The 144179-nt window shown below is 37.7% G+C and overlaps 1 long non-coding RNA gene across 4 annotated transcripts; it reads left to right on the top strand.

The window, feature by feature from the left end:
• Positions 1 to 56076: 56076 nt before the first annotated feature.
• On the top strand, positions 56077 to 109783 carry LOC139083361 (uncharacterized). 4 transcript variants are annotated; one of them, XR_011540014.1, is made up of 8 exons: positions 56134 to 56218; positions 66573 to 66762; positions 67257 to 67533; positions 68804 to 68894; positions 69534 to 69624; positions 92833 to 92893; positions 101391 to 101539; positions 106841 to 109783. It is a non-coding gene; the product is annotated as an uncharacterized lncRNA (long non-coding RNA). The 4 variants fall into 4 exon arrangements; XR_011540013.1 differs by having other exon boundaries at positions 106471 to 109336; XR_011540015.1 differs by lacking the exons at positions 92833 to 92893; positions 101391 to 101539; positions 106841 to 109783 and adding an exon at positions 76662 to 77026 and having other exon boundaries at positions 56077 to 56218.
• Positions 109784 to 144179: the final 34396 nt, after the last annotated feature.

Genomic DNA, 144179 nt, shown 5'->3' with positions numbered 1-144179 from the left:
ACAAAATGTATGCAAAACAAATTCCAGATAGATCAAAGAACTAAACCTTAAAAATTATAGTGTTAGAATAAAGTAGTTCTATATTTTACTGAGAAAGATCTTTCTAAGTAGAACATAAAATCTAGAATCCTTCGCCCATGTAAGGCTTCCAGTTTTGGTTAAATATACTGAAAAACTTCTTGAAAAAGATATCTTCAAGTTCAAAATCCAGCAACAAATACAGAAAATATATTTGACATCTATTCATTTGATAACTTATATCCTGAATATGTAAAAATTTCCCACCATTCAATAAGAAAAAAAAAAGACACACACACACACATAAACTCACACAATATAGAAAAGAAAAAAGCAATTCTCAGAAGAAGAGTTAGTATTATTGTGGTGAAACTGGTTGTTGGATTATAACTATTTAATTTTTTTTGAAGACAATTTAGCATTATCTATCAAAATTTTCAATTTGTGCAATCTTGGTCTAAGTAATTCCACTTTAAGGAAATAATCTTAGATAAATATGTTCCAAGAGTTTGTTTGTAATAGAATTGCAAACAATCTAAGGTGTTGTCAAGAGCAGACATCTTTAATAATAATGATGTATTGGCATCATAGAATAATCTACAGCTATTAAAATGTATGAGGCAGATATCAACATTTTTAATGTAAAAATAAGCCAAGGCATATTTTAAAATAAAATAAGCATGACCCAGGAAAAAGTGTGTAGTAGCATCCCGTTTAGGCAGTAACTAAAAACTAAACTAAGCTAATTTTCCATCACTGTCTCAAATATTAATGCCTATATGCACGTAGTAAGCTTGTAAGTTCGGTGGCTGTCCCTTCCACAGGTGAGTACTCTGGAAGTTTGCTATGTTAAACTTCCTCTGTTGGCTCGAACAATTCAGCTCAGTTTCCAAACTTCCTGATCCCACTCAGCAAGACATACATCTCTGTGTTTAGTCAGGTAAGAATGCTAACCAAAGAAGCAGCATGCAAAACGTTAAATTTATTATGGTTCCAAACATTTCTGTTGCATGATTGAGTTTTCCGATAATTAGAACAATTTTGTAGAATACACCACATTTTTACAATGGGAGTATGCCCTTTCTCCCTTGGCTCCAGAGAGACTATTCAGCTATTTTAAGGATTAATTCGGGAATGGGATATTGTAGTTCCCAGCATTTTGCCTGATGGATGACTCTCCCCTTCTGATGATTCACTCAGGTTTTAGAGAAATGATTGCCTGGGCTTTAAAATGATACATTAGTTTGAAGAAAATTCATCATTATTATTTATAGATACTTCTTTTCCTTTTTAAAACAGTTTAATATATTAATGAACACTAAAAAAAGTGTTTTAGTACACCTATTTATGAGCACTTTCAAATATCAGGTTGAAATTCCCTTTTGGAAAGTACAAATATTTGAAAACATAACTAAGGTCTCTTCTACCTCAAATAATTTTGTAAGTATATGAGTACAAGAATCAATATAATTTTGTATATATGACCTGTCATGGTAATAATTATAATCCATTTAAAAAGAACACAGATTACAAGTGACTTGATGGAAAGTTACTTATTTTTTAAAGGTTTTGTGACATATTAGTACAACATAAATGGAACCAATATTTGCATGCATCTCAGAGACTTTATCTGCTACACCAAAAAGATAGTTTGAACTTTATTTACACATGAGAAGAAGGCAAGAGAAGAAAATGAGTCTTGTTAAGTGACTTCTTGGATACCAATGAGTATGTCAATTCTCTTAAATATATTAGCCAAGTAATATTGTTTATACAACATAGAATAATCAACTGCAGGACTGCTAAAGCATCACACATATAGGAATGATTAATCTATTATGATTTCTACATAAAGGTATAGTCTTCAACTCAACATTCAAATGAGGCATTCTAAAAAGAATTCGGAGCTGAAAGTAAACATGAATTGACAAAGTACAACATTGATGAAAAAACTGAAGAAGACACAAATAAATAGAAAGATATATTGGATTGGAAGAATTAATAGTGCTAAAATGTCCATACTACCCAAAGCAATCTATACATTCAATGCAATTGTCTTCAAAATAACCAATGGCACTTTTCACAGAAATAGAACAAAGAATCTTAAAATTTGTATAGAACCACAAAAGACCCTGAATAGACCCCAAAAAGCCAAAGAAATCTTGAGAAAAAAGAAAAAGCTGGAAATTTCACAATCCCTGATTTCAAACTATACTGCAAAGCTATAGTAAGCAAAACACTATGGTATTGGAATAGAAACAGACACATAGATCAATGGAATAGAATAGAGAGCACAGAAATAAACCCATGCATATATAGTCAATTAATCTACGACAGAGGAGGCAAGAATATACGATGGGGAAAGAACAGTCTTTTCAATAAATCGTGTTGGAAAAACTGATCAGCTACGTGTAAAAGAATAAAACTGGACCACTATCGTACACCATGTACAAAAATAAACTGAAAAGGGATTAAAGACTTGAATCTAAGACCTGAAACCATAAAAGTCCTAGAAGAAAACATAGGCAGTCAGCTCTTTGGCATCAGTCTTAGCAATATTTTTTTAAACCGATCTCCTCGGGCAAGGGCAACGAAAGCAAAATAAATGAGCGGCACTACATCAAACTAAAAAACTTTTGCACAGTGAAGAAAACCATCAACAAAAGAAAAAGGCCACCTATGGAATGGGAAATTCATACACCCAATAAGGGGTTAATATCCAAAATATATAAAGAACTTATACAATTTAATATTAAAAAAACAAACAACCCAATTGAAAAATGGGCAGCGGACTTGAATAGACATTTTTTCAAACAAGAAATACAGATGGTGAACAGGCACATAAAAAGATGCTCAACATCACTAATCATCAGGGAAATGCAAATTAAAACCACAATGAGATATCACCTCACATCTGACAGAACGGCTATTATCAAAAAAACAAAAAATAAAGTAAGCATTGGTGAGGATGTGGAGAAAAGGGAACTCGCATGCACTATTGCTGGGAATGTAAATTGGCACAACTACTATGGAAAACAGCATGAAGTTTCCGCAAAAATTAAAAATAGAACTACCATATGACTTAGCAATTCCACCTCGAGATGTTTATCTGAAGAAAATGAAAACAGTAATTCGAAGAGATATATACACCCCTATGTTCATTGCGGCCATATTTAAGTAGCCAAGATATGGAAGTAACCTAAGTGTCCATTGATAGATGAATGGATAAAGAAGATGTGGTATATGTATATACACAATGGAATATCACTCAGCTATAAAAAGAATGAAATCTTGCCATTTATGACAACATGGAGCGACCTAGAGGGCATTATTCTAAGTGAAATCAGTCAGACAGAAAAAGACAAATATCATACAATTTCACTATATGAAGAATGTAAAAAATAAAACGAACAATACAAAACAGAAACAGACTTACAGACACATGAAACAAACTGGCGGTTAACAGAACGGGGAGGGGTTAGGGGCACAGGTGAAATAGGTGAAGGGGATTAAGAGGTGCAAACTTCCGGTTATAAAATTAATAAGTCATGGGGTTGTAACGTACAGCATAGAGAACATAGTTAATAATACTTTAATGACTTTGTATGGTGACAGATGGTAACTAGACTTATCATGGTGATCATTTCATAATGTATATAAATATCAAATCACTATAATATATACCTGAAACTAATAGGATATTGTATGTAAATTATACTTCAACTTAAAAAAAAAGACTATGCAGGGAGTTCTGAATATTCTGCTTATTGACTTGAATGTTGGTTACATGGAACTTGTCACTTTCTGAAAATTCAAGCTCTGCACTTCCGATTTGTACACTTTTCTTTATATATAATGAATTGAATAATAAGGAGTGAATAGAAAAAAAAAAAATGAAAGCACAATGGTGAGATATACCCAATGGTCTTAATGTAGGAGTGTAAGTTATGGAAAGATTAGGCCTTCCATGATACCGTATAAAGTCTCTGATTTAGGGCTGGCATAGCTTTCAGACCAGTAAGTGGAGAGAGAAAGCCTTTTGCTATGAAAGCCTAGGATCAATGTACAGGTGATGAGCATAGCCAATTGATTATGGATTTATGAAGTGGAGATAGGTAAGGGATACCAACCATTGCATGTTCTCTAGGGCATTTCGCTCTGGAGTTTTGATGTATACAGTATGTTTCAAAGGGAGCACAGATGAAATAATAGCACACCGCCCAAGTGCTATTAATTGACAAGGGCTTTATGAAGCTTTGTGGACATTTACATATAGACCAAGAGAGTTCAACAGAGAGGTGAGAAAAATGGTTGAAGTGAAAGCCTGACTGAGGTTAAGTGGGACCTTCACTGTCAGTAAATCTGATTTTACCTCTGTTACCTTCTGAGAGAGGGATTCATCATCCCCAGGAAAGAGAGCAGAGTACGGGTGCAGCAAAGGTTGACATACACGCTAGGCAACAAATCCTTTCTTAGATCTAAACTGTTTAAAGTCAGAATGGGGCTGGTGGTAGCACAGAGGCGTGAAAACTGGATGTTCTAGGGTTTTCTCTATATGTGAGCAAGTGCTAATTATTTAAATCAAGATCTAGAAAAAGTTCTTGAAATGATCCGTGTTGGAAAAATTATTCTTTCTTTTGCATCATATTAATTGTTTTTTGATCTGGACTGTTTTTTGTTTATTTGTTTTTGTTTTTGTCTTTTGAATCGCGATCTGGACATTTTTGAAGAACACTTGTCACTTCTGGGTGCTTGAAAAGGGCAGGATTTGTGCCGCGGGGGTAGGATCTTCCACTCATGTCCTCCTTAGTGAGCAATCACAAACTGGGTCCATCTGGTTCCACCATGGTTAGAGGTAAATCTTTTCCTTTGTGCTTTCAGAGACTCCCCTTGGACTATTCAGTTGGGTGCTGATGAGCACATGCATGTGAAGAATGTACCCAAGGCTGGAAAAGAACAACTGGAAGGATTAGAGTGAAAAATTACCAACCCTCTCATAGGGAGATTAGTGTTTGCCAGGAGTCCGGAGGAAGAGGGGTAGAGAGTGACTGCTAAGGGGTGTGGGATTTCTCTTTGGGTGATGAAAATGTGCCAAAATTAGATGTGGTGAGGATTGCACAAGTATAAGTTAAAACCACTGAATTGTACATGCTAAAACAATAAATTTTTATGTTATGTGATTTACATCTCAGTAAAGCAGTTTTTTAAAAATGTGCTGTGTGATTAAAAATAAAGCTGGAGTGCTTATTTTTATTTTTATTTTTTTGAGGAAGATTAGCCCTGAGCTAACTACTGCCAATCCTCCTCTTTTTGCTGAGGAAGACTGGCCCTGAGCTAACATCCATGCCCATCTTCCTCTACTTTATATGTGGGATGCCTACCACAGCATGGCTTGCCATGGGGTGCCATGTCTGCACCCAGGATCCAAACCAGAGAACCCAGGACAGCCAAAGCAGAAGACGCAAACTTGACCACTGCTCCACTGGCCCGGCCCCTGGAGTGATTATTTTAATGTCAGAAAAAGTGGATTTCAGAGCAAAAAATATTGATAGACATAAAAAAGGTGATTTCATAGAGATGAAGCTGTCAATTCATCAAGAATAAACAATTATTTATCTAGTTACAGATCTTCAAAATACATGAAGAAAAACTGTTAAAACTGCAAAGAAAACTATACATATTTAAAACTATTGTCTGAGATTCCAGTCCCTTATCTCAATGATTTATACAGTAGATAAAACATCAGTAGTAATATAGAAGATTTGAACAACAAAATCAACCAATTAGACCTAATTAATACTTATATTCCACCCAACAACAGCAGAATGCACATTTTTTGGAAGTATACATGGCACACTCAACAAGATGGATCATATTCTGGGCCACAAAACAAGTCTCAGATTTGAAAAGATTCACGTCATACCTTATACATTATCTGAACACAATAGAAATAAATCAGAACTCAATAAAAGAAAGATATATGAAAAAACAAAAATATTTGAAAGCTAAATAATATACTTCTAAAGAAGAAATTAAAAGAGAAGTTAGAAAGTATTCTTATCAGAGTGAAAATGAAAACAGAAAATATAAAAATTTGTGGATTAGTGCTAAAGCAATGCTTAGTGGAAAATTTACAGCCCTAAACAACTTTGTTAGGAAAAAATTTCTCAAATCAATGACATCAGCTTTCAGCCTAAGAAACTAGAAAAAAAGGACAAATTAATCCCAAAAGAACATAAGAAAGAAAACAAAATGTATCAGAGTAGAAATCAATGAAATAGAACAGAAAGAAAATAAATGTAATCAAAAGTTGGTTCAATTAATCTCTATGTAGGCAGTTCAGGAAAATAGCAAGAAGACACAAATAAACATTGTTAAAAATGAAAGAGATGACATATACTGTGATGTTTACCAATAACAAAAGAATGGTAACAGAATATTATAAACAATTTTATGAGAATAAATTTAACAACTTAGCTAAAATTGACCTATTCTTTGAAAGATGCAAACAACCAAAGCTCAAAGAGAAAAATACAACCTGAATCTCCCTGTATCTGTTAAGGAAATTGAATTTGTAGTAAAAAAATAAAAAGCAAAATAACTTCCTACAAAGAAAATTCAAGACCCAAGTGACTTCAGGAATTTGGCAAAATCTACTAAACTTTCAGGAAAAAAATATTATCAGCTTTACACAAACTCTTCCAACTATTAAAGAGCAGGGGATATTTTCCAACTTGTTCTGTGAGGTCAGAATACTCCCGGTATTAAGTGAAAGAAAGAAGAAAGAATGAAAGATGAATGAACGAACAGAAGAAGGAAGGAAAGAAAGAGAAAGAAAGGAAGGAAGGAAGGAAGGAAGGAAGAAAAAGAAAGAAAGGAAGGAAGGAAGAAAGAAAGAAAATTATGGACAATCTAGGTACAAAAATTCTAATCAGAATTTTAACTAATTAAAATTTAATTTTAATTTGAGAGCACCAAATAAAAAAGAACAATATATCATGACAAGTGACCTTTCTCCCAGGCATTCAAGTTTAGTTTAAATTTCAAAACTCAATCAATCTAATTCACCATATGAACAAACTAATATGATAAACGTCTCAATCAATCCAGAGAAGCATTTAACAAAACCCTACATCCATTCCTGTTAAAATCTCTAAGCAAACTAAGAAGAGAAGGAAACTTGACGTGATGAAGCACACCTGTGTAAAAACCTACAGCCAGCATTATACTGAATGGTGAAAGAATGAATGATTTTATCCTACGATAAGAAAAAAGACAAGTATGTTTGTTCTTACCACTTGTATTCAATATTATGCTGAAGGTTCTCTCCTGTCCAATAGGGCAAGGAAAAGAAATAAAAGATCTCCACACTGGAAAGTAAGGAGTAAACTGCCTTTCTCCCAGACAATATGATTGCTACATAGAAGCAGTATGGACTCTAGAAATGAGCTCCTAGAACTAATAACTGAATTTAACAAGTTGTAAGATACAAGATCAGTATACAAAGATCAATTTTATATCCAAATACCAGCAACAGATAATTGGAAATTAAAATTAAAAAAAACATTTACAAAGGCATAAAAATATAAAAATATTATATCTGATGTGCAAGGGCAGAATACTAAAAATTATTAAACATTGTTGAGAAAAATTGAAGAATGTCTAAACAAATGGTGAGATATACCATGTTCATGGATCAAAATACTCAATATTGTTAAGGTGCCAATTATCCCCATAGGCATGAGTAAATTGACATTTAAAATCCTAGTAGGCTTTTTTGTATGTGTGGAAATCAGTAAGTCAATTCTAAAATTCATAGTAAATGCAAAGGACAAAATAACCTAAGAAGAAAGTTGAAAGATTTATACTATCTGACTTCAAGACTTACTATAAATCTACAGTAATCAAAACTGTGGCATTGGTTTCATGATACATAAATAGATCAATGAAACGTAATAGTCAATTTCTAAATAGATCCATGATATGGTCAATTGTTTTTGACAAAAGTAGAAAAGCAACTCAGTGGAGAAAAGACAGTTATTTCAGCAAATGATGATGAAACAATGGATATTCATCAAGTCCATTCATCAAAAGAAATGGACTTGAATACATATAAAATTATACAATGTCCTGGGGAAATGGCTTGGTAGTTTCTTAAAGTACATGCAAACCTCAAAGATATTGCAGGTTCAGTTCAAGACCATTGCAATAAAGTGAATACAGCAATTATGTGAGTGACAAAAATTTTTTTATTTCCCAGTGCCTATAAAGTAATGTTTACACTATATTGTAGTCTGTTAAATGTACAATAGCATTATGTCTAAAAAAACAATGTGCATATCTTAATTAAAAATACTTTATTGCTAAAAAATGCTAGCCATCATCTGAGCCTACAGTGATTTGTAATCTTTTTGCTAATGGAGGGTCTTGCCTCAATGTGGATGGCTGCTAACTGATCAGGGTGGTGGTTGCTGAAAGTTGGGTAGCTGTGGCAATTTCTTAAAATAAGACAACAGTGAAGTTCACTGCCTCGATTGACTCTTTTTTCATGAACAATTTCTCTGTGGCATATGATGCTGTATGATAGCATTTTACCCACAATAGAACTTCCTTCAAAATTGGCATCAATTCTCTCAAACCCTGCTGCTGCTATATCAACTACATTTACGTAATATTCTAAATCCTTTGTTGTCATTTCAACAATCTTCACCGCATCTTCATGAGGAGTAGATTCCTTCTCAAGCAACCACTTTCTTTGCTCATTCATAAGAAGCAACTCCTCAGCCTTTAAAGTTTTATCATGAGATTGCATCAATTCAGTCATGTCTTCAGGCTTCACCTCTAATTCTAGTTTTCTTGCTATTTCCACCACATCTGCAGTCACTTCCTCCACCAGAGTGTTGAACCCCTCAAAGTCAACTTCTTCCAAACTCCTGTTAATGTTGATACTTTAACTTCTTCCCATGAATTACAAATGTTCTTAATGGCATCTAGAATTGGGAATCCAGAGTGGTGAAAACCTGTCCAGAAGGTTTTCAATTGACTTTTCCCAGATCCATCAGAGAACTCACTGTCTATGGCAGTTATAGCCTTACAAAGTATATTTCTTAAGTAATACAACTTGAAAGTTAAAATTACTCCTTGATCCATGGGCTGAAGAATGGATATTGTGTTAGCAAGCATGAAAAAAACATTAATCTCATTGTACACCTCCATCAGAGCTCTTGGGTGACCAGGTGCATTGTCAACGAGCAGTAGTATTTTGAAAGGAATCCTTTTTTCTGAGAAGTGGGTCTCAACAGTGGGCTTAAAATAATTCAGTAAACCATGTTGTAAACAGATGTGCTGTCATCCAGGCTTTGTTGTTACATTTATAGAGCACAAGGAGAGTAGCTTTAGCCTAATTCTTAAGGCCCCTAAGATTTTCAGAGTGGTAAATAAACATTGGCTTCAACTTAAAGTCACCAGCTGCATTAGCTGCTAACAAGAGATTCAGCCTGTATTTTGAAGCTTTGAAACCAGACATTGACTTCTCCTCTCTTGTTATGAAAGACCTAGATAGCATCTTCTTCCATTAGAAGACCACTGCTCTACACTAAAAATCTGTTGTTTAGTGTAGTCACTTTCATTAATGATCTTAACTAGATCTTCTGGATAATTTGCTGCAGCTTCTACATGAGCAATTGCTGCTTCACCTTGCCCTTTTATGTTATGGAGATGGCTTCCTTTCTTGAAAAAAAAAAAAAAACCTCATGAACCAATCTTTGGTAGCTTCAAACTTTTCTTCTGCAGCTTCTTCACCTCTCTCAGCCTCCACGGAATTGAAAAGAGTTAGGGCCTTGCTCTAGGTTAGGTTTTGGCTTAAGAGAGTGTTGTGGCTGGTTTGACCTTCTATCCAGATCACTAAAACTTTCTCCATATCAGCAATAAGGCTGTTTCACTTTCTTGTCATTTGTGTGTTCACTGGATTAGCACTTTTAATTTCCTTCAAGAACGTTTCCTTTGCGTTCACAATTTGGCTACTTGTTTGGCACAAGAGCTTTTGGCCTGTTTCAGCTTTCAACATGCCTTCCTCACTAAGCTTAATCACTTCTAGCTTTTAATTTAAAGCAAAAGAGATCCAACTCTTCCTTTTACTTCAACACTTAGAGGCCTTTGTAGGGTTATTAACTGGCTAATTTCAATATTGTTGTGTCTCGGGAATAGGGAAGTCGGAGCAGAGGAAAGAGATGCAGGAATGGTCAGTTGGTGTAACAGTCAGAAAACACATAACATCATCAATAAAGTTTGCTGTCTTATATGGTTGTGGTGCCCAAAACAATTACAATGGTAACATCAAAGATCACTGATCACAAATTACTCTAACAAATATAATAATAATGAAAACTTTGAAATACTGCAAGAATTATCAAAATGTGACACAGAGACACAAAGTGAGCAAATGCTATCAGAAAAATGGTGCCAATAGACATGCTTGACTCAGGGTTGCCACAAACCTTCAATTTGTAAAAATGCAGTATCTGTAAAGTGCAGTAAAGTGGAGTACAATAAATTGAGATAAACACATAAATGTTAAACATAATTCTACCATGTGATCCAGCCATTCCAATCCAAGAAATATTCCCAAGATAAATAAAAATATACAAACATATCTCCATACAAAGACTTGTTCATGAAACCTTTAATTGTAATACCCAAACTCTGGAAACAACGCAGACATGTATATCCATATGATGGAATACTACTCAGGATTAAAAAGGAATGAATCATTGATACAAGAAATAACCTGGTTAAAACTGAAAATAAGTATTCTGAGTGAAAGAATCCAGACAAAATAATGTACTTTTTGTTTAATTCAACATATACAAAATTCCAGACAAGGCAAGGTAATCTATAGTGACAGAAAACATATCAGTGGTTGCATAGAGATGGGGACAGGCTGGAAAAGGTTAGAAGGAGAAATTATAAAGGAGTGTGAGAAAGCTTTTGCATGTGATGGATATGTTCATTATCTTAATTGTGATGGTGCTTTCCTTGGTGTATACATATGTTGTAACACTAAATTTTTCATTTTAAACATGTTCAGTTTATTGTAGACCAATTATATTCTGTGAAAGCTCTGTTTTAAAAATGATATGTAATGTGGAATAAATTTTAGGTTAAAAGAAGAGCAGAGGAATCTGGGTAGATGTACGAAGAAAAGATGCTGGGAGGGTGGCAGAGTAGGAAGCACCAGGAATCTGCTTCCCCATCTAGAGAACAACTGTAGTGGCAGAAGTTGTCTGATGTAACTATTTTGGGACTCTGGAGTCCATTGAAGGCTTGCAACTTCCATGGGAGGGCTTGGACAAAATATTGAATTACTTTTGGTCATTTTCAGCTGTTATCACAGTAGCAATACCCATCTCCCAGCTTCAGCCCCGTGGAAGGAAGCTGTGCACATGTTGCTAGAGTAGCTACTTCCTAGAGCTTGTGGTAGACAGGGTGGGCAAAAAGAATTCTGTTCTCCAAATATCAAGAATCTATTCTCTGATTGCTGATTGCTGCTTCTGATCACTGAAGTACAGACAAAGAGATGGGCAGCCATTGTTTTTGCACCTTATTCCATTGTTGCAAGCCCCTCCCCTTCTGAAGTGATTTTCAGGGGATTTAAAGAGCCAGCACTCTTTTTTCTCCCTCTTCATTTTTCCCTTTCTCCCTATTTGAGAGTCAGATATTAAAGACTAGGGCATTGAAAAGCAACTGCATATATGGAGAAAATTTGAAAGTGACCACACATACCCAGAGAAAGACATGGGCTCAGAAAAGACCTAAGGAGACTTTAAGTTTACACCTCAGGTTGATCCTTGGCACAGAGGCAAGCAGCAACAACAACAACAAAAAATTAAATTAAATAAAAAGCAAAGAGAAACTCCAATGAACAAAAACAGTAAAACCAGCAAACCCTGGGCAAGGGAAGAATCTAATTTCTAGAATTGCCACATTATTAGATTCACATGTCTAGCTTTCACCAAAAAATCACAAAGCATACAAAATAGGGCTCATTTCAAAAAAAAAAAAAAGAAATCAACAAACAAACAGAAGCTAACCCTGAAAAAGACCTAATGGCAGATCTAGTAGAAAAAGACTTTTAAAAATAACTGTCTTAAATGTGCTTAAATAAAGATGTGAATAAAGGGCCATCCCACTGGCATAGTGGTTGGGTTCACATGCTTCACTTCAGTAGCCCAGGGTTCGCTGGTTTGGATCCTGGGCACAGACCTGCACATTGCTCATCAGGGCATGCTGTCAAAGCATCCCACATAGAAGCACTGGAAGGACTTAACAACTAGGATACACAATTATGTGCTGGGGATTCACAGAGGAAAAAACAAAAAAGAGGAAGATTGACAACAGATGTGAGCTCAGGGTCAATTTTCCTCACCAAAAAAAAGAGACTCTTTAAATGGATATAAAATAAAACAAATTAAAAAAATAAATTAATTAAAAGAAGATGTGAATAAAGTTAAAAGGAATATGTAAATTGTCAGTAAAATGATGTCTGAATTATATATATATAATTCAGATATATATATATATATCTCTCTCTCTATATATATACATATCTATATATATATATATGAGAGAGAGAGAGAGAGAGAGAGATCTCAATAAAGAGATAGAAAACCTGAAAAGAAACCAAAAGGAAATTCTGGAGCTGAAAAGCACAATAATTGAAATTTAAAAATTACTAGAGAAATTCAAAGGTAGATTTAAGTAGTCAGAAGAAAGAAACAGTGAATTTGAAGATAGGATATTAGAAATTATCAAGTCTGAGGAAAAAAATATTAAAGAAAATGAACAGAGCTTAAGGGGCTCATGGGACACCATTAAGCAGACCGACATATGCATTGTGGGAGTCCCAAAGGAGAAATGAAAGAGAAAGGGACAGAGAATATTTGAGTAAGTAATGACTGAAAACTTCCCAAATTTGATGAAAGATATAAATATAAACATCCATGACACTCAACAAACTCCAAGTAAGATGAACACAAATAATCATAATCAGGCTTACACACTTCATAATCAGGCTTACAAAAGCCAATGACAAAGAGAGAATCTTGATCACAGCAAGAAAATAGCAAGATCACAGCAAGAAAATCATCACACACAAAGGATCCTCAATAAGATTATCAGCAAATTTCTCATCAGAAACCTCAGAGGTCAGAAGGCAATGGGACCATGTATTCAAAGTTGAAAAGAAAAAAACTGTCAATGAAGAATCCTACGTCTGGTAAAACTTTCCTTTAAAAGTGAGGGGTAGGGGCGGACCCAGTGGCACAGCGGCTAAGTGCGCATGTTCCATTTTGGTGGCCCTGGATTCACCGGTTCGGATCCCAGGTACGGACATGGTACCACTTGGCAAGCCATGCTGTGGTAGGTGTCCCACATATAAAATAGAGGAAGATGGGCACAGATGTTAGCTCAGGACCAGTCTTCCTCAGCAAAAAGAGGAGGATTCGCAGCAGATGGTAGCTCAGGGATAATCTTCCTCAAAAAAAAATAAATAAATAAAAGTGAGGGATAAATTAAGACATTCTAAGATAACAAAAGTGAGGAAGTTCATTACCTCTAGAAGTGAACTGCAGGAAATGCTCAAGGGAGCCCTGCAGGGTGAAATGAAAGGTCACCAGACAGTAACTTGAAGCCATATGCCGAAATAAAGATTGCAGTTAAGGTAAATGCATGGGCACCTATAAAAGCTAGATTTATTGTAACAATGGTTTGTAACTCTACATTTTGTTTTCAGTGTAATTTAAAAGATGTATGCATTTAAAAGAATTATTAGTTTATGTTTTTGGGGACCCATTGTATAAAGACGTCATTTTGTCACATCAAAAACTGAAGGGATGTGGTGTTGATGATAACGTAAAATGGCACTGCCACCAGGGAAAACAGTATGATAGTTCCTTAATAAATTAAAAAATAACATTACCATATGATCCAGCAGTTCCAGTTCTGTAAATATACTTCAAAAAATTGAAAGTAGGATCTTGAAGAGATGTTTGTATACCTATGTTCACAACAGCTAAAATGTAGAAGCAACTCAAATATTCATTGTTGGATGAACGGATAAACAAAATGTGGCGTATACATACACTAGAATATTGTCCAGCTTTAAAAAGGAAGGAAATTCTGACATCCGCTACAACATGGATGAACCTCAACGACATTATTCTAAGTGAACTAAGCCAGTCACGAAAAAGACAAGTGATTCCACTTATATGTGGTACCTAGAGTAGTCAAAATCATAGAGACAGAAAGTTGAATGGTAGCTGTCAGGAGTCGGGGGAAAGGGAAATGGGGAGTTATTCTTTAATAGGTATAGGATTTCAGATTTACAAAAAAAAAAGAATTATATAGGTAGATAGGGTGATGGTTGCACAACATTGTGAATGTATTTAATATTATCGAACTGCATACTTTAAAATGATTAAGATGGTAAATTTTATGTTATGTGCATTTTATCACAATAAAAATTTGGAAAAGAAATCCTACGAACAAAATGAAGTTGACATGATTTAATAAGAACACTCTATTGAAAAACAGTGAATCTATTAAATACTTTACATGTATTGTTTCTTTTAGACATTCATTAGAGCTTTAATGTAGGTAATATTATCCGATTTTAAGTAAGAATAATTTACAAGTTAAAGTGTTAAAATGACTATTGGGAAGAACATGGTTATAAAAGATTCTGCTCTCTTAACTTCTTACTTGTGATTTAAGGATTTTTGTCTACTTTAACTATAGACTGATATATAATATGAGGGCTTACATTTACTAATGAAGCTTTAAATTGCTTAAAACTAGAAATAATAGCATTCACAATGAAGCAGGTCAACTCATTGTATTTTGGAAAAATCTGTGTCACTTTGAAATGTTGGATTGGGTTCTGTTCTTTGCATTTTGGCGAATAGTAATGAACTTAAGTTTCTCCAATAGAGGCAATCACGGTGATGAACTGACTTGGAAAATACGCCTTACATGAAAGATATAAGGTTATTGAGCACAAGTAAAAGAAATATTGACATGGTAATAGTTTAAGATGTTAGTTACTGCTACGTGGAACAATGTCATATTTCTTCTAGGTAGCTCCAGAGAAAGGGCTTAAGACTTGGAGAGGCCGACTTGAATATAAAAATGTTTCCCCACTGACACTAAAATGGAAAAATGAGTTTCCTTAAGAGGAATCTTCATCTGGATAGTGTTGCAGCCACTTGACGGCATCGTAGAGGATATCCTAGCAATGAGCTCATTTTGATCAATGATGTGTAAGGTCCTTTCCAACTCAATAAGATAAAAATGAAAGAACAAGCTACTTCCTCAATCAAATATGAATGTATATACAATTATACATAAAGATGGTAATGGATGGTACATGGAATATATTATAATAGTCAAATTTATTGAATGTGTACTACTTATCAAGGATTTGCGCATAATATCGATTGATCCCTACAGCTACCCTATGAGATTGGTACAGTCATTGTCATTTTTTCTCAATAGGGGAAATGAGGCCAAGAAATATTAAGTAACTTTCTCAAGGATACACAACTAATAAGTGGTGGAATTGGGTTTGAACCCTGGTACCTCTGACTCCATATTCAAAACTCTAAATCATTGTACTGCATTGAGAATTTCTTGATAAATGCATTGCTTTGTTGAGAAATTTGAGCTTCAATAAATTTTGTTACAGATATATAATGGAATAGAAATGAGACACTGAGGGAAAAGTAATTCCTGGCTACAGTGATGGGGAAACGACTTAAGAGTATGTTATTTGGATTAGGCCTTAAGAACAAAAAGCTGGCAGTTCATGTGGCAGGAATGGGCCACGCAAAGCACAACCTTCTTTGACCAAGAGTAATGGTATAAGGTGAGTAGAATATAGTATTAATATTGTTGAAGGATGGGAAGTGAGCCCGAAAAGTTAACTGAACACAGATTTTTCTTGTCCTTGAGTGCAGAGATGTAGACTTTGGCTCATTTCTCACAAACACTGGTCCATTGGGGCATTTTGAGTAACATGTAGACATGATGAAAACAAGACTTTGAAATGATGATACAGATAATTCATCATTTTCCACATTGCTACACAGTGATGGTGTGCAGAAAATATCGCAAGTGGTGTCAGGGATACTGGACATTGGAAAAGCCCATACTTAGGGATTCGGGCCCTAGCGTAATTGGGTGGCAGCAGGAATAGAAAGAAATGGACAAAATTCTCAAAAATCAAGAAAGGAAGCAGAAGGAGTAAAAAAAAAATGCCTTAGCTCACAACTCTTGAAGGACTATTTCATGCTGATATTGATCTTAAAGGGTAAATGAATCTTAGGGCTGAAGAGGTCATTGGCCTCAGCCTCACTGCCAAGGTTGGGAGCTTCTCTATAACATTATCCCACCGCAGTTCAGGCAGCAAGAGTCTACCGCTTCTTAAGGCTATCCGTCCATGACAAAGAGACAGCCAGCTGTCCACAAAATTCATTTCCTCTCCTTCCAAAGAATTTCAATTCTAGCCATGCATATCGCTGCTAAGCCATATTCTAGTCATGCATATTGACACTTATGAGCCTCTGCTGTAGACAGATGTAGCCATCGGCCTGTGCTTTTTCCCATGGAAAGTGAGCTAAAGAGATCTGTGCTGCTTTTGGGTCGGAGACATAAGACATTTGAGGTATCTCTTCCAAAACTGGAAATCCATAGTGACTGGCCTCAACTACGTAGATGACAGCAAGCTCCTAAGCAATGGTGGACCAATGGGAAATAAGGAGCCTTAGACCACAAATATTCACAGGGAGCAGCACCACCTGCTCACCTGGAAGGTTCACCTGGGAATGCTATGTGAGACAGAGAGAAACTTCCTTAATACTCTATGCTAAGTGTTAGCTCTCTTTGTTACATCAACCTGGCTTCATCCAAATTAATATGCCATCCTATTTTACGACAGAAAGATGGCTTTTCTCAGGTGACAAAGGGAATGAAGCTCATTTAACAAAATGAGAAATATAGGTAATTGTGTAACTGGTTGATGGGAAGAATATTATATACAACATATTTTATTTAGTTACTTTGCCTCATTTGAAAAAATTCTGTTTAAATAACTCTGACCAGCATTTAACCAGGTAAACAAGACTCACTAACAGACGTGATATGTGTAAACATATGTAATGTGTGCTTTTTGGGAATCTCAGATTCTTTTACCGTGAAAATCTCAGTCTTCCCTAACATGCATTGAGAATTCCTAATAAAGAAATATTATATGGTCTTGCCCACATTTGTTGAATTTGAACTAATTCTCTTTTCTCCTGGAGTTCCTTGAGTGAATGATGATCCATATTCAAGAGCAGTGTTTTTCAACCAGCAGTAACTCAGGTCAGATTTTTACCTCATTTTCTTCCTTCCTCTGTCTTCTTATAAATAGGGGGACTATACATACTGGTTGTCCCAGGACAGTCGCATATTTAGCCAATTTTCCCTGTGTAACTATTAATAATGTCCCTTCCACTCTAAAAAGAGAGTTCCAGTTTGGATGACAAATTATATGGTCTAGTTTACCTCTAGGCAATTATCACTCTTTCTTCCTCGCTCCTTCTTCCTTTGGTAAAGAAGTTAGGATATTGTTCAATGGAGTAACGTGAGTTCATGCTGGATAGAAATTCACCATATCTAAAGAGGCAAAGTGAAGTTTTTGGTAGTAATAGTGATGTCTGTATCCAAAGAAAGCTGAAACAACACATCAGTCAAAAAATTTAGTCAAAATTCCATCTCATTCAGTGAAAAAAGAAGAAAATAACCAAGCATATTAATTATGGAACTGCAATGGTAATTCAAAGACTATCACTAGCAGCCAATCAAAACTTTAAACCCCTGTTGTCAGTGGCCACCATATGAGGTATGAAAATGAGAAATTAGCAGAATAGAAGAGTGTTGACCACTAGACTAAAAGCTGGGACGAAGCAAAAGTTGTTTCTGAAACTTTATATGGAAGAATGGACTTCTTAGAATTCTTTAATGGATTCAACAAACAGGTAGTGAGCACTTAGCATATTTCAGGAAGCGTGCTAGGAACTGGGCTTCAGAGCAAACCGAGACACTGCCCTGACTTCAAGAAGCTTATGGTCTAGTGGGACAAGAGAGGTGATAACATTATGAGATAATTGCTTAAATGGAGGCAAGAGAAACTAGGAATTCAGGAAAAACAATGATCAATTAATATGATAATGAATATTACCACTACTGACGTACTGATATTATTACATGCAAAGATTACTTATTATGGACCAGATTGCCCACATTATCTCCATGATTTCTGATAATGGCATAATGAGTGTATCTGCTATTGCCCCATTTTACACGTTAGAAAACTGAGTCTTAGGGAGTTAAAAGGTACTTATAGGAAAGGTTACACCTAGTAAGTAATTGATTTTGAAGTCTGAAAGATAAATGGAGAAAGAACTTCTTCCTGTCCCATACTCTTTGACTTGGCTGGGGGTAGTGGGAGGAGCAGGAAGAGGGAAGTTTGGTTAAACTTGCATTTGTGAGAAAAAAAGACACTACATAATCTGTAGCACACATTCCACAAGTCTGTTAGCCCTATGAATGTTAAGATTTAATGTTCTCTTTCAGACTTTTGAGCATTTCAGGTTTTTTTCTCATTAAACAATTAGTGCAAAACAATTACATTTCTATTTTGGTAATATGAACAGATTCATGCCTATTTTACTATTGTCCCTAGAACGGAGTTGTCTGGAAGCCACAGAAGCCACGTTCATTTAATGGGGGAGGGAGTTTGTCCTAAAGGGTAACCAGGTGGAAAGTAAAATTAAAAAAAAAAAAAAAAAGGAGCAGTCCCGATTACTCTTCACCCCAGATTGCTGAGGAAAAGTAGGCCCGTGGAGCTCTGACACCTGTCAGGCTCTGTGCTGCTGCCTGGAAGCCCCGCCTGCGTGGGTGAGAACTTGCGCAGCCCACTTTGTGCTTAACTGTGTGTGTTCAGAGATGGCCCAGAATTGTTCAAAACGGGTGAAAAATGAAACCAAATTTCACATAATTGAAACAAGAAATGCATTGCAGCACATTTATTTTTAATTTTTCAAGATTCTAAGAAATGCAGAGTACAAGTAGAATACGGTGTTTAATTGAATTCAACGTTTATTTCAATAGCCTTTCAGAAAGCTTCACTCACAGCAGGGCTTTGTGAATTATGCAAAGGTAGGTCACCTCCATTGGCAACTGACTGAGTGATATGCAGAGATGGCTGGCATCCACGGCCTGTCAGATGGGAGCAATGTGCTGCCTTGACACTGTGGCTGAATAACTAATCACACTGGAGTCTCTGAAAAACTCAGTTCAGGTGACTAATGCTAACAACCACAGAAAAACAATTACCTACAGAGAGAAACCAACGGTGATCTCAACCAAAACAATCACGAATACTGATAACCAACACGAGAAACCCATTACTTGATGTTTAAGTCTGTGTGTCTACTGTGCTCGTTCTTGAGGATGCTGATAATCATGCCATTAACTCAGTATTGTCTGATATTTCTGCTGTGGTAGTTGCTCTCCCTAGATTTGCATTTATTTAGTATATATTAACTCATTTTAAGAACTTTAGGAACTTTCTTGCCTAGAAAGAAAAATTGGGGGAATCAAGTAATTTGACTTCGTTACAAACATTAAAAACAAACAGACAACAAGAGTGTCCCCGACTTCTCTCTGCTGGAGGTCATGGATACAACACAAAACTTCTCTCCAGCTTCTATGTTTTCAGTCCTAACAAAGTAGCACGATGCTTCTCGAAGCATCAGCCTCACAGGAAACCCATTAGAAATGCTCATTCTTGGGCCCTACCTTGGATCTACTGCATCAGAAACTGTGGAGGTGTTTCCGTGTTGCATTGGGGCATCCGGGTGATTCGGATGCACGCCACATCTGAGAACCGCTGCTGCAGCATAATGCCTCATGGGAACAAGCTATCAAGATCTGACACTCCCTAAAATATATGAACGGCTTTCAGAATTCCACACATACGTAAATGAAATATCTGCTTATCTATACTTACCTCTCAAAATGAGACACTACTCTTTTCCTCCTAAGAAGATTATGAGGTGGAGAAGAGTGAATGAAACTAACATTTATTCCATGTCTGATATGTACCCAAATTTGTCCTAAGACAAAATATATCTTCAAAATATATATCACTTGAATATATCTACTCCTCACCCACAACCATATGAATCAATCAGCATTAATCTTATTTTAAAGACCAGGAACCTGAGCGATTTCGACTTACCCAAAGGGCAGAGTTTCCTTTCTGAGGTCAAAACTCAGATGCTTCAAGAAGTCACACAGGTCATATAAATGAGTGAAACAGAGTCTAAATGACAAGAAGTATATATTTGATGAAAAAGGCAACTAACTGATCCTTAGCTCTGGCTTTGGGGAAATTAGAGCGCGGGGAGCGATGCATCTTCTGAAGGCAGCGGCTGCTTTTCAGCTCTTCCAGGTTGTGGTCAAAAGTATTTTGCAACTAATGTTGTCCAATCTGAGTTCTTTTTTCCCTCAGAGAAGTCTAAAATTAAGATTTCACATAAATCTCCTGATTTTTAACGTTGGCATTGAAAATAGGTACATTAAAAGCATTTTGAATATCCAACTGAACATATCTCCTGGCTGAGTTTGGCCAGGTAGCAACCTCTGATACTGTCAAATGAGGCTGCTTGCTCTAAGAGCCTGTTTCTCACATTCATGCTGTCTGCCCACTTGGTAGAAATACTAGGAATAATTCCCCCTTGATATTTATTTTAGCATTCATTCAGGTCAATGTTAGTATTTCATCCCCTGGGGAAGAAATGGAGACTTCTATTTTTAACAAAGTTCACTACACTCTGTGTATCAGGGATGCAGGGCAACTGTCATGGGGAAGGACATCTAACGGGATCGCTTCTTCAGGCCTCTGCACCGACGGGATGTTTGTACCAGGATGAGTGTCTCCACACTGGCGAGACTTACTGCTATCTCACTGTCAGCCGGCAAGAGCACCAATCAATATTTCTGTAATTACTGCGCTTCCACTTTGGCGTAGCTAAAATCCAGTGGCGTGCCAGCTCTGCGAACAAAGCTGTTCTCAATTCTTCTTTTTATCCTTCTATACATATTTATTAGACTATCTGGGACTGCTCCATGCAGACTGGCTGAGAGCAACCAGCAGAATGAGCCCCACTGTTGTCTGCTTTCCCCAGACCATCAAGCCATCAGGGGAGATTGGACAGGTCCTGATGAAATAAATGTTGGCTGCTGACTTGTCCAATTTTGCGGCCCTCCTCCGTGTCACTGGCGCAGGCTTGTCCAAGATTGAGATATTTGCAAACTGTCATCTTTCATAAATATCTGCTTTGAGTGACACTTACTCCCCCCAACACTTCTCTTTGAAATTCACCTGGCCGGCTGGGAGCCTGAGGAATTTCATTGCCTGTGATATGTGATTAGCAAAGGGATATTTCCTCCTTCTGCTCCCTCTCCCCTCTGTCCCACTCCTCGCCCCCTATGTACCCCACCCCTCTTTGACCATCTCTTTTTCTTACCCTCTTCCCTGCCTCCTTTGGGAAAGGCTCTAAAATGAAAGACAGCAAATTTGTCAGAGGTGTTATGTCACTAATTTCAAAAATACTTTTATTCAACTTGCCAAAATTACAGTGAAATACAAATCATCAAAAGTTTGTGGGAGCTTTTCCAATTAATTTAATCTCCTCTTAACATGCACTCCTCTAGAATCTCCAGGAGGCATCTCAGAATTTTAATGTGCCTACAGGAATGGGGTATTGTCTTTTCAAATGCCCTTTTGGCTCTAACCTCCATCAGAAATGGAAACAGCATGTTTTAATGACCAAGTTAGTAACAATATTTATTATCGTTTCCACAGCCTGTTTTTTTTAGAATTGATGTAAGAGCCCCCTACAGCAGCCAACCCTGCCACCGCACAAACGAATCAATATGCTTGCACATAAATGCTGGGATTACTATAAGCACTGAGATAGCAAACTCAAATCTCCAACTGGAAAGGATCACTATATTAAATGGAATTACCCCTTATTATAAATGAATATGTAGAGATTACAGGATAATCAAACATTCTCAGTTCTTAAGGTATCTGATCATATTTCCTACGCATAATTTATCGGAAAGAGGTTTAATATATTAATGTAGGATTATTTTTTATATATTTGAATTGGAGAAATTTTTAATCAGTAGGATTAAGAGAAATTCTAATTTTCAGTATAATCTTCATAGATTTTTAACACCCATAAATAATATAATTTAGCATATAAAACCTTTAACAACCTTATTTTGCTGCAAAATTTTGCAATGTTTCAATCTATTCTCAACTGAAAATTATTTTAAATCAAGAGCCTAATGAATAAATTGTCTCTCTAGGTGATGCGAGAATGGTGAAGTTGTATTATAAAAACAAAAATATAGTTTTTCGCAGTGAACTCAACTGCGGTGTCTTACCATTTCTGATTTTCAATGCAAAGTTGTGCCGAAAACAATGTGATCAGTGTAACATATTATAATGTAATGTAAAATACTGTGCTATACTATATACTATACTAACTATGCTATACTATAACACAATAATGTGAAGTATATGTTGTGCTGGCTTGATTTCCACTAGAATTATTCCATGTGCTACGTAAGAATTTTGATATTTATATAGTGTGATTAGGATGTAATTATAAGTTTATATAAATTTTGCAATATATTTTTAAGCTTTACAATTTTTATTCTATATGATTATATATTTATTTTATGGGCTATGATATATTTTAATTATATTTTTTATTTTATTTTAATTATTATTTTTACATATTAGACAATGATGGATTTAGCATGAACAATTGAAAGAAACTTAAGGAGTCTTCCATTTGATCTCAGGAATATAATTTAACCATGCTCTGAAGATAAAAATTATGAACATCATTGGAGAAGAAAAGTTCATAAATATTAATTAATTTTCATAAATCTCATTGCTTATGGAGACATTTTATCATATTCAATTAAAATTTCCATATTAACAGGTAATTTTCTTTCTGTTAATTCTATCCATACTAGATAGCAAAAATGAGATCCCAATGATTCAGTTACATTCGATTGGCAGATTTTGGAATTTTTATCATATATCAGTCACTGAAGAATTCTAAGCACTGTCACAAATTTTATCTTATGTATTCTTCACAATCACTCTGCATGAGAGTTAAGGGCTACAATTCACATTTTGCACATGTTTAAACTCAACTTCAGAGGCTCTAAGAAACTTGCATCCAAAGACAAACATGCATATGGTTGGCTAGCAGTGGAGGTGGGCACATGACCCGGTCCCTTGATCACCACACCTATGTTTGCATACTTCTCGACATAGCTTGCTTCTTATTTACTTTCAGGTAATTGACCATCATTACTGCGCTAACTCAGCACAGTGAAAACCCCAGAGCTCCAGAGATTCTAAACCTTCCATATACATATCACTTCACTGTAAATCAAATTTGAGGCTTTCTAAAGCCTGTATGATTTTTGTGAGATTGTATTTTAGAGCAATTTTAGGTTCACAGGAAAACTGAGCAGAAAGTACAGATTTCCATATACCCCTGCCCTTGAACATGCATAACCTCCCCCACTATCAATATCCCCGACCAGAGTGGTACATTTGCTACAACCGATAAACCCACATTGACACGTCATCATCACCTAAAGTCTACAGTTTACATTAGGGTTCGCTCTTGGTGTACATTCTATGGGTTTGGACAAATATGTAATGACATGTATCCACCATTATAGTATCATACAGAGTATTTTCCCTGCTCTAAAAATTTTCTGTTCTCTGCCTATTCATCCCTTCTCCCCCTCAACCCCTGGCAATCAGTGATCTTTTTACTATCTCTGTAGTTTGACCTTTTCTAGACTGTCATGTAGTTGTAATCATACAGTATGTAGTCTTTTCAGATTAAGGCTGTGTAATTTTTATCTCTTCAGGATTTTGTTCTTGAGGCTTTAATGGCTCTAGAATACAATTTCTTGCTAAACTCCTGAGGATACAAGACATGAACATAATCTTTTTACAACGTACTGTAGCTGGCCTATTAATAGTTATTCCTTGTTTCTGCACATATATGATCAAAAGTTATAAAACGCTTATCAGAAATATCAGAGAAGAGATTCCTGCACTGAGAAAGAGGGGGCTATTTTAGACTTATGTAGCTTCTGAGATCCCTCCAACTCCAAGATTGTACGTCTATAAGAAGTTACACCTACAATTTGGCTTCATTAATCCTTTAATAAAACTTATTAATAAATCCTTTAATAAAATGTTCCTTTAATAAAGAATGTATTTCTTAAAGCATTTTCCAAGTTTTCAGTTGAGTTTATTATGCTCCTGATTTAGATTTCCAATAGAAGTTTGGGTACTTAAAATATTTAGTCTCCATTTATTTGTCTGACTTGGAAGCGCTAATAGATACTGAATGAAGATGGAACAAACTTCTTCTACAGTAAATCAATAATAAACTCATTAAAGAGATCCTTTTTGTGTGTGTCTTTGTTTCTTTCAATTTAAGTGTGTGATTTGCTATTTAATGATTATCTTTGTATCGTAGAAACAGAATATATCAATTCAATGATGGATTTCCACCAACAATGAGGCAAATATTAGATACTCCTTGAATACACTCTTGAGTTATCATCAACCTAATAATATATGTTTATCAACTGCCTTCATTAGTGGGTTTTAAGAAGTCATTCTGTAATTCTGCTGTTCAGTTTTCTTCAAAGCTATTCAGTCCAATTTTCAAAACTTGGGCACTTTGCTTCAATTTGAAAAGCCAAATGAGAAAAATACCTCTTTCAAGTTAAAATAAGGTATTTTCTTACTTAGAAAACACCTTATAAAAATATTTTAAAAATATGTATGTATATTATAACATTAGTCTCTTTAGCAAGTGATTTCACATCCACTATATTGACATTATCCCCGAACTAATTCTAAGATGATTTAAAATGCTGAGACCACTGTGATAATTTTGCCTGGGTTGCTAGCCAGAAAACATTGAGAAAGGCCCTTTTGTCTCCACTCTCTTCACAGAACCAACGAGTAAAGGCTATGTTAATTTGTGAGGAAAAAAACCCCAAGTATATTACAGATGAATCTTTCTTTCCAAATGCTGTTTGCCAATATTAATCAGGTTTACCTAAAACCTTCGACATAATAACTAACTTATTTATTGAAAAGTAAGTTGAGCAACTGGAGTCACTCACACAGGAAGAATGTTTTCCCCAACTTTTTCATCAAGAGAACAATGTACATTGGGCAGAAAATCACAGTGTAAGCCTAGCACTTTGGTTGACCCAGAGTAGGTGCTCATTACATCTTAATGGAATCAATCAATCAATCAATTAAAGAACGTTTTGGAATTCTTGATTAATTGGAAAATGTCTTAGCTACCATTTCATTTTCTCTTTCAGTAACGTATAAATTTCACAGCTATGTTTATTTGTAGAATATCTACTATAGGAAACACTTCATTATGTGCCACAGAATAAGACATAGTTCCCGACCTCAAGAAGCTTACAGAATAGCATTTTTTTCTTTCATAGGATGTAGTCAGTCTCGAAAATACTTGAATCGTACTGCAAAAGAACAGCAGCTGTAATTGAAGGGGAGAGCTTCTGGACCTACGAATTTGCAGAATGATTCTTTTCTGAGTTCCCTGATATCAAATAGAACATTTGATATGTATTTTGCAATAAGAACCTTCAATGCATTGCCTGCATTTGGAAATTTCATTTGCAAATGTGGCCTCCTGGTTTCCAATGGCCAGATGGATCCTGACTGCATGCCAAGTCATGTTTAGGGCCCCATGAAATTTATTAGGACTGTTATCTCTGGCATGATTTTAGGGAAAAAAAATCCTTGAATAAACTTCATCTCTTGCCTTTATGTGGCTTTTTGAGCCACCAGTGCAAGTTTTAAGTGTCTGATCTGAATGAATGAAGAGATCAAATGAACTCTGTTCACTTCTTGCTTCGTATTTTGAGATATGAACCCCTTCATACTTGTTCATGGTTTAATTTATTTTGCCTGCATAAAACCACATGAATATCTTCTTTTCTTACTAACCTTCTTATTGTGCCTCATACATTGGTGTTGGCTTTGGTGAGAATGGGTCGCTCTACTAGGTCAGGACTTGTGTCGTTGCTCAAAAACGTACACTTATAGCTTCACATTAGTAAGATTGTGGGTCTCAAACCTATCTCTGTGTATGTAGAGGCACTTTAAAATCTGAACACAGCTTCCCAGACACACAAACACAGACGTACACAAAAATCCACACATATGCCATTTCTCCTCCAACATAATCAAATTTAAAGGGCTGACTAGGAGCTCAATTCAACATCATGGAAGGAATTTCTGGCCCTTGGAACACAAAAAAGACTGCTCATTCACATAAAAAGTGGAATGAGTCCCTGGAAAATTAAATTTCAAGCAACAGTTCATCTATTACCATTGTTAGTCTTGAACCTTTGTTTCCTGTTTCTTTTGTATTTTTCCTGGGTTATTTTCTCACTTGTGATGAAAATAAACATAAAAACAGGGAATACAGATATAATGTAATATTTTTCTAATGTTTTCAATTAAGCAGCAGCTGCTGTTACCAAGCTGTCATCTCTGTTGCTATGGGGGTTTTGTGCGTGTGCCAGTGCAGGACTGGTTCCTTTAATATACTCATCTTATTTTCAGGCTGTTATATGGAACCTCCGTTAATATTGTTAATCCAACAGCATTCAAAAAACAGTTCCATCTTCTCCATTAAATCTACGTGTGATTGAGAGCTCAAGATCTCTTTATCTGAAACTAGTTAAGACACCATGAGTCAGGTAAGACTTACAGGACAAAGGGAATCCAAGACTTAAGAATCTTGTTGGTGTTTTGAGACCCACTGAGCCTGCCACCCTTCCTTGGTTTGCCATTATAATAGTCCGCCTTATCTCTGGGGCACACATTCCAAGACCCCCAGTGGATGCCTGAAACTAGCAGATAGTACCGAATCCTATATATACTATGTATTTTCCTATACACACATACCTATGATAAAGTTTAATTTATAAATTAGGCACAGTAAGAGGTTAACAACAATAACCAATAATGAAATAGAACAATTATAACAAGATACTGTAATAAAAGTTACCATAGATCTTAGCAACCTCAGTATACAATTTTTTTCTTTCCCTATTAAGTTGAGAACTTTCACCTTTTTACTTAAATGAAGCACTTTATGGCTTCTCTTTGGCATATCCGAATTGCCAGCATCACTACTCTTGCCCTTTAGGGCCATTATTAAGTAAAAAAAGGGTTACTTGAACACAAGCACTATGATACCACGACAGTCTATCTGATAAGGGAGACGGCTACTAAGTGACTAACAGGCAAGTAGCATATACAGCGTGGACACGCTGGACAAAGGGATGATTCCTATCCAGGCAGAAAGGAGGAGCAGGAGGGTGCTAGATTTCATCACGCTACTCAGAACAGCACACAATTTAAAACTTATGAATTGTTTATTTCTGCAATTTTCCATCTAGTATTTTCAGACTGTGGTTGACTGCGGGTAACTGAAACTGCAGAAAGTGAAACTGCAGTTAAGAGTGGACTCCTGTATAGCTAAGCACAACTTAGTCCAAAGATCCCTAAAGCGGATTGAGTACATGTCTGAACACACAGTGAGTGAGAGCCAGCACTTCACGCATGTGGGGCTGCCCGACAGCGATGAACCTCCCAGAGAACAGGCATAATTCAAGAACTAAACCTCCTCGATCCAGCTCTTGGCAGAGAGTCTGGTATATCAGAAGCACTTTTTGCTGAAGGAATGAATTCATTCAATGAACATTATATTATAAACCAGGCTTTTAGCTTCTTGAAATGGTGAGTATAATAATCCTTTCCCCTTCGTCTAGACTTGTGAAATTCAAGGTAGCAAATTGCTACTTTCATGAACTGATAGACTTCTTCCTTTGGCCTGGGCTGTTTCTTATCCCCAAGTCCCACAGCACATTTCAAAACTGATGGAGGGGTATAGCTTGCACATCTCACAGGGAAGTGAGTCCCCCGGACTTTGAGGGTGCTACTCGAATATTATGGCTTTAATATCTGAGACCTGGTCTGCCCTGTCCTTCATCTGAACAAACCAACGATGGGAAAGCCTCAAATAAAATCCCGGGAGATGAAAACATGGTAGACTTTATACTTGACGTCTTTTTGTGACCGGATTGCCGTCTCATTGAGAATAGGTCATGTCTTCTCTTCTTCCTGTGCTCTTTGTTGTCTTACCTACAACAAATACTCAATAAACACTCTCATTGTGTGAGACAGAGAGAGGCTGGACCAGTACCTCCCACACTGTCCTACTTTAACCTGTGGCTAGAGTCACCAACATCGCTCCAGGCTTCTCAGCGTTTACCTCGGCCGTTTAAAAATAGGCTCTGTGCCTTTTGCAGAGTCTCCTTTCTGTTTTGAAGCACTTGAAGACCTAATATAATTTTATCCTTGGAACAAATCTTGTGCCTAAGGGTGTTTCATGAACAAATGGTTTTCACCAAGCTGGTTATTGACAGGCCAGGAGTAGGACTTCAGTTTCCTGAATGTGCAGTAGGGTGTGAGTGAGAAATCAACCTGTGTCTTGGTAAGGCACATTTCTGGGATTTGTTACTGAAGAGTAACCTGTAGTTTTCCTGACTGATACAGTTTTCTTTCAATTACACTATTCTATTATTTACTAATAATATTTCTGTACCTTTCTCTAGTTAGTTCTATGGCATCTATGTGTTTACTTCCATCCATGTGTGCCAAGTATATAATCATAAAGAACAATGATTGGTTCAAAATATCTCTGTACCTAACTAGAGGTAAATAAATGTAATTAGCCAAAATTCCTCCATTATTACCTTTTATATCTTTTAATATGGTAACTTCCTTTATGAATTTTATTCTGCCCTATTCTCCTTCAAAGCACTAGAGTGAACTTGGAGATAATAGAAACAGGAACTGCAGCTTGAGTTAATTTGGACTCAGTTTGGGTCCCAGGTTCACCTCTTACCAATCTGTGATAACGAGGTAGATCTTCAAGTCTCAAGCTTCTCCTTCTGTAAAATGGGGTTGGTTTCTTTATGGAATTTGGAAAGTGAAAGAAAGAATATATGGAAACATTGTCTGTAGAGTATAAAGCCCTGTATAAACATAACATCTTATCTTATATTTCCCGTCCTCTCTCCTTCTAGCCACATAGTGAGAAGTTAGAGGTGGTCATGTAACTTTCTATAGCCGATGAAATGTGAGCCAAAGAAGGGCATGCCAGTTTCTGGGCAGAAGATTTAAAACTCAGGGAATGATTCTTTAAGCTCTTTTTATCTGCCGTGGTGTCTGGCAATGCTCCAGGTTATGGTTGCTCCTTCAACCCAGGACAAAAGTTTCATCTCAAAATAAGTGGTGGCTACCTGTAATGCTAAGTTGTAGGTTGTTAGATTTTATTTCAATTGAGCTGGGAGAGTGAGGTGATTGATTAGCAATGCCTGCCATGGATGAAAAAGAGGAGAGTGACCTAACACAGATGCTGTTGTATTCAACAAGCAGGAGTCCACATCCTTATTTCTAAAAGTCAGAAGCCGGGGTCCAAAGACCAGCGACTTGTTTAAGGTTGCACGACTAGGTAAGGGCAAAAGTGGGAGTATTATTATTTAATTATTTTTGTGCTATCTGCTTTCGTTAGAATTTTGAGGGAGTTTAGAAGATGGGGTATGCATTTGATCATATAATTCAAGCCGAAAACGGAAGCTTACCATCACGGAAATTGAAAGGAATAAGACCTTGCCAAATGTGAAGGCTGCTGGTATGGTTATTGTGACTAAGTAATACAGCTAATTCTGAGGCTCCTGGAAGTCAAGGTGCTTCTAAGTTGTTGGTGTTAGATCTGGCTTCAGCTATCTTCAGTAGCTCACATTGTTTCATGTGCCCGAACATAGAGAAACAATTATGGGTTCAACCTAGCTTTACTGGAGAGGATTGTAAAACCAATGGCATCAAGAAAGCAAGGGTGCCTGAGACTCAGGTCTGAGTTAGCTGGAAGTTACTGGGTCATTCTAAAGCTGGATAATTGAATCAATAGTTTATTTCACAAGTATTTGATGACTCCCTGAAAGGAGTAGTTACCAGTTAGGCACCTGGAGAATGGTTCAGTCACTAGCCCCATGATTCTGCTGCCGTCCTAGATTTAGGAGCATGCTCAGGACTGGTCAATTAGAGGACCATCTCTTCTTACCATTCTGATTGCCAACCTCAGGTATTCAGGTCCAGCAAAGCTGCAAACAAGCCTGAAAATTCGTGGGAAAAATATCAGAATTGGAACAATCCCAATCTTCACCTCAGTGAAACAATTGACTCAATTTATCATTAAATAGTTTTATTATAAATTTTAAAAAGATAAGGATTCTTTAAAAAACTTAGCATAGCACTATTATAAAACCTAAGGGAATCAGCAATAATCTCTTGCTATTATCAAATATCTGTCAGTGTTCATATTTCCTTGAATCTATCGTAATCTTTCAAGTTGGTTGGTTCCAATAGTATTTCCCCTAAAAGGTGTACAGCTATAGAGTCTCTCTGGCCTTTTTGTATTGCGGTAAGGATACTTAACATGAGATCTACCCTCTTAACACATTTTTAAGTGTACAATACAATATGATTAACTATGGGCACTATATTGTATAACAGATCTCTAGAACTTACTCATGCTGCATAACTATGCAACAACATAGATGAATTGTGGGTATTATGCAAAGTGAAATACGTCAGTCACAGAAGGACAAATGCTGCATGATACCACTTATATGAGATATACCAAATAGTCAAACACATAGAACCAGAGTAGAATGGTGGTTTCTGGGGCCTGGGGGAAGGAGGAAATGGTGAGCTGCACAGTCTCATTTAATCCATAGATTTTTCTCGATATATTCTTCCCTTGCAATTTACTTTTGATAAACCTGGTATTTTTTCCTATAAAGTTTCCCACGTGCTGAACTTTGCTAGTTTCATTTTGTTCTCTCATGCCTGTATTTCCTCTTAATAGGTTGTTGGATCAGAGGAGATCAGATTCCGGCTCAATTATTTAGCAAAAATATTTCAAAGGTAGTATTGTGTATTTCTATTAGGAAACACACACTGCCTAGCTATTTGTCCGTGTGTGTGTGCATGTGTGTGACGTTTGGGTTTACTCATTTATTTTAACTTCCCTATCAGTTCTCACCTAGCAATAGAATTAACCCTCTGGAGAGCAAGGGCTTCTAAGATCTCAGAGCTGATAACCTGAGGGCCTTTCCTAACAAAATAAAAAATAAAAAACTTATTTTCTAAAAAATAAGTGCTTGTGCCAAGTAGAGTGATTTCTTGTAAAGCTAATTATGAAATTTCCCAATGATAGGAAAAAATAACCATAAAATGTATAAGCCATCCTGATTCACTCACCAGAAGTATTATTTTTGCTATTGATTAAGGATTATAGGTAAGAAATAAATAACAAAACAGCAATAATGTCAAAAGTTATCATTTATTAAATGCTCATTATATTCCAGGGATTGTTCTAAGTTCCTTATATATATTTACATTTATTTCCTTTTAAATTCTGATAAAGTTTTCCAGCCAGGGTTCCTTCATCTACTTACCAAATATTTATTGAGCAACTTTGGTCCACCAGGCCCTGTTCTATGAGCTGAGTTCATAAAGTTTAAATCACTCGCTCAAGGTCACAGACAGGATTTAAATCCTAGGGGGTTGATTAAATATCCTAAAGTATATCCATTTAGTGGAACACTATGCAGCTATAACAAGAAATGGGAAATTATCTTCACATTCTTATGTGGTTGATCTTCAGCATGTACTGTTAAGTAAAAACAGCAAATTGAAGAAAAATGTTTATAGATATTTTACTACCTAAGGAATATTGTAGTACCTAAGAAATATATATGTATACACATATATATATAATACATATACATAATACATATATTTGTGTACGTATATATAAAATAAAGGAAGGATAAATCAAAACCAAGAAAAGGAAAAAGTATTACCTAGAGCTGGGAGAGGGATGGAGCAAGGTGAGGGGAGAGGAAGGGTAGTTAGTCCTCTTTGATCAAATTAATGAGCTCAAAGATCATTTGGAGGCATTTCTACTAGAACACAGTGCAACAGAATAAAGAGATGGAAGAAAATGTAAGAGACATGGAGAACATATCTAGAAATCTCCTCTTTCTTTAATGAGGAGTCCAAAAGGAGGAAGTAGATTCAATTGGATGGAGGGAGGTAGTATTTAAAACAACCATGAGAGAATATTCCTCAGAGATTCCCAACTAAAGGGGCTCACTCAATTCCAAACAAAAAGAATGGGAGGGGGAAGACCCACCCAAACACATCACAATAAAATTTTAGAACTTCTAAGGATAAAGACAGAATTTGCTGATGAGAAACACACACACACACACACACATATATGTACATGCAATCACACGTTTTCTCACACACGACAGATAATGCACAAAAGAAAAGGAATCCACTATTTGTGCCCAGCCTTTCTTAAAAGACAAGCTGAGCACAAGTCTTGGTTGTCTATGCCTCACAATGGCTCTCAGCATAACACCTGTCATCCAGCAGGAAATCAGTCAATGTTTGTTGCAGGAAATGTGCATGAAACCAGAAGGCAGAAGCTCTGAAGACAGCTTCCACTGATTCGTAGCTTGCCATGGGACTGACCACCTTGTCCCAGCCAGGAACCATCATGGTGCCAAGGAAGATACTACATAGGACGTCAGGAAGCCTGGGCGTTGGATCTGGCCTTCCCATCAAATAGTTGTGTGACTTTGAGCAAATTTCTAACGCTTGCTGAGCCCTCATTTCCTTGCTTATAAAGGTAGCAGTTGAATTTGATGATCTCTGAAGCCCATTCTGGCTCTATCAGTCTGTGTTCAATGAAGCTCATCCGCTCCTCCAACTGTTATTTTTCACAACATTTTCTCCACTTGTGAAGCTGCTTGATATGCCTGCCATCATGCTTTCTTCCAATTTCAAGGAATTTTCTGCTTTCTTACTTTACTAGACAATCTATGTTGTTTGTGGCTGACTCTTGTTAGATAAGTGTCAAGCTTTTGCCTCGAGATTCTGTGCGGACAAAAAGTCTTTAACTCTTGTAACATGAGGATTTCTCCACTGGCAAGATATTTCTGTAAAAGAAAACAACGAATCCAGCTTCCAGTGTGTGATGCTTTTTGGATGCTCATAGAGCAACGCCATTGCTTCCCACACACTGAACTATGTGTTAGGGAACCCCTCGGCCTTTGGCTATCTTTCCATCTAGTTAAGATTCCAGGTGTAGAGGTGTAGTGGCATGCTATCTTCTAAGCCATACTTCTTGTTGATATGATACTACAGGAATAGAGAAAATGATTGAATGATTGCTTACTGAGCACCTTGTATGTGCCAGACACCTTCATAATGAAAGTCCTTGGCAGCTCAAGGAGGTAGGTGTTATTTCTTCTTTGCAGGTGCTGGAATTAAAGGTCAGAATACTAGACATTTGGCCAACCAAAATCTCTACTCTATCCTGCCTCTTCAGAGTTACAAAATTGAAGTATGTCCTCATAATGATAATTCTCGGTAGTGGAGCCTCAATTCTTAATGCTTAGGAATAATGCATGTTGGAAAAAGCAAAGCTCTAGACTTAAATAAAACAATTTTCTCTTGTATGGTTTCTTACCATGGACTATAGCGTATTTCAAATAGCATTTAGAATGCTTTTTGACCAATATGAAGATGGCGTTTAACAATGAGATAAGCATTGTTTTTTTTCAAGAAAATCAGTCTGACAACTACTTTCTTTCTGACCTGTAGGCATAGACCCAAGAACAGAAGGGGTCCCTGTAGAAAAACTTTTACACAATCATGCTCTTATCTGTAGTTTTCTATTTTCTGAAGGACGGCTTTATTTGGGAAGCCCATCCCCGTTCTCTCATTTTAGGAGCTATTGAAATGACATACTCACACACTTCTATTTCAAATTTCTTACGTGTGGACCATGTTTCTTTAACATGATGGATTCTTAGTGTTTTTTGTTTTAAAATTGGACATTGCCTCCTGACACTTTGATGAGCAATACCATTTTGTGGCTGATTAATAATGTGTCCCTGTCATCTAATAAAGGCCAGAAGCAGGTTAGAGATAGTGCTCAACATTCTCCAAGGAGATAATCTTAAATTTTTGTCGATGTTGGTGAAACAGAAGTGCAAATAGGTCAGGTTAAATTTCTTCGCAGCAGAAAGGCATTAAAAGAGGTTTTCTAAGTTACCTCACCTTTAATAAAATGAAGTCATCTTCTATATTAATATATTAATATTACAGCTGGATTTAAACTCATGTAGACCAAGCTTTACTTAATAGTTAAATCAAATTGAATCTCAGATTTTATGAGTGATAAAACGACAATAAAACGGGTCTGGTCAGTAAAGATAATAACTTGATTCACTACTTTAGATGTAAGTGTTTAAGGTTTCCATGATAAAACCGTAATTTTATACCCCAAAGTGTGTTAATAACATTAAATGAGGTAATAGCCAAAGTGCACTGACAATGCAATGCCCGCAGGACCACAGTAATAGAAATAATTTATAATGTATCAGCAATAAAATCTTTAATGTTATCTCAATTCAGGCCAGGCACCATATCTGGGGTTTCAGATGACACGTGTCCCCTTCCCTCCCCTGCTCAGGACACAAGTGTTAACCTAAAATAATTAAGAAAATGGTTTTCAGAGTGCAGAAACCTTTCACAATTATGGGTGTAATGACCATCCTATTAACTATTTCCACCCTGATCCATTTATGTTTGATTGATAGAACTTGATTCCAAAGTTAGTCAGTAAGCATTTCTAAAAATAATCCTGAGGGTCATTTTAATTCACTCTTGCCTTTCTTTATTTCAAACAGAATCCATTCCTAACTTTTAAAGTATACAAAGGAAGGTTTTTTTTGAAGACAGAAGAGCCAGTTATTTGTAGGATCACAAAATTATTTTATTTTATAAAGTCCTGGCTCAATGGTTTTATTGTTCAGAAACTAATCCCACAGATTGTATCTTTCTTGAGTCATCCCCAAATGAATGTTTTCTTAATGATCAGAAATTAATTTTATTGGGTGACTTTACTTACTGTAACATAAATCAGGAATATTTCAGCTGGTAACAACTTGCTCCCAGGGTGCAGCAAGGCCACATTTAAAGGGCTATTCCATAAAGCACATGACATCTCATAGGACAATAGTTTTGTGCACTGTTTAAAAGTACATATATAAATAGTATGGGAAAACTTGAGATTCAGGTTCTATAGTGTCACCCTGTTTTTTTGAGTCTATTCTAATTATTCATCTCATTGACTCTTAAATCCATGGGAAAAGCCCCAGAAATTCCATGTTTGGGCATTCAAACTAATTATAATAATGATAACGATCACCCTAATAGCCTACATTTATTGAGTTTACTATGAGCTGACTTTCAATGACATTTAAAACTAAGTTAATTTCATCAAAACCCCATCATTCTCCCCATTTCATATGAGAGGAAACCGAGAGAAAGAGAAACTTAAGTTACTCCACCAAGGTCCCTGGGTAGTAGGTGGCAGAGCCACTAGAGGAATAAAACTGTCCCACTCTAGAGGTGATGCTCTTGAACCACACATCACACTGCCAGGCTGTCTTTTACAGAAGCTGTCCTTAAGTTATTTGTGTAAATTGTTTTTCAGATAAGGTTATCATACCTAAAGATAACAGAAATCGCTTTCCTAGATGCCACTTTTAGGAAGTTCATAGCATCTTCAAATATTAGTTTGCCTGTTGGTGATCTGTAAGGCTTGGAATGCAGTGGAAGAATATGGAAGCCTAGGGGAAGATCTCCAGAAACAATTTCTATTGGGCTTCCTGACACCTTGTCCCTATAGAGTTATGCTACTCTCAAAGGTCCCTTACCTTCAGGTACAGTCTAAATGCTGGGGTTGGTCGTGTCTTTGGGAGGGACACCAGAAACACAAAGTCAATTGCTGAGCTCATTCAGCGTTAAATCTACTTCCTGGCAATCTCACCCTGACTTTAGCTGGCCCCACTCTCACTCCACATGCACCTCAGGCCCAGGAGAGAAGAGGCCCGCCTATATACCCCTGGATGCTCAGTTCCTGTCCAGACGGCTTTCCTGGAACTCTGTTCATACAAGACTGCAGTTCTGCACTCTCACATCATGCCCTCTCCTCCAGAGAAGTGGAATTCGGCTCCTGGTCTGGGGGCCAAGACCTTGCTGTCTGTTGCCCAGTGTCTCCAGTTGCTGCTTCGGGACTGCTCAAGCGAGTGTTTGCGTATTGTCTGAGGAGGTGATGATGACAGTAATAACAATTTCTATTTCTGATCTGACTGTATTCCTCATCCTATATCCTGCTGCTCTGGATGGACTTTTCTCTTTAGTTTATAGTTGGCTCTTTCTCTGGAAGGTGCAGGGATGGGAGAGAGGGAGCTGATGGACCCCAGTTCCAATAGTAAGGGTGAGCTGAGAGGAATCAAACCAACTTGGTTTTGATCATATGCATGGGCTTACACGTGGACTTGTCACTTGCTTGCTGAGGGACCTTGGCAAACACTGAATCTGTGTTACTTCATCCTGAAAATAGGGATAATAATTCTTATCTCTGAGGGTTGCTTTGAGGTTGGCATGTTTGGTGATTGGCAGAGGGTGGGTACACCCATCCTGGTGGTTCTCATCCTTTTCCTCTGGTTTTCTTATTCTCCTCATCTGAACCCATGGACTGGCGTCTGAGCTCCCAGGCACTGTTGCAGAATGGAGCCCCTCCACCAAAGAGATGAGCGATATCTGAGCTAACTGCAGCCTAGCCCTGGGATTTAGAATCTAGAAGCATAAGATATAAAAGCTCATGCCATACAATTTGTTCCTAAGGCTCAGCTGAATGCAGCTATCAACATGCAAAGCCAAAATGAAAGAAATAATTCATGGATATTTACTCTTTTCAGAATGCTGTGGCCTGAACTGAGGCTCAAAGTGTTGGTTGGTAAAAACCCCGTGTCAACTGTGCAGTGGCTACCTCACATTGATTCAGGCTTCTAGGAAACATGTGAGCAAGTTTAGAGGGGATGCTGTGTGGTTACGGAACAGACTATCTCCCACCGCATGTCAATTGGATCTCATTGTTCTCAGTCTTGGTCTAATTTATCTTGCCCACAGGTATATCTACTGAGAAAACCTCCTCATCATCCTGGGAGTACTTGCTCGAGCTTCTGAGCCATTTGAATTGGAGCAGGAAGTTTATCAGCAAACACAGCATCACCAGTTTTTTAGTCTTAGAGTGCAAAGTGGTGAATGTCTTGCCAAGGTTGAGCTGCAACATCCATGCTGCAGCTTAATCCTCTTCTAACCTGGAGGCCACTTGTCAACTGGGCTTTGGCTTCAATTCTCTGAACTTATGCGCCATGTGAACGCTCCGAAGAAATCCTGGGGGAACACAGGATGCAAAAGCATGGCTTTTTGCTTTTGTACCCCCATCCAGAGTCATTGAGTACAGTTGTGCAGATAGTCAATACACAACACAAGGGTGTGAATTTAACATAGACTTTTTTGAATGATGCTCCCTGAAGTTGGGAAGTACACAACCTGCCCAATGGTACGTGGTGGTCCACTGGGCTCCAGCCCAGTGTCTGGTACCCAACAGAAGTGGTTGTTTTCAAGGAATTTTCAAATAACACTTTACTTCCTGCTTGGGCCTCACATAACCCTGATAGCAATAACTTCTTAAACTCTGCCTGAATTTTTCAAACTCACTGGCCATTTTTCCTGTGCTAGCTCTATTTTCTCATGCTCCTCTCTGCCCCATCTAGGTGGTTTCCTGCTTCTTCCAGATCTGCCTTACTGTAATGCCAGCCTGCCTTATTCTGGAGCCTGCTCCTATCCTGAGACTCATACTCTTGAATTTATCTAGTGGATCTGACAATGTGGGTCACCAATAAACAGATGGCTTTTTGTCAACATGAAAACAATAAATGTATCATTCAAATGGGTATCCATTCAAAGAGGAGGAAATCTAAGATTTCTTGGATCTGAGAACACATTGTACACACAAAACTGTAAGAAGCTTGGAGGAACATTATTTAAGAAGGAGCATGTTGTAGACCGTAACGTTTTATTCAGCTCTGACAGTAGCACAGTTACCTGCAGGCATAGAATGATGCCCACTTGATAGTTTCTTTCTGTCCTTATTGTTTTTCTTCTTTGTTCTAACTTTGACAATCAAAATTCTAACAAATTAAAATTATTTCTTACATATTTAGAAAGAAAATCTTTTACAGTGTCTATTAACGCCATGTGCATCCCCATTCTGAAGGTGCATTTAACATCCTCATGGCTGCTGGCTGTCTATACTGACAGACAACGCAACTCTTGATTTCTCTCTTCAGGTGGCTCAGACTAGCTAAGAGAAAATAATAATCTTATCTTCTCAGAGCCCTGAAATATAAAAATAGCCTGGCTGTTTATTGCACCAGGGTTTTAGGCCCAGGTATATCAGAGGAGTGTAGAAAGTGGATTGTCACTTCCTCAGCTGGATATGGCGGCTTCAAAGGAAGAAGGGAGTCATAGATTAAGGGAGTGTGGCCGCACTCAGCCTTCTCCAAGAAGGCTTAAAATGCCCTCATGTAGGGCCTTATCAGGCTGAAAGAGGGATGCAGAAGATAAACTTTAAAAACAAATACCAAAAAAATCCCGATTATCGCCTCTGCCTCCACCACGTCTGGTCAGCAACGTGTTAAGTGAATTGAAACTAGATCGTGGAGAGACAGTCGCAACCTGGTTATCAGTGGCAGTAAATGGAAGATAATAGCCCCACTAGAGAGTTATGAAATGGCTTGTCTTTGAGCTGCCAAAGTGTTTAGTCTCTCTTTTATTATATTCACAGCAGTAATCCGATATGTCCTGACTTCTGTCATCTGTATGTAATGCTTATCAACTCTCTGTCAGTGATTCACCCTCTTGTCAGGGACAATTATTCCTCAAAGTGCCGAGGTTATGACTGAAGCAATATTATGACTGAAAAGAAAACATGAAAGGTGTAATGCATCACAGCAAGCGATCTGGGCGCTGACGTCAAAGTACAGGAAAACATTGTTGATAAAAGGAGAATATAAGGCGAAGTTTTGTTCTCTGTGCCGGGGGCACGGCTGGCATGGCTGGGGTCAAATGGGCAGAGAACCCCTCTCCTGAGATGCTTCACGAATCTATGACTGCAGGATGTGCGTGATTCTGCCCTCACGGCTGTGTCCCCATTTCTATTTCCACTTAAGGGCTCCTCGGATTAGCTTGTTAAAGTGTACACATGGTGAAGAGAGTTGAATGGAAACAAACTGGCACAGAAGCTCTGTTTTATAACAGAGATGAAAGTCCACTGCTTTGAGTACCATCATCATGCTTTAAGATCTTTACTTACACCTGGGACGTTCTTAAATGGTGCTTATCCCCACATCATACTTGAGAAGGCAGCAAGAGTGTGGTGGGGAGAGCTGGGGTTTTAGAAGGATCCTGATCAAGATTTCAATCATAGAGAGGCAGGATAGCAGAGTGATCAAGAGAATTGGAGTTTGGAATATTAAAGAGTTAAAATTTTGACAGTCAGTATTTGTTTTGAATGTTGCCTCCGACCTTTGGTGGCTGTCTGACCTTGAACAAGTCACCTGATGCCTCTGAGCCTAAGTCCTTCTATACCAAGCATAAAATAGTTCCCGATAATACCTGTCTCGTAGAATGTTGGAGAATCAAGAGATAATGTGTATAAAGTGCTCAAGACACTGTAAGATAAATAGTCACAGCAGCATGTAACCAGAAATAAGATATTGTTTAATCTCCTTGTGTCTCATTTCCTCATTGGAAATATTTCAAGGTCCCCTGACATAAGCCAGAGCAAGAAGCTGGAGGTACAATAATCAAGACTTGCTCTTAGGTGCCCTAGGAAGCAGCCCCTTGATAATTCCAGGGAATGTAGAGCAGGAATGCTGTTGAGGACCTTGCTGATTATATTACCAGAGCACTCTGCTTAAGGAGCCTTGGTTGGGACCAAGACAGTAGATGATGTCTTCTTTCATATAGGGAATACTGTTTTTGTTGAGCAATTGGCTTTTGTATTATTTAAAAATCCTAGGGATTGCCTGACTTCTCCTCCCATGCAACTGCATGACTGCTGCCAATCACATGGCACATACATGGACAGGGGTGATGTTCAAAACGTTTATCAACCAGTAGTGGGTAGGCTTACTGACCATTCAGAGTGGATGCCAGTGGAGTGGATTCAGAGTAGAGCAGTGCCTTCGAGACCTGCTGCTTTGCTGGCAATAATTCTAAATTGCTGGTGAAGCCTAGTGGTCTAGAATAGGGGCCCACCAGCTTGAGTGCTGGGCAGGGGCCCTGGCCAGATTGGGAGGCAGGCATTTCCCCTCACACAGAAGTATGTCACTAGTTTTACAACCTGTCTGGCTGGATGGGAGCATACTTGATGACCACCAGCTGTGTCTATGGAAAAAGAGTAAAACTCCATGATACTCATTTTCATGTTAGCTTCCATTTTATGTTCTTAACCTTGTTTTATTTTTTCTTTTAAAATTTATTTATAAGTTATTATTAAAGGTTACTTATTGCATCATTGTAAGAGTCAAACCTGGTCAGTGCAAAATATTTAAAAAATAGAAATAATCAAGAGAAAAATCAAAAAATCACTTAAAATTCTTACCACTCTGAGATAATCAACATCAACTTGGTGGTACATTTCTTTGGTCCTTTTTCCATGTGTTTACATCTTTGACATATTCTTGTGATTGGTTTCAGAGAGAAATTCTGTAGGATATTTTGGAATGTCAGTACTTAACGTCAGTAATTAATTTAATAGTTTTTCTTTTATAAATTTGGAAAAAACATGGAATTTTACAAAACAACCTCTTGGCTTATATCAAGATTCCCACATGGGATTTCTTCTTTAATATGATGAACTATTTCAATTGGATCCCTAATTCTGAACCATCTTCATAGTTATCTAATAAGTCCTATTTAATCATGGTATGCGGATTAGAAAGACCGATCTCTCGTAGAGTTTTCATGTGGAAGGCTCGTGCTGTCTGATATCAAAGTTGTGTTTACTTTGGAAAAAGAAGTGGGAGGTTTCCATTTTCTCTTGTTCTGGAGAAGTTCATGGGGCATGACCATATTCTGAAGTCTGAGTGCCTAAAGGTTTGAAAGGGTGAAAGAAAAAAATCCAAATTTGAGCTTTAGAGATGGAGCCTTGAGATTTTCAACTTCTTTTACAGCTATTGCCTTATTAAGGTTTCTTTTTTATTCTTTTTAGTCAAATTTTGACCCCGATTTTTCACCGCAAAACTTTTTATTATGTCCACAATTCTACATTTTTTAGGACAGAATTGCATGTGGTTGTCTCATCGTAAATGGTTTTAGTAACTGGGATTATTTTCCATTTCTTATTATTGATATTGAAGTTCTCTCTTTTTTCTTACTTTTTCTTGGCCGAAATACGTCCTTTGGTTTGTATTTTCAAACAATGCAAACTAACTCTTGAATTTGTCATTTAAAATGGGTTTTTTTACGTCCTTGTTTTTCTCATCATTACATATTTCCTCTTGTTTCCTTAGACATTTAGTTGCCCTCAGTAAAGTGCTATAATCAAATGTTCTGTTTGCTTGTTTATTTATTTATTATTTTTGCTTAATAATGAAAACGTTTAGGATATGAAATCCACTTTCAATACAGGTGGAACTGCATCCATCTTTGACAATCTGTTTATTAATATGCATGTTATTGTTATTTTCTAACTGATATTTTGATTTCCACTGGGAGCCAGAAGCTATTTTTTTAAAGAATACCTTCTAATTTCTAGTGGATGGGGCTTTTATTTAAACTTTTGATGTTAGTTTCTAGTTATGTTATTGTGTTCAGTGAATGTGACTACTACACATTCTACTCTGTAATGTGTTATGTTTTTATTTTTCGATTGTAGCAGTTTTTGTAAATATCCTATTGGTTCTATGAAAGCAACAATAGAATTAACCACAATAGCAATGGGAATTCAAACCATCCTTCCTATTACCCTTCTTATTTTTGTTATCATGGTGTATTTTTGAGGTCCTCTAAGTAGAAAAGCCAGTCAATTTATTGTCCTACTAGGTGCAATTTTGAGAGTGAAAGGGGGACTGTTAATAATTATTTCTGGACGGCAAGCTAAACTGGAATATGCTGGGTGAATCACTCATCCCATACCTCGCCTTAAACTCTTTCTGAAATAATGTGAAGCATTAATTAAATAAATAAACCTAGTAGGTATTATTTGTTGTAAGACTTACACAGAGTTGAGATAGTATTTGTGGTCTAACGTACGATTGCCTATAAGCAATCCATGAGGTCTGAGAAAAAAGTCCCTACTTTTTGTATGTGTGTGTGAGGAAGATTGCCCCTGAGTTAACATCTATTGCCAATCTTCCTCTATTTTATGTGGGATGCTGCCACAGCGTGGCTTGATAAGTGGTGCTAGGTCTGTGCCCAGGATCCGAACCTGCAAACTCCAGGCAGCATGCAAACTTAACCTCTATACCACTGGGCCAGCCCCAAAAGTCCCTACTTCTTAATTGCTATTTAGGTTAGAAAAGGTCCAATATTAATTAAATAAATAAGAACTTTCATATCTTCTATAAGTTTTAGCTGATCAAACATGCAAAATATCTAGCTCTACATCTGGTACACACATATGTATATACATACATAGACACACACATACATGGATACACATATATGCATACACACATATACACACATATGTAAGTATGTTTGTATGTGTACACATACATACATAGATACTATATATATTTTTATTTCCGTAGGCAAAAATCAATACACATGATATACAGTATAATTAAAATATATTTAGTTATTGTCATCTTTATCTTGATATGGCTTAGAATTTTTGAAATGGCCGAGTCATGTGTATAAGACTATGAGATCTCATTTCAGTCTTTATATGGTGTTAAATGCCAATAAAACATGCTTTTGGAACTAATTAAAAGAAGATTTATATTTTACTTGTAGAAAATGTGTTCATTTCCAAGAAATTAAAGTATTTAAGTAAGGTTTTAAAAGTGTAAATCTCAACTAGTACTAAACTATTAAACGTAAAACATTGGTCTTTAAAAATATAAAATTAGGGGACCAGCTCCATGGCCAAGTGGTTAAATTTGCACACTCCGCTTCAGTGGCCCAGGGTTTCTCCGGTTCATGTCCTGGGCACGGACCTAGCCCTGCTCATGAAGCCATGCTGAGGCAGCTGTCACATAGCACAACCAGAAGGACCTACAACTGTGTACTGGGGGGCTTTGGGGAGAAGAAGAAGATAAAAAAAGATTGGCAACAGATGTTAGCTCAGATGTCAATCTTTAAAAAAATGATACATACATAAAATTAAAAGTAGCTGAACAAACATAGATGATGAAATTCATAGGGATAAAAATGGTTTTAATGCTCTATTTTCTTTTTGAATAGCAATCACAACATATCTTGAGATCTAGGCACGCTCCAAAACAAATTTTAAGAATAAATGAAGTTTCTTTTCTTAATCCCTTTCCCTTCTACCAACTGTTTATTAAATTTGTAAATGAATACTTAATTTCACTTAGCACTCTGAAATTTGGTTTTTATTTTCTCTTGACTTTTCCAGGTCAAATATTGAAAATATTTTAAGGGAATTCAAAAAATTATAAAAAAATATTAAAAGCCACCTAAATGTCAAATAATTAAACATGAATATATACATGTATATATTTATATTGATATATCCACTTTATATAGAGAGAGGCACACACACAATTGTAATTATGCTGTCATTACACGTCTTTATATTTGCAATATTATCATTATACAAAAGCGTAGGCAGACATTTATTTTTCTTTGGGGAGGTGAGGATCAATTTGGGTAATTGCTTGTGAAAAGTAAAGAATGGACGAAGGGACTACCTCCAGTCATTAATAAAACATCTCAGGTCAGATTTCTTAGAGTGGCTTTCAAATCTGATTAGAAATGTGAAATATCGCTGTGCATATAGATGGGCATGATAGCGAACACTCTTGAGGAGGTACAAACTCTCAGGAGGACGTCAGAAGCACATTTAGCCGACAGCAGGCAATGCCAGTGGGTATCTAGTCACTATTCCATCTTATCCTTTGGCCCTCTCTTAGGAGTGCATCAGAAAACAAAATTAAAACAAGGTTGATAACAAAAGTGGTGTCCTAAATTCCTTTGTTCCTGACCACTGCCCTCCATTTAGCCTCACTTTTCAGTTTGTCCAGCATTGACACTCCGGATCAACAGGAGCACTGACAATGCAGGCTCCCTTCTTCCTGCCTATTGTGATAGAGTCAGGGTTTCAGGACCTGCAGCTGCAGGTTGTTGGGGACCTACAGCAGGTTTCTATGGCAACTGACTAATCCACAAGTGGAAGGTCATGGAGTGCCTCAGACTCCAGAGTTCTATTTTGAAAGATCTGATCACTCTTCTGTTCTGTGGTGTGAATTAATTGTGTAAGATCATGGTCAGCAAAAAATCATTACTGACTGGTACCGGCATGTACCCTTGGCGAGAGAGTATGTTTGGTGCTTACAGATTCTGACTGTCATCAGCCACGGTTCTACCAGAGAAATGAGCCTAAATATCAGATAGATAGATGATAGATAGATAGAGTTAGATAAATAGATAGATAGATAGATAGATAGATAGACAGATAGAGACAGAGACTTTTGTGCAAGGAATTGGCATATTAGATTGTGGGGGCTATGGAAGCAAATCTGAAATCTATAGGGCAGTCCAGCAGGCTGGAAGCTCTCTGGCAGGTGCTGGTCCTGCAGTCCACAGGCTGCATTTCTTCTTCCTTAGGGGAAGCCCAGTTTTGCTCTTAAGGCCTTCCAATTGACTGGAAGAAACTCAACTGATTATTGAGGATAATCTCCTTTACTTAAAATCAGCTGATTGTAGATGTTCATCATATCTACAAAATACACTCACAGCAATACCTAGTTTAGTGTTTGATTGCATAACTGTGTACTATAGCCTAGCCTAGATGACACATAAAACTAACCATCACACAGACCATACATATTCTGAAGTCCACTCATTAGAATATTTTGGGATTGTCATCAAAATGTGTTGCTGTCATCAGCTCAAGTTGGTTATGTATCAAGGGCAGGAAGAATTGGTATTTCTTTTTTTCTGAGTCAATTTACTTGTGAAGGTGGAGTCAAGGGCGTCATACAAGCTTCTCTGATGAAACCGTAGGAGTCTATGCTGACTGGTCAGCCACCTCGGGGTTTGGACAATAGCTGCTGTGCAGGCTTCCAGCTGGAAGTATGGGAAGCAAAAGCTTTGTTACGCCGAACAGCCCTGTGCTCCAAGTATCATGGAGAACAGTGATTGTTTGGGGTCCTGGGGGGCCTGGGTCATGTGAACTGACGCCAATCCACCAAAGGGACTGAAACAACATACTTGTGAGGCAGAAACTCCCCAGCAGCTGCTGAGCTAAAGTTGCTCTTGAGAGGAATGGATGAAGGAGGAATAGAGGTGCTCATGCTACTTTTTTTTTCTTGCTTTTACTGACTTTAATAACTGATTAAAGCTACTCTTCGCGTGGCTGCATGGTTAACCCAAGGACTCTGGAGTCAGAGAGCTTGAGTTAGCCCCCTGACATCACCGCTTAACCTGTGATAGTGCCCCCAGCATAGTGATCTGGACAGCACTAACTTGAAAGCTAATTGTGAGGAAGACAGAAGTAAGTACCTGTAAAGCCCGTAATACCTGTGGGAGAGTGTTGGGCATGTGATGGGGAAGTGGTCAGTCAATTGTGGCTAGTACTGCTGATGTTACTGTCGATGCTTCCTGATGAGGTGCTGCCCAGGCATCACCCTGTTAGGGCCTCACAACAGTCTTATGGGAGTTTTAGAGTCAAAGAGACTGAGTATAGAGAGGTTATGAGCTTCCTCAAGGTCACTGACAGACGTGGTAAGTGGAAGCATTTGACTAGCAAAGAATTTCAAAGCTGAAGAGCTGACTCACTAGGCTGTGCAAATTTTCTGACAGAAGAACTGAAAGTTCAGGAAAAAACTGCATTTTTGATCAACAGAAAAATTCTCTAATAAGCTAATTCCAATCCCTTGTTTTTCCAGTATCTGTTTATTATTATTTATATTCAGTCTTTTTCAATCTTCAGTCATGTGCACACACAGACCAGAGGGATCACTGGTTGAGGACAGAATCCATGTCATTTATCACTGCATCTCCAGGGTTATCAATGCATCTGGTTCATATTAAACTCTTGCTAAAAAAGTGACTGAATATGATGCACATGGCATAAGCTATCTTTTTATGGTAAACCAGAATATTAATAAAGATATCACAAATATGACCTTTATCTGGTAGTCCACAACTTGCTTTGATTCTGTCGACAGGGAGAAACTGAAAAGTCCACTGTCTTGCTAAGGAAGAAAGATGGGACACATTGCTAATGGAAGGGGGAGAAGAGGAAGAGCTCTGACAAGTACAGGACTGCAAGCAGACTTCTTCAAAAAAATGGACTGATGGAATAACAAAAAATGAGAGTGACAAAAATCTGAAAGAATTATGCCTGGATAGCTGAAACTCCAAATGGGTTGAGGGACAAGAGTACAGGATAAGGATAATCAAAACAGTCTGTCCCCCAGCTCCCCAATTTGGTTCCATTTAGAGCTAGAAAACATGATTACTGCTTACACCGTACTATCCTCAGTGTATGCAAAGAGAATGTAGACACTGTCAGCCCCTGTTTTACACCTGTACTCTCTGTGGAGTGCTTCAGAGTAAACTTGTGTGCAGTGAGTGAAGATGAAGCAGAATAATCTCCTTATTGAAGGAAAAGCAACTAGAATGTTCCCAGGAGGATGAAAGGATGTTGCTGTAGTGGTGTGAAAGGCTTTGAGACAAGTTTGAAATGATACTGAGTTCTGGTCTTTGAGGAATGGGGGACCAGGAAATAGGTTGGGAGGTAGAATCATACCACTTCTTCCTCCTTTTAAATGGGGGAGGAGAACTTCACAAAGGAGAGAATGGGAAAGCTGATATTGATTCTGACTAAGATTCTGGAACTAATGGTTGAAGAGAGTCAATACAAATTCTCCAAGCACAGTCACATAAGGCCTCCACTGTTTTCTATTTTCCCCACAAAGTTACTGTGGCAGCCATAACACAGATGGGTTTCACTTAGGTATACGCAAGTCCTCTCCAGAAGTACCTATAAGTGAAGAGAAGCACATGTGTGCGTGTTGTTGCAGTTGAAAGATTAAATTATTGCATCACAAGTTGCTGGATGGGAATTGAGGTCAAACTGGAATGTGATTTCCAGTGGTGCGTTATGGGGATCTGTCCTCAGCTCTACCTATGCTATTCAACAATGGAGGGAATTATTGAAAAATTTGGAGAAATAAAAACTGCAGAGTTCACAGATTGAGGTGAATTAGAAAACATTTCATGACAAATTCAGGGCCTTAAAAGATCATGACCAGCTAATCAGTAAGCTGAATAAAATTAGACAAAATTTAATGGGAATCAATGTAATGACCAAAACTTGGATCCAAAAGTTGATAACACAATCCCAGAGGGGAGATGCCATGATTGTATAGAACCCCACTTAGCTGACCTAAGTTCATGCCTGAGAAGGCAAGACAGTGATGTGGGTGCCAAACTTCTGATCTGGACTCCAGCCCTTTCAAAGAAGTACGGAATCTATCACAAGTAATGAGAGGACCACTTAGACCTATGAAATATTTCTATCATATCTGGAATTTGGAAGTCAATTTTATACCCAACTCTTTAAGTCGGAGAACACATTTATAGACCCTGGAGTCTGATAGACTAGAACTTGAGTCCTGACTCTTTACTGCTATGTTTTCTTGGGCAAAACACTTAATTTCTCTTTGTTTTCTTATCTTTACAATGAGAATAATAAGACATCAGCCGTAACATCCTGTGAGCCTTGCAAGTATGTTAAAGCACTTAACACACAATAAATAGCCAAATGTTAGCAAAGACGTGATTCAGGAGTAACATTGTTTCCTCAAACATTTACACGTTGACATGGGGTGGGAGCTCAGTGTGGAGTCCCCAAAGGGGGTTCCTAATTTGCCTTAAGGTCATCACTAAATCTTTCAGTGCAGTCACACTCCACTCTACGCCGTCTCCCTCACACCCTCACTCTTAGCTGAGTCTGTGGAAAAGAGAGGGAAAAACAGAAACCAGGCAGTTGATCTGGATTTAGATGCAAGCCAAGTACATAATACTATGTTCCCAGAAACATGTCACGGGAACCAGAATTTTGTGGCCAGAATCAGAGTCATTTCCCTGAAGCTGAAAGTGATTAGTCTCCCTGGAGAGAAAGGGTGAGGGCTGTGGACTGGGTCCCTGGGATAGGATCCTGATTTGGGTTCACCAGTCCTCACCTGAAACCTTACTTGAGCCTTTCTACTCTCTCTTCATGTACTGTATTTCCATCTCTAGAAACACAAGAGGTTAACCTAAAATCTAAAATCTTGATGAAAATGTTCTTTGGCCCACTAAAAGGAATACGCCATCTAACAGAGCTGTGCATGGGTGCAATGGGCCACCTCATAAGGTAGTGAGTTCCCTGTTGCTCGATGTGTATGAATAGAGGCTGGATAATTCCCTGACTCAGGCATCAGAAGGGAGCATGCATCACTAGTGCTTAAAGATCTCACCAATTTGAATTGACGGAATATTCTTTAACAATATATTCAATATTGGTATGCAATCTTTTAATATTTTGCAAATAGCTGTAATATTTTCACTAAGCTATTAAGTTTCATTAAGCTATCATATACACTAAAACAAATTCTTTTTTTACATGATTGTAATTAAGTTCTAACTATAAAATTTATAAAAATGAAATTGTAATATTTAATTATTTGGAAGAAAGTTAAGTTACTGTCCAAAAGTAGGTAGATCATTAGTTATTACAACTCTTACTTCAAAGTGGTGTTAAATTTTTGGTCTACCGTAATAAATTTTTTTAGCAAAGCACAGACATCATGCCATTTTACCTCTACGTACATTAATATGCACCTGCTTTTTTAAAAAAGGACATTTTCTCATGTAATCATTATGCTATGGTTTTAATCTTACAAAATTATCAATAAAAATTCATTGATATCACCTAGTACCCAGAATGTATTTAAATAGCACAGATTTTTCTCAAAAATATCATTTTTAGTTGATTTGAAATGTTTTACATTTCTTGCTTTTAAAATAATGTCACAAAGAATAATTTTCTGCCTGAGTAATTTCCAACTTCTGCCAGATTAAATTGGGATAGTTTCTAAAATTGCAAGTATTCGGTCAAAAAGAAATTATGTGTCATTTTGCTAGATATGGTCAATATTTTCTCATAAGTGTACCCTATCGCCTTCCCACCATCAGTGCAAGAAGGTGCCAGCTGGCCTTCTGCTCTTCCAGTTGAGTATGACGTCAAAGCTTCCATGAGATGCAGTCTAGTTTAAATTTGCATTTCTCTTATCATAAATGAGATTGAGCAATTATCATATGTTTATTGGTCGCTTATGCTTTCACTTTGAAATATCTTTTCATATCACCTGATCTTTTGTCAGCTTGATCTTATTTTAGGATTTTTGTGATCTCTCTCTCTGATATATGTTGCAAATATTTTTTTTCCTGTGTTATTTGGGTTCTTTTTACTTTGCTTTTGTTTGTTTTTTTCCATGCAAACACTTTTTGAAAAATTGTAGCTGAATTTATCAGTCTTTTAAAAATAACGGCTCCTTGATTTTGAGTAATTCTTAGGAAGATATTCTGCCCCCACACAAAATAGGAATGAATTCACCTGTGTTTTGTTCTATCTGTTTGATTTCACATTTAGACCTCTGGTTTGTTTGGTTTTATCCTGGTTTACTATATGATCTGGATCCATTATATCTTTACATATATGGCTATTATACAGCTACCCAGTTGTCTCAACACAATTTATAAAAACATACCTGATTTAAAGTGCCATCTTTATCATACATTAAATTTTCATAAGCAGTTGAATATAATTCTGGATTTTCTATTCTGTTCCATTGGACTGTCTGTCTATACATGAGTCAATACTCATTGGTTTAATTGAAGTGGCTTTAAACCTCACATTGCCCTCTTTAAGGGCTAATCTGGACATTCTTGCTTCTCTGCTGTTTTCAATTGAACTTTACTAGCAATGTTTTAACTCCAAAAAGAAGATACATGTGATATTTTTATTGAAATTGTATTAGATTCACAAATTATCCTTGGGTGGGAGTACTTATCTTCATGACTGTCTTTCTATCCCAAAGCGTGATATGGTTTTCAATTTGTTCTAGGCGGCTTTTGTGTCTTTCCATAGTGTTTTAAAACTTTCTTCTTACAGGTTTTGCATATCTTTTGTTTAAGATTATCCCTAAAGAAATGTATCATGTTTGTTTGGCTGTCAGTTTGCAGTATTTTATTCCATTATCGTATATAACAACATTTGTATTAATTTTCTTGGATTTTTCCAGATATACAATCATCCCAAATAAAGATCATTTACCTGTCTCTATCCAATTATGTCTCAAATGCTCTCTCTTATCTAGTTGCATTGGCTACACTCTCCAAAATTTACAGAGTTGTGGCAATATAAATGCAGATGAACAAAGTCAATTGAAAGCATTACTTAGAAAACCATCAATTGAAGCAAGTTTTTCTACCAATTAATTCTTTATTATTTAGAAAATCTTGTAGAGTGTTTTTCGGTAACACACCCTCTAAGTATTTACAGAATAAAATCTGGTAAAAATACTAGAATATAGGTTGTGGAACATTGTAGACAGCCAGGCATTGGATCTATGATAGGCCTAAGTTTGAATCTTGGTTCTGCCACTCACTGGCCCTTTCACTGTGGAGGTAGAACCCGTTGGAGACAGTTTGCACTGTCATAAAATTAGATTTCTGTAAAGAATAAACTGATTTGGAAAAGCGTGCAGAAAATGCCCAGTAAAATATCCAGCTCACACACGTCAATTAATGTTAGTTTCTTTCATTCTTTCAAGAGGTCCGGAACAGGGTCCAGCTAATCATCTAGGAGAACACTTTGTATAGTGTGGGTTTTCAAAATATGTTTTCTGAATTAAATTTGCAGATGGGAAATGTCTGCTGAGCATGATCACTTTTCTAGTTGCTCTAAGATATACTAGATAAGTGGAGAAGAATTGAATGGAAAAAAATATTTTTTGCATTGGAAATTTCTGAATGTTCTCACTTTTTATCCAACCACAAACCTGGCATGGAAGAGCTATCCTTACTTTACAAACAAGATAACTCGGGCACAGACAAATGAACTCAAACTAGCCAAAGTTAGATTAGGAATTGATTCCATCTCTTTCTTCCAGATATGGCTTAAGGATCAGTGCAGGCTTGTTATCTGATAAAGTTAGGATTCAAAATCGGTCTGCGACTTATTGGCAGAGATTTTAAAAGTGCATAATATCAAGCATTGTGAACATTTCTGAAATGAGCACTCACATATACCAGACATGAGAATGCAAATTGATATAACATTTCTAAAGTTCAGTTTCACAGTGACTACCAACAGTTTAAAAATAGTGTTAGTCTAATGAGCAGATAATAACGTATCTAGGGTTTTACCTTAAAAAAATAGTCAGAAATGTACATGTTGATTACTCTCCAAGGAGAGCGCGATGTCTTTGCATTTTGCTCTGGTACCTGAGCTCCTTAGGGGTCTGCTCTTGACTCTTCTTGTTCTTTACCCTCAGTCTAGGTGAACTCGCCTGTTTTCTTGACGTCAAATATCAAAGATATGCTGACACTTTTCCAGATTATATTTCTCCCTGACAACCCTACATGTCTCCCCCAAAATTAAGATCTTTATTTCTAATTACTTCATGGACATCTCTATTTGTTTGTCATAAAAGTAATCAAAAACAAAACTGAAATCATAAGCTCTATAATATCCTACATCCCACTTCCAAATGTGTTCCTCTTGATGCTCACAACCAGCAAATGGCATCGCTATCTCCCTGATTGCTCAAATAAAGCACTGGGTACCACACTTGACCCCTTGCTGTTCTCTATTCCTTCACCATCCATCCCACAGACATTCTGTTGACTTTATCTTCTAAAAACTATGAAATCTGGGGCCGGCCCTGTGGCGCAGCGGTTAAGTTCACACGTTCTGCTTCAGTGGCCTGGGGTTCACCAGTTCGGATCCCAGGTGCAGACATAGCACCAATTGGCAAGCCATGTTGTGGCAGGCGTCCCACATATAAAGTAGAGGAAGATGGACACGGATGTTAGCTCGGGGCCAGTCTTCCTCATCAAAAAGAAAAAAAGAGGAGGATTGGCAGCTGATGTTAGCTCAGGGCTAATCTTCCTCAAAAAAATTAAAAGAAAATAAAAATAATGAAATAAAATAAAATCTATGAAATCTGTGTGCGTCTTTGCTCCATCCCTTTGCACTTCCTTAGCCCAAGCTAACATCCTATCTTGTTCAGGATCCTGGAGGAGTCCCCTCACTTTTTTCCCCCTCCAGACTTCGGCATTACTCTCCTGCAATCCCTGCCGCACATTGACGTTTGGGGTGGGAGAGGGCCTCTTTCTAAAACACAAATGTAATTATGTCGATTCACTTTTTAAAATATGTGCATAGAGTTCCCTTAGGATGAGTTTAAGCAAACTAGGCCTCCTACTACCTGATACTCTTGCTTGTCACCAGCTCACTCCACTGTGTTCTTTGCCTGTAGGAGCCACTGTCAGTTCTGGAGTAGCCCGTGCACTCTTGTATCTCCAGGCTTCCTCATGTGATAGTCTCTTTGCTTGGAACAGCACAAGCTCTTCCCTCCCACCTTCTGTCCATTTGAGAGATTTCTACTCATCCTATAAGTTTCCATTCAGACTTTACTTTCTCCCAGAAGACTTTCTGACCCATAATTCTGAGTGGGTGGTCCTGTGATACCCTCTACTTCACATGCTTTCACATTATACTTTATCCAAACTGTTATTTAATTTCTAGAAGTGCCATGAGAGTAATGAGCATATCTGTATCATTTATTCCAGTGCCCAGTACATCACTCCGTGCACGATAAACATTCCACCAACATGGGCCAAATGAAAGTCCTACATTATAGTGTTATTTGCAGTAGTAAAACATTGAAAATAGTGTAACTTTTCAAAGATACAAACACGGTTATACATATCACGGCACACTTATATGATGAAATCGTATGCAATGATTTAAAAAGCATCAAGTTTTGAAGTGCTTTTAACAACAAGAGATTTGGTGGAAAAATACAGATTAAAAAGCAATTTGCAATAGATTCCCAATTTTATAATGCAAATAGCTAATATTCTAGAGATTACATTTGCAAACATTATGCTAAATCTTTTAAATCAATTACCTTGTTTAATTATTATAAGCACAAAATAAAATGGGTACTATTATTATCTTCATTATAGAATTGGAGGTCACACAGGTAGAGAGTTATTAAGTAAAAGTAACTTTCTTTATTCATAGATTGAAAATCAGATTTTGTCTGACTTTAAAGTATACACTTCGGAACTGTAGGAAAACACGTGGATAGATCGAACGTTGTGTATACACACATGTGCACGCCCACACGCGTCAAATATAATATCTTTCTGTTGTCCACCTTAGTTAAGGGGAACATAGCAACCTGTTCTTAACAGTTCTTATCTCTGGATGAGAACTGTTTTGACTATAATTTTTTAAAGTAATTATCTCTCTTACTTTTCCCATGATGAGCATACAGTATCTCATAAAGTAATTAAAATAGTACATTTAAAAAAGAAATCTCTCTGTTATTAATCCTCTAATCCACAATGCTTCTCTATCTCATTTGTAGATAGAGAAGGAGCATCTTGGGATGCGAAGGTGAGACTCCCATTTCCTCTTGCATATCATTGTTTATGGACACATCTGTTATCCAGTCTTGAGCACACGAGTTACAGTTACTCAAGTTATCTGCACAATAGAGACCTGTCATGGACAGATGCAGTATGGGGATGCATAAAATTCTGGGCACACTGTCACTCTATGGACTGCATTGAGGTCTCATCCAAATGGCCAGAGTCAAATATATAACTCTAAGAATGGGAATTGAGACTCTTTCATTCATTCACACCTACTTGACCAAATATTTTTGTCCACATTATATACCAAAATCCATGCAAAGATCTGGAAAATATAGAGATGAGAGACATGTATTACTGCCCTGGAGAGAAGGAATTCATAATAGGGTTGGGGAGGGAGTAATATAAGCAGATGAAGAAAGCATAATGCTTGGTCTAAAGGAAATATGAGCAGGAGGATGGAGAGCAAACTTTGGTGTAATCTTTGGTGGGCCTGGTAGAGACTGAGGTCCCTTTCCTGTGTGTAACACCGGTCCTTTCCAAGTGCCTTCAGTCAGGCTCATATTTTATTTCCGATGATACTGTCAACATAAGGCTCAATTAACATTGGTGTGGATGGCTGCCCTCCTCTCTTCTGGAAATATGCAAATTGACAACACATTCTTTGCCCTCGCTGGTTTGTGTCAGAGTTGGCGTAGAGGTCAGTTTTTACCTGTTCCACTTTCTTGCCCCTGACCCTCTGGCCCTTTTGCAGACTTAATTATGTCCAGCTGGGTGTACTTTGCCCTTTCCCTGAATAGGACAAAAGAATACTTACTCTCACCCATTTTCAAAGGCTTTACCTTTCCCTTTGGATTTGTGGTTCAACAAACCACATCTTCCTTGACTCAACTCCCAAATTACCTTAATAGCCTATGGCATCCAAACGGTGACCTTCGCCCTGTCCTGGATTCTCTGGTGCCTTTAAGTCACACCTGCAGTCATTTAAAACACTGTCACCAAGCTGTGGTCAATTCCTGGGACCAGCTGCTAAGCAGCAGTCAAACGTTTTATTCTTTACTGGACAGAGCCATGATTTATAATTAAAAGACTTCTTTGTCCTCCACTCTCAAATATTAAAAATAAATTACCTCTAAACTCTCTTCTCTCTCCTTTCTGTCTCTCTCTTTTTCCTATTAGCAGCATTACAACAACATAGTCTAATGAGAAGAGCATCTGTTGACTTCAAAACCTTGGGTTTCAACCCACGTCTAATAGACTTTATTGTTCCTTCAAAGCCTCAGTTTCTTCACATGTAAAATAATTAACAGTTTATGTTTAAGGGAAGAAATAGAGAGAATAACATAATGTTAAGAGTAATGAAAACTGTAAATAAAAATAAAGGTAAGGGAATAGAGAGTATGAAGGGCTAGTTTTAGATCTAGAGGTCAGGGAAGGACTCTCTGAGGATGTTGCATTTGGACAAGAAGCCAAAAAGAGTGACGGAGAGAGCCATGAAATTATCTGGGGAAAGAGCATTCCAGGCACAGAGAATAGCAAGTGTAGGCAACTTGGCCACAGGGAGCTTGCTTGGTGTGCTCAAGGGACAGTAAGCCAACAGGTATGGCTCAAAGGCAGTGAGTGAGGGGGGGAAAATAATTCAAGGTCATGTCATGCATGGGTTTAGAACCAAGAGGAAGGTTTTGCATTGGGGTATCAAAAGCCATTTAGAGGATTTTTAGCAGAAGGTGGGGGTGACATGATAACATTTTCATATTAACAGGAACACTGTACAGCGTGGAAAAGAGATTGCTGGGAGTCAGAAATAGAAGCCAGGAGACAAGGTCGAAGCTCTTGCAGCCTACGAGATGAGTGATGACAGGGCTTGGAATGGTGTTTGTCATGGCATCCTGGAAGAGTTTGATTCAGGATAGGGGTGTGTGAGAGAGAGCAGTAATCAGAACTACAAGGCTTCTGCCTGAGCAGTTGGGTGAGCAGAGTTGCCATCTACTGAGCCAGGTAAAACTAAGGGAAGATTGGTTTACGGGTGTGGAAAATAAGAGTTTAGTTTCACACACATTAAGTTTGACTTGATTAACAGATGCCCAAATGGAGATTCAAAGGAGGAAGCTATATATGCAAGTTTTGTTCAGAAATTGGGCTGGAGAAGAAAGTTTGGAGTCACCAGTATATATACAAAATGCTGTGAGCCCATCTGGTAAGAGAGGGACTCAGAACTTGGGGTTGACCATGACTGAGTTGCTGGTGACTTAGACATGTTTGAACTGAAGGGGTGGGCACACATCTAGCAGGATTATGTTCTAGAGAAAATCCGGAGTAGAAACAGCTAGGATAGACAACTAAATTGAGGAGTTTTGAGATAAAAGGGGACTCAGAATATGATGCCCATGGATAAAAGGGATAAAAGGAAAATTTTCTATGCTAAAAATAGGCAGTATGGAAATACAACTTAATATTATAATGATATGTAGAGAAGTCTGACAACATTTTCTGGTCATTCTGATCTGATCACAATTAAATGAAAATATGCAAAGAAAAGATCCCAAGAGAAAATACTTGCCAAGTATCAATGGTGATTTCGATATTTTGGCAGGATTACGGATGACACAAATAATTTCTTCATTCTTTCCTTTGTTTTTGTACATATACCTTATTATGGACATACACTGCTTTCAATTTTTATTAATTTTTATTAAAATGCATGAATCCATCTCCCTTTTAATAACTAAAGCCTTGCAGTTAAATTTAATTTGATCTATATTTCCAATCCTCTCTCAAAATATATTCCAGGCTCCGCCCTCAGAAATAATTACTGTTATGGGTTTGAAAAGTGTTCTTCTAATATTTTCTTATATTGAATAACTATTTGGGTACTTCTAGTATCTTAAATACAATTTTCAGCCTAGAATTTATCAGTATTTGTATCCTGTATCTGAGCAAACTTTGCTTCTCTTCGCTCACCCTATTCCTTTCATAAGCATTTTACCCCCTCAGATTAATACTGTGAAATAAATTTTACAATCAATAAAAACTTCAGTGTTTTACATGTTTATTTGTTTACAATAATTCTTGAATATCTCCCCTTCCATTTTCATCTTTGAGTAAATTTTCTTATGGTTCTTTCAGAGAAGTTGTATAAATTGTAAAGTCTCTATGTCTAAAAAACGTGTTTATTTTCTTCTTCTATCTCAAATTACAGTGTGGCTGGTTTGGCTGAGTGTAGCACGCTAGGTTCAAAACACTATTTCTCAGGACTTTATGATGCTACTGTTGCGTTCTTATATTCGGTGCCGCTGATGAGAAACCCGGTGTCAATCTGATTTCCATTCCCTTGTGAATAATCATTCTTTTTCTTCTGGTATCTTTTAAGAATATTTTTTCAGTATTAATATTCTGAAATTTCATTTTATTTTGTCTTAGTGTGAGTTTTTGGTTTGTTTTTGATTAAATTTATCTTGTTCAGTACTGTGTACTCATTCAGTTTGAGGACATATCTCATTTACGTATGTATATATGTACATATGTATTTATTATTTATGTAAGGGTTCTGGGATATTTTTTGCTACATTTTTTCAAGTAGCTCTTCTCCCTTCCTGTGTTTACTCAGTATATAAACACTTTTAGATGGATGTTAGAAATTTTGAGTCTGCCCTTAAAATATTTAGACTTTTAGTTCACACTTTTGTTTCTATTTGTCTCTATTCTGTGATCTACAAACGTTTCTCGGTTTAAATTTCCATCTTCAGTTTGCCCTTCAATACTGTCTAACTTATTATTCAGTACATATAATAACTACTTATACATGTTTCTTTATATTTATAAGTATAGTAACTATTACAGAGCATATTTTTCTTTGCAAAATCTCTATTTTTGTTCTTATTATTACCTGTATTTATTTCATCACACACCTTCTTTTTTCTTTCAATGACTGTCATCCCATTCTTTATAGCTCCAACTATTTTAAGGTTTTCTTTTTTTGTATATTTGCTCTATTACCTTTGTTATCCAGGGTATTAGTTTTTCTTATGTTCGGATTTGCTGGTTCTCTTTCACGTAAATGCCTTTCTCAAATGTCTAATAAATCTGGATTCTGTACTCAGCTTCTCTTGCACATTTGCTGGTCTGTGGAGTCTTCCTGTGATGTGAAAACCTCAGCTTGCTGCCATAGTGTGAGCTTGTTGCCTAATTTCTTCTTTATGTGATGGCTGATAGCTTTGTGTTCACTGTGAGCTTCCTATTATTTTCCAAATTTATGTATTATTAGGCTTTTTTATACCTAATTTATTAATTTCATATCTCTTGTTCATATCTTCTTTACCGATTTTATGAATCAACTCTCGGTATCTTAAAACCTTACAGAGCTGGACAAATCCTTGGGGGTAGGCAATCCCACATTGTTGCAGCCTCCACTGATTTTATGTGCTTCTGGGATTCTCTTGGTCTTTGTCTCATGATGCCAATGTGGCTGCCACAGTCTAGGCATTCCATCTTCACACTATTATCCTAAGCACGGAAGGTTGAAGTTGGAACAAACAGGGTTGTCCTTCCCAGAAACCTCCTCCTACACTTCCCTTCACACTTCCCTGGCCAGAAATGGTGACATGTGCGCTCCTCACATCAACTGAAACTGAAAAATGAACATCATCTGCCAAAAGAGAATAAGATTGTAATGAATGATTCAGGTCAACCATACCTCAGCTTCTGGGGCTGGGCAATTGCAACCCCAAATTATATTGCCAAGATTTTCTTAAGAAAAAGACGGTGCATGTGGTTTCTGGATAAACAAAGTCCCTGCCGTACTGAACACTTATCTAGTTTCTTAAAATCCTAGATTTAGAAAACACAAATGGCTCCACTTTTATAATTATTGTCTCTACTACATGCTACAGAAATAATAACATAAAAACTTGTGACTCATTTTGAAGCTATCAATGTGACTTAAAGTGAATTTCTTAACTTCGTATAATAATAATCGTTTCTTTACATAGTGAAAGAAAAAATGACTGCTTGGAGAGTGCCGGCCATAGGGAGACCTTTATAAATGGAGAAACCTAACTCTAGCCTTAAAGCTACCTCTCTTTCCAACCAGGAGGTAACATTTGCTTCAAAATTCCCCCTGGGAAGAAGAAATAGATCATCTGTGTCTGGGTCAGCCAGGGTCGAACTTATATGCCCAGCACACATGAGTCGTTCAATGAGTGTCTGTTGACTGAGTGAAGTTGGAGCAGACCTACATGTGTGCATCGTGGAGGCTATGTCTTGGCTCCAAATGGTCATAACAGCACTGCTTTCCAATGGGAGAGGTCACAAGGGAAAAGTGCTATCATTTTGATAAAATCAAGAGCAAAATTTTCTCTACAGTGAAAAATAATATAAAACAAATTAAAAGATTTTAAAAAACTTGGAGAAAATAATTTGTGCAAATATTTCAAAGTTAATGGTCTTAATATTTCAGTAAGCCATACAAATCTTTAAAAATGCAGGAATAAGTAAATGGGAAAGGGAATGAGGAGAGCAGTCAAAATAGAAGTATAGGAATAACTAAAATGAAAACTGGATTCACAAATTACTAAAGAAATGTGAAACAAAATGACAACAATATTTATGTTTGAACGTCAAAATGCAGTGCTGCTAAGGGCATGCTGAAATGGAGACACCTATTGATGAGGAGGTTATAAATTAGTGTAGCTTTTAAGAAATCTGCTTGGAATTATGAATCAAAAGGCTTGATGGTGTTTATATATTTTGATCCAGTAGTGTCCATCTTGTGTATATTTGATGGGAAACATTGAAATCCAGATCAAGTTTTACGAATAAAGCTAAAAATTATAAACAAGAGGAATCTATGAATTGGAATAATATCTAGTCTTTATATTTATGGAAACTTTTGAAAGACATAGAAAAAGCATGTTATACGAGCAAGTAAAAGATCCAGATATAAATTTTTTTTTTTTTTTCTGGTGAGGAAGATTGGCCCTGAGCTATCATCTGTTGCCAACCTTCCTTTTTTCACTTGAGGAAGATTGTGGCTGAGCTAACGTCTGTGGCAGTCTTCCTCTATTTTGTGTGTGGGGTGCCACCACAACATGGCTTGATGAGTGGTGTACTGGTCCACAGTTGGGATCTGAACCTGTGAACCCCGGGCTGCTGAAGTGGAACATGAGGACTTAACCACTAAGCCACTAGGCCAGCCCCTACAATTATTTTTATAATAAAAATAAAGTATTTTATTTATGTTATAAATACTTCATAAATACTTTATACTTTACAATGCTTTATAAATATTTTAAAAATTATTTTTAAAGTATCACCTCATTATGTAAAACAGCGATTAAATCCAAAATTTTACAGAATTTCTCTCTAGGAATTTCTATGTGCTTACGTATATTTTTCTGTTGGTTCCAACATTTTCATTTTAAGGAAAGATTGCTTTGACAAACTGTAAAATCCAGACAACAACAAAAGCAAGGAAATACCTGTGTTCACCTTTGTGAACAGATTACAGGCTGTAAAATCCTTCCACACTGATTTAGTCCTCCCAATCCTGTGAGTATGAAAAAGAAAGCATTACTTTCTCTATCTTGAGTTAAGGAACACGAGGTTCGACTGTGTTAAGCAAGTTGAATGACCTCCCCAAGGTCATCTAGCTTGTATGTGGTAAGACCTCAATGTTTGTTTCTTGGTTTCTAGGTCAAGGCTCTCTCCACTCGTCGAGATGGTTCTTTCCTTTGTATGAAGTGTGTAATTTATTTCTTGGAGACTTCATTGTAGACTATTTGGGTTTGGTGGATTATCTGAATCCCTTTTCCGGGTTCCAAGTAAACACTCCTGAATACTTCTAGGAGTGCTTCCTGTAACATAGCTCAGATGGGGTTTTCTGTGACAAAATAACATAGAGAACATGAAATCAGTCTACAGGACCAGGTCTGTGTGTCAACACAGAGGAACGCTCTGGGTTGGTGCCCACGCTGGAATCCACTGAGAGGCCGTTTTGGCAATGTGGAGAAAAGTAACCCAGTGCAGGTCAGGAACACTTTCTTTCTGTCACCAGGACCTAAACATCTGTGTGCTCTATTTTTTCTAAAACTGGGAAAACTTCCCTTCATCTAGCATTCTGGGATGGCATGAAAATGAGCCACACTTTTTACCTAAAGTTTCCTCTTCAAAACAAAAACACCTGTGCATGCTATTAAATATAAATTTATTAAAGCAATTGTTTCCACTTGGTCTTTATCATCTAATGAGTACTATATTTGTACGTGTCCTCTGGGACTATTAGTCCTTGTGTAATATATTAATTCAAGAAAATCTAATCATAATAAGTATTGTTACATAGTCATAAAATACTAGGAAAAAACCCTGAAGAATCATGATTTGAAAAAGCTTTTGCCATATTTTATAAAATAAGAAAAAACATAAATAATGAGCAACAATTCTGAATTTAGTCAATCTTTATTACTTTTACTTGAAAATCTTTTTTAAAAATTAGGGGCTGGCCCCATGGCTGAGTAGCTATAGTTCCATGTGCTCCACTTCAGTGGCCCGGGTTTGTGAGTTCGGATCCCAGGTGTGGACCTCCTCCACTCATCCGCCTTGCTGTGGAGGTGACCCACACACAGATGTTAGCTCAGGGCCAATCTTCCTCAAGGAAAAAAAAAAAAACGAGGTAGATTGGCAATGGATGTTAGCTCAGGGTGAATATTCCTCACAAAAACAACAAAAAAAAAGAAAAACAAACAAAACAAAATTTTATTAGAGTGGCTCATTCCTACCTCTTTTGAGCCACTGAGAAAGTAAGTCCTTCTTTCACAGTAAGGCCAATGGTAAAATACCTCAGTGGTCCAGCCCTATCAGACTGCTTTCCAATCCCCAAAACAATATAAATTTTACCTGTCTGGGAACTTACTCTTGCCTTTTTCCAGAATGTCCATCTTTTGCTTGCCCACATGGGATCCTTCTAACTACCTTCCACGCTCTAGCACAGGGTTGATTCCTCCCTGGAGACTTCATGATCACCCCTTGATCATACCTCATAGCACTTAACAAAGAGCTCATTTAGTGCAATTATCTCAAAGTATTATAGTTATTTGTATACACAACTGTTTTCCCCACTGCTCGTGCATTCTTGGGAGGTATGGACACTACTCAGACATCCTTATTGCTAAGGATGTAGTAAGCATTCAAAAACGTTGACTTGATAAAAGTGAACAAAAACAGCCTGTCACATTCTGGTGGGCTCCTCAAAGGGTTTTCTCTCATATAGCATGAGAATATATTACAGGAAAATATTTCAAAATACGGATGTGAATATGGTTGGGTTTTTTTCTGTATTCAAAGGAGACTCGAAGTGGAAATTGATTCAGATTGTATACTCCAAGTTAAAACGAACCTCTTTTGTCTTTAATAGCAAGTGGAGCAATATAATTTTTGTTTTTACAAAAGCCTACAGACAACTGTAAAAAACATCAGTAATGCGTAAGGTATACATACTGTTGGTACATATCTAAACAATTCTGACCTAATCCTCGTGCCCAGCAATGGCTGACATTGGAATCACCTGGGAGCCACGTAAAACACTGATGCCTGGGCCCCACCAATTGGCTGGAGGTATGGTGAGGTTTTTAAAACTTCCCCAGTTAAGTCTAATGTGCAGGTTGATAAGCTCTGCTTTACAAGAAAATAGCTTCCAAATGCCATACATACCACACCTGGAAACAAAATGGACTTGGTTGATAAATTAGTTCTTAACTTCTTGTGAATCCTTAAATCTTTTCATGAATCATGGGATTGAACCTGAGAAGTACATCATCTGCCTGTGAATCAAGCCCCCCTATATGAGATAAATCCTTTTCTTACTCCTGCGTGTTGGGTCACTAGCACACCAGTGGACCCAAAGCACAGAGCTGGAGAGCCAGCATGGACTTCTAATGATCATTATTACAGAAATATGAGAAGCTGTGGTAGTTTTCCCTTTCCATAAATTCCTTTTAAATAGTAACTTCCATATTCTTCATGGATGGACTGTAGATAATTATCTAGAGACTCAAAAATTAATCATTTCCTATGTATGGATTGAAAAAAAATCCATTTGAGAAACAGCTTCCTGCCTGCCTGAAGCCAAATAACCAATAGATATTGCAATGAAAAGAATGCAAAGACATATCCAGTGACGATTTTAAACAGCAGCAAGTGACCCGTATATTGTTATTGTACACAGCTGTTTTATCACACACACACACACACACACACACGCACACACACAAATAAATCACAATTAAACAACTTTGAGAACAAAGAATTTGAATCAGACCAGAATTAACTTTTCCTGCAAAATCCAGATATGTGTTTTGCTTATACTTACAACAAGCCGTGATTCCCACGTGAAAGGTATCAATCAATTTCCTTTTCCTGTCAATCACGTGTGCGGTGCAGAGTCCTGGTATGTTGGGTCACGACCTTCATCCTGGATATGAGCCAAAAGCCGCCAGTAATTTGACTGGTGTAATTATTTAGACTGTTTCTAATAAGCCTAAAAATGTGATGTTAACATTTTTCACATGTTTGTAGGCTTCTGGCCTTCAAGTTATCCTCAGCATACCATGGTACACTTTTCTTTAGTTATATTGGAGTAAACTATAATTTTTAAATGAGAGTTGATCATTGGACACTACCTCGTCTACAGGACCATAACATATTATTTCTTTAGAATTTTGATACAGGTCACACTTTTGAGAATAATCGAAATCCATGCAACATAAATTTACTGAGCATTTACTATGTGCTGGGTGAGGAGAATTAAAAGAAAAAGGTCCACAAAGTAGATGAACTGACAAAAGTCAGTTAAAGTGGTTGGTAAAGACACATGGTTTAAATTCCAGGTCAATGAACTAACAAGTATGTGACTTTTGGATATTTTATGAGTGTACAGACTAGGAAACTGAGGCACACAGCTAGCATGCAGCAGAACTGATATCTAGACCTAGGAAGATTGAATCTTGACACTATTCCCAGCCACTGTGAGATCCTGGTTCTGGGGTCTGAGCTGACTGCTTAGTTTAAACAAAGAAGAATGTCAAATGCCATTTTGAGGTGGGAACATATGGGGAGATACATCTCTCTCTATCTATCTGTCTATCTACCTATCCATCCACAGATATATAGCTATAATAGAATTCAGCAGTGCAGCAAGTATGGAAAGAATCCTATGGCCTTAGTCGGAGCCAATGAGTCCTTATCATGTCTTTAAAGAAGCACATCTTCGGGATCAATTTTCCCATACCAGAGATCCCAGGAGAATGAGATAAGCTGGTGCTTCTGAATTGACTCTGTGGAGCCAGGTCCCCATGAAAAACATCCTTCAGGATCAGCATTCCCGACTGACCAGGAGTCACGTTGCTGAGAATCACATGGGTAAATAGCCTCAGCCAGCAACAAGCAGCATAAAACAAGGCATCAAACGTTATTAGGATCCATTCCTTGCAGTTGAAGGAGTTGGATTCAGTTCCAAATCATTTATTGAGTAGAAACTGAAAAAATGCCAATCTGTGTGTGATGGTTCCTTTTAAGTGTCAACTAGAAAGAGCCATGGGGTGCCGAGATTAAACATTATTTCTGGGTGTGTCTGCGAGGGTGTTTCCGGATGAGATGAGCATTTGAATCGCAGACTCAGTAAAGTAAATCACCTCCCCCACTGTGGGTGGGCATCATCCAACCCCTTGAGGGCCTGAATAGAGCAAAAGGAGGAAGGAGGAATTTGCCCGTTTTTTCTGCTGCGCTGCTTGAGTAGGACTTCTTAGCTCGTCCTCTCCTGCCCTTACGCTGGGACTAACATGGTTGGCTCCTCTGGTTCTCAGGCCTTCATGCTCACTGAATTTCACCACTGACTTTCCCGGGTCTCCAGCTTGCAGACGGCCGATCGGGGGCCTTTTCAACCTCCATAATCACATGAGCCAATTCCTCATAATAAATATCTTTTAATATCCTCTTGGTTCTCTTTCTCTGGAGAGCCCTGATGAATATGCTGGGTATGCAAGGGTGAATGAAAAAGGACCCCTGCCCTTTAGCTGCTTCATTTAGTAGAAGGGGCCAATGCATGGACAGGTAACGTGGTTCAGGTGGGATACCTCTGCTGCAAGAAGCTCAGGAGCTAAGTGAAGGCATCTGGCGGGGAGATGGTGCCAAAAGTTGATTTTCTCATTCAGTTCAGTTCACAAAATATGGACATCCTATTGAAATACAAAAAGAGAACAAGGCAGATGAAGTTACCATCCTCTTTATGTCCTTTTGTAAAATCCTTTAGCAGAGTAGAATGACCAATTAAGAAATATATATGTATGCAGTTTAAGGATGAGTGGTTTTCTTGGTTAACATCCTGGCTCATCCGCTTTCTAGCCATGTTATTTGAGCATGTAAATTTAACTTATCTGTGACTCAATTTCTCCATTTCTAAAGTGGATCTAACGAAAGTGTCTAAGTCATAGATATATTATGGGGACAAAGTAGGAAAATAGTAAAGCTTTTAAGTATAGTGCCCAAAAAACAATTACAGTTCCATAATTAAAAATTTTTATTTATTGTTTTATTATTATTGTGGTCAAATGGAAATGTCTTTCGAGGACATAAACACAAAAATGGAAAATATACCAGCTATTCGTCTTCTCTCTGAGCAGGCTGAGAAAGGTTAGGGAATTTCTACAATCTGGTTCCAAAGCTGAAAAAAATAGGGCTCATGCAGAAAACTGCCTGCCTCAAAAGGTCATCTTTGGCCTAACCTATGCCCCGCCTCCCTTATTTATTTCCCCTGCTGAAATCTATCAGGTACGATTTCTGTAGGGTGAGAGTCTAAGTTCAGAAAACAATCTTCGGGCCTGAAACAAAAATGCAAGATAGCAGAAGGTTGAGACTGTTGTTTCCAGCAACTGCAGGAACTGAAAACACATTTGGCTTCATATTTCAGTTTTTGAACCTAAAGCTGATACCAGAGGCAATTAAGTTTCCTTGCCCCTTGAGTTCGAATATTTCACATTTATCTGCAGAATTGAGTGAGGTGACCTAATTGTACCTCTGCTTTTCACAAGAAGAACTTATCTTCTTGACTGACAGGATGGTGCTTTTTAGGCACGGGCCTTCTGTTTAATAATTCAGTAATTAGATGCGCCGCTCTCAGCTGCAAAATTCCTAACAGCTTTTCAATGACAACATATCGGAGGTTTTTGTGGTCCTCCAATGTCTCTCTTAGATGTCTTTAACAGGAAGGACAGAGATATGTGAGAGCCTCACTCAGGTGTGTGCAAACCCAGGTGTGGAGGCGGCTGTGGGTTTATGGCCGATGCCTTCATTTCCTCTCTTTCAGATCCTATTAGGCAGCAGAGCCCAGGCATGGCCTGAGAAAGTGGGAAAGAGCAAAAGTAAAGTGCCTCATCATTCGTGCACTCTGATTCTGCCTGAGACGTTAGCCTGGGGCTCATTCAGTGAGCATCACGTTGCTAGAGATGAGAGAAGATATCTCAGCACGCTATTGTGCAAAGTCTGCCTACATAAAGGTATGTGCTTTGTTTTGAATCTCAAAAAATTTTTTTTGCAAGTAATTTATATATTTTTTCCTGGAGGAAACCTCCAAAAGAAACAAAGAAAGGTGAAAGGTGCCAACAGCAGCATGCTAATTAGCAAATACACCCCAGCCACTTTGCATGAGCCAACTTAGGCACATTATGTTTTATGTCTTTGTTCATTGGCAAGAACTTCCAGCAGCCTAATAATTCACTCTCAGACCTGCTTTATCAAGAAGACACTGTGTTTTAGAAACTATAAAAGATCATTTAGAGCAGTAACAAATTACTGCTTTTAATAAAATGCTTTTTTTCGCTCAATAGGATACTGTAAAAAAAATACTCTATAGAGAAGTAGTCTATAGAAAAGGAACATTTTTATCTTTGAGAAAATAATACTGAGAAAAATGATAATGTAGTAATGACTCATAGTATAAAAGGGGTATAAAAGGCTCCTTTTCTGACATCTCTCTCTGTTGTTTCCCCAGCGGCCTGCCTCATCATTCCTTCACAGGCTCCTCTTTCTCCAAGCTCTCTCCTTGATGCTGGGTTCCACAGAGATCAGTGCTCCGCCGTTTGCTCTTCTCGCTCTCCACACTGTCCCCAAGGTGGCCCAAGCCGTTGGTTTCAAAAACGTTGACACATATCAGAACCTTTCCTCAGGATGCTTTCTACCCAAACAGATCCCGGACCACCACCCTTGACCTGCTGAGTGAGAACCACCGGGGCTGAACCCAGGAATCCATGCTTTCAGAACTTTTCCAGGTGATGCTAGATCTGAGAATCTAGTTGTAATCTGCTGCATCATGTAAGCTGCTGATGGCTGTAATGGTCTGGTATTTTTACCTCTAACTTCTTTCTCCCTTCAGCCTAAGGCATGGCTATCTAAATTGCCTGATGAATGTTTATGTCTGGATGTCACTCAGACTCTTCACGTGGGCACACCCATAAGTAGTTTCTCCCTTTGCGTTCATTGAGTGACTGTTTTGCATCCAAGTGGCAAACGATACCCTAGACACCTCTCTCTCCCTCACCCTCCGTTTGGTCTTCAAAGCCTAAGACATGCCCCCTTGACTCCACTTTCCTCTCCCCATCCTGGTGGAGGGTCTCCTTAAGGTCAGCTTGGACTAGAGAAAATGACTAGGTCCAAAGCTGGGAACATGAAGCGAAGTACCTGCCGCTTCTGGTTTGAGCTGCCTCCTCCTCGTAGCTGCAATTTCTATTTTCCTTCCACTGTGGACTCTGGACCTAACATCTGGGACATGGGATTCCTGTCCCCTGAAAGGACTCAAATAACATCTTAGCCTTAGATCTGTGCCCTCTTAATTACTCCCAGTTCCTCCCACTCCGGGGACCTCTCCCTTTCTGTTTATCAGGGACTTCCCTTTGGTTTCAATGGCTTACAGTAAACCTCTGTGATCAGCCCTCGAGCTCTGCCAGGCCTATGTGGAAGGATGTATTTTGGAATTTAAAAATCTTTTATTTGCTCAACAAAGCTAGGCTTTTAAGGCCATGGACTTAAAAAAAAAACGCTAGTGTGAAATTCAAGCTGAGCAATGACTTCTTTGTCCTAGATGGCATTTGCCATCCCCCTGAAACAATTAATGCCATTGATCCCATGGGTGAGAAACCTCAGGGCAAAGTGATTGAAAGGGAAGGAAAAATACATTGTTTTCAGTATCACCCGCCCCTGTGCCCCCACGTTCTCCCCCTGTCAGACCTTTGCACCTTTGAAAAGCACATTTGTTCTCCGGGAAGTGCTCTCCTCTCCTCCTCCCGGGAAGGGGGGTGTCAGTTTTCTGTGTGGAGCTGTCCCAGTGAAGGACAGCTCGCCCACCCTCTGAGATTGTGCTGAGTCCCGTGGAGGTTGAGTAGACGCCATCTTTAATGGTGCAGGACAGAAAGAACCTCCCTGAAATGAACGGTGGGTCGTCGTCACCCACAGGAGGCACAAGGAGGGTGGCAAAGAAAATTCCTACTGCCTGGGTTTAAGGAACATTGGGCATCCATCACGTGTGGGTTTGTATTTGTACAGCTGGCCTCTACCCATTGGAATTTCAGTCCCTGTATCCGCACCTGTTGGCTGTAACTAGAAAAGAGGAGAAGCAGAGACGTAGATGGCTGAGGTGAAGCTGCATGTTTTTGTTTTGTTTTGCTTTTTCAAAGAAGCCTTAGGAAAAATACTGTTAGGAGGGAGAAAGCTTTGATTTTGATACTATTATCTCTTGAGAAGGGCGCTGAGACGTACATATCTATTTTGGGCTGACACGAAGTACTTTGCCATGAAGTTATAATGAGTAGAATTGAATCCATATAATATTAGATGCTGAGCTATTTCTTGATTCTGAGACTATAGTCACACACACACACGTACAAAGTTGGGAGGAATGAAATTCAAAAACAAGTTGTATATATTGGGTACAACAGGGCAAAGAAAATTTATAAACATTTTGTTAAAAATAAGTGAAGTTAGGGGCCGGCCTGGTGGCATAGTTGTTAAGTTCGCACGCTCCCCTTCGGTGGCCTGGGGTTTGCCGGTTCTGATCTCTGGCACAGACCTAGCATGGTTCATCAAGCCACACAAAATAGAGGAAGACTGGCACAGATGTTTACTCAGAGCCACTCTTCCTTAAGCAAAAAGAGGAAGATTGGCTACAAATGTTAGCTCAGGGCCAATCTTCCTCACACAAACATAAAAAAGAATTAAAGAGAAGAACCCTGATAATAAAGTTCTGTGCCTCATCGATCTTTGTGTACATTCTCAGTGCATATTACAGTGCCTGGGACACAATAGACTTTTGACAATGTGACCAAGAGGAAAGGCGGAGAGAGAGGAATGCTGGAGGCAGCAAAAAGGTAAGCTGGACTACTTTATGACTTTTTTCAAATACGTTTGAGTGGAAATTTTGCAAAAGAAACTTTGAACATGACAAATTTCTGCCTTTCGGATTATTATGCCCAGTAACATGACATTAACATGGACAAAAGTATTTTTAAGTCCATCATGTGGTTAAATGGATGGTTAAACACAGTTGATTACAAAATTGCAGGAAATATGGTAGAAGGTCAATTTGAAGTCAGGAATTTTTACTTTATCTGGGATCTTCGGCCCTTGGTTGAACCAGGGTCCCACAGGCTAGAGCTAAGTAAGGGCCCAGTACTGCCACACTCAAGTGGCCAGAATGATGGTGGTAGAAGTATTTATTTTACTTATATCTTCCACGCGTTCATAGATTTATACAGTCGATCTCAGAGCTGAGTCACGTGTAAGAGGCAATGTTGAACAGCACAACCTAATTAAAAATAGCCTCCTCATTTTATTCACAGAGGATTCACATATGAAGTAGGTGGAAAGATTTTTTTAAATCCCTTTCCCGCGTGGTGGACCCTTTGGATTCGGCCACAGACAGGAAGTTAGAACAGACACGTGGGGAAGGGATGACAATGAATCATCACAAGGACTAGATTCAAATACAAGATAACTCAAGGCTCAATTAACAAAGAAAGATCATGGTCACAGGGAAAAAATTGAGCAAGCCCTTAGGACCCATGGGAGATAACCAGAAGATTGATTTCTCAGGGGCTCAGCCCTGCCTCCCCAGCACCATTTCATGTATAGTTCAGGTATCAACACACGTGACACAGACAGTTTTGCTTCCTCCACTCCACTATTACTAATGCAACAAATAAAAGCATTTCTTGTTTCTTTAAATTTTCAGATAGTCTCTACATTGCCTGTTTCCTCTTCATTCTCAGAATTTCTTAGGCTAAGGTGCTGATAGGTATTAAAATCTTACAAATCAAGTTTAAGACTATGTGTACCGTAGAGTTCACAGTTTGAATTTCTTAACACACTTTGGGGATAGTGAAAAGTACAGGTGTCACATGAATTTGGAAATGTTCTGGCAGATTATATTTGCTTTGCCATAAGCTCTTATTGGATATGTGTATACGTTTGTTTTATTGCCTTTTATTGCCAGCTCAATGGCTTCCTTTTGTTCTTGTTATTTTCTGTCATCACTGTCTTTGCATAGCGTGGACATGTGACAAGAATATACACACTCCAGCCACTGTTGAGGTGACAGAAACTCCCAAAGGTCTGTGCGTAAATGCAATCTTGAGCCTTTCCCTATATGGCCTTATTTTCAATATGTGAGACCCTAGGACCTATACCCTTGTAACAGTAATTGAGAAGTTCCCATGTGGCAGGAAGCAGGGGAATGGAACGCAACACAGGACCCTATGCAGTACCAAGGGTAAATCTACAAGTTCACAAGCCGACGTCTGGAGAACACTGCTACGACAGACGTGTTATTCCAGAGCTGTAAAATTAGACCACGCTAAGTCAAGGCTTGCTATCCTCTCTTCCCTTCATTCCTTTGCACATACTGTTGTCTCTGTTAGAAACACTCATTCATGCCTTCTTTACCTCTGTAGCTTCCTTCTTAGACGTATTCCATATACAATCCTTGAGCATGCTGTTTCTTGTGTTCAACAACAGCTGTTTGACTACTTGACTCTACCTGTGTGGGAGGCAAAATAATGCCCTCCTTTTCTCTTCAACGATGCCCACATCTTAATCTCCAGAACCTGTGAGTGTGTTGTGTTAGTTAGCACAGAGGAATTAAATCTGCAGATGGAATTATGGTCGCTAATCAGCTGACCTTAAAGTAAGATTATCCTAGGGTTTGTGCCTAAGCCCAACGTAGTCAGAAGGATCTTTAAATTGGGAAGAGGGAGGCAGAAGAGTCAGAACCAGAGGGATGGCATCATGAGAAAGATTTGATCAGCACTGCTGGATTGGAAGATGGAAGCGGACCACAGCTAGGCAACGGAAGAGGCAAGGAAATACATTGTCCCCTAGAGCCTCCGACACCCTGATTTTAGCCAATGAGACCTATTTTAGACTTGTGACCTCCAGAACCAAATTTGTGGTAATTTGTCACAGCAGCAATCTAATACACTGGGTGAGGATAAACACTGCCCACACGCATACGCTTGTACATTTCCTCTACCAGACGGTGATCGCCCTCACGTCAGAAACCATGTATCTTTCAGTCCTGTAGCTGCAAGACCTATCGCACCATGTAATATATTCTGAGTAGGAAGAAACAAAGAAGAGAGAGAGGAAAGTGGAGATTCTAACTGTACGTTTGAATCTGCAAGTCACTAAGCATTCTCCTGACAGAGTAAACCATCTCAGAGTCTGATCTGTGGCTCATGTGGGTCTCAAAACTAAACTGTCTTCTCATCAGTGGTTCTGATGCTCTGGTCCATGTGATCCCAAGTGATTCATTTTCACAACTGTCATCAAGAAGATAGGGCTTAAACCAGCTACATAACTGGGAGGATTTGGCAAAATACGATTATAGGATATGACCAAAGCTGTACTCAAGGATAAAGCACAGGGACAAGTGCTTCTCTTCTTCCAAAAAGTAAAAGAATATCAAAATTGCAAAAATTTTAAAGAAAGTAAACCAAGGAGTGGTAGGAAAGTGATAGGAAAGGTAAATATCATCAAAGCAGAACATAAAAATATAAGCCATTGATGAATAAATAAAAGGCTTTAAAATATAAAACTAATCAAAGAGACAATGCTTAAAGCACAGCTAAGCAAAATTACCTGAGAAAAAGGATGTAAAAGAGTCTTCATGAAATTACATAGTTAAGAAGAGTTTAAGAAGGTGTAGAATAACCTGAAAAGCCCAGTAAGCTTAAAGAACATTTTTAAATATTTCCTAGATCAGGTCCTCGAACCGTGCAATTCTTTGGCTTAGTTCTGTCCAGCTTCCAGGGAATATATAATTTCCATACTATGTAAGTTATTCCATACTAAATATGGAAAAATTAAAAATGCTACTTATCCATTTTCTGAAGCTAGCCCAGTCCTGCTATCAAAACCTGAGGGAGATGACACAAAAAGAAAACTATGGATTCTTGTACCTTATAAAAATACAGCCACAAAAATTCCCAGAAAAATACTAATCCTACTACTGTTACCACAACCATCATTACACTATTTATTGTGCACTTGTGATATGTCAGGCACGGGGCTAAGAAGCATTGTCTCTGATAATCCTTACAGCCCCCTGTGAGTAGACATCATTATCATCCCCATTTTACAGATGACAGAAACAAGGCTTAGAAAAATTGAATAAATTAAGCAGGGCTACAAAGCTAACAAGTGACAGAACGAGGTGTTCACACAGATTTGTCAAACGTTAAAGCCATTCAATAGGGGCCGGCCGTGGCCGAGTGGTTAAGTTTGCATGCTCTGCTTCGGCGGCCCTGAATTTCCCCAGTTTGGATCCTGGCTGCGGACATAGCACCACTCATCAAGCCCTGCTGAGGCAGCATCCCACGTAGCAGAGCCAGAAGGACCTCCAACTAGAATATACTACTATGTACTTGAGGGCTGTGGGGAGAAGAAGAAGAAGAAGAAGAAATAAAGAAAAGGTTGGCAACAGAGGTTGGCTAGGTTAGCTCAGGTGCCAATATTTTTTCTTAAAGCTATTAAATAATAACAATATTTGAAATTAATCATCCTTGACATCCAAACCTTGTGGACCTCAGGAATGTGTAGGAGGCTTCGTCTTTAAAGCACAGACACAGCCAAAGAGCAACAGAAGCTATGAGAATCTCAGAAGCCAGAATCCGTAGACTTCATCACCCGTTTATAATAAAAATGTGAAACAATAGAAAACAAAAATCAACATGCAAACAAGCAACACTCATATTCAGAACCCAGTAAACTAAGAAAAGCATTGCTTTCTTCACAAAAAAAGGATAAAATTCCAGCCATCATTAAACACTAAGTGGAGAAAATTTGTTAAAAATTCCATTAGAGTCAGAAACATGACTGTGATATCTACAATTTGTTAGCTGGTCAATATTTTTGTAACTTCTAGTCAATGTAATAATACATTAAACAGAAGTGATGTTTATTAGGTAGAAAGAGGCCAAAAAAACTTTGTTATTTGAAAATAATGTGACAATATACCTAGTAATTCCATGGAAATCAACCGAAAGTCTGAGAACTAATAGCATTTTGTAAAGTGACAGGATAGCTGATAAGTATAGAAAAATCAATAACTTTCCTATAAGTTGACAATAAGAATCTAGAACATACTAAAAAAGAAAAGAATACGATTCCGTAGCAGTCCCAAACAGGTGAAATTCTTAGAACCAGCCTAAATAGAAACATGCGTAAACTTATCATTAAACTGCAGAGCCTTACAGAGAGAAAAGCTGTGAAGAAATTTTGTGTATAATACATAAATACATATGCATGTATGCATATATTCATATTCCTGTATCCCTTTTTTCCTAGGAGTATAATGGCTGGAAAAGATAGCAATTCTTTCAAATTAGTTCACATAATTAGCACTTTTTTCAATGAAATGCTCTAAAAGTTGTAAAATCATTCTCAAATTAATCTAGAAGAATGAGACTTATTTGAGAAAGTATGGTAAGTATGGTAGTAGAGGCATAATTTCTTTATAATATATTAAAACATAAAGCTACAATAATTAAAATAGGGAGGTAATAATTAAAATAGGAATATACTTGTGGAATTATTAAGGGAAAAGCATTTATGATTTCAAAGTAGATGTGTGTGTGTGTGTGTTTCAAGTTACAATATGATAGTGAGTGAAAGCATTTCAAAGACACATAACGTGACCAATTATTCAATAAATCAAAGATTGGCCATTTTTTTTCAAAATTAAGTTAAATATTTGTATTAGAGCCATACATGAAATAATTTTTCTATTAAACTGAAGACAATTATGAACAATTATGTTGCTTAATCTCAGAGTGGAGAAGAAATTGCTATGGTGTAAAAGTAAAGGGAAAAGTACAGATAGATATTAATATATAAATTTTTTATACTTTGCATAACCCTAAGGAAAAGATAAAAATGACAAAATGGGAAACATATTTACAACAAATAAAAAAGACAAAGAGTTGATATTATTTATACTTAAAGCATTACTAAAAACCACTGAACAAGATATTCAACATTCCAGTTAAATATCCAAAAGACGTTAGCAGAACATTTGCATAGAAAGGGCCAGAAATCTTTAATAGCAAATATTTTTCCAAAAACAAAGATATTTCCAACCTAACAGTAAGTTAAAGGGAAAACAAGTGAAAAGAACAATGCAACATGATTTTGTTTTGTTCTTAACAAATGGGCAATGCACGCAAAGCTATTGAGTAATATTCAGCCCAATTTGGTTGTGACAAATTGTTTCCTTCTCTATAGGTGAAAGTGTAAATTATCAAAAATATCTTGAAAGCAATTTGTCAAACTATTGTCAAGTCAAGAATATATATGTGTTTTGATTTAGTAATTCCATTTCTATAAATTTACCTTCCAGAGATAAGCAGCATGCTTACAAACTTTATACATAGGATATTTATTGTGGTGTCATTCTTATAAGAGCAAAGAATTGTTAGCCATTTACATGTACAAAAGTACAATGGGCTTTGTGTAGCAAACAAAATAATGTTTTTGAGGAAGGTTTTCTGACATAGGAAATTCTCCTGGTGTAATTTTAAGTAAAAAGGCATCATGATCTCAATTTTGCATATATTGTACACATGCTTTGAAATGCTAGAAGGAGGCACGTTAACCTATTAATAGTAATTATCTCTTGATGAGCGAAGAAAATTTTCTTTTCTTTACCTTTTCTCTCTTTTCCAAATTTAATTGTTTAAATGTTTTTTTCATTAGCTTTATAAGTAAAGCACACACATTTTTCTAAAAGTACTGAAAAAATTAATTAATATTGCCTATTGAAATAACGAATCAAAAATTTAGAAATTTTCTTTCAGCACACACTCTAAAAAACAAATGAAGCATCCATCTTCTGTCTTTTCTTCCTGATGCCGAAAATGGAATTAAATAGGATACTAAAGGAATTTACATACTGAACCGGGGGCTATCAATTTGTGAGATGTAGTAAACTTTTCACTCTGCTTCTAGCTCCCTACAGCTGGTGTAGCCTTTACTCTAAGAGTGTAGGAGGACACCAGTTTCACAAACCTTGGATCTCACTCGATTATACCTAAAAAGGTACTTGATCATACTGTGGTCAACAGCTGTGAATTGTTATGCTAGTTGGGTATCAGTCCAGAAAACTCTTCCTAGAGGAAATCACGGAGGCAAAAATAAAAGAGGGAGAGAACAGTGTAAGTTGGAACCTTGACAAAATTTTGAATATTATGCCTGAATGGGAAAAACAAAGAAAAATAAAAAAGAACTTCCTGATACTTGGAATTGTTTGTTTACAAGATTATTTTATAAGAAGTAAAAAATTATTTTACGCTTTGGCCACTGTGCCCAGTTCATTTTTAGTTAGCACTCAATTTAACTCAGCTAGGGTCTCGGAAAATGAATTACATTATTTATTGGCATCCTTTTAACAAAAGAAGAAAAGGGAAACCATCTTTGAATTTACGAGGAATGAAGAAAAAATTCAAATTGAAACAAAATTACTCTCTGGTTATTAGAAAATATGGCACAGTTTCCCTCAACTAGTCTAGTAGCATTTTTTCTTTCATTGTATTTTAAATTTCCCAATGGGTATTAGACTCTTAAAATGATAGTGTGCATAGAGAGAAAAGTGTAGAAATCAACAGTTTAGAGGGAAACAGAATTTTTGGTTTATGTTTGCTAGCTTTTCTCTTGTTAATCAAGAAAATTATTAATGTTTAAAGAAGACAGGACTTTGGAGTTCAGAAGTCACAGAGAGAAATGCTATTGAAGGAAAAATAGTGTTGGAATCTTTTTTTGTCACTCTGTTGAAGAGTGTTTCAAAGCTTAGGAGGCTGTGTGCTTTCCTTTTCTCCAAGTTAGCAAGATAATAAAGACGATTTTGCTTTTGCAGATGTTTAAAGACATGATGCCAAAGAGAAATTTTTCAACTAGAAGCCTCAAGAAATGTCACTTCTGTATCTTGCCAAGAGAGATCCAGCATTTTCTCTACATAAACATCTGCTGGGAACATTTCAAAGAGAGGCATTTTAAATAATGATGTTTGTAGCTTCTTGTCTTTAATAAGTTTGAAAAAGAATGAAAATAAGTTTGTGACACATTCCTTCCCAAAGCAACTTTTTTCATTGACGTGCATCAGATCGGATGATCAGAAAGTGAAAGTGTTAACATTGTGCTGAGTGGAAATGGTTAAAACGTTTCTGTGAACTGTCTGTATCAATCATACCTGAGAGACACCCATAAATCACACGTTCCTTTAACTCCAGAAACTCCACAGCTCATTGTTATGCTCACTTGTTTGTGGCAATTATACCACATTTATATTTACATAATAATTGGATTTTCTATTAAGTTAAACAAAAAACCCTCAGAAGCGAGAGTCAGGGAACCATAAGTTAGTGACACAATCCGAACAATGCAAATTCATTTGTAGTTAGAATGGAAACTTCATCTTCTATAAACCCGCATAGAAGTGTGAGGATAATTTTCCGTAGGAAATGCAAGATATGTAGACAGGCTCTTTAAGGTTCCAAGAAAGAGACACACACAGTTTGCCTTTGGTAATAGGTGTTTATTGCCAGGATATACTAGGATGTAATTTAGCAAGAAATGCTATCTCATAGCTATTCTGAGTTTCACTACTTCAAAGAGTCAGAGATATGGCAGGCCTCATGAAGTGGAAAAATGACTGTAAAAATAACTTAGCTCCTTTCAGATTATAAACTAAGCTGAAGTGATTGGCCTTTTCTGCCTCATCCAAAAATTTTACTTCCCCAAATAACTGATTTGATTGATAGCTTTTCCACTATCTGAAAAGCATTATCACTATTGTCAAGCATTTCAGACCAAGTCATCCCAGAGTATTCACACACCTGTCTCTGGGTAGAAGGCTCGGTTTCTCTTGTGCTTTTTGGTGTAGCATGCGTCTCTGAAGGCAGCTTCAGGTGACACCCATGAGCTCCTCTTCTTCAAGAAATTGGTGACCGACTCAGTGCAGTACTGGTTTGGGCTCTTCTTATAAGTAATCAATGGCCATAATTAGAACAGTCCTTCCTGAGTCTTCTCACACCACGTTCAACAAATTAATAATGGAAAAAAGTGCATAAAGCAAGGATTCAGTGCACATGCTTTTAAATGGAGCTCATGGGTGTCACCTCAAGCTGGTTTCAGAGACCAATGCTATACCAAAAACGCTATTAGTGATTAGTACTTGCAGAATGTTGGAGTGGAGTCTTCTTGTACCCTCTCTTCAGTAAAACAGCAATTTATCCAGGGAAAACAATAAGAAAACAATTATCTTTAGTTTATGGAAAGTGTCCTAAAGGCATACTGCAAATAGAGAAGTATTTATTCAAGGAAAGCTGCTAGAACTAAGTAAGAACAGGGAGAGTCTGTAGTTTTTCAGCCTCTACCTGCTCCCTTAATCCCTTTTCCCTTCCCAAGTTCCATATTAGAGAAGGTCGACCGCAGGTACCCTAATCTGAACCAGTGTGGCCAAGAAGATGACAGGTTCCTTGAAAGCATTCCCCAAACCACCTACAGAGTCATAAACACGGGGCCTCACTGGCTTGAAAGGCTTAAATACAACTTTTGACCAAACACTGACTCTACAACAGCCTATTCTGACCTAAAGATATTTCCTAGGAATCAAGACAAAAAAATGATATCACAGTCATCCCTGGTAATCTGGAAGACGGTGGCCTCTTAGGAGAAATCAGAGAGGGTACCCCCAAGCTCCACTGGCTGAACATAGGTTAAAAATAAAGAAATACATAAATAAACACCCTGACTTGTGATAGCAGCCTTCAAGCAACACACACATCCAGTGGTAAAAGGTAAAAATCAATCTGGCTAAGTTTAAGGTTTAAGGATAACCTTTGATGAATAAGTGGCTTATGCTGACACAGGGACAATGCCTATCCAGCCAGGATAAAACAAGATAAAACAAGAGTTAAAATCTGAGCAGGGACATCAGAAGCTCCATGTTGTAAGAGAAACAGATTTGGAAAAATTGGTTGAGCAAAGTCACTAAACAAATAAACAAACAAACAAACAAACAATAATAAGCCCTGGCATGTGCAGGTGAGGGGAATCGGTATACAGAGTTGCTAGAAAATGCAATTTAAAATATCTGTTTTCAACAACAACAAAATGAGACCTACAAAGAAACAGGAATGTGTGATTCACACAGAAGGAAAAAGGAGGCAATGGAAATTGTTTTTGAAGAGGCCCAGTTGGTGGACTTAGCAGACAAACACTACAAAACAACTATTACAAATATGTTCAAAGACTAAATGAAATCATGCTTCAATAATTAAAGCAAGGTATGAAGACAATATCTTATCAAATAGTGTATATTGATAAAGATATAGAAATGATTGAAAAGAATCAAATGGAAATTCTGACATTAAAAGCAAAGTAACCAAAATAAAAAATTTAGTAGCAGGGCTCAATAGTAGATATAAGCAGGCAGATAAAAGAATCAGAAAAATTGAATATTGTTTTAACGGAAATTTTGCAATCTGCAGAATAGTGAAAAAGAAAGGAAAAGGAAAAAACAGAGCCTCATAAAAATGTGGGACAACAATAAATGCACTAAAATTTGCATAATGGGGATATCAGAAGTAAAGGAGAGAGAGAAGGGACAAGGAAAATATTCAAAGAAATAATGGCTGAAAACTTCAAAAATTTGATGGTGGCATTAATCTAAACATCCAAAAAGATCAATGAACTTCAAATAGGATAAAAGCAAGGAGATCTATAACATCAAGACGCATTATAGTCAAAGTGTTAAAAGCAAAAGATAAAAATAAAATTTTGAAAGCAGTAAGAGAAAAATGATTCATGTACAAGGAGATCCCACTAAGATAAACGAGTGACTTTCCCTCAGAAACAGTGGAGGTCAGAAGCAGTGAGGTGAAATTTTCAAAGTGCTGAAGTGAAAATGACTGTCAGCCAAGTGTCATATAATCCAACGAAACTATCTAAAAAAATGGAGGTGAAGTAAATACCTTCTAAGCTAAACAAAACCCAAGATAATTGTTTCTAGCAAACCAGTTTTATAAGAAATACTAAAGAAAATTCTTCAAACTAAATGCAAGTGACAGCACTCAGTAATTTGTATCCACAGAGAACAAAGAGCATTCAAAAGGATAATTCTGTAGGCAATGAAAAAAAACCAGGATAACTGCCTATTTCTTCTCCTTTCTTCTCTTAACTCATTTAAAAAGCAACTTGTAAAACAATATGTAAACAATTATTTTGTTGAGACTGTACCATATAGAAATATAACATTTGAGACAATAAAGGCACAAAGGAAGTGGGTAGGAATAAAGCTGCACTGGAATGAGGAAGTGGCACCAGATGTAACTCAAGTACACAAGAACAAATGAAGAGAACCAGAAAGGGTAAGTAAGATTAAAATAGCAAAATAGAGAAATATACGCTTTCTCTCCTTTATTCTCTCAGCACTTTTGAAAGACATAGATATTATAAAGCAGTGATTATATCAATGTATTTGTGGGTTTGTAACAAATAAATAAATAACTTGAATTAACAACAATAGCAAAAAAACTGGGGAAGGGAATTGAGCTTTGTAGGAACAAAGTTTTGATATTTTACTAGAACTAAGTATAAGTCTGAAGTTAATTCCGATGAGTTAAGATGTATACTGAAATCCCTAGAGGAACCACTAAGGAAGTAACTGAAAAATATAATTAAAAATCATTAAGATATTTAAAATGTTATATTAGAAAATATTCATTTAATATAACAGAAGGCAAAAAGAAGGAATAGAGGGAAAAAGACATGAGACATTGAAATCAAAAAGCAAAATGGCAGAATATGTACAACCATATCAATAGCATTAAATATGAATGGATTAAACACTCCAGTCAAAAGGCAAAGATTGTCAGAACTGAGCTATCGGAGACACAGTTTAGATTTGAAGAGGCAAACAATCTGAAACAGCCTGCAAACTATAAACAGAAAAGCGTTGCCTGGCTATGCTAACATCAAAAGAGAGAGCTTAAAACAAAAAAATGTGACAAGAGATAAAGAGGGACTTTTTATAATGATAAAAGAGTAAATCCAAAAGAAAGGTATAACAAATATAAACATGCATGTGCCTAATTAATAGGGTCCCCAAATACCTGAAGCAATATTGACAGAACTGAAGGAAAATATAGACAATTAAATAATAATATTTGGAGACTTCAACACTCCATTTTCAATAATGGATAAAGCAGCTATGCCAGAATATCGGCAAGAAAATACAAGACTTGAACAAGAGTATAAACCAACTAGACCTTACAGAAGACTATACAATTCTGCCCAACCAAGAGGAGTATACACATATACAATTCTGCCCAACCAAGAGGAGTATACACACTCTTCTCAAGTGCCATGGAACATTCTCCAGGAGACATCAAATGTTGGGCCATAAAGCAAGACTCAATAATTTTTTTAAATTAAAATTAATACCAAAAATATGTCCTCAGATCATAATAGGATAAAAGTAGAAGTTGATAACAGAAAGATATTTGGGAAATCAACAAATATATGGAAATTAGAGAACACACTGCTAATTAACCAATGAGTGGAGAAAAAAAATCACAAGGGAATTTAGGAAATACTTTGATACGAATTGAACTGAAAACAACACATACTAAAACATACGGGATACAGCTAAAACAGTATTAAGAAGGAAACTTAGAGTTAGAAAAGCCTACAGGCAGAAAAGAAGAAAGATCTCAAATGAATAACCTAGGCTTCTATCTAAAGAAAACGGAAAAAGAAGAAACTAAATACATAGCAAATAGAAGGAATAAAACAGTAATAAAATAAGAAATAAATAAAACAGAAAAAAACACTTAAAAAGTCAATCTAACCAAATATTACTTCTTTCAGCAGATCAACAAAAGTGACAAAACTTGAGCTAGACTGACCGAAAGACAAACCAAGACCCATATATGAAAACCAAAGACATCACAAGAGAAGAATTTATAGACAAACATTCTCATGAATATAGATGCAAAATCCTCTAGCACTAGCAGATTGAAACACTAGCAAATTGAATCCAGAAGCATATAAAAACAATTATAAACCAGTCAACGTACAACACCATATTAAGAGAATAAAGAACAAAACTACATGACCATCTCAATAGATGCAGAGAAAGCATTCAGCAAGATCCAACAGCCTTTTATAATAAACATGCTCAACAAATAGGAAAAGAAGGAAACTTCCTCTGATGAAGCACATCTATGAGCAGCCTTAGTGACAAGATACTTAATGGTAAAAGACCAAATGCCTTCCCCTTAAGATTAGGAAGAAAACAAGGATATTCAGTTTCAGATATCTATATCACTATTGATCAATATTGTACCGGAGTTTCTAACCAGGTCATCAGGCAAGAAAAACCAATAAAAGCCATCCAGCCTGGAGAGAAAGAAGTGAAACTAGCTATACTAGCTGATGACATAATCTTATACTTAGGAAATTCTAAGAACTCCACATAAACACTCAGAACTAATAAATGAATTCAGCAAGGTTGCAAGATGTATGATTAATATATAAAAATTAACTGTATTTCTACACAGTTGCAGTGAAAATTCTGAAAGTGAAATTAAGAAACAATGACTTGTACAGAGTATGTTCATTAGAAAAGAACTATTAAAGTTCTAATGAAAGTCCCGGGGAAATGTTTTATATTATACACACACACACACACACCCCTGGTTTTACATTATGTTAAATGAGAAACTCATGTTTAGGCAGAGTACAGAGCTATTCTAATAGGTCTCAAAAATTTGCATATGATTTTGGAAGTTTCATACCCAGGTCAATCTATATATCCTTCGGGATAAGACCTAATTTGGGTTAGGAATTTAGAGAATAAATTATATTCCATTCCCCAGATGTTTGACAGAATAATGTTTTAAAACACTGCTCGTACTTGTTTAGAATGGTCTCAGAGTTTAAAAATTCCAGATGCAATGACCATGTGGAACTGGAGTAATGGCGCTTTCATTCTCTAATCATAGAGGATAATTCTTCATCAGTGATTGATACACTCTGGCCGAGTGAACTCTCTTCAAAATGAAAATCAGGTCACAACACTCCTCTGTTTCCATATTTCCAATGGCTTCTCCTCATACTTCAAATAAAAGTGAGATTCCTGCTCTAATCAAGTACAACCTGACCCCTACTTCTGCTACAGATTCACCTTTTCTTTTCTTTCTGGCTCAGTATGCTCAGCCACACTGACTTCCTAATTTCTCGTACTCACCATGCTCATTCTTGCCTTGGGTTTTTGCCCGTGTTCTCCTCACTTGCTGGAGTAGTCCCTGTAAAGACCCTCTTATGGTTCTCTCACTTCACTGAGGTCCTTGCTCAGACATGGCTGTCCTCACTATTCCTGAAATACCCTGTGCCTCCACTCACTTGCTGTCCCCTTGAGTTGCTTTCCTTTTCTTCAGGAGATTTACCCCTACCTGCAATAGTATTATACAGGTGCTTATGCATTTAGTTATTTGCTTACTTATTTTCTCCCTCCCCCATTAGAATGCAGTCTCATTGAAGGCATGGGTATTTTCTGATTTGTTTACTACTCAGATCTAGAGGAGAGCCTGGTTCATAATAGATACCCCAAAAATATTTGGTGAATGGATTAAATTGTGATTCTCCTGTCTAGCCTATTGTGTGAGTGAAGAATTAAGAGATTAGCTTTTCCTTTTTTGATTTGGCAAGCTATATTTTTAATGAATGGCATGAAAACCTGGGATCGGTGAGAATTAAGAGTAGAAAATATCTCTTGGGAATTGATCTAGTAACAACTGGTGGATTAAGAAAGTCCCAGAGGTTCTCGTAGAGAAACAAGAGGTTTCCTAAAATGAGTACTGTTCTTCTTACTGTGAAATCAAATCCATTTCACTACTGGTTTTGTCCCAAAGAAATGTAGAAATTAAAAAAGCTAAAATAGTGAATTCTACAAAATATCCTCAGAGAGTTTTTATTAGATTAAATATGTGCATCTACATGTTTATGCATTACATATGTATACATCTACACAGAAACATACATATTTGTAGCTGATGTGTGTGTATTTATATACATATATATATATTTTTAATTTCTTTTGAACACAATTGAAGGCATGCCATCCTAGTTCTTAGCCCTCCCATTGGAGTCAGATACATCTGGTCCAAACCTGGGCCCTACCATTTCCTCACTGCTTGATCAAATTGTTTAACTTCGATGAGACTGAATTGGCTCATCTTTAAAATAGGGATCAAGCCTAATTCACAGGAATGGTGTGAAGACTAAATACAATAGTAAATGTTAAGTGCCTGGCGCAGTGCCTTGGACAATGGACGCTTTCCATAAATAATAATTCCTCGTTTTCCCAGCAGAACCTCTGGGCTTAGATTCCTCTCCATTTAAATCCTCCTCAGTTTTATAAAACACACAGTCATTGAATCCGAATCTTCCAGAGTCATGTTTCTACTCACGTATTTCTGGTAAGTGCTACAAATTTACCTGAGAGGTGACAGATACATAAATTTGGTAAGTCAGCCCCTCCAAACAAAAAAATAAATAAATAAATAAAAGGAAATTGAATAAATTATAGAAATCCTCATACATCTTTTTGCGATTGAAATGTTTTATTAGACTTTATAAAAAAAATCTAAAAACAATATCAAGTAGGAGTGTGTGTGCTTCCCTGGTAAGTAACCGGATGAGCATATGTTACAATATATTGAGTTTTGTCCATAAGGAAATGCCTTTAGGATGCCGTAGTGATGTAAGACCTTAAAGTGGACAGAGAAGGGGAGAAAGGCTCTGACAGACAGAGCATGAATTGTGGCTTGCTAACCAGGATCCAGATGCTAGCCAGGATAGAACTTTACTCCATAGTCTATAGTGAAAATAAATCAGGAAATTCCTAAAATTTAATATTTATCCCCTCATACTGCTTCATTCAGATTCACTTACCAAAAGCCTCAAATGTGTTTAGCCTAATACTCTCAATAGTACAGACAAAATGAAAATGATCTGTCGTTTCCACCTTCCCGAGTCGAGTGGGATGGAAGAATTTTCAGTCCTTTCCTGGGTATAAAACACTCCAAGAAGGAAAGACAAGACGGTAATTCATCCAGACCTTCAATATGTTGGTGTATGTAGAATGCAAGTTCTAAAGGTCTCCTGCAAGAGTGTTAAGAAAAATGCCATGAACTGAAACACTTCTCGAACTCTCTTGGACAACAATCTTCTTCAAAAGACCTACTGGGGTGAGAAAGTGACTTTCTATGAAGAGGTTGACTCTTCATAGTTTCATAGAATATATTTCTTGTGATTCCAAGAAGTTTTGTAAGTCATGTTTTTCTTGGAGTTTTCTGTGAATCTTTACATCTCTGTCTCTTCTATTTTTTCTCACACTACCTCAGTAAAAACAAAAAGTGTGCCGGAAGCATTTAACAAGTTTCTAAAACGCGCTTTACAAGATTACTAACAGGTGATCTGCACCTGTTCTTTGACTGGTTTTCAGGTAACTGTTGACCTAGTCCTTAAAGATGAATCTTCTCCCAGGAAGGGGACCCTTCAATTTCTAGAACAATTCTTGCTTAAGAGATAGAGAATGCTGAATCCACTGAAGCGTCTGTGAAGCGTCCTGCTCCCCTCTAGGTACTGAGAGAAGAGCTCTAAGAAGTAATTTTATTATGGCCCAAAGAGCAATATTTCAGTTGGAGGCAGCTGGCGAGAGGTGTCTCCTTCTTCTCTGCCCCTCCTCCTGTGTCTGTATTCAGATGTTTATTCATTTTGATAATTCTCTGGGTTTCAGGTTGAGGAAATGCCTCTCTGGGAAGAAAATTCTATATATTTAATATGCATCTTTATGGGCCCTTCAAAAATAACCCAAAACCCACTTAGAAAACACAGTCCTTAAAGCTGTGTTTTGCACGTTTCACAGTCTGTATGAAGCGAAACAGCCAGAAATAACATCAACATCATTATTTCATTATGGAAATACCATGAGCACTATTTTAACTTCCTGCTTACCTGAAAACATCTAACTACACGTTCTTTTTAAAAAAACTATGAATTAATATTTCATAAATATAGTTTTAAGATTAGTCCACATTCTCTGAAACACTTTTCCTTGTTTAGGATTTAATCATTTAGAATTCATTGTACCAAATAGATTTCTAAATAATCATTGAGCTACCTAAATTTTCTAGTTTATAATAAATGATACCGAATCAATATGTATTATGATAAAACAAACAATTTTACTATAAGGTATTAGAAAGTTATCTTAGAAACTCTGTGCTATACATTTTGCATAGGTTATTTTTAAATTGGAGGACGTTTTAAAGCTACTGCTTTGTGGGTGGCAGGGAGGAGACACAAATGAAAATATTTCCTTTTCTTTTGCTCTTCCTTCGAATTGAGAAGAAAAATGTTGAGAAGAAAAACAGTTTCTTTAAAAAGTTTTAGTACAGACATCTATACACAATGTGCTTGTCTTTTCCAGTTGGCGATCCTGTTAATGGTGGCTCCTGGACTCAACAAGGAAGGCACCACAGCTTGTAAATTAATATCTTCTAAAAAGTAGTCTAAAGAAGAAATCAAGGGAGAAAACACAACGTGAAAGTTACCAAAGAAAAAAAAATCATGTCCAAATCTCCAAATGTATTGATAGTCTTCAGACCGATAATAATAAAAAAAGCATTACATGCTTAGTTCCAGAAATTCTCCATTTCCATTATTGCTGGAAAAGCCATCTAAAAAGCACTTGAAGTTGATGATGTATGTTGTTTACTCTCTTGAAAAAACATCCTCTCCAAATAGGGGGAAAGGTTAGAAATGATTTGTACTGCATTGATCAATTTATCCGAGTTGTCTTTCTACAGATTGTATTAATGGAACTTCATTTTCTTTTATTCAGTTGACGGCCAATTTTTTGTTGTCTCTTAAAAAGATCAATGAACATGTCTCGCCATCTTTTCACAAAACAAGACGATTTTCCCCTTAAACTTTAAAAAGACTTTATTATTTTGTTGTAATAGATTTTTGTCCCCCTCTTTCTTGCTTTCAACCCCCTGCAGTGAGTTTTCTAATGCCTTCCTATTCTTGTATATCTCTTTGTAGTTTCAACTTCAATACCTTGAATTTCACTTTTTTCCCATCATTCTGGGTACCAGGGATACCTTCAGGAATAGCAGCTTCTCCACTCTTTCAGCCGCGCTGGGCAGGGTAGGTCGATGGTGTTCACCATGGCAATGTGCAAACACAGTCAGAACAAGCATCCATAAGAACAAGAATGCATTTTGAGTGGGGCGTGATGCATCATATCTTTCATATTGCTTAAAAATGAAAGCTTGCTGCTTTTACCAAGGCCAGATGGGAACAGCTGATTCTCTTTCTGTGCAAGGAAAGTAGTGGGACCAGTAGCCCTCATTTGCCATTTCTTGACATTTAGAGTATGTTTCCGTGAATGTAAATGCATCTTTCTGGCTGATGGAAATATTCTGTTTTGTTTGTTTGTTTTGTTTTTATTGCAGTGGAAAATAGGAAAAACAAAGAGACAGTAAAATTCAATTTATCTACCTGTCTCTTCCTCATAGATGCTAACCCCTGTTCCTTCTACCTCTCCTCTGCCCTCTCATAATTATCTTCACAATCTCATCTTGGCTTAACATGTATCCAGTCTACTGGTATTTGTAAGGGGTAGCCATACCTGGAAAGAATCGGTACATTCATTAAGGGATTTTTCCAGATATGGAAGAGCAGCAGAAGCCATGTGATACATACTAACTTCTCCCAACCACCGGTCAACAAAATGACAAATACACACTGAGCGACTTCAGCACTTTGTCAATACGTCTATTAAACACAGGTAGTATAGACATCAACATGTTGAACCCGGTATTTCATTGCTTCATTCCTAAAGACTCAAAAATATCGTTGAAATGTATTTCAGAGAGAGAAAAAAGAAAAGCCATATTAGTACTTTCATGCATGCAATTCTTTGCAAAGTCATTATAGCAAAACAAAGTAAAATCTCGATTGCCTAAATTAAGGGGCCATTCCTCAACCATTGCTTGAAGGGGAATGAGTCAACCAAAACTTGCTTAAGATCAGTCATCATCCCTCATCTTCAGGACCCCATAGCATGCAGAGGAGGACAAGTGGATATCTGGACTAGTGGGGTTCTGATAGGGAGGGGCAAGGACAGAGAGTACTTGCCTTTTTCTTGGTGATTATTGCCATTTTCACCCAAGCGGGACATAATTCTACATTCCTCCCTCTTATTTAACCCACAAATATAATTGCTCACCAAGTCTTACAGATTCTCTTTCCTAAACATCTCCTATCCATTGCCTTTTCTATTCCTTTTGTCATTTTCTTTGTTCAGATTTTGCATCACGTCTCACCTGGATGACTGGGTTAGCCTCCCAACTTGTCTCATTTCCTCCAGTATGGACCTTGAAATGATCCTGCACACTTGGCCAAAATAAGCTTTCTAAACTGCAGATATGATCATGTCATTATATTCCTCAAACTACTGGAAAGCCCCCGTTAGTTTCAGGACAGAGCCCACAGCATTGCATTTCCCCTCTGGACCTCTCTGGCCTCCTCTCCAGCCCCACCCCCATGCACATGACCTTGCAGAAAGAGAACTATTTGCAATTTCTTCATTCATCCTGATCTTTCACTCCTCTGAACTTTGATGTCTGCTCTTCCCCTTGCCAAGAATGCCCTTCCTCTCTTTTTCACTGAGCAATTTCCCATGTATTCCCAAAAGTAAAACAACAAAACCAAAATGATGAATCAGTTAAGCACAAAACATCTCTAATAAAAGATGGCTTTCTTAGAAGTCCTACCTAGTCTCCTGAGTGCAATGAAGCTCTTCTCTTCTAGGCTTTCATAGCAGCCTCTGCTGCATCTTCACAGAACTGACCTCAGTTCTCTGATCATTGATTTAGTTGACACTGGAAGCTGCCAGTGCTCCTTTAGCTTTGATTCCCTAAGTGCAGAGTGTTTGGCACACCCTAGACACTCAATAAATATTTTTGAATGTTAAATAAGGAATTTGAACTAAATGTCTGTCTTTGACAGGATTTTCTGGTCAGAAATCACTGAAACATCCCCAAACTAATGGGTTAAGAAGGGGTATTTGCCTGTGAGGAAACTTGGGCATCACGGAACCAAAGAGTATTGATTAGCTTGTCCAATGAGGGCTAGTACCAGTGAGCATTGGGGGAATGAAATCTCTTCCCTCCATCTCTTTAGGGTTACATGCTCTCTTGTCTCTGCTTCTCTCTGCCTATCTCTGTCACTTTTCTCTATCTCTGCAGATCAGTTTTTAAACCTACTCTGGTTTATATGGGGGGCAAGTATGTCCCCGGCCCAGCTTTACAGAATATTCTAATTCAGGCATTTACTAGACACTACTTATAGCATTGAGTCTTCATTCCAAGGTCCCAGTTGAGAGAAACTGATGTCCCTAACTTGGGGAAGTGTCCACCCTTGGCCCAGGAGGTCCTGGATCTGGCAGTAAAAGAACGGATTCAGTGCCTATTACTATGGGCAGGGGCAGGAGAAAGGGGGTGGTTTTTACAGAAGGATGTGTGGGTCTCCAGGTGCCCAAACAGTGGATGGCCAGTTCTCATCCTCATTTCCCAATTTATTTTAGCAACTTCATAGAGTCCTAGACTAGAAAGTCATCTGACCTTTCTACTTAAAAATGTATTTTCCTGAAGGCCACTAGTATTTTGTGAAGAGTTGATCCATGAGGCCTTTTCCCAGTTCTAACATTTGGTGATGCTGTGATTTTCTAGAATGATAGAGCACAAATTCCTGGAGGCAAAACTGATTGTCAGAAGGAAGAGAAACATATTAAATTAGACTCATTGTTAACGATTTAATAAAAATAGTGACAAGAATAACGCAGTTCTAAGCAATATGGGTTATTTACATTGTGGTTAATTAGCAAGAATGCTAAGGACCTAATTGAGGATGTCTATTGCTTAGGAACTGTGCTTTCACTTAAAAAATAAAATAAAACAACTCATTTCTGAAGCACAATGCTATGGATTAAATTGTGACCTCTCCCCCAAAAAATAATTGATATGCTGAAGTCTTAACCCACGTTACCTCTGACTGTGACCTTATTTGGAAATAGGATCATTGCAGATGTAATTAATTAAGATGAGGTCATATTGAAGTAGGATAGGCTAATGCAATATGACTGTTGCCCTTATAAAAAGGGGAAAATTTGGACACAGACATGCACACAAGGAGAAAGCCACACAAAGGTGAAGGCAGAGATTAGGGTGATAATTTTACAAACCAAGAAATGCCAAAGGTTTCCAACAAACCTTCAGAAGTTAAGTGAGAGATGTGGAACAGGTTCTGCTTCACAGCCCTCAGAGGGAACCAATGCTCCCAGCACCTTGATTTTGAACTTCTGGCCTCCAGAGCTGTGAGACAACAAATTTCTGTTGTTTAAGCCCCTCAGTTTGTGGTACTCTGCTATGGAGGCCCCAGCAAACTGATCAACACAGTAAGATGAAATTAGAGTTTATAAGCTGGAAAATCCTACAACTATTAGACACCATAAGAAATTCCAAGATGACCATTGACTCTTCCAGAAGAAGAGGTACATTTTTAAGATTTAACATTCAAAGTGTTCAGTTCACTAATAAGCCCAGGGTTTGGAAACAAGTTCCTTCCGTGGATCTTCCTTGGAATGTTTTGTTTCCTTCTTCCCCCTCATTAAATATAACCCAACTTTAAGTCCCCCAAGATTACCATTCCTGGAGGTCTTCCAAGTTGATACCAATGCACGCTTTCCAACCTCAGTTTCCTTATCTATAAAATCAATATATAATGAAAATATCTCTTAGAGTTTATGTGAGGACTGGGTGAGAAAAGCATGGAAAATGTTCGTAGTCCAGTGCCTGATGAAGAGTAAGTATACCGTAAAATTTATTTATTTTTATGTATATTTATATGCCCCTAATTTGTATTTTAATACCTGTAGCCTGGATGGTTACCTAGATTTCTTTGTCGGTTAGCTCCATCTTTTGAAATAGATCATATTTTAAACAGCCCTGCTCTCCAAAAAGATCAATTTTGGAAAAAGAGGATTGTGGCTTTACATTCTGTGTTTCTTCTGCATTCTTCTCAAAGTCTGGAATAATTATGAGAACACAGCATGTGATAAAATGCTGCACAAAAATAGGATGAATGAAGAGACTTATGGATAAAGTAGAGTTGAGGAAAAGGAAAACTAATTCAGATGGTTTAAGTGTCCTTTTGGACACTGGCCCTAGAGTGATATTCTTAAGGTTCCAGGTACATAGAAAAAAAATCAAAAAACGAAAAACACACACTTTGTAGTCAGTCAAGTTCAAATCATATTTCTGCCATTAATTTGCTCTGAAGACTGGGAAGTGATTGAAACTTCCTGAACTTCAACAAGCTTGCCTGTAAAATATTGGATCTGTTGTGGAGATGGAAAAGATAGTACACGTAAGAATTTTGTAAAGTACCTGACATTTAGTAGATGCTCAGTAAGGTAGTTGCCCATTATCCATTCTTTATTCTTGAACCCCAAGGAAATTAGATAGATAGATAGTTAGATAGATAGATAGATAGATTTCACAAAACTGGCTCCTGTGATCGTGGGGGCTGGACATGCATGTCCGAAATTCATACGGCAGGCAGTCAGGGAGAGAAGATGATGAACAGGATGGAAACATGGGCATGGGACCCTCTCTTCCACCCTCGTAATTTCGTTTAGTCAGGTTGACATATAAAAAACCCTCACATGTAGAAAAAGCAAGTTTTAAATGGAAAAAAAAAATGCTGCTTCTCTTCCTTACCTTCTCTCATGATAGTGATCAGTTCAAAGTGAATGAAATAGTTGCTTGATGCCAGTCTACACCACTTCCCAAAGTGTCATCCCATGTGCATCTCCTCTTCTTTCTCTAAGTATCTGAACTTTTCTTTTTAATCAAGGTAATGCATGAACATAGTTAAAAATAAAATTGCATGAAAAAAGCTATCAGGTGAAGCAACTGAAGATGAAAAAGGAGTGGGGGAAAGAGAAAGAAGGCACAGCAGAGCTATAGAGAGCATATAGCTATAAAGGGTACACAGAATGCTGCCTCTCACTTATCCCTCAGGAGTGACTCAGTGGTACCATTTAGAGATTTTTCCCTACTCTAAAGAGATCTATGAGTCTCAGTCTAAATATTTGGCTGCCGTTTTTCCTGATGGGTTGATACGAAATTGTGACTTGCTTATGAAATTCCAGGAAAAAAATACAGAATTTGACGTTGTCTAGTGTAGGGGAGGAAGACATTTCCTCTACCTGCTCTGGGTCCTTCTGGCCGGAAAATGAATTAAATTCACATGAGACAGAATAACAGGAGAAAATTAAACAAAGCTTTATAACATGTATACATGGGAGAGGCTCAGGCAAACTGAGCAACTCGCCAAAATAGCAGAAGCTCTCCCCTTAAATACCACACTCAGCTAAAGGACAAAAGGAGGATGTTGGGGGTAAGGGGAGTCAGTTATGGGAGATCAGCAGAAAAGCACAGTAAAAAAGGGTCAGGTTATTATGCAGATTTAAATCCTTGCCTTCCACATTGATTAAGAGTTTCTAGAGATAAAGTCATCCCCCCTTCTTCCTGGTACAGAGACGGAGACACCTTTACGGATGGAGATTTCTTTTACAAATGTAAATGTCTCTTAACAAAGGATAAGTTAATTCCACTTTTCAGAGTTTCTTTCCTGTCTGCAGTTTTTAAAAGCAACCAGCCTAAAGCAATCCTTATGCCAGAGAGAAATATCTTGGGGTGGTCAATTCCAGTCCCCCACACTAGAAATATGCAGGTTTTGCAAGACATAAAAGGCAATATAAGTGCAGATAGCAAAGGTTTAAGGCTTAAAACAGCAAAGAAAAACAAAGAGGCATAGTGAGAGAAGTTAAAGGCAGAAGATGTGAATTCCAGTTCAATACAGTAATCTGATCTCTTCCATCCCAGATTGTGCAAATGGAAGTCGAGTGACAGTGAAGAGAATGAGCAGGAGGAGGATTTACTGCAGGTGAGAGATTTCAACAGATTTCTACTAGATGGAAAGCAGATGACATATGCAGAGGGGTGAAGCTGCAGAGAGATCCAAGATTCAGAATTTGTGCAGAAAGGCCTGCAGCTGAGCAAGAACCTATTTTTTCAGCTGAACCCAGAGACCCTCTAAACTCAGGGCTGTGGGATATTGAACTAGAATTCGGTCTGAAAACAGGGAAATTAAAATCTGACTACAGAATAGTTGCACCAGGCACACTGCTCTTCCCCTGTTGCACATGCCCCACACTCATGCGCCACTGACATTCGGGCATTTAGCAATCAGAGGGTTTAATTGAAGAATTTCAATGAATCACCACAGGAGAACTTGGACTTCCAGTGAGAGCCTTGATGCCCCAGTGTTAACACAAGTACTTCCCCTCCCGGCTTAGGGAGAGCCATGGTGTAACGGTTGGTTCTCCACTCACCAACCAGGAGAAAAGCAACTTTTCAGCTATCTCTGTGCATCAAACTACAGGCCAGACTTCCATCCAGGGAGCCAGAGAATAGAATAGGAAATTCACTCTTGTCTAGAATCATCAACACAGTCCTTGATTCACAAATACGCCTCTTCTCTCAGCTATTGTGTCTAATGAGCCTCTCCAGGATAGGGACAGCTCTGCTCACGTCTCTTTTGCCCCGGACTCCAGCACAGGGCTAGGTGAAGACAGAAACATGGATCTTTACCTATTCCTATGAAAGCTGAGAAGTGTCCATTCCACCATCCAGTCTTTCTCTTGTCTTTTTTAAAATACAGTGGTTGTTTATTCATTCATTTAAAAAGTATTTATTGATCACTTACTACTGCTGAGCACCTTTCTACAGGCAGTGACCAAAACTTACATTTTAATATCAATCTATTGCTAAAATATTTTGAGGGTGAGAAAAGGAGCTCTCATGGTTTGAAATAAAATATGCCCTTATTTTCACTTAAAGTTGAAGTTGTTTATTTATAATGAAGACGATGATGATAATTGTCACTCTTTTGTATGAACCGAGAATTGACAACCTTCTTCTGGCTTTTAACCTCTTGCATTTTACGTGAAGATTATTCTTTGTGTTTAAGAGAGAAAATATGGAAAAATAAAGTGTAGTTTTGACTTAAAACATATTAACACGAAGAAATGATTAAGGAGTAATGAGTATTCTGATAACTAAGATGTAATGATCTCTACAAATAGCATTAAAAAAATGCCTCTATGAACCATGGATTTCTACCTTCCTTACGCCCAACTTAATGATTTCACAAAGTTGTGTTACTTTTTCTTCCTACTTTAGTACTCTATGCCTCAAAGTCAATCGTGATTCAAAAGATGAGAACAGATGGTCAGATATTTCTAATATCTCAGCTTACAACTCACCAATAAAATGTAGGAGGACAAAAAAAGACCAAAGAAACAGCACAATGTCCTTTGTTGAACAGAAAGTTCTCCCAGTCTCTGAGGTCTACTGTCAATAGTAATCTTCTCAATTCAAACACTTAAGCCTCCTTGGTTTTGCAAAGCCAAGGCCTCAGCAATAGGGGCCGGGGGAAAGGTGGGGCTGGAGAGGGCTAGGCTGTCTTAAAGCTGGTACCTCAAATTGGTGGTACTTGCCTGCTTGCCCTCTATGTCAGAGTGCGGTGGCAAAATGAAAAATGTTTCCTCTGAGCGTTTGTAAACAAATTTGCAACATGTACATTTAAGACAGAATTCAGTTTATCTCTGCGATTCTATTCATACCAAACAGGAGATTTGTTTTAAAGGGAAGCCAACCAGTGTTGGTAATGTTTCCAAGTGCCCGGAAGGAAAAACGTAAATCCTCTTTGGAATAATGAACACCTTTTGCCATTTTTTTTAAAGGATCTAATTGGCATATAATAAATTGCACATATTTAATACATACAAATTTGGTAAGCTTTGCCGTATGCATACGCTTGCATCACTGCAAAGCCATCATTGCAAAGAACATCTACATCATCACTCAAAGTTTCCCTGTGTCCTTTGTAACTCCTCTGTCCTGCTCCTTCCTGCCTGTCCACTCTCTGGTCCCAGACAATCACTGATCTGCTCTCTGTCACTATAGATAAGTTTGCATTTTTTCTTTTCCTGGAATTTTATGCAAATGGAATCATACCCAATAGAGGGAAAGTCCTCAGGTCCCTGAATTCTTTTGCGGTGCAGAGTCCACTGCTGACTACATTTGTCTGTGATATGTGTAAGAAATAACCTTTATTATGCTAATCCATTCATATTTGGGGCTTGTTTATTACAGGAGTTAGGCTACGCTCCACAGTTTACAACAAGAACAAAAAAATGAAATCACAGTACGTACTTTTTTCTGTCTTCTTTCACTCCGTAAAATTGTTTTTAGCTGCATCCATGTTGCTGTTTGTAACAGTAGTTCGTTGCTTTCCAGGTTATAAAGGGACGAGCAAAACCATCTTTATTCGCAGAAGACATTACCACTTATGTGTAAATCCAGTGGAATCAGTAGAACAACAAATGATTATTGCAAGATTGTTGAATGTACAGAAAGCAATTGTATTTATATATACTAGCAAGAAAAATAAATTGAAATTTAAAAAACTCAATACTATTTGTAATAGCATAAAAATATAAAATAATTAGACATAAATCTGACAAAAATGTGCAAAACCTATACAGTGAAAACTAAAAAACATGGCTGAGATAAATCAATAAAAATAAATAAATGGGGAGATACACTGTGATTATGTTTAAAGACCCAATATTTTTAAGATGTCAATATTCCCCAAATTGGTCTATAGATGCAACACAATGTCATTCTACATCTCAAAGGATTTTCCTAAAACTTGAAAAGATGATTCTAAAGTTCATATAAAAATTCTAAGGACTTAGAAGAGTCAAAAGCAATTTGGAAGAACAAAGTTGGAGAGCTAACACTACCTGATTTCAAAATTTATGAAGTCACAGAAATCAAAACAGTGTAGTGTTGATATAAAAATACATAAGTAAATCAATGGAATAGAATAGAGTCCAGAAATAGTCCCCCAAATTATGGACAAACAGACTTTTGACCAAGGTGCAGAGGCAATTTAGTATAGAAGGATAATCTTTTTAATAAATGGTACTAGAATATTTGATTATCTATACTCAAAAAATGAAATCCGGGGCCGGCCCCATGGCTGAGTAGTTAAGTTCTGGCGCTCCGCTCTGGCAGCCCAGGGTTTTGCCAGTTTGGATCCTGGGTGCAGACATGGCACCGCTCATCAGGCCACATTGAGGCAGTGTCCCACATGCCACAACTAGAAGGACCTGCAACTAAGATATATAACTATGTACTGGGGGATTTGGAGAGATAAAGCAGAAAACACAAACAAGCAAACAGAAAGATTGGCAACGGTTGTTGGCTCAGGTGCCAATCTTTAAAAAAAAACATGAAATCCTATCCACGTCTCACACTCTATAAAAAATTAACTCAAGATGGATCATAGACTTAAATGTGTATCCTAAAACTATGAAATTTCCAGAATATAGGAGAAATCTCTGTGGTCCTGATTTAGGCAAAGATTTCTTAGATATGACATCAAAGTATGATGTATGAAAACATAAAGTGATAAATTGGACTTCATCAAAATTCAAATCTTTTCCCTTTCAAAAGGCACTGTTAAGAGATAGAAAAGACAAGCTATGACCTGGAAGGAAATGATCACAAATTATGTATGTCAAAAAGGACTTGTATCCAGAATATATAGAGAAGTTTCAAACCTCAACAATAGGAAAACATGCAGTAAAAATAGTGGGCATAAAATTTGAACAGACACCTCGCCAAACTAGATATGGCCAATAGTCATATGAAGAGATGCTCACCCTCCTCTGTCATTAGGGAAATGCATCCCACTGTGAGAAACTACTAACCATCGATTGGAATGACTGAAATAAAAAAGCTTGGTCATACCCTGTCTTGGAGAGGATGTGAAGAAACTGGAATTCTCATCTGCTGCTGATGGGAATATAAAATGGTATAAACACTTTGAGAAACACATTGGCACTTTTTAAAAAAAGTAAAACACCATATGTTTACCATATGATTCAACCATTCTGCTCTTGGTATAACCTAAGAGTAATGAAAGCACCTGTTCACTCAAACACTGCACATAGATGCTCATGGCAGCATTATTTGTAGTAATCAATAACTGGAAACAACTCAAATGTCCATTAACAGGTGAATGGATGAGCAAACTGTGGTATATCCATGTGAGGAAATACTAGTCAGCAATTAGAAGGAATGGACTATGGATACATGCAATGACACGGATGAATCAAAATAATTTTGCTGAGTGAAAGAAACCAGAGAAAAGAGAACCTAGTGTATCATTTAATTTATATGAAACTCTAGAAACCAGAAACCAGTCTAAAGTGGCAGACTGCAGATCAGATGTTGCTCAGTGATCATGAGAGAGGTCGATGGGAGAGACGGATTAACAAGAGGCAGGAGGGAACTCTGGCTGATGGATATGTTCATTGTCTTGGTTGTGGTGATCATTTCATGGGTGTAAACATATGTTAAAACTTATAAATTAGTACACTTTCAGTATGTGCATTTTATCGTATGTCAGTTATGACTCTCAGTAAAGCTATTAAAACACCAAAAGTAGTACTGATAACAGTAATAAAACAAACAACAAACAAATACGGAGTTAAGGAAGCCAGGCACACAGAAGCGCATTCTCTATGACTTTCTTTACGTGGAGTTCTTGAGTAGGCAAAACTAATCCAAGATAACAGAATAGTGCCTCCTACTAGGTGGGATGCGGAGGGAGCGATGGGGAGGACTGGGGAGGGGCAGGTGGGAAACTTCCCAGGGCAGGATGTTCTGTATCTTGATCTGAGTAACGGTTATTTATGAAAAAATTTGACACAATGTTGAAATGACAATTGAAAAGAAGAACTTTTAGCAACATTAAGATACAATACAATGGAACGGAACACAAAGAATTGGACTGAAAAATTATTTTCTAGAAGCATGATGCTTCCTGTCTGCTCTCCCCTCCCTTGGAGATTTTGAGGCAATTAGCATTTTAGAGGCTCTGAGGATTTTGCAGTGTAGGAACATCCTTAACTTTGTTTGAAACCAGCGTTTCTAAGACTTATTGAACCACTGAAACAATTTTTTTTTTATTTAACACTTTTAAACGTCTGTTGGAACAAGTGTTCCAAAGGGATCTATTTTAGGAAATGCTAAACAAGCCAATTAAAAATATGCTGTTTAGAATCTCCAGAGGTTTAGAGAGGTTAATTGTTTTTGTCAGAGCTCACACTGCTGTCAAAGGGCAGAGGCAGGATTGAAAACACTGTTGCTGCCTGGCTGAAAGACCAATCCTTATTTCTCCAGTCCTTGCTTACCTGCCTGGGGCCTCGGTTTTCTCATCTATAGGATGAGAAGATGAGAGTGTATAGAATGCGAGAGAGCAATCAGTACCCCACTTTCTCCATCTGTGTTTTGGGGTGGCTTAATTAAACTTTCTGAGCTTCGGCTTCCTTGTCTGTAAAATGAGAATAATAATACCCTAACTGAAACGAGAATTAAAGAAAATAACTTCTGTAAAACACGTAGTGCTTTTCTTCTCATTTGTTAATCTAAAAAATAACCAGGTAAAATAAGAGATGCTTTAAAAAGTTGTATGGCTTGTGCTTCTGTCAATGCTCGACTCTTCTGCGTGAGAAAGGTCAGCAATTATTCTTCTGCTATGGGTTTCTGTTAATAAATATCAGGCCTGGCATACAAATATTCACTAAATGTCCTATTTCACCCACTCAGCTTAAAAAAAAACATAATTTTAATTTTAATATCTGATATATTTATTAAGAAGGAAAATAGTCATCGTTTATGATATAATGTGCCTGATGGTCATGGTATTAATTAGTTTCTCTAAAAATATTATTTCACTTAATCTTCATAAAACTCTAAGAGGAAAGTATTATTATGCCCATTTGCACATTGGAAAAATAAATTCCAGAGTACTCAATATCTGACCAGAACTTTGGAAGGGTTAAGAGTTGGAACCACGGTTCACATCAGGTCCCTCTGCCCCCCACGTCTCTGTTCCCCTCCTGGTCACTGCTGGTTCAAGGGCGTCAGTGTGGGTTAAAAGATGTTCATGGACCAGTGATCTGTCTGGCGCTTACTGTTCTATTTTATTTTATATCTCCCAAAGAAGAATAGGATTTATCTATGGTGACTATGAAGATTTGGAAAATACGTCATTTTTCATTACACTTGCCATTTATCAAGTTCTCATGTTCTTTCCAAATTTCTCTTTGAGAAAAATAAGAATAATATGAGGTTTGATACGGAAATTGAACAAAAACAATGCAGCAATCTGCCCCCCCAAAGAAAAGCCATATGGTCTTTTCCTTTAACATCATGGAAAATGACATTATTGTAACATGTCCTTCCAAATTATCGAGAAATAAAAGTGGGCTTATAACATTCTAATTCTTATTGAAAAACATATTAATAATGAGAAAGCAGCATGTAATATGTACATCATGTTAACAATGTGAATAACCAGATGTTATCAATTGGAATATTTTCTAAGCATTGCTCTGCAAACACCAGCTTTTTATACAAATTAGCTAGTAATACTTACTAGTCATTTATTCATAAATAAACTCATGTTTTTGAGTGTCTACTATATTTCTTGTTCAGTGGTAGGTGGACATAGAAAGACAAAGTCATTCTTGATTCCACTGTCATATAACATATTAATATTTTAAAGGAAATTAAAAGAAAAATGGGAAAAGCTACAGGATTATTAAATAAAACAAATGAGTCTAAAAAGAATAAAGTAAATTAAAATAATATATGTCAATAAATTCAAATGGCCATGATGCAAAGCTCTGTACCATCTGGCCCTTGTGCACTGTCTGATGTCACCCAATGCTACTGATTTTTGACTATTTACTCATGTTACAGTAATGTGAGCATCAGGCACTTCTCACACACTTTTAATTTCCTTTGATGTATTAATATGCTATACAATTTTAAATATTTTTGCTTTTTTATTTCTATAGCTTTTTCTTTTCTTTCACGATAATTCGTGTCAGATACTGTTCAAAACAGTAGGAAGAAATTATAGGCCTTGACCTAAGGATTCATTGACCTCAGCATTTATTCTCTAAATATTTATTGTACTAGGTACAGACACCAAATTAGGTGTCAGATTAAGAAGATGTCTCTCTAGTTGGGTAAATCTGAGTCTTCTTGCCAAAGATCAGCCATGCCCACCAGTTCCCTTCAAGAATACACCAGGTGTACTGATGAAATACCCCTATTTTTAAATCTCACAAACCATCCAGTCTCCTGGGTCATGCCTACTACTCTTTGCAACCATTGTATTTGGCATAGAGCACACAAGATTAATAGCTTGCATGTTGGTAGAGTGATAGGTACATTCAAATATATAAGTATCTCACTTGATCTTATTCAAGTTCTAACATTCCACAGATACTGCCTCAAAAGTGTTTTATCCTACCTCTTTCCCTTCTTTATCTTCCCTCCCTTCCTCCTTCCTTCCTTTCCTTCATCATTGTCCAGAATATACATGCTGGGCAGGTAGTTTACAATCTAGAGTGGCTAACAGATGAACAATAACAGCACTGATGTAATGAATGCTATTATTCCAGAATTTCAGGAGGTTATGACAATACGAGTTAAGGATACAGAATAGAAAAATGTCACTCTAATCAAAGGTGCATTCATGAGATCTGATAGGCTTGTTTTCACATGAGTACTGTAGGCAATACTTGAATGGTTACCATATATTTATACTCAACAGTCCATGGGTTCTGATGAAAAGCAAAATTTCACAAAGGCAATGGCCCTCAGTAACAGAATGGAGGGAATGATGACCTGACATTAGATATCTAGCTTTCCAGGCAGAACTGACTGGTTGGTGGACTGGGCTATGCTAAGCAACCTATTGATCTGAAGTTGTGATTTCTCAAGCCTCTTACAAAGAACTTGACCAGGACACGAAAAAGTGCGAAAGCTCAAGGAAGACTTGCTGATGAGAAACAAATGATCCTGCCATTAGCATTGATTGTTAATTGATTAAAAAAGAGTAAGTGCAAACCTACACAATCCGATCAGACAGGAGACACATTGACTAGCGGCTGCAAAATGTCTACTTTAATCTTGCTCTCAAGGTGGTTCTCAAGAAGGGGCATTTTGGCCGGGAAATACGGACCTGTTAGTGCAAAGAGAGATTCATGTAAGGAATCTAAACTTGAGGAATACAGAAGAGCATTTCCTATAGAAAGAGAGAGAGGTGAGCATTCTTCAATGGGGAACTACATTAATTATTAGGTCCACACCAAGCCATTTACCTAATTAGCTGTTTCTGAAATCTTCATTATAGCCGTGAATAAAACCCCTAATATATATTTAAAACTGAGGAATGTGTTTTGACAAAGCCATATAGAAGTAAAGAATGAAATCTTTACCTTCTTCAGGTGCAGTGGGCTCAGCAATGGGTCAAGACCGGCAAGGCAGGACCTGGCATTTGCTGTATCATCTCGCGTTGAGTGTGGAGAAAGAAACAAACACACCAAACGTGTGGCATGACAGAAGTGTGCAAGTTCATGCTCTCTTTGGTCTCTAGGTGAGTCAAAGGACATTGCTTCTTTCTCCTGCCCTAGAACCTGTTGCACTTGGTTGTGAAAGACTAGCTAATAAAGAGATACCATCAGCTTTTAGGAGAGAATGTTATTTTTTAAAAGGAGGGTAGAGGAGTAACTTAAATGCCCAGCAACAAAGAAATGGCTAAACAGATTATGGTAATGAGACAAAGTGAAATGCATATAAAGAATGAGATATTTCTGTTCTTTCTGATACAGAAATGTGTTCAGTACAATTGCAAACAAGTAAGTACAACATAATTCCTTTTTATAAAAGAAAGATACACATGCATATTTGTCTATAAGTATCTAGAGATGTCTGCAAATAGATAGGAACAAGTCAGGAGCACCAAACCTATTAGGGGTGGAAGTGGAGAGAATGAATGGTTTTGGTGGACAGAAAATTGCACTTTATAGTTTCTCTGTGTATGTATTTGTGTGTGCGTGTATTTGTGTGTGTTTCCAGAAAGCCACTATGGTCAGTCATCCTTCAGTTAATTGTATAATTGAATAATTTCAAATGTGAGTGTTTTGATACAAAATCATAAGTGAAAATTAGCTGCTATGAACTTTAAACTTATTTTTTATTTATGAGAAGCTATTTCCTGGTAATGAGTAACAACATGAGACCTAGAAATGTTTTGAATCAGCTCTGATGACTGCATAGGACTTCTGGCTATTGCTCTCTTGTTAAATCATGTATACGTTTTCCTCTATATCAAGACATTCTCAAATATTTGCAGTTTAAATCAGCTGCACCATACTGATGTGAAATCGCTTTAGAAACGGGGTCTAAATTCATTCTTTTTAGATTAAAGGTAAAAAGAGTCCTAAATAATGTGTTAGCCAGGTATAATTGGGATCACAATATTTTATCCTTCTCATTCCTTCTACCTGTGCAGCATCTGGCCTTGGATAGCATTCCTGGCAGTGGAGGACTTCTACCACGTGTTTGAATAAAATCAATATGTGCTATTGATTTGCTCCCTAATCCCTGACGGTGGTATGTTTTCTAACCATCCTCGTTCCAACCTACCCCATAATTTAACCACTTGAATCCATCCCTATCTCGAGCTCTTCTTGTCCTCTTCCTCCATCCTCTATCTAATGTGTCTGGTAGTAGCCCTGATGGAAGTGAAGTAAACAACATCACAGCGGATTCTCAAGGCAGAGTGGGACTGCTTATACAGCTGTGGTGCTTTCTTATGGGTCAATCTAGCAGAGCTGGAAATAGGATTCCTAGAACTGCCTTCCTGTTATGGTTTGAGTTAGACTTGGCCGGAGAGAGATTAGTGCATGACTGGAAAGGTGAAGTGAAATAGCAGTCATTGTGCTCAGAAAGTTGGTCTGGGGCTCTGGGTACCATTATGGCTTGTGTGTGTTGTTGCTGCCCTCCTGGCTCACTTCGCTGGCTTGAGACAGCAGCTGCGCCTCCCCTATCGCAGCTTCCACTGTATCTCTTCCTTTAGGTTCTTCAAGTCTTAGGCCAAGTTCATATAATGATATGTGGCCAAGAGTGACAGCTCCCTCTGCCTATCACCTATGCCACCAAGGTTGCAGGCACTGAGAGACTAGAAGAGGATCAATGTGTCCTTATAGGTTCCCGTTTGTCCTCATATATTTCAACTTGTCCTTGCTCTCCCCCACTTATGTCCAGCTTTTCTTCCCACATGCCTGCTCTGCTGACCTACACGGACTCCAGGTCCACCACCAGACCCAATGACTGTGTAAGGTCCAATCCCTGTAATAATTTCCTTACTCTTTATCACTCATTGTGGTTCTTCTTCCCTGATTGAAGACTACACAATACAAGGACAAACACATCCCTCCAATATTTGGTGTATCAGGAAGGTCTGAGGGACAATCAGGAGCCCCTGGAGATGGTACTGGTCCATTCTTTATTTAACTTATTTTCAGTGTGTGCAAGAGCGTTGGACCCAACTGGTGAAGCAACCCAGAGAATTCCTTGCTGGAAATAATTCAGAACACTTACAACAAGACTTTAGACTCAAAGCAAAATTTTCTTAAGCACATCCTTATTGGAAAGAAAAGTTTCGTGTTCCCTGTCCTTTCTCAGATGGGAAAATATTTGAAACACAGGAGTGTATATAATATCACACTTGTGTTACCGAAGTTTTAATGGCGTTTACCTGAAATGTTTCTACCATTCCTAAACTTTTTGGTTTCTGTTGGTGATTGGCGAGGAACAGATTGCACTCCCCTGAACTGAAATCTGATGAACGCCACAAAGTGAAAATAAACCGGAGACACTTGAAAAAAGGAAAAAAAAAAAAAAAAAGAAAACTCACTTCAAGAAATCGAAGCTGTTTTTTTTCCTTCCCCCCTCACTTGCAGCCAACTATGCTCCCCGCACATTCTGATCGTCTCCCCGCACGGTGTCTGTGGTGGTGACAACTGATTCATGTGTTCATTTGCATATCCCCCGGTGCCAGCAGCGGAATACAGAAGGGCCTCCTGCTCTGGCAGCCGACACAGCACTGGCAAATCAGGGGGGCTGTCAGAAACAGCTGTCCATTAACAGAGTTTGTGGAAACAACCAGGAGCTGTTTGAAAATGCTAGGTGGTAGAATTTAATTGGAGTAGCAACTGTTCAAAATTAAGATTAAAAGGACCAGTCAGTCAATGTGGATTTTGTGACACCTTAAAAATAATGTTTCGGGTCTGACTAATGCTGCATCAAGTTTGCACGTTTCTCTTCTTTGCCAATAGGACCTATTTGCTGGTGGTGATTGAGTGAATATAGTTAGCCGTGAGAGCTCAGGGTTCCCAATGCTGATGGTCTATTCCCTATTCTGAGACCCTTGTCGCTTTAAGAAAACAGGATTTTAATAGGAATCACGTGCAGGTTGAACAGGACGGAGCCGGGGGTCCTGGAAGAAGCAAGATTGGCAGTTTTGGAGATAGATCCGCTTCTCTTTCTCCATACTGTGAGTGTGGCTTCCGCCATAGCTGCCCCACAACAGCCCCTAGGCCCTCTTTTCCAGACACATGCATTTACAAACACATTGGCTTCTGGGGGGGTCCCTGGCTTCGGGAAAAAAGGGAGTCTGGTCTCCATGGCCCATTTAACCCTTGGCTCCTCTCCTGAGTATGCCAAAAAGAGGAGTGTCAGATGTTACTGACACTGAAGTGGTGGCGAGGGGGTGGGGTGGGATATGCGGACTAGTAATGGTTTCCTAAAAGCACTCTTTCGTCTCTCGAAAAATCTCAACTTTAACATTTCACTAAGATGAGAAAATAATTCTAACATGCCAGAAATAGCTACTTAGAATTTGGAACACAATCATAACTCCAAGCCCTGATTTTTAACCATTTTAAATTCGCGGTGGAACTCTTAGTACTCAAGTCAGGATTCTCAGTCCCACAGTCATGATTCCTATTGTCAACTAAACTGCAAATTCGAACCAGTCTTTTGGTTTAGTTCTTGGACTTTTACTATTGAATACATTGCATATTGCATCACTTGCTCACAAACGTCCATTTTAAGTCAATTTAAAAGGAAGCATATTAAATTTAAATGATAATGAAGGCAAATTTACAGTAAGATTAGATATTTTTTTTGATAGACCTTTTTTTTTCAACAACATCAGAGCAGATACACCATAGAATAAGGACAATGTGTGTGAGGCGGCAGTTCTGGATAGGTAGTGCGTGGCAGCCAGGAGAGGAAGTGACAGCTGGTGGCTTAGTAAACAGATTTCAGTTTAGGATTTTCTGAACATTTTAATATGCTTCTCCACTGTATCTTTTGTTTCCAATTCAATAACAAAGCCATTTTCTATTTGTTGCATTGAAATATCTGGTTAGAAAGCAAATATAGAAAACATAAAGTCAGGTGGCATTAAACCAAAACATGTCTAAATATCTGATGCAACGTTACAGTAATATTGGGGAGGTGAGGGGAAGGGAAGTTATCCAAAAGGAGAGAGCAGGGGGATGTTTGCCAATGGCAGGGCATACATGGCATTTCATTCCTCCAAGTATTTTTCCTTAAATGATATTCTCTCTTCCCGAACATTGTGTATACCCCAACTTCTACCACGCTGATCAAGAGGCCCAGCTGACTGGTGGTGGCTTGAAGGAAAATATAACAACTGTGAAGAGCGAAACTGACAATGGCGTTGAAGGCATTACTGCTGTTGACAGCCTCGCTCCTTTCAAAGATGTGAAACATTGAAGGGGACAGTTATGTCTGAGTCCTGGAGTATGTGTGGCATGCATTGCCTATCTCGATGAAAAGTGCCAATTTATGTTTGTTGTAAAGATCTGTAAATACTGTCTTATGGCAGCTAGTTTTTAATTGTCGCCAGCCTCAGGGGAGAACATGATTGAGTCCTCTGCGCTGCTCACATTGTACGTGCGAGATGTAATAAGGCAAGTGGGGCTGTTCTTTGAGTGGAAATGTTCCCCTCGAGCTTGAGAGAGAAGAGAAACGCTTCAGAATTCAGCTCTTCCTTTTCTGTTTTTAGTTAAATTGGATTCACGTTCATCAGATTGTGGTGCTACTTTGGCCTATGATCTGACCAAAGTAAACTGCTAATATTTCTGTAGCTGATCGAGATTCTAAGTGAAGGGGTTGTTGGGAAATCCTAGTTTAGAGTACAAAGATAATTGAAATCAAGGAAGAATTAATCATAACTTGAGAAGTCAGCATTTCCTTTCACTGCATTCTATTGAGGGGATCATGGAAAGAAGTCCTGTTTCAGTAGCATCCTGGTCTCAATTTTCTCAATTTTAGTTTGAATATACAGGAAGAGTGCAGATGGCATCAATAGATTATAAAGTATACAAAAGAAATCTAATTATAAAATATATAAGTATATAGTCTGTTTATAGAATAAATCTATTAATATTATTTTTATTAAATCTCTCTCCTCTTCCAACTCTACTCCAGCTCTACAGCAGTACTGTGAGGATGTCAGGAAAAGAACAATGGAGAAAGTGGAATCAAGGCAGTTTCACGGGCTCTCTCTCTCCTAAGACTTTTGCTTCTGTTTTCTTCTTCCTTGAGCAACTCAGCCATCTGTTTATAACACAAAGCTCTGGCTTGCACATGACTTTTGGCTCATGTCTGTAGCAGTCACCAAAAGTCTGTTTCCTTGTCTTCTTACACACACACACTTCTATTAATTTCCCAGCATCCCTTGCTGTTAAGGGTCGTCACATGACTCATCCTCACCAGAGGAATCTGAAGAGAAGCAACAGCTTCAGGCCCAGGCTTTTAAGAAGCACACGTCCCTCATGCATGATCTTTTTCTCTCTAGAGGATGGGAGAGCTACAGAGGCCCCAGGGGACAGCAAAGCTGAAAAGAGGAGGAATCCTGAGCACCTTGGACTGTCGCTTGAGGAAAGCTACCTACCGACTAGAAGTATCTGATGTGGACTGTTATAGGAGTGAAAATAAGCTTCTCTTGTGTTTGAGGCATTAAAAGTTTTCTCAGTTATTGCATCCTGTCCAAAGTGAACAATACCCGTGATCTTGATCCTCTTAACACAGTTTCTCTTTCTGCCACCTGCCACTAATTCATCCAGCTCATCTATTTCCCACTCCCACCAACCTAACTAGCCAGCTCATGGTTTTGATTCAGTCCTCACAAGGGATAGGTTTCAGACCAGGTGATGATGCATCGGCTACAGTTGCTGGTCAACCCGTGGTCCCATCAGCTGTGGGCAGGTCACACCCTGCCGGGCCTCATCTGCGGGAGGGTAATACCAGGAGAATGGCTCCTGGGTGGAGATGCAGCAGGAGCAGTGCGAAACACAGCACTTCCACCGCTGTTACAGGCTTCCAGCACAAACCAGTCTTTCTGAAATCGGTCTTTCATGGCTTAAAAGCGTAGCAAATGGAGTCAACATTATCACTGAAACTCCCATTAGTGCTTCTACCCTTTCAAGGTGGGTTCTGAGCTAAACCTGCATGCACCCAAATTGTAAATACAGCGTTGCTGTAGCCTTCCTTAGTTCCTTTCCCTTCCTAAAGCAACTCTTCTTCCTCTTGATGGGGATAGTCTTTTGTTTACTCATTTATTCACACAAGGAACTCCTGTCCTGCAGGAGTTCGCAGTGAAGAAAGTGACATCAAGAGCTGGTTGTGGTGGTGCAAAGATGGGTGGCACAAAATATGATTGTGTTCATAATTCCTTGCATAATGCAGGCATCTAGAGGGCGTGTTCATTCTACAATCTGTACAAAGTACTATGGAATCACGCGGTGGGGGCACCCATTCAAATATAGCTATAACCTGTCAGAACCAGCTATTAAGACAGGTGATTCCAGTTCACTTGACCTGCCACTGAGAGGATAAAGGGGTACAGGGTGATGAGTGTGCCCTTCGGATATTTAGGCAAAGGGAAAAATCAGACATGTTATATGTTCAACGATAACAATATGAAGGGTTTTTTTTTTTTTTATATAAGAAAAGGCATAAATCCTGAACGCCATTCAATTATCCTCAAACAGATAATTGATTTTCTTTAATTAATATGCTTTTCTATTAGAATCCTTGAATTTTTGATATAATTTGTAAATTAGTTTTTATTTACTGTTAAATGAATACAGTTTTAAGACCTCTTCAACCGAATCACTTCTGCTGAAATACCAGGAACGTGAGAGGCCTTTCCCTCACATGAGTAGGTTGGAACTCACAAGTCAGGGAACCTTAAAACCTGAGCCCTGAGCTTATCTAAGTGACCCAGTCGGATGCTGGGCCTGGCACTGTTGGAAAGGTTTCAACTTGTTACTTTTAACAGCCACTATTATGGTCCTCGATGCCACTTCCTTGCTTCACAGGTCAGCAATGGCTTGGGATTGTGATATATCACAGAGCATTTATTCATAGATTCCAGTATACTGCAGGTAGAATCACATATCTTGAGATTCAACCACATAGGATAATAAGCTTACATAACTGTCTTTACCTAGAGGATGAGAGTAAAAAAAAAAAAATACATACATATATACAAGTACATAGATGGATGGTCACACAATGACATGTAACAGTTTTTATCCAGCTTTGCTATAGTATGTAATCCACTACTTGTAGAAAGGGGGTAATGTTGGGAGAGCTCGGGTAGCCCTAATCAATTGGATTTTGGATTCCTTAATAGAGCGTCTCTGTGCTTATAAGACTGTTCTGACAACCAGCGCACAAATTGAGCTGAGAAATTTATCTACATATCCACATTATAGACAAATGAAACCAGGATTACTCTCCCTTTGTGTTGATCATGACTATCCTGCCTGACAACTTAATAGAACATTATGAAAGGAATTATTTTGTGACACAAGCAAAAAAGGAATTTTGAAGTAAGTAGTTTTTCAGTGGAAGGTAAACACTTTAAGATGGTCTGCCACAGGCACGAGGTGACTCTTCCAAAAAATATTTAACCTGGTAACTTTTTTGTTTTTAACAGACAGGTGTTTTTCTCAGACACGTATCAGTCAAATCTTGCGTGTGTTCACCCATGGCACCTCCTCGTTGATTTGGTACTTTAGTGCTTGAACTATTTCTCCAGTATTATCTCATTTAGACATACGATGAGGGTTTTAAAATGTGAAGGCCACAGGAAGAAATGACACTCATGGTATAGGCAAACTGAACCATAGGGCAGAGCCGTAAAACGTGATGTGACCCATTGTCTGAATTCGTGCTGTGCTGAGTCCTCTTTTTCAATTGTCTACATTTTGTTTAATCCTTACAGTGAAAACGTCAACTGTAGAAATATAGGAAAATAAAGATGAGAAGAAAATTAGAAGGAGCACAAAGAGTATGGTGTTTGAGAGCTCTGGTTCAGGAATCAGAGAGGAAAAGAGCCAACAATTTTTAAAACCATAATCATGACTTTGGATAACATAATGAAGCTGCCCTCTGAGCTTCAGCTTACTCCTTGGTAAAATATAATATGTATGTTTTGTTCGGAGGAATAAATAAGTTACTCCACATAAAGGGCTACAGATGGCACCTGGCACATGAGTGGTCGACCCATCTTAGCGGCCCTCTTAATGTGGATGAGCATTACTATTGGTATTTTCATCACAGTCTCCCACAACCCAGCTCTCCAAAATGCTGAGGTTTATTTCTTTCCCATCCTTTATTCTGTGCTTATTTGTCTTACATGTTTTGATCATGTTTAATATCTGTATCCCTTTTGGTGAAGCATTTTAAAAGCAAATAACACTGCATTTTAAAATAAAATTTCCAATTATTATTAAAATTGTGATGATTTGATTACAGGATACACTAAGGAAGGTGTAATACTGTACAACTTTGTTGTAAGACATTTTATTATGCTGTAAGGCTTTGCCCTCTGGCCTTGACAAATTATGTTCTAATGCATAATCATTACATAACAGCAAATGCCATATGACATGGTTGCCCGTACAAAAGGTGTCATTCTTATCCTCCAATATCAGCACTGTAAGAAGATATGCTGTATCTTCTCAGAGTCAATATTTATATTCTTCTAGCAAATCATTTCCAAATTAGTATACTCTGGCCTCAACGTTTTCATGACCACATTGTCATCACACATGAGCATTAGTACACACGTGTGCATTACTCTAGCACAGATACATTAATGCATAAATATGCAACATTTTAAAAATGATCCATTCAAATCCATGCTTATTAAATGTAAAGAAGTTCTCATATCTAAGCACAGGCTTGAGATTAAGAAAATAAGTAAATGAAGACACCATTGACACATGTGACTGCATGGGTTGCATCGCTTATCCTAGCAACAAAGATCTTAGCTAGAGCTAAGAGGATAATAAATAGAAATGCAAATTTAAAAAGGAGAAGGGGAGAAAAAGCATTAGGAGAAGAGGCAGGCTGGAGAGAAAGGGGCTGTCGCTCAAATGGGAAGCTGCGGCAGGTCACATCGTCCACTCCTCCGCGTGTGTGCTCCGTGATTCTCATTCAGTTCGGCAAGATTTTCAAACAAGGTCCAGTGTCCTAAAAATATTTGGAACTATTACAAAGCATAAATTATAAATGTGTCAGGAAAATGGAAAAAGGTGTCTTGGGCCTACTTAAAGCACACAATGATCTCGCCCATTATTCAACAATGATATGAACATCTTTTATTTCATTTCTCCTTAACAGTTCCTCTGTTTGCTATCATTTCCTGCTCGGCACCATGTCAATAATTACTAAATTAGCAGGACGCCTGTACAATTTCAGCTCAAGTGTTATTACTGACAAGTCAAACAATGGGACTGATCGAAAAGATGGGACTCCATCTCCTTATTTAAATGGACCGTGTTCAGAGGGAAAGATTGAAGCCCCCTTTTTCTTCAAAAGAGGGAGGGTGGGAATGGTTTACATTTTGTGCTGCTCAAGGACACGGAGTCAGAGGAAATGCCTTTTTAATGTAAACCTCTTTTCATTTCCAGGGGACAAAAATGAAGGTTATTGAAAAGAATCATACTTGGTGGAAGAAGTAATTACATTTTTTTTCAAGTCTCAGAGGAATAATGCTTTTATATTTCCTGAGATGACCCAATTTGCACTGCGATATGCTCCTTTAAATGTAAGTGGGCGGGCTTCTTTGCCCTGCATTGTTTTTCACCAGGAAAGATGCCCCTGTCGCACCTCTGATTAATTTGAGTCTTGATCTCCCAATGTACCAAAGCGACAGTACCAGAGTAGTCCCTCCTTGCAATGATGAGTTAAAAATGAAAGACTCCTGGGTCAGTTGTCCCCTCCTCCTCCAAAAAATGTTAGAGAGTCAAGTAGCTGCAGCTATAAACCATCTTCTCAAACCATACAGGTCAGGGCTCCCCTCCCTTGGAGCAGGGAGCAGGTGGCATGATACATGACTGTTCAGAAGAGGAACCTGGGGTTCTGGGTCCACAGCCAGTGCGAGGCTGTGTGTCCTGGAAGGAGGGTTTCCTTACCTCTAGGTCATTTTTCTGCAGCCCTACATATATATGTCTATATCTTAAGGACTCTGCTCTCTACAGTTGGACACGAGCCAGCACTTCAGGAATATCTTTTCCCTACAACAACAAGTAGTGTTGCCGTTGCTTAAACATTTATTCAAATGTGTATCCCTAACAATGTCATTGCTACTGAAGACTCTAAAACAGCATTTACACACCTTTGAAACATTCTTTGATTGCTTCAATTAAAAAGCTTAAAGTATTTTCTGGAAATTGGTTTGCATTTGATATAGATGGGACCTCACTGGGCAAGACATGAAACGTATTTTTGAAATGTCAAACAAGCCTTCCATGACCTCTGGCTTGTAGGGAGGTAAACATTTTTTTAGGAAATGTACATAGTGCCTGTTCTAGTTTATTCACTGACCAACTCTTGATTTCTGGAGAAGTGATCATTCAAGATATCACTAAACATGTTGAAAGGCCCTAATCTTAACTCTTTCAGACTCCAAAAAATAAATAGATGGTCACCTCAGTAACGTTAATGAGGTTGCTATCGTGCTTAAAGAAAGTTTTAGCTCTTTGTTTCTTTGTGCTCATTTTCTCATACCAGCTGGAAAGATAAAGATGTGGATAATTTGAGGTGATTTGTTTTGAGGGCTGACAGGGAGCTGGAGTTTCCATCACCTGCAATAACTTAGAGGTTAATGCCAGCACTAGGGGAATCAGAAATTCAACAAGCACGTGCAGTGTGAGACTCAGAAAAGAGAAATGGCTTCTGTCTCACTGACATGAACTCCTGACACTTTACATAAACTATCATAAAGTTGGTCTTTAGTGGTTAATGAACGTGTTTACCTCGCTTGAGAATGCTCATACTATTTGATTAATTATACTCAACAACAAAACTGTAGATTTGGATAATTTTAATCTTAAGGTATGAAAAAACCCTCAATGTTGCTATTTTTTCAATATCAGAAATGTATTGACAATCTCAGAGCTCCAGCTACTGATTGAGGGAGTTCATAAGAAAAGGGAAGAAGAAAACGAAAAGTAAAAACTAAGATTATGATTGTAATCTTTCCAACATTTGGTTAAATTTTGTATATCTTTGAATATAGGTCCAACAGAATTTGCTGAGGGATTGGATGTGAGGTTTGAGTAAAGGGCCTTGAGGAAGAATTTTGCCTGAGCAACTGGATGAATGGAGTTGCCATTCACTGATATCAGTTCTTCACGTTAGACATCATAGTGGAGGTGGCAAGTAGGGTGGGAATATACAACCCTGGGATCTGGGAAGGAGATCCGACCTAAGGTCTAACAACACAAGTCATTGTCATATATGGGGTATTTAAAACCTTGAGACTGAATGAGAGGATCAAGGGAGTGGGAATGAATAGAGAAGAATGTCAAAAAAATAATGCAACCTGTGCCTTAAGTAAGATGGAGTAAGTCTGAGAATTGATGACCGGGTCTAGCAATGCGGAAGTCATTGGTGACCTAGTTGAGGATACTCTTTGCTGGAGAAGCAGAGAGAGAAAGCCTGATTGGAGATGGTTTGAAAGAGAAGGAAAAGAGATTAACTGGAGGCAATGCATAGAGACAATACTTTCAAGGGCTTTTATTGTCAAGAGAAGCAAAGAAACGGAGCCAAAAGTTTCAGGAGGAAGTGAGGACAAGTGTGTGTGTGTGTGTGTGTGTGTAATTTTTCAATTGAGAGAAATAACAGATAGCATATGATGGGAAAAACCTAATAAAATGCAAAAAATTGGTGTATAACAGAGGAGAGAATTGTCAGGGTGATGGTTTTGAGTAGGCAAGAAAGGATAGTATCTAATATGCAGGCGCAGTGATTGGTTTAGCTGAGAACAAGGCGGTGAAAAAGCAAAATGTGTGTGGGTCGATGCTGGCAGGTGGTAGGCATGCAAGTGGAAGACTGTGAAATGCTCTTCTGATTGCTTCAATCTTCCCAGTGAAACACAAAACAAGGTAATCTGTTGCGAGTGAGGAGGGAAAAAAAGGTAACGGGGAGAAAAAAGAGAGAAGGTGTGAAATCACATTTAGGACAGTGCTACTGCAAGTGTCTATGAAGACTGGACTGTTGGTGAGCAGTCCTTGATGAAATAAGTACGGCCATTGAGAATAACTATTCATAAAATTTTATAGTAAGTTTGTGTTGTCTCAATATCCAAGCCCATAATCCATATCAGCAAATGTGGTTTTGTGCTTATTTTGTGTAGGCATATATTGCATTGATGGCACATCTGTGATGCAAGGAAAACATTACTGAGGTGTTACCTAGATTAAGGAGCTTACGCCAGAAAATAAATCATTACACTGCTTCCTCCATTGAGAATGTTTTGCTATGAAAAAATGTGAGCTGAACTAAACAGTGACTTAGTGACATGGTAAAAATTGTGAGTTATACAATTATTAAATTTGAAAGTATTCTCATTATTATGTGATGATATGACAGCCAAGCATGAACAACTGTACTGCGTACTAAGCATAAATTGTTATGAAGAGAAAAATGTTGTGTTGCAAAAGTGTGAACTATAGAAGGAATTCTTAGGGTTTCTGCAAGAGAAGTAACCAGTTTGGTCCCAATTTTTTAAATATGTGAAATGAACCACAGGATGTATTTCTCTTACGTCTTTGGCATTTTAAATTAATCATAATACTCTCATGTCAATGGAAGGTAAGCTCACACAGGAAAAGCAGAAGTTAGGAGATTGTAAGAACAGAGTTCTACAGATTGTTTTCATCATGTTTCATAACTGATGATTTTAATGAAGATGTGTTGGTCTTGCTGCTCCACATCTATGCAAGGTTATGACAGAACAACGTACAAATTGATAAAAAGTTTAAAATTTTTTTATTTTCTGTCAAAAGTAGACTGGTACACAGGAAATTCATGAATATAGAATTCACCTTTTCATCAAAATATAATTTAAATTTATCTATGACATTTAAGGACAAGTTATTAGAATTTGCTACTGATAAAGACTTGAAAACGACTTTTGAAAATACAGTATTATTTGTTTCATTTTGAATAAAAGAAAAAAATGAATATTCTCAGCTTGCTGAAATTGCTTTAAAATCTCTTCTTCCATTCCCATCAAAATACTGTATGATTACTGAGTATTGTTAATACTCCTGTGACTATTGTTAAAACAAAACTTAAACACCATTTAAATAAACATATATTATCCCCTACAGGTAGAGTTGCTATCAATGCAACCTAGATTAGATGAGTTAACAAGCAAGAAGCAAGCTCATTTTTCACATTAACAACTTTAGGTATTGACATACATGGGTATTGGTTCAAAGTGTAATTATATGCATTATATATGGGGATTTCCAGTTTCCTTTATTATTTTGTTTATTTCTAATTGCAGAACAATGGGAAGTTATGAATGTAATAAAGATTTTCTATACATATTTTCCATGCTTATACTTTCAGTGACCAAATTGTACAGTTTTTGAAATCTCTTTTTTCCCCTATGCTTTCTTTCTGATTATATTAACTAAAATGCAATTTGTATCTGCTCCATCTAATAATAAAGATTGAGCTCATATTTCGTAAGTTCTGTTTTTTCATTTCTTTTTAATTATGTGTTACAAAAATATTAATCTGGAATAAATTGGAAAAAAAAAAACCCTAGTACTTTCCTACAAATAGTTCTGAAAAGCACTGGCCCTGGAGAACCATGTAAGGTCCTCAAGCCAAGGAGTCACATGGTTAGAAATATACTTTGACAGTATAGGAAAGGACAGGTTGATGGAAGGGCAGAGTGTCTGAAAAACCATGCAATAGAAACTGAATGAACTCTTAATAAAGCCCACCTAATCTAGAGTTGCAAATCACAAATATTGTTAAGGGAAGACTTTGAGTAATAGTGTGGTGAGGGGAGAGGAATCTAAGATTTTGGACACCAAGAAGTTTCCAAAGCTGTAGGCGGGGGAGTCACAGCTTATCACGCGGTTTGGAAATTTGCCAGCTGGATGGATGTGGTTGCAAGGAAAAACAGGGGAAGATTAGACTGATGATGAGAGAAAAAGACTCAGTCATTCAATGTTCACTCAACCAATAATTAAGTACCCGTGCAGTAGCAGACACTGTTCTAGGCACCAGGAGCACAGCAGTAACCAAAAAGTCAAAGTCCTTGCCCTCACTGAACTTATATCCTAGTTGGGGAAAGATAGACAATAAAAAATAATTAAAGAAGTTGCTAAATAGACAATATGTCAGCTAGTGATAAGTGCAAAGTAAAAAATGAAGCACAGTAAGAGAGATGGCAGCATTGAGTTGGGGATTGGAGTGGTTATTAGTGTTTTTATAGGGTGCTCAGGAAAGCCCTCACTAATATTTCTCTTGGGCAGAGACCTGGGGAAAGTGAGGGAATGAGGCATGGAGCTACTTGACGGAAGAGTGCAAAATGCCCGAGGCAGAAGGGAGTGGGCTATGTTGGAGGGGTAGCAAGGAAGCTAGTTTCAGGGCAATGAGCAAGGGCAGGGGTGGGGGGGCATTGGTAGGAGATGAGGTCAAAGAAGAGGCAGGGCCAAGGCTACCTGGGACCCTGGAGGACAATATAAGGATTTTGACATTTATTTTGTGTGAGGGGGGACATTTGGAAGGTATCAAAAGGACAAGTAATATGAATTTGGTGATGTTTAAAAGGACCACCATGATGCTGTACCTCTTATAAACTTTGGGGACAGGGCAAGCTTGAAAGAAGGCAGACCAGTTTTGAAAGTATCGCAAAATCCAAGCAAGAAATGAGAGTACCAATGAAGATAATATGAAGTATTATCAATACTTATATGATAAGATGAAGCATTATAAGATAATATGAAATGTCAATGGAGATAAGATGAAGTTGTATTCTACATATTTTCCGAAACTAGAGATGTTGGATAATGAGCACTGAGGGAAAAGTGTAGGTTGAAAATATAAACTTCAGAGTTAAGAGTATAGATGGTGTGAAAATTGAGAAGAGAAATGTATGAAGACTGATTTTAGGACATTCCAACATTTAGACATTGGGGAGAAGAGGAAGATTCAGAAAAGGAAATAGAAAGGGAGCAGTCAGTGACAAGAGGACAGCCAAGAGAAAATGATACTCTGCACATGTTGGTAGCAAACAGCTGTGACAAATACTGCTGCTGGGACAAGTGAAATGAGAAATTAAAACCGATCACTAAAGTTAGCAATGTGGAGATCATTGCTCACCTTGACGACTGGTCTTTTGCTAGAGTTCTAGAGAAGAAAGCCTGAGTAGAATCAAGAGAAAATGGAAGCCTCTTACATGAATGCAGTGATCAGAAGCAGGTCTTTCAAGGAGTTTTGCTCTAAAGCAGGGGTTGGTAATCTATGACCTGTCGCCTGTTTTTATAAATAAAGTTTTATCAGAAGACAGCCACCCTCACTCATTTATGTATTGTCTATGGCTTATTTCGTGCTATAAGGCACACTTGAGCAATTGTGACAGAGACCATCTGGCCAGTAAAGAGTGAACTATTTGCTATTTCTCCTTAATAGAAAAAGATTGCCAACCTCCGCTCTAAAAAATGAGGAGAAATGGGGTGGTATCTAGAGGGGGGTGTGGGAGCAAGAAGGACATTGTTAAGATGGAAGAAACTTCAGAATATTTGTAGGCTAACGGGAATTATCTGGGACAGGTGACTAACAAATACTGCTGGAGAGTGAAGGTACATTTGCTAGAGCCATGCTTTTTGAGTTGGCCTTGAAAGGCAATAAGATCCAGAGGAAATTTGAGGGATGGTGTATCCAAGGAAAGGAAGGCAGACAGGCAAAATATATGTATACTGATGTGAGTAGGTGGTAAATTAGTTAGTGAGGTTATGGAAGTTCTGATTGTTTCCATTTTGTCATTGATCTGGAAATAAGATCATTGGTTGAGAGTGAAGGGGCGGAGTTGTGTTGGAGGTTTATGGAAACAAGAGAACAGAAGAAACAGTCATGAGGCAAGTCTGGAGATGACTGAATCAGGAAAATGTAGTAGCTGGATAGCACAAAGAGCCCACTGAGGGTCATGAATACCAAATGCAACTACTCATCATGGTTCATGACTCCTCCAGCCATGTGGAATGGCTCAAGTGTGGCCTTGGAGGAATCTCAGAGTGGGATGTACTGTGGTTTGGGCTTTTCCTGGCGAAGATGATAAGAGAAAAGGAGCACGGAATTAAGAGTACATGAGGAAGTGATTGTGTTAGACTAGTGATTCTCAGACTTAAATGTACATAAGAATCACCGGGAGAGCTTATTAAAACAGTTCCCTGGCCTCCATCTATGAAGATTTTGAATCAATAGATGGTGATAGGGTCTATGGATTTTGATTTCTAATAAGCTCACAGATGATCAATGTTTCCAGTCAGAGGACCACACTTTGAGAACCACTCTGTCAGACTGTACAATCTAAGCTGGCTAAATAAGGAAGTGAGGAACGAGGTAGGACAGACAGTGGAAGATGGTAAGATTAATGCATTGTGGGAGCCTCTATGTTGTTAGAAGTGAGAAGGAAGGATCAGAGGCATTGGATAGAGACTGTGAAGATGGTATAAGTTGTTGGTAATGACAAGGTCTAGAGTATAATCTCATAAGTGGGAGACTGAGGTATAAGATGTAAAACAAGATCCTTAGAGGTGAGCTGCTCAAGGAACTGAGAGGCTAAAATATACTGACATCAGCATAGTATATAGATACTGACAATACCAAGAATTTTGATAAAAGGAAAGTTTAAGAAAATTACGGTGAACCAGATAAGCATAAAGAGTCTACCTACGCCTCCTACATAAAATGGTAAGTGGGATGCAGGAGTGAAAACAGCCAACATTTGAGAGGGTCAATGGGATGGGAAAAAGTGTTCTCAATAGGTAATCAGGCTTCAGTCAGAGTAAGAAAGCAAAGGGAACATTCACATACGTGTTGATCAAAGGAGTTTTGCGAATGAAAGGAGTACAAAGGAGTAATGCTAATGATGAATCACATATTCCAAAAGGCTTCCAGGAAGGATCCGGAATGTTAAGGAGGGATGGATGCTTGAATCATATTGCGTAATGTCCATTCTCTTCATAATTAGAGTTTGGCATTGATGGGTGATCTGGGAGTTTTGGCATCTTAATGAATAACATAGCAGAGGTAGACGACATGCTGGAATTTCTTCTGCTGGGTGTCCATGGTAAATTGTTCCATGTTGGGGAGGGAGACATGGGGTCTATCCAATGTCATCAGGGTTCTGGCCTGCCTCCAATCCTTCCTTCTAACCTCTAATAACCCACAGGTTCCTACATTACATCAATCTTACCACCTTTCACTCTCCATCACATCTCATTCTTAGTGCCAAGCACTGTTCTGGAGGCAGGGAGTACAGATGTAAACCAGACGGATGTGTTCTCCCTTCTCATAGAACTTACATGTAGTGATGGAGAATGAGAAATAAATAAGTAAACAAGTACATAAGTGCATAAATAAAACAATTTCAAAGTGATAAATCTTATGATGAAAATTATGTAGAGTGAGTTGCAATATACTTGGAGGATATTTTTGATAGAGTGGTTAGAAAAGTTCTCTCTGGGGAGTTGATATTTAACCTGAGACTGAGATACAAGAAGAAACAAAGGAGTAGAGAAGGTTGTAGTTCATTCCTGACAGAGGAAATATTCAGTGCACAGGCCACGGGGTGGGGACAAGCTTGCTTTGTTGCAGACCAGATAGAAGGCTAGTGAGCGAGAGTGTAGTGTACAGGGGGAGGAGGGGATATGAAGTCCAAGAAGGCGGGGCCAGATCAGGCAGAGTTCGACAGAGTTTGGAATGTGTTCTGAGTACATGTGAAGCTATTGGAGGATTGTAAGCAGAAGAGTGGCATTAACTTCTTTTTATTTTTAAATGAACTTTCTGAGTACCATGGAGAACTAACTGTGGGGGCAGAAGATAAAAATGGAGGTGAGTTTTGTATTCAGATGTATTGAAATTCAAACAGATTGAGACTCCCAGTGATGTGCTGTGGATGTTTCAAATGTGGGGGTCAGTTATGCTAAAACCAGTTTGGAGCATGATGTACCAATAGCTATGAGTCACTTTCTCATTTCACATCTAGATCATAAGGCCATGACTCACCACTATCGCAATTTCTTCTCTCTACAATATATTCTTTCTGTAATTGGATTTTGTATCTGTCTGGCCTGTTTCTGATAAGAGCATCTTTCATTGCTTCCTGAGGAATAGTATTTGTGTCGGCAGAAAACAGTCATTGCTAGTTAAAGCTTTTTTGTTGTTGTTGATTTTTACGTGGAGTTTCAGTAACTTATAATATTCCTAATAGAAACAAAAATCATGGCCAATTTTTTGTAAGTCAGTAACTTAACATGTTTGTTGCCTCTAGGTCAAATAATTTAATTTAACAAGTAAGAGGTAATGCACATTTTCTGTTGGAGATACAAAGTTTTAATTTAATTTCCAGCACTTTACTCAGAACAATGGATGCTAATAGAGCATAGGGGAACCCGGGAATAGAATGAACAAGGGCCAACCTTCAATTCACATTCACAGTTTTCATGTTTTAGTTTGGTTCTGACTTAAATGTCAAGGAAGACAAAGAATTCAGTTGTGAGAAATGACTTCATTGGTTTTAAGGATGGAAAACTAGGAAGGGCCCCAAGTACTCTTGGGATTAGAAAATTCAGATGGTCATTCACTTTTTCCACTTACTAATTGGATTTTCTTGGGTAATTTATTTATTTTCTCTGTATCCTGGCATTATCTTATATAAAATAGAGAAGATAAAATTGTCCTTAACAATGTAGTTAAAAAATTAAATATATTAATTACAGTAAATGTGAAAGTGTTTTATTAACAGAGCACTCTATAGGAATATAATATACTTGTTATTCAAGGGCTAGTATTTATGCCCCTGAAAAGAACCCTAAAATTCACATTTTGGGTTTTGACTCTGAGAAAACATAACCCCTTCATTCAAGAAAGTATAGCTATCACTAGGACTAAGACCATGGAACACGTTCATTTGTTTATCCTTCAAAAGAGGATAGTGCAGTATAATAAATAGCGTCTTTAACAACATCATCACAGCAAACAAACAGGAATCTTTATGAGGCTGATCCTTATCAAGTTCTTTAATGTTAGAAAATGTCTTTAGAAGAAAAACTTTTATTAGAAATCAAATCAATGTCATGGCATAGCTCTAAATATAAGCTCATCACAGCCCTTTGGACTCCTAATCAGGAGCATCTTGGAAAAAATGCATGACTAGACTGATGATACTTTGGGGGAATAAGCCATGCTTTTAAAAAGTGTTCCTTACAAGCTTTAAACGAAAAAGTGAGAATGAAGGGTTTTCATGCCTTTCGATATTTGTGGTATGTCTGAAGTCTCCAGAACTTGTTCTGATTAAAAAAAAAAAAAATCAGTCCTATAACTTTGATCCCAAAGTATCTCTTTTTGACTCATCCCATCTCACAGGCCATATTATCCACGGACGGGCTCAGTCAGTTATTCATGTAGTAACAGCTTTGTGACTTGATATTGGTTAGTTAGCAAAAATGCTCTTCTAATTTAAAACGTTTCTTTTTTGTAGGAGGAAGATGCCCTTTCCAAAATCAAGGTATATAAAATGATGAGTATTGATAAGCCAGCACTTTTTTCAGTTAGAAAACCAGATTACTTAGAACTGATCTGGTGGCCATTCCTTGTTCATTTCTAAGTCTTACAGATTTTGTCTCAGGCCTCACATCAGAATTCTAAAGAGAAAAATGCAGATTTTCCAAACATTCACTCAGAGGGGACCTCTGATGGGTTTATTTTGGAGTGGGAAAATGGCAGCTCATTCATATTTGCCGAAGCTTTCATGTCCTGTTTTGGAGATTATTCTTGATGGCGTACTATGAGTTATGCCCTGTACTAGGCACTGGAGATGAAGAAAAAACAAAAACAAAAACTCGGGCGAACAATGAATCCTCTGAGGGCAATGCCCGGTGGTGGACACACACCTACAGACATGTTCAATTTATTTTCTAAGAGCTCAGGAGTGAGTTTCATTCTCGCACTCAGTATTCTGCAGTCTGAGTTACAATAATAACAAAAATAATGACAAACATTTATGAAGTGGTAACCGTGGGTAGATAGCCAATATAGTATTTCTAAGACCCAGAATAATTCTAAGGGGCAGGTGTTCTTATCCAATTTAGAGTTTCAAAAACTTACAGAGATTTAGTAACTTGCTCAAGGTTATATGAATTGTAAATTTGTGAGTCAGTATTTACACCCAGATCTAGCTTCAAAGGCTATTTACTTTCTTTGTTGGTTCTCTAAATAATGTAAAATCTATAATTATGAAAGATCTTTTAGGAGTTAGGTAGTTTGGATGAGTCTTGAATGCTGCAGAAATTAATACAAGGCAATTAATGAAGAGGAAAAAGTATTTTCCTTTATATGTTTAACTTAGTTTGCATTTTATTTCCAAAAATATCATCTTAGTTTATTTTCCACATTGTGAGACAGAACTGTCACACAGTTCCTAATGTACAGAGAAAGAAAGGAAGGGCCAATGAGATGAAATGCTTTGCCTAAGATCATACAAGAAGAAATTTGCTGACTTAGGGCTACCATCTCCATTTTTCACTCTTTCTCTTGAACCTGTAATGCTGGGTTATGCTATTGTCCCTTTGGTTAAGGTGAGAAACGCACATCCCAGTACTGCTTTCCCTGTAAGATTCTGAATTGACCAAAAGAGGAACTTGCCAATCTTTAGAAGGCAGAAGCGAAGCGTGGATATTATTCTCAGAAAGTTAGCACAATTGGATATGGTGATGGAGAGATAAAGGAGACCAGTCGGGTGTGGGGACCCGCTGTCCTTGCTCTCCTCCGCTTCGCATCCAGCTCATCTTCTTGAACACCGGGCTTTGCTGCCCAACAGCAACCCTAGGCCCACCACAGACTCTTGACTGTGGGTCCACAGAGACAGTAGCTACACAGAAGCAAGAGCCTCCCTATAATCCGTTTGTGAGCTCCCCCTTCATGGTTCCAACTGAGTACTCAACATGCTTGGCACCTTAGATTTCCCTTCGAGCTCCAATTTTTCACGCATGCCAACACTTCTGGAAAATTGGTTAGCAACCCTATGATTTCTGACTATCCCTTCCAGACATTCATTTTCCCATTCCTCCCTTACTTCTGTAAAATCTAGTTCCTATAATTAGTCCCTTATTCTTCTAAGGTTCACAGTGGCTTTACTTCCCTGAGTGAACTCTGACTAGTACAGTTATTATTCCTAGAAGTGGTCCCCCAGGAACCAAACCTTAAAGATGGAATTGGTTCTCTGATCTGAGTAGATGTAAAAGCATTTAACGCTTGGATGTCACGGATAAATGGGACAGGGGTGGTTCATGGTATGCAATGGTCAAACATTACTTAGATTGTTATCTATAGTCATCTGGAGTCAAGCATCCATAGAAGCCAAGGCTTTGGGCAAGTAACTGATAACAAAGAATATTTGAATGAAAATACAGAATATAATTGCATTTGGGCTTGTTGGTTACAAAGGATAACTTGAATAAAGAAAATGATAAGTTCAACGTTTTAAATTCCCAGTTTAAGATCTGGATAAGGAACCAAAAGTCTTTTAGGACTAACCTAAAATAAACCCTTGTATTCTATAGCCACAAGGTTAAGAGTTCTGAAAAAACAAACCCCAAAGCTGATACTGAAGTAGACTGAATAACAATGTAAATCTAGGGCCCGTTGAGTTAAAATTAGGGCATTTATTGGGAATAAAGGGGCCCCTCAAAATTAGGATGGAAACATACGGGAAAATTCCAATGAAGTGGAAGGTCTTCAGCTTTTAACTCTTCTAAGCCTCCTTTGCCCGTCGAGGCAGCCATTCTCGCTCTGTCTAAGGAGCTCAGTCCGTCCTTTCTTAAATAACCTGTAATGGCCATTGTCTTTCAGGGTGCTGCAGATCCTCTTCAGGATTTGCCCTGCCATATTTCATTGCTTCTAGATCTATAGCTGAAACCCAGTCCCTACAGACCTCAAGGTATATAAAGCACTGGTATAAAGTACACACATCAATGGAGTTGTAGATGTTGCCAATTTATATTGACAGAAACCTGGGAATAAGTTATGCTGTTGCTCCATAAAAGTGTTAGATCTGGTTGGAAGAAATATAATGTTGAATTAGGGAAAATTTGTTGATAGAGATGTACTAAGTAGAGACTCTGGATTCAATGTGTTAGCAGAGGAGGCTGGGAGCGATTCCATCAGTTTGCACAATTGGTTGACTGAAGCCTGAACTAAAGAGTGGCCAACACTGAATGAAACTAAGAATTCAGAACTTTCTTTGGTACTGAAGAAAAATATTCCTGAAGGTTTAAGATAGTTGTACTTTAGTGTATACTTATGTATGACTTCCTCACTTACCACTGACTATATTGCTATGTTGCCCTGGGAAGGTCCACCCTTACCAATTTCTCGATGTTTGGAGAGATACATTGGTAAGAGGAGCATTGTCACACCTGAAGAATTCTGTGGCTACTTTCTTTAGGCCATGATTACAAGTGGGAAATGCTGTTACAGAACTGGACCCTTGTGAATGGGTTCCTGGAGTGACAAGGGGCCAAGTGGGACCAATCAACCACCAGAGACAAGATGGGAGTGGTAACTCCAGTAGGCAACAGAGTCAGAGCAGTGATCAGAATGGTTTGACCTGCAGAGATCTTTGCTTTTAGCTAATTGGCTGTGAGGTCTCCAGAAGTGAAATAGATGAGGAGTCTTCAAAATTCTTACTTGTCTGTGTAAACAGCAAAGCTTTAGATTTGTTAACAGAAGTCTGACTTAAATCACCACATTTAGTGAGTCAGAGATCCTCACCTGGTTTCCTTTAAGTGGATAAGAAGTCCAGTCCCCTTAAGGAAGAAACCTGCAACTCTGCCAACCATTGATACTATAATCTTCTTCTTTGCCTTCCCACAAGAGACCTGTTGTCAGTGAACAGATTATGCATTAGGAAAGGGGAACTATTCAGACTTTTCAGAGATTCCTGGATGCTGCCTCTGACTGACATTACTTCTGGAGTTGCCAGGCACCACTGTTGTCCACAGTCATAGTTGGGGCTTATAGCGGGGAGCAATCAATTAATAGAGTTTTGATTCAGGGTAATCTCACAATGGGCCAAACTGGCCCTTTAATCTGGCCTATGGTTATTTTCTCATTTCCTGAAGGAATAGTAGCCAGAGATATATTCAATAACTCAGAATCTTTATATTATTTCTATGATCTTCAGAGTAAGGACTATTATGGAAGTCCCTAGTATTGCTTCTACCTGCCGAAATAGTAATCTAAGAGCTGCATTGCATTTATAGAGGAATTTCAGAAATTAGAAATTTCAGAAGTTCAAGCCACCATCCAGGACTTGAAGAATGTAGAGGTGATTTCTATCATATTCCCTTTCCACTTGCCTATTTGGCCTGGGCAGATGAAATAGAGGTCTTGGAGAATCACGGGAGACTATCCAAGACTTAATCGAGCAGTGATCCAAATTGCAGCTACTATTCTGTTACTGTAGCAAACAAATGTATTTTCTAGCACCTAGTATGTTATTACTGGTCTGTGAAATGCCTTTTCTCTGTACCTGTTAATAATCAGTGCTAGAAGCAATTTGCTTTCATCTGGCAGGACCAGCAATAGACCTTTACTGGCTGCTTCAATTCTCCAGCCTTCTGTAATGTCATCCTGGAGTCAGCAAGTTAAGGGCCAGGCAGTCAATATTTTACATTTGTAAGCCACATACAGTCTCTGTTCCATATTCTTATTGTTTTTTAAAAACACTTCGAAAACATAAAAAGCATTCTTAGCTCATGGGCCATGTAAAAACAGGGCACAGGCCAGATTTGACCCATAGTCCTTAGTTTGCTGAGCCCTGATCTAATAATCCACAGGGGCCTTGATTATATGTCCATTGCATAGGACCTAATACTGGCCCATCACATTGATACTCTGATGTTGATTTAACTTGGTGGGTAGGAAGTTGCAATTACACTATAAACTTTAGTAAGACACAAGCGTACCGGAGGTGGAAAAGAAATCTTGCAAAAATTTCGTCCTGCTTCTATGGTGTAATTTCTAGGGATCCAATGATCTTAGCAGATTCACATATCCTTTCCAAAGTAAAAGAAAACTGCTGCATTTAGGTCCTCTTACCACGATGAGTTTCTTTGCATTTTGGAGGCAACGTGTACCTCATTTTCGCATGCTAATCCAACCCATTTACCAGATAACTCAAAAGACTGCCAGTTTTGGGTGGGGCCCAGAGTTACAGATAATTCAGTAATAGGTTCAGGCTGCCAGGCAAGATGCTCTGGATCTCGGATTATATGACCAAGCAAATCCTGCAGTGCTTTAAGAGTCACTGGCAGAAGGGATGTTGCATAGAGCCTTGACAGGCTTTTGTAGGTGAATCACAATGTATTTCATTAGGATTTTGAAGCAAAGCTTTGCAATCTTCTGTATAAAGTTATTCCCTTTTTGAGAAACAGCTCCTGGTTTGCTACTGGGTGCTGATGGAGACAAAACACCTGACTATGGACCACAATGTAACCAAGCCACGTGACCCAAGCTACTGATTATAAACTGTGTATTGTCTGATCCACACAGCTATATAATTGGCCATGCATAGCAACACTCCATTATAAAACAGAAGTGATATATGTAGGATTCAACTTGAGCATGTCCTGAGGCTTCTATCCCTGGTACATTTCCTTCTTTCTCCACCTCTGCTTTGGAATTATATGGAGTTATTCACGACCCAGAGAAAAGAAATTAAGTCCTGATTATAGACAGTTCTGCATAAAATTCTGGAACCACCTGAAAATTGACAACCCCATTGTAACCCCAGAAGCCCTCAAGGGCAGTGGTAAAGGGATATTTTCCCAATGGGCAGCATTGAGCAGTACACTTCTTTGTTCATTTTTTCTGCAAGGAGAGATGACTAGCAGATACAGATCTATACTGATTCACTGTAAGTGCCTAGAGGTGTGGCTGCATGGTCAGAGAGTTAAAAGGAAACGATTGGAAAGCAGGTAACAAGGAGTCCTGGGAAGAGGTATGTATATAAACCTTTCTAAATGGGAAAAATATGAGAAGATATCTGTGATCCATGTGAATGCTCATGAAAAGCCGTCTACTGCAGAGGAACTTTCGATAAATTGATAGCCTGACAAAAGTGGCAATGTAGGAGACCCCAGTCTCTGTCCCCTGACAAAGATTAACAATTAGACAGCTACCTATGATCAAAATCAGCTCAGAGAGTGCGGGAGTCCACTTAAGAAACTTTAGCAACACAGTGGAACAAAAACCATGAGAATAACCACACAAGAAGAGAAGAAAGACAGCTTCATTTTACCTGGATTCTCCCATCCCCTAAGCTGGCATTGCCCAACACAAGAGGGACTGTCCCAGCTAAAAAGAGTTCTCCTCACCAGGAAAGGAAGAGTGAGGTGAGCAATCAGCTTCTCTGGACTTTTGGGGCACTACATGAAGGTTCCACTTCAGTTTCATCCAACTCAGACCAGCAAAGTTGAGATGTATAAGACAGCTAGGAATGAGGAAGAAAAGGAAGGGTTAACAACAGCAGCCATGCAGTGGGAATGATTGCAGTTCACAGAGACCTGCTCTGCAGACAAACCCAGCATATTTCACCACTGAAGAAACTAATGGACGGCACAGCAATGGTGGACCCCCTGTAGATTTCACCAGTTTTCACCCCACAGGTATAAGCATTTGCTGACACAAGCTGCCTGAGTCCCTCCTTGCTCCCTCTCCCCTCACCCCTGCCAGAGTCTGAGAACCAAACAGCAGCCAGCCCAGGCCTCTGCAGCTGCACAAGTGCAAACTGCCAGCCTAGCCCCCCACCACCATACATACACTTGGGGTTAGCCCTGCAAGATTTGCACTTTCATGACCAGCCTGATGCCTGTCACTGACCTCCACTGCAGTGCCCATGCCCATGGGGAGACTGTGCAGCCACAGGAGAACACGCCAACAGCCAAGACCCCTGCAAGTGCCAGTGTGCCCATAGTTGGCCCTGCCCTTGCTACCTGCCCTGGTCTCCATCACTATGTGTGTGTCTGCATCTGGGCCCTGCCACTGCACAGTCACCTGCAGATGGCTCCCATAGCCAACTGTGTGCACATTACCAACTCTGGCCATTACTGTCGCCTTCCCTGGTCCCAAACTGGAGACGTTGCTGAGGACCCCAACAGCCCTTGCCGCCACTGCAGTCCCCACACAGTACTCAGCAAGGACCACACAGGTGTCAATTCTGTGGATTTCAGTGGTCTCAGCTGAAGAGACATGCGACCCCCATCACTCACACCGGGCACTATCATATGCTTCTGTACTTGGCACCTGCACCACTAGACATAGGGTCACAGAACACTTCAGGGTGCCAACACTCACAGATGACAGTCTTCCCTTATTGAAGTCCATAAAATATGGAAGAGGTGACTGCTTCTTCAAATGTGCAGACACCCATGCAAGATTACAGGGAGCATGAAGAATCAAGGAAACATGATTCCACCAAACGAATATAGGAAACTTCCTGTAACTGGCTTCAAAGAAATGGAGGTACAGGAATTGTCTAACAAATAATTCAAAATAATTGTTCTACAGATGCCTAGAGAGACACAAGAGAACAAAGATAAAACAATTTCATGCTATCAGATAAACAATACAGGAACAAAATAGAAGTTCAACAAAGAGATAGAAAACATAAAAAGAACCAAACGGAAATTTTGGAGCTGAAGAATACAATAGAGAGCTTCATAAGGACACTTGACCAAGCAGAAGAAAGAATCAGTAAGCAAGAAGGTAGATCAATTAAAATTATCCACTTAGGGAAACAACAACAATAAAAAAGAATGAAAAGAAATAAAGAAAGCTTAGAGGACACATGGGGCATCATTAAAAGAAACCAACGTATGCATCATTTGAGTTTCAGAAGGAGACGAGAGAGAGAAAGGAGTAGAAAGCTCATTTAAAGAAATAATGGCTGAGAACTTTCCAAACCTGGGGAGAGATTAGAACATCCAAGTTGATAAAGCTAATAAGTCATCCCAAATTTTAATCCAAAATGATTTTGCCCATGACACATTAAAATAATGCTAACTAAAATCAAAGACAAAGAGAGAATTTTAAAAGCAGGAAGAGGAAAAGTGATGTTTATCATACAAGGGAACCCCCATGAAGCCATGACTGGATTTCTCAGCAGAGACTTTGCAGGCCAGGAAAGAATGGCATGATACTTTCAAAGTGCTGAAAGAAAGAAACTGCTGACCAGCAAAATTGTCCTTCAGAAGTTAAGGTGAGATAAAGACTTTCCCTAACCAAGAAAAGCTGAGGGAGTTCATCACCATTAGACCTGCCTTATAAGAAATATTGAAAGGAGTTTTTCAAGTTGAAATGAAAGAATGCCAATTAGTAACATGAAACAATATGAAAATATACAACACACTGGTAAACATAAGCATATAGTCAGATTCAAAATACTCTAATACTTTAATATGGTGGTGTGTTTACTTAACTTTATTATAAAGATTAAAGGATAAAAGTATTAAAAATAGCTACAGCTTCAATAATTTGTTAATGGATACACAATATAGAAAGATGAAAATTGCAACTTCAACATAATGGAGGAGAGCAAAAGTGTAGAGTTTTTGTATTCAATTGAAGATGAATTGTTATCAGTGTATAATAGACTGTTATATCTATAAGATGTTTATGTAACCCTCATGATAACCACAAAACAAAAACCTACAGTACATTCACAAAAGTTAAAAAGAAGGGAATCAAAGCACACCACTATGGAAAATCATCAATTCTCAAAAAAGAAAAAAAAAAAAAAAAACAGCAAGAAAGGAACAAGGGAACTACAAAACATCCAGAAAACAATTAATAAGATAGTGTTAGTAAGTTCTTACCTATCAATAATTGCAGTAAATGTAAATGGATTCAATTCTTCAATTAAAAGACATAAAGCGACTGGATGGATAAAAAAATTAAAAGGACCCAACTATATACAGCCTACAAGAGACTCATTTCAGTTTTAATGCATACATAGGCTCAAAGTGAAGGGGTGAAAAAGATATTCCATATAAGTGGTAACCAAAATAGAGCAGAAGTAGCTATACTAATGGCAGACAAAATAGACTTTAAGCCAAAAATGATAAAAAGAGACAAAGAAGATCATTATATAATGATAAAGCAGACCTTCTTCAAGAAGATATAACAATCATAAATATATATGCACCCACGATTGAAGCACCTAAATATATTAAGCAAATACTAACAAATCTGAAGGAAGAAATGGGCAACAATACAATTCTATTAGTAGGGGGCTTCAGTAACCTACTTTTAACAGTGGACAGGTCATTCAGACAGAAAATGAACAAGGAAACATTGGATTTGAATCATACTTTAGATCAAATGGACCTAGCAGATATATACAGAACATTCCCTCCAACAACAGCAGAATACACATTTTTCACAAGTGCATGTAGAACATTCTCCAGGATAAATGATATGATAGATTACTAAACAAATCTTAGAAAATTTAAGAATATTGAAATCATATCAAGTATCTTTTCTGAGCACAATGGTATGAAACTGGAAATCAAGGACAAGAGAAAAGCTGGAAATTCACAATTAAGTAGAAATTAAACAGCACATTCCCAAACAATCAACGGCTCAGATAAGAAATCAAAAAAGGAAATCAAAAAGTATCTTGAAACAAACAAGAACAGAAACCCAACATATCAAAACTTATGGGATCCTGCAAAAGCAGTTGTGAGAGAAATTTATAGTGATGAATTCCTACATTAGGAAAAAAGAATGATCTCAAAGATAACCTAACTGAGTATTCAAGGAACTAGAAAAAGTAGGATAAACTAAGGCCAAAGTTAGCAGCAGGAAGTAATTAACAAATTTCAGAGGAAAAAATAAAATGAAATAAACATAAGAAAAACAATAGAAAAGATTAATGAAATTAAGAGCTCATTTCCTGAAAAATAAACAAAATTAACAAACTCTTAGCTAGACTAAGAAAAAAAGAGGAAAAATCTCAAATGAAAAAAACAGAAATGAAAGGGGAGATATAAAACTGACACCACAGAAATGCAAAGGATCATAAGGGATTACAATGAATGATTGCATGCCAATAAATTGGATAACCCAGATGGAATGGATAAATTCCCAGAAATATACCACCTATCAATCTGAATCATCAAGACATAAAAAATCTGAACAGACAAATAACAAGTAAAGAGATTGAATCAATAATCAAAAACCAGCACAGAAAAGCCCAGGATCAAATGGTTTCATTAGTAAGTTCTACCAAACATTTAAGAAAGAATTAATGCCAATCCTCAAACTCTTCAAAAAAATTGAAGAGAAGGGAACATCCCTAAACTCAATTGAGAAGGCCAGTGTTACCCTGATACGAAAAATAAGGACACTATATGAAAAGAAAACTGCAGACCAATATCTCTGATGAACATAGATGCAAAAGTTCTCAACAAAATATTAGCAAACCAAATTCAACATACAGTAAAAGGATAATACTCCATGATTAACTGGAATTCATCCCTGGGATGCAAGAATGGTTCAACATACGTAAATCAGTAAATGTAATAGACTACATGAATAGAATGAAAGATAAAAATTATATGATCATCTCAATAGATGCAAGAATAGCAGGAAGGAACATACCTCAACATAATAAAGGCCATATATGACAAGCCCACAGCTAACATCATATCCAATGGTGAAGGGTTGAAAGCTTTTCCTCTAAGATCAAGAACAAGGCAAGGGTGCCCACTCTCACTACTCCTGGAAATCATAGCCAGAGCAATGAGGCCATAAAAAGAAATAAAAGTCATCCAAATCAGAAAGGAAAAAGTAAAATTGTCTTTATTTCTATATAATATGATCTTATATGTAGAAAATCCTAAAGACTCTACCAAAAAAACTGTTAGAATTAAGAAACTAATTCAATAAAGTTGCAGGATATAAAATTAACATAGAAAAACCAGTCGTATTTGTATACACTAATGATGAACTATGTTCAAAAGAAATAAAGAATATCGTTCACAATGGCACCAAAAACAACAAAAAATTGGGCATAAATTTAACCAAGGAAGTAAAAGAACTGTACACTGAAAATTACAAGACTTTTATAAAAGATGTTGAAGAAGAAACAAACGGAAAGATATCTTGTGTCCATGGATCAGAGGAATTAGTATTGTTAAAATGTACATACTTGTAGAGATTCAATGCAAAGCCATGTATAGCCACCTATAGATTCAAGGCAATCCGTATCAAAATTCCAATGGCATTTTTCACAGAAATAGAAAAAACAATCCTAAAATTTGTATACAACTACAAAACCCTGGACAGCCAAAACAATCCTGAGAAAGACCAAAGCTGGAGGCATCAAATTATCTGATTTCATAATATCCACAAATCTATAATGATGAAAACAGTATGACGCTAGCATTAAAATAGACACGTAGACCGGTGGGATAGAATTGAAAACCCAGAAATAAACCCCTGCATTTGTGGTCAACTAATATTTGACGAGGGAGCCAAGAATACTCAATGGGGAAAGGATAGTGTTTTCAATAAACGATGTTGAGAAAACTGGATGCTCACATGCAGAAGAATGAAATTGGACCCCTATCTTACACCACTCACAAAAATTAACTTGAAATGGGTTAAAGACTTATACATATGAGTAGAAACCATAAAATTTCTAGAAGAAAATATAAGGGAAAAAACTCCTTGACATTGAACTTAGCAATGGCTTTTTGGATGTGACACCAAATCACAAGCAAAAAACACAAAAATAAATAAGTGGAACTACATCAAAATAAAAAGCTTCTGCACAGCAAAAGAAACCATCAACAAAATGAAAAGGCAACCTAGGAAATAAGGGAAAATATTTGCAAGTCATATATCTGATAAGGAATTAATATCCAAAATATATTCAGAAGTCATACAACTCAATAGCAAAAAGAATGCAAACAATCCCATTTAAAAATAAGCAGAGGAACTGAACAGACATTTTTCCAAAGAAGACATGCAGATGGCTGACAGGCACATGAAAAAGTGTTCAACATCACTAATCATCAGGGAAGTGCAAATCAAAACCACAATGAGATATTATCTCACACCTGTTAGAATTTCCATCATCAAAAAGACAAGAGATAGTAAGTGCTGGAGAGGATATGGAGATAAAGGAATGCTTGTGTACTGTTGGTGGGAATGTAAATTGGCAGAGCCGCTATGGAAAACAGGATAGAAGCTACTCAAAAAATTAAAAACAGAACTAACAATTGATCCAGCAATCCCACTTCTGAGTATATATCTAAAGGAAATGAAGACAGATCTCAAAGACATATCTGTACCTCCATGTTCATTGCAGCATTTTTCACAATAACCAAGATAGAGAAACATCCCAAGTTCCCATCAACAGATGAATGGTTAAAGAAGAAGTGGTATATACATTAAATGGAATATTATTTAACCATGGGAAAGAAGGAAATCCTGCATTTTCGACAGCAGGGATGTAACTTGAGGGGATTATGATAAATGATATAAGTTGGAGAAAGACAAATACTGTATGATATAACCTATAAGTGGAATCTAAAAAAGCTGAACTCATAGAAACAGAGAGTAGAATGGTGGTTACCAGCGGCTGGGGGCTGGAGGAAATGGGGAGAGGTTGGTCAAAGGTATAAACTTAGAAGATGAGTAAGTTCTGGGGATCTAATAAACATCATGATGATTATAGCTGATGATACTGTGTTATTACCTGAAAGTTGCTAAGAGAGTAAATCTTAAATGTTCTCACCACAAAAAAGAAATGGTAGTTATGTGATGTGATAGAGGTTTTAGCTAATGCTATGGTGGTGATTATTTTGTAATATATAAATGTATCAAATCAACATGTAGTACCCCTCAATCTTACACACATATATCAATTACATTTCAACAAAGCTGGAAAAACAAAAATTATTTAAAAATTAAACAATAAGTTAATTAATTAATTGATGGTGTATTTTGTGCATGTCATTCAGCTTCTTTCTCTTGTCCTTGTCCAATGGGCCCTTGACTATTGCAGCAGTAATGGTGGCTTTGCATGGGTTCATCTATATGGGCTGCCACCCACCAAGTTCAATATAGTTGTAGTTGCTGTTGATTATCCAACTTGCCCACAGAAAACAATAAACGCCTGTCATAACATGATTCCACAAGGGAGCAATCAGCCACTCTGCTTCCTGACTGAGTCTATGACATCTCCTTTTGCTCAGTATAACCTTCCAATATTAATGACTGGAAAATATTAATTTGCATCTCTTAATCCTTCTAAGACTTGGAAAAATGATTGATCTAAAATAATGTTAAATATTTTGAACTCATTACAATTGAAGGGATTTTTCAGAAGAAAGAGTGACGGACTATAATCCTTATCTAAGACTTGCATAACTGCAGCCAACAGTTTTCCTACATAGCAATACAAACAGTGCCATCCAATATTTAGAAGTACTCCAGCAAAACCCTGTGTTTTTGGCCAATATTCTAGACAGAACAGAAAGTAAGCAAGACCAGCTGATTTAAAGCTCTTTCGTGTCTAGAGACTGTCTTGCAAACCCTCAGGTATAATATTTATTCCCCTTGCCCATCATGATTTACTCTATAATTTATAATCACACTTGAACTGCCAGTTCTAAATCAAAGAGCGTTTTTGAGATGGTAACACAATCCTGTGGAGGACTGCTGAATCTCTCCCTCTAGCATACTTGAACTTTCCAATACTCCTTGGGGAAGACTCATAAGATGCAGCACCATGGTATATAAGCTACTCATGTGAAAATATTATGATTTTTGCTAATTGGACCATTAAAATATAGGTTTCGATAAAAGTTGAACTATTCTTTGAAGAGGCTCAAGTGTGATAACCAGAAGTGAACACTTTTTCACACCATACTCTGCAGAGCTAAACGCAATCACTCACTCAGCTGGGCAACAAGCATATGTTGGCTGGTCAGATATGACTGACGTGTCTGGTCAAGCCGAACTGATATGAACTATCTAAACACCAACTGCCTGGACTGACCACCAAATTAAAAAAATTTTAGTACTGAAATTTCTGGACAAACTCAGTGGCACTGAAGAGTAAAAAGGAAATTAGAATTCCATTTCTGAGATGAAGCCAGTGGAATTTGACGGTAGACAGGTGTGTAATAGGAAGAAGGAACTGAAGATGACATCATCGCCTGTGTCATTCTCCATGAACGATAGCACCTTTGCTATGCTTCTGTAGTGAACTTTCTTTCTAGTCAGGTCAATCTGCTTGGTCAGAATTCAAGCTACTATAATTTGTGAAAGAAGGAGGAAAGGAGTCAAACATCTACAAATCTCTCCCTATTCTTTTCAACATCAATTTCCTTTTGAAACTTAGGAACCCATGCCCAGGATTGAAAAGCAAAGGTGCTGACAACCATATCTAAATTAAAAATAATTGGATGCTTGTATGTCAAAGCACTGAGGCACAAAAAGCCAGGTTTCGGAACATCAGTGTAAAGGGAAGTGGGTCAGAAGGTAACCTGTATCTCCTATAGCCCTCTATAGCTCTATCTTCTAAAGGCTTCTTTTGGAATTCATGGTGTTCTCTTATAGCCCAATGAAGTCAAAGCCCTTTATTATAGTATGTTAATAGTGCTTGCAAATTCAGCTAAGACTCTTGGAATGGAAAGGAGCCATCTTTAAGGGCTTGAGATATTGTAAGAACCTAAAATAAACCTTGGCAAATCCCTATGCTATAAGAGAAAATATTTCTAAACCAAGACTCTGAGCATAAGGAAATTTTCTAAGCTAAGAAGTTGAAAAAAATGATTGGAGAAGCACAAATCAGTCATTTTGATGTGTGAATTAGATTACAAATTTGTGCATGTAATTCTCACAGAAGAAGAAAAAACTGCTAAATTCCACTCAAGGTTTATTCCCCCAAAAATATTGAAATAAGAGGCACATCATTTCTTGACATAAAATTTAGTTATTTTAAAATTAACATTCTATGTATTTTGACTGAAGTGTGATATTCTGACTTGAGAAATCCCTCAATGGGTGAATACATTTTATGTTAAGAGTCTTCACTTTCATTCCAGTCTTTCGATGACACTAAAGTCTTGTAGGAAAATTACAGGCCCTGGGCACTGAATATGATTCCCCACTCCATCTTGGTAATAAACAACTTCTAATAGAGTTCTGGGAGGAAGTGCTGTACCATCCAGAACATGGTTTGGAGTCAGTGAACTTGATAAAAACCTAGCTTGTTCACATTCTTGTTTTATGAATTCAGGAAAGATATTTAACCTTTCTGAGTGTCAGTCTCTTACTTCCTAAAATGAGGATCACAATAGCTATTATATCATTTCCTTGATTATTGATTATTGATTGAAGCAATAGCAAATGCTCAATATACATTCATGTATTTTTTCTTTCCTGCCATTCTTCTCTCTCTTTTTTCATCATAAAAGAGTTAAGATTAGATTCAACTGCAAGTGACTGAAAACCCAAAATAACAGTAGCTTAAACCAGACAGAAGTTAACACTCCTCTTTGGAAAATGTAGGCAATCCTGGGCACTTATGGTCGTTCTAGGATCTCCAACTAATGGCTCAGCAGAGCTCTCTACCTCCATCCATCACATTATGTCACAGGGGAAATGGCAAGGGGTGACTGCCTGGCTTCACTTCAGGGACACTTCCTAGAATTCAGACTCAGCACTTCCACTTTAATCTTGTTGGACAGGACCTTCAGTGACAGGCTGCTGTGACGGCTAATTTTATGTGTCAACTTGATCCAGTCATCAGGCTTTCAGATATCCAGTTAGACTTTATTTCTGGGTGTGTTTTGAGGGTGTTTCTTGATGGGATTAGCATTCAAATCAATAGACCGAGTAAAGCAGATTGCCCTCCCAATGTGGGTGGCCCTTGTCTAACCCACTGAGGCCCTGAATAGAACGAAATGCTGGAGAAAAGGAGAATTTGCTCTCTCTGACTGACAGTTCAAGCTGGGACATAGGTCTTCTCTTACCCTTGGACTGGGACACCATTGGCTCCCCAGTTCTCAGGCCCTTGAACTCAGACTATAACCCCACCACCAGCTTTCCTGGGTCTCCAGCATACAGACAGCATATTGAGAGACTTCTCAGCCTCCACAATCGTATGAGCCAAATGCTTGCAATAAACCCTTTTTTATTTATATCCTCTTTATATACACATAGATAAAGCTGGGAATTATCATCTTTATCTATGTTGTTATATGACCAACTAGAAATAGGTTATTTTTTAACAGATTTTTTAATCAGTATGGAAAAATGAAGAACAGATAAGATGGAAAGTTCTAAGCCCTAATACACTTCCCTCCCACCTTCTGCCCCCACATGAATGGAGTCAGACATTTCAATGGAATCATGACAAATGGTCATTTCAAAGAGAAGTATAGTTTTATCGCTGTAAAACCAAATTACTCCTTGATTCAGTGGACTAATTTGAGTGAAAGAGTGAATGGATCAGTTGATTCGGCATTGCATAGAATGAGTCCAAATGGAATTATATACTTTATTAATAATCCAAGCAGTAAATGGCTTTATTTGTGTCTATATTAGCCCTGTCAGCAGAGAAATTTAGAAAATAGTGAAGAGAAATTATTATAGATTCATAGCTAGAAACATCAACTTTGCAGTAATAGTAAAAAGCTTTATTTTTAGGAGAATGAGTTGAGATTTTAATTTAAAAAATCACCTTTTCATATATTTCTTCCAAGTGAAAAAGAAAAAATAACCCAAAAAGAAAAAGTAAGATGTGTCTTTGCATTAAGAATCCAATTAACAGATGAAAACTACAGCTGAATCAGTTTTCTACTTTCATATGTGGAGAATAGGCTGGATAATAAATCTAATTGTGCATAAATGGGTCTGCAGGGAAGTAAAAATAAACTTGGCAGGAATATATTTTACTCAGGGGTTTGGGTATGTGAGTTAGAGGAACAATGTGGATTTGAAATGAAATTACGCATACTTAAGTCTATGGATGAAACAGGTTTACGTTTATCTGGAAACTTTGAAATTTCATCTTCTTTGGCCATGCAATACTTGGCCTTTGACTCTGGTTTGGGCCTGATCAGGCCTGGAGTCAGGAGGAGTGGGTTCTAGCCATGTCTTCTGCCAAGGAACTTAGCCTTGGAGACTTTGCTGCAAAATGAGAGAGTAGATGATTTTGAGACGGCTCTTTATAGCTCTAGGATTCTTGCCCCTGCGACTTCCTGACTTGAATTTGCTAACAATTTACCCAATGTTTGGCGTAGGATAGAAGCGCTTTGTCCAAGGTGACACGAAGTGCTGTGGCATCTCTGCTTGGTGGGATCCTTCTAACATTTGAAAATCTTTGCCTGTCTCCTGTGCAGTGTTACTTTGAATTTGCACGATTTCCCACTGCTGCCGTTTAAATGATAACAGCAGGTTCAAGTGATTTGCAACTGTCAGAAAAATGACCTCAGACACCCCCATCATTTTCAGCGACTGTAGATACACCCTTAGGCTAAAGCCGCAGCAGAATTTTAAATAAAGAAAGATAGATCCAAGCTAACTTCCCCACTTCTGACACTTCCAACAGTTAAGGCCCCATCGGCCTCACTCCAGCCCCTGTTCTGATAGAAACACCGCACTACCTGCAGAGGGACATGTGAGAACCGCCATGTTCCAGGGAGAAAAATATATCATGACGTACTTTAAATTTTGATTGATAATCTCCCCTCCTCACTATCTGAAGGGTCTCTCCCCTCCCCCATCCTTGAATATACTCAGGATGTTTTCAACACACAGCAATTTGGAATTATTTTCATTGTTTTTCTTTTTAAAAATCTGACTTGCCTCTCAGAATTTCATCTTTCTTAGAGGAGGGGACCAAGCTTATCTCGTTTGACGTTGTTTTCTGTGCTGCCTAAAACAGTGTTTGGATCATAATAGATGCTCCATAAATATATACTGAATCAATCAATCAATCAATCAATCAATCAAAATTCAGAGGGAAGAATGTAGTCTGGCTGTGGGTTAAGGATTAATCTATTTAACTGGTGTCACTACATTACCCTGACATAGCCTCATGACCTCCTACCAAGTTGGGCAAATTTCTGCCCACCATTAAATTCCCTTATTTAATTTCATTTCAAGGCACATCCTTTTTCTCTCTGCAGTAATATGGTTTTTATTGTGCTATAGATTTTCGAAATGCATGCAAATGTACACACGATGGCTTATTTTGTTATCAATTCCCCAACTGCTGGCTCCCTAATCATTAACTAATTGTCTCTGTGCTCTATTGACAACTTGGCCACCTTCTTGCTAATTTTTGCTGACACGATGAAGGCCCCCAAGAACTGCGCTAACCTTTGGCTGGTCACTCAAGAGCCACAGGTGGGAAGACGATCGATCAGGATGGCCTCTGTGTTCAGGAAAACCTCATCAGCGTTCCAAGTGATTTGCCTAATGAGGCATCATTAATTGACAATGGGCAGGTGGATGAAGAAGTTCCTTTATTGTGATTACGATTTTGCTAAAATGGATGAGAGCTTAGAAAAACAGAAGCATATGGAAGAGTGGAATAAATGGTAGACTAAAGACTATGTTTTACGCTAAGGTAAGAAAATGAGGCAGCTTCCTCCAGTTTCTGTAAGATGGAAATGTGTGTTTTAAGGAATACACTATAAATCAACCACCAAAAGTATTTCACAGCTATGATTTGTGAGGTGGCAGCATAGGATTAAGAATGTGAATATTTGCTTATTTTCTTAAAAAAAATAGTAGCCAGGCCATGATAGGGCTATAGCTGTGAAGTGACTGGTAAAACCTGGTTTTGGACTTGAATATGACATGACCATCTGGGCTAAGCAACCCAGTTATACTTAACTTACATATCAGCCTGTATAACATTCATTCATTCACCCAATATGTACTGAGTACCTATTATATGTCAGAGGCTGTCCTGGAATACATGGGTATTTAGGCTAGTTACAACAGTTAGCAATAGAGATAAAAAAAAATATCTGCCCACAAGAAGCTTACCTTCTAATGGTGGGAAAGAAACAATAAACAGGGAAGATAATAAATGAGTAACATTTATTATAATAAATATATAATATTACACGGTTCTATGTGCTCTTTACTGAAAAAAAGAAAAAACTTAGAGTATGGTTAGGGGGATGAGGAGTGAGGGGTGGAAAGGATGGCAAATGTAAATAAAGTAGTTAGGACAGGGCTCATGGAAGCTCAAAGAAATTGAAAAAGTTAGCCAAGCTGGGAAATGAAGCTAATGGGCAGAGGGAACAGGCAGAGGAAGACTTTATCCAGAAGTGGTCTTGGCCTGTTGGAGGAACCTGGCGGAGGCGATGCAGCTGGAGTAGAGGGGCAGAGGGGAATGTGGGGAAGGGGATGAGCTCAGAGAGGTGAGGGTGGCTGGGGGTTAAGGAGTAGGGAAGATCGACACTTTAGGACCATCACAACTTTGGCTTTTGGGGGCAAAGAAACAACAAATCATGATACAGAATTTTAACCAAGTCAATAAATGGATCTAAGATGGGCAAGAATAACTCTAGTTGCTATGTTGAGGATAGAGAACATAGAAATCAATGCAGATGTTGAATCATTAAAAAAAGACAGTGAATTCAATGTGCATTGGCATATGTAGTCATTTCCACTTATTTGGAATTCTTGGTATTCCTCTAAGTGCTTGTTTTCTGGGAGGTTGGTGTGGAAAGTCTTTGGTTGGTTTTAATGGGAGCTCATTGTCTTTCTCAAGTGAAGATATCAAGGGAACAGTAAAGGAGAGGAACCCATATTGACAAATTACACATTTAAAGGAACTGAACTGTGGGGATCTGGTGTGAAGATGGGGATCAGCAGGAGCCGTGGAAAAATGATGGCCTGTTTTAGCTGAGCTGATCCTATTACTGGTTGCCAAAAATAAATAATAATCTAGCATCTAATAAAATAAGAAATAAACTTGGTGTGCAATCGAGTTTCACAAGAGCTTCTCCATCCTTAACTGCCTGGCCAACCAACGGACTGAGGTGGGGCGGTAGGGTCATCATGCTTCTTGGGACTCCACAACCCTGTTTCTCATTTTGCATACTCTTGGAAAATGCAGAAAAGAATCAGGAAGAATGTAAAAACTACTATTAATTTTGCTACCCAGAAAAAAATCATTACCAACACATTTTCATGTCTCCTTCCAGATTTTCTTTTTCATAGCTGAGTTCATCGTGTCATTCTGAACTCAGGTTTCAAGTGCCTTGAACATAATATGTGTTCAGTGACCACTGGTTCGATGCCTGTGTCATGTAGTATTCTACCTCTCCCTGCCCTGTTATGCTCCCATCAGCCATGAAAGACCCTTCATAAGCATAACTTTAATTAATTACACTTTCTGTTCCATTCTACGGCAGGCATATGGTGTATCTGTAAGAACACGGGCTCTGGAATAAGATGAGTCTGGCTGGAATCCTGAACCAGCCACTTATTTTCTGGGTGTTTTGGGAACATCCCATAATTTCGCTGAGTTCCATTTCCTCATCTGCAAAATGGAGGAAATAATTATATCTACTTCTTTGAGTTTTTAGATTTGAGATCACATAGGTAAACCGTCTGTTATATTTCTAGACAACTAACCACCATTTAATAAATAGATGATATTAACCTACAATAATATTAACCTACAATAATATTTATTGCCTACTGCTTGTTTTTTCCAGATTACTAAAATAATCTTCATGAAGACCTTTGTAGTAGTTTTTTCTCATTTATAAATATTTATATGAGGATTAATTCTTAGAACTGGAATTAGTGGATGAAAGAATACACGCATTTAAGAAACTGTAATATATCAGCCAAATTGGTTTTTGAAAAGATTGTACCTGATCAACTGTACTGCATCCATGTTGAGTACTATTGTCTTTAAATGTTTGCTAATTTGTTAGGTAAAACAAACAAACAGTGAGTAAACTGTTGTCTTATTGTTGCTGTAGTTTATATTTATTTCTTTCAATAATTGTACCAATAATCTTTTTTTATTAGCCATTTTTGTGGGACGTCTTTTCATGTTCTTGGCCCTTTATTGTATGGCAGGGTGGAGTGGGGAGGGCTGTCATTGTTTTCTCCTATTGAGCTGTATGAGCTTTCTACGAGTAAATGGAATTTGGGATTATTTTTGAAAAGAACATTTAAAAACATGAAATTTATTATTAAGGCATTTGGCAGATGATTTGACTTTCCACTATTGCTAAATGAATGTGAATTACTTTTTCTTCTTTCTTTGGGAACTTTGCTGGTTAAGGAGTTTTAAAGGTTGGCCCTCAACATTGTGTGTTCAATCATATTTATTATATTTTACATGGATGCAATTAATATAGATATAAAGTTATACACCAGGTCTAAGTGTCACTAATAGTCAGTGCTACTAACACATCAGATCACGTACTATAACATATCAACTTTGTGAGAGAAAAAATTAATTGGGGAAAAGGATTTAAATCTACACACAGTGTGTCCACGCGGGGCCTATGCTAGAGAGGAGTCCCCTTAATAATTCTGGCAAGCTCTTGGAAATGAATGTTTTCTGTTGTATTATGCATTCTGCACTATGCATCTGATTTAAAGAAATTTTTTTAAATACTGAAATAGTAACCACATTTACTTAAAATAATGTAAAATTTTATGACGCTATGGGATTTAGTATGTTTTCATTGCATTTGAGGAAAAATAAAAAGGTTAGGCTCAATGGGTAGATTTACTTTTCTTCCTGCCCTAGTCTGTCCTTTTCCCAAGGGAATCTACACTTATGCTATCGCATTATGATTCCCAGGAGTTTGGTTAACTCAGCTGTACGGTACATAAACAATTTGTGACTGCCTCTCAGTAATGCAAAATGCCCTGTGTTGACAGCATTTCCAGACTCCACTTTAAACAGACAAGTCAGTCAATCATCAATCCTTGTGGTGTCATAAGAGGGCCGGGCTTGGGCACGCAGACCTGCTTTATTTATCCGTGGATCTTGGATGTGGGGGTAGTGGGCCAGTCCCAGATGCTGTTGCTTCTCAGCAATCCACTTGGATCCAAATAACCCACAAGAGATAACGGTTTTCTGTTGTTTGCATTTGAATCAATGCTTTTACCCTAGCTGAGTTATTCAGTATCTCTATTTATAAACCAGAGAGAATAAAAGTAACTACCTTCAAATGGTTTTGTGAAGAATAAATGAGATAAAGTTTATGCAAAGCGCTAGAATGACCAGTGTATGTAAGAATTCAGTCATTGTCATTGTCATATTATTATTATTGTCACTATTATTGTGATCTTAACTGTGGTTTTGTGTTACATGTGACATGATCTTTTCTCACTGTCCCATTATTCCTGGTATTCAAAGATTTGACTCAGTTAATCTAAACAATCAATCAAAAGGGAAAAACTAGTAAATTCGTGAAATAATTCATTTACTGACCTGTGCTGCCTTTTTCATAGCCCAGTATCAACTCATTAATATATACCATCCTTTTGGAATTTAGCATTATTCACATTTATTAATACTGCATAAGTGCCTGAACTTAAAAGATAATTCAGTTTATATCTGAGAAAGTGTGTTGTTACCACAACAATTCTAGTAACATCACTGAGATGGAACAGCTACTATGAATGTTGTGAAGTTTATACATTTTAAGTAACTAGGATTCAAATCCATAATCTGTCTATTGTCTAGTCAAGGGTAACTATACTTAATTAATAAAGAGAAAATAAGGATGAATCTACCAAATAATGAAATATTCTGAAATTCAAGGTTAACGAAATTACCAAAGAGTATGAGAGAACAATTGTTGATGTAAGGTTGTCTCTGACTACTTTAAAAGGAAATTGAATCTATGTCTTAGCAACATCTTTCAGCGCAAACTTCTCGTTGAATTTTGACATTTTGACAAAGTATTATATTAGCTTTTATTATTAATTTACTGTTGAGCCCAAATCAGTTTCTAGTCCTTATACACAAACCCTATATAAGTGGTATTTTCTTTTCCATCCTTTTTCTTTCTCATTTTGCCAAAAAGATAATTTTTAGCTCTCCTCTGACAATTCATTTTCTAATAGCCCGATAACCCTCAGTCACAGTCATAGTAATTTAGTTTTAAGATGTTTACAATGCAGTATCTTGACCAAAACATTCACAAGGAGCTTCCTCTGTAGTCCCCTTTGTTGCGATGCTGAGATGACATCTATTCGGCTCTATCCCTGGGTTACCATGGAAATAATTTATTATTGTTGTCAAAAATGGACGGACCACATACATTTTAAATAAGGATAACGTAGAAACTTTTCATATAAAAACACTGGTTCTGTCATTGTCTCTGAGAATCCAGCTCTAAGAAGCAGTCCATGACATTGCAGTTCAGTTACGAGCACCATTAGCATGAAACTTTTGTACATATTTTCAAGAAAATTTTAAAATGTAATCCATCTTTTTGAAACTCCCTGATTTTCTATTACTTCTCTAACCAATGTAATATGGCAAAAACTAGGAATATATATGT

Source organism: Equus przewalskii, chromosome 1 (assembly GCF_037783145.1).
Source record: "Equus przewalskii isolate Varuska chromosome 1, EquPr2, whole genome shotgun sequence".
Classification (NCBI taxonomy): domain Eukaryota; kingdom Metazoa; phylum Chordata; class Mammalia; order Perissodactyla; family Equidae; genus Equus; species Equus przewalskii.
Note: the sequence above shows the minus strand (reverse complement) of the source record. Positions and strands in the feature narration are given on the sequence as shown.